Here is a 138,749-nt window from a genome sequence, read left to right on the forward strand (position 1 = left end):
CTCTCTGCAACATGGGGTTTGCCGGGGCAGGGGTGCCCCTCTGCAAAGGGGGCTGCCGGGTGCCCGGGCTGGGGCCGGCGCTCACGAGTACACACTCTCACCCCCCACAAGCACGTACAGACACACCCGTCACACACACCACACATGCACACAACGCTGCACACACACGTGCAAACACGTCACACGTACAGTCATGCACCATGCACGACACACACATGCGCACTTCCCACGAGCACACGGCAGGTTGTGCGTGCACGTGCTTGCTTGCACACATGCGTGCACTTACACTGATGCACACACCACATACACGTGCACAGTCCCTTCCGTGAGGGCGACCTGCCATCTCGGCTGGCTCCGGGGATGGCAGGGACCTCTTCCAGCCCAGGTTGGGAAGTTCCTTCCTTGCCCCACCCTGGAGGTGGGAAAGAAGGACGGGCAGTCCTGTCTGGGGCCTGCACCCTGGTTGTAGAAGCAGCAACTGGCAGAGCGACTGGCCGGCGTCTTTCCTGCTGAGGCCCGACCACACCGGAGCGGGCGGGAGCCTTAGGACGCAGGCCTGGGTGCGAGGGGCCGGGGGGTGGAGGTGTGGGCCGGTGACTGCAGGCTGCGGGCAGGGCGATGTGGCGACTGGGGGCAAGGGGCCGGAGAGGCAGCCAGACCCCTGGGGCCTGGCGGGGGGCTGCGGTTTGCTGACCACTGGTCCCCAGGGAGGGCTTTGCTCTCTCAGACCCATCAGAGTCCAACAGAGGGATGCACAGGGAATCCCTTCACCCTGAATCGGCTGCTCTCGGGACGGAATGAGAGGCCCCCTGGCCCCTTCGCTCGTTACACTCAGTTTAATCCTCACAGCTCAACAGCGTCATCCCATTTTGCAGCTGAGGAAACTGAGGCCTGGGGCGGAGAAGGACTTGCCCAATGCTGCCCAGCTCCAAACCCGGTGCCCCGATGCCCGAGTCCTCACTCTTACCTCCCCTGCACCGCCCCCCCCATGTCCCGTGGGCTCCTGGCAGCCTGGACGGCTGGCTCGGCGGGCAGGGGGCACCTGTGGGCTGGTGGGGGTTGGTGAAGGGGCAGCCAGCTCTGGGGCTTTCTGGACTCAGGTACTAGGTCTCGGAGTGATGTCTCGGAGAGGAAACGGAAGAGCTCCCAAAGCCAGCCACGCCCCTTGTTTGGGGTTGAGCAGGAGCTGGGCGGGGCGGGAGGCGTGCATCCCCAGCCCAGGGGCCCTGGATGGGTGGCTGGGATAAGCAAGCCAGTGCCAAGTGAGGGCCTCGGACACTCGCCTGCCTTCCCCGCCTCCCAAGCCCGGCCCCAGCCAGGGGGCACCTGACACTCTGGGTCCTGCAGGACCCGCCCAGCAGGAGCAGCCCCGCCCACTGGCACCCCGCACCTGGGAAGTGCGCCCCACCTCCCCAGCCCCACCCAAGTCAATGATTTCGTCGTTACAGAAGCGTCCCTTAGTTGTCCCTAAGTTACTGGACTTCCAAGGGTGTCTTCCGGTCGACGTTTCTGCCAACCTTGACCCTGCCCGGGGCGCGGGGTGGTATTCCGTGTTCACGTGGCCCTGCCCCCCACCTCCCTCAAAGCAGAGGCCCCTAGACTGTGGAGCTGGGCGGGGTGTGGGGGCAGCATCCCTGTGGGTCCAGAAACTCCCTCCGTGAGCCTGCCCCAGACGGGACCTGTGACCCGGGGCACCTGGGAACCGCCCGCCATGGAGAAGGGGGATGGGTGGGCTGCAGCAGCGCTCAGACCTCGGTGGGGCAGGGCACCCGCCAAAGGCTGGGAAGAGGCTCCGCTCAGAAACACTCTGCGTCCCCAGATGGAAACTGACTTTTTTGTCTGAACTCACCCCCCGCCAGGGCAATCAGGGGATGGGCTGGGGTCGGTGGGCAAAGAGTAGATGAGCCCCTGGCCCTGCACCTGGGAAGGGGTTGGGGGGCTGCCCTGGGGGAGGGGGGTCCCACCCGGCTCTGCACATCCCCGCCGGCCTCACCAGGCTCAGGGACTCCGATTTCCCAGTAACTGGTCCCAGCTGGTCCAAAACCTTCCCAAGTGACGCTCATGGGTGGTGGGGGTGGGGGCCTGTCCCAAGAAAGCCCCCCAGACCTTGACCCAGACCCCTGGTGGGGAGGGACGAGGAGGTGCCTTCCTGGGCCCCAGACTTGGGACAGGCCAGGCTGGGTGCCCTCGGTGCACAGGGGGAGTTCTGCCATTCCACCTCTCGCAGGGTTGGGGCACATCGGGGAAGCAGAGGGGAGGCGGGGCCTTCTCCTCTCCTGCCCCCTGTCGGTCCCTGTGGCTGGGCTGCCCACACGTCAACACAGAGGAAACGGATCTGTGGAAGTGAGCGCCCACAAGGGCTCTGGATGGGGGCCTTGCTCCAGGCCTCACGGGAGAGGGTGTAGCCGGGACTCCCTGTCCAGGGTCCCCCCTCAGCTTCCCCTTCCCAAGATGGACTGGAGACCCTGATGTCAGAAAGGCAGCCAGGCCACGGGGCGGCCTCCAGTCCAGGGAAGGGGAGCAGTGGGAGGGGCCCCATCCCCGGGCTGCAGGACCGTCGCTCCCCTCACCCCCAGCCCATCAGTAAGGGAGGGTGGAACCCTCATGGTGACTCTGGCTGGGCCTTCCCAGGAGGCCTCCCACCTCTGCACCCACACACAGGGCCAGGGGTGCGGGGCACTGGGCACCAACCAAGACAAACACAGGTTCCCACCCTGCTTGCCCCCAAGGGAAACATCACCAGGGCCCCTCTTCCTGGGCTGCCAGCAGCCCCTTCCCCAAACCTGGCCCAGCAGCCACCCAGGCGAACCCAACTCGGAAGGAGCCGTCTCCTCCCCGGGGGTTCTGTGACCTGGCCTGGCCTGGGCCATCTCTATCCTTGGCCAGCCTCCAAGGTCACCGAGGGTGGAGGCCACCTGGGACTCATGGAAACATGAATAACAAGTTTAGATTTTTCCAGTTTTACAACCCGGAGACAGGCTTTCAAACAGCCGTACTGTGCAGAGAGGTGGGGGTCTGGCTTTATGAGGGAAGCGCGGAGGCCCCAAGCACGCACGCCCCGTCGTCACCCCAGGACTCCCTCCCTGGGGAACCTCTGGCCATGAGTGATGACGCCAGGAGGCCTGGGGGACCGTCCCTTCGACTCACAGAATAGTGATTCCAGCCCTCACTCATTGATCTCCCTGAGTTTTTAAAGCAAATTTTATTTGTTTGGGGTTTCTAGTCATTAAGTTAGAGCCAGGAAGATAGAGCAAACTCAATAGCTGTGGACACAGCAAGCCCGTCCGCATCGCGATGTAAAACAGGCAGAATAAACCGCAGCCCAGCTTCAGGCTGGGGGAAGGGCCCCGGGCGCACGGGGGGACGGTGGGCATCCTGGAGGACCCTCCCTGACCTCAAAGGCGAACTGTGGGGCTGGCAGGGTCGGCCAGGTGCCTGGGCGGAGCCGCAGGCCGGGTGTCCTAGGGCCTCCTGCTGCCCGTCGAACCCTCTGCTCGTTGAAAGTTCTTTAATCCGAACAGCGGATGTGCGTCTGGGGAAGGTGAGTGCGTGACTCAGCCCAGGAAGTGCACCAAGCTTTGCAGATGGTGCCAACTGCACAAGCCCCCTACTGCCTCGGTGCCAGCCGAAGGCCCGGTGGGGACGTGGCCAGCAGAGACCCCGCTGCACGCTGGTCTGACCCGCCTTTCACTGGGCACTACACGCCAGGGCTTTATCCACTCGGGCGTCTACCGTCACAGCCCTGGGAAGAGGGCTGAGTGTCTTGGGGCGGGCGCCGGGCACAGCTGCACCAGGCGTTTGACTGGGACCAGGTGAGGGCAGGATTAAGCCGCAGAGAGCGGCAGTGACAACGCTGACAACAGTTGCTGCCCTGGAACGCTCCCCGTGCTGCTGGGGTAGCCAGAGCCCCGCAGGGGCTGAGGTCCTCAGGCTCCAGGTGGGGTGGATGGAGTGGCTGCGTCAGGGTGGGACAGGTCCCAGCAGGGAAGAAAGCTGGCAGAGTCCCTCAGTCCAAGCGTTTCCAGAAGCCTCTCATCACCAGGGAGCCACATACGCGCCCCTGTCACTAGGATGTGGCTGCAAAGCCCACGGCCTCTGGCTTCTCAAGCTCAGCCCCTTGCAGGACGGGAGAAGGGAAGGCGGGCAGGCAGCCTGGATCCAACCTCTATTTATAATTCACACACCATACAGTTCACCCAGTTGCAGCGTACAGTTCCGTGGCTTTTAATATATTCACAGATGTGTGCTGCCATCACCAAGGTCAATTTTCGAACATTTTCATCATCTCGGAAAGAAGCCCTGGGAAATCCCCACGCGGGCTCCGAGAAGGATGAACCTGGAGGACGCTGTGCTGAGTGAAAAAGCCAGATGTAAAAGGACCAGTCCTACGGGGTCCATTCATGGGAGGGCCTGGAGGAGTCAAACCCACAGAGACAGGAAGTAGATGCGGGTGGGCGGGGTCAGGGTCCGGGGGAGCGGGGAAGGGAGTGTCTAGTGGGGACAGAGCTTCCGTTTGGGAAGATGAGAACCATCTGGAAACGGATGTGGTGACGGCGGCACAACGACGTGAATGTGCTTTTCGATGCCTTGAGTGGTCAAGATGGTGGATTTCGTGTCATGTGTATTTTGCAACTTACAAAATAAAAGAAGGAAAGAAGTCTTGTACCCCTTGGTTCTCACCGCAAACCCCCCATCCCAGCCCCTGGCAATCGCTGGTCCACTGTCTGTCCGTTGCACACTTCACATAAACGGGACCCCACCCAAGCGGGCTCTTGTGTCTGGTTCCTCTCGCTCGGCATCGTGTTTCTGAGGTCCATCCGTGCTGTACGTGTCGGTGCTTCACCCCTTTTTATCACCTAATAATATGCCATCCGGTGGATGGAGCGCGTTTCGTTTATCCATTCATCAAGTGATGGACATCTGGGTTGTTTCCCCTTTGACCTTTAGGCATAAAGCCGCTTTGGTCACACGTGCACCATCTCCCGCATGGACGCGTGTTTGCGGTCCTCTCGGTGTGGACCCAGCAGTGGAATCGCTGGGGCAAACACTCACTCCAGGTTCAGGAGTTGGAGGGACCACCAGGCTGCTCCCAACCTCTGTTTTTTAAAGGTGGTTTCAGGATTCACCATGACTAGGGAGGAGAAATTTCCCTTTAGAGAAGATGTTCTCAGCCCAGGGAGGACCCGGGGGTCAAAGATCGCCGTTGCGTATCAGGCAGGAGGGTGTCCGGTCCTCCCGAGGCGTTTGGTAATGAAAGATCGCTGCCCCGTGCCCTGCCCTAGACGGTCCAGGCGTTTGATCTCACAGGTGACCTCAGGGTCCACAACTCCTGCCTTCTCTCTCGGAGGATGAGCAGAGGCATTTCTGCTACGAGCATCGCTGGTTTTCTTGGCTCCCCTTCTCGCCTAGGCCATCAGGCCCCAGTGCAGCCACCGCCTGGCACTCTGCTCTCTGGCGGGATCGCCGCAGTAGGGGTCTCCGGAGGGCAGGCCCACTCGCCCCTCATACACTGGGAGAGAGGGCGGGGCAGCCCCCTTCCCCCAATCCGGAGCCCCTCCGAATCAGAGCACATGTCATTGTCTGCTGGGACCTCTCGAGGAGACCCCTGTCCATCCCCCAGGCTGGGGGCACCAGCAGAGGCCTGAGCCACTGTAGGCACTTGTGCTGCAGGGTTTCCAGAAACCCCGCCGGGCAGCAAGGTCATGGCCCTGCCCACCTTTCCTGTTAGGGAAACTGCCTGGTTGAGGGGAGCCCGCAGCTCCAGGTGGGAATCTTCAACTGACAAAACCTAAGGTATGTGTGGGGGGCTGGGAAAGGGGGTGGGAGGTGAGGCGCTGGGGGGAGGAGCGGTGGGGGGGAGGGACGGCCACAGGGACCCTGCGGGCCGGAGGGTGGGAGCAAACCTCCCACTTCAGGAAGCTTTTCCTTTTGGTCCGTCCAACTCCACCCCCCAGAATTTGGGAGTTCACGGAATAGAGGATTTGGGCACTTGGATTCCACAGAAAATTAAATCAATTACCAAGTCTAATAAGGAACCCCAGGTTTTTAATTAAACTCAGCTTAATTAAATGGTGAGCCCGGCTCTGTCGATGCCCTGATCAGGCCCTGGGGGGCTCGGAGCATGTGAGGAGACCACACGGTGCTGGTGGGGGGGGATCGATGGGCCGCAGCCACCGGGCTCGGGGGTGCGGTAGCGTGTTTCAGGACGGCAGGTGTGGCGACGTGACGGGGTCACCCTGCAGAGAGTCAACACCTCCTGGCTCAGCTGGGAAGACCTTGGAGACGCCCGGCCATTTGACAGAGGGGACTGAGGCCCCCCGAGAGCCAGCGACAGCTCGAGGTCACACAGCAAGCTGGCACCGGGCCTCCCCACTACTTGGCCTAGGGCACCTGGCAGCCGAGCCCCAGCCCCCTCTTCTTGCGGTGGCCCGGCTCCGGGGGTCTCGGTGTCCTAGGGCAGAGGCAGCAGCGGCAGCCGAGGCAGCTCCCAGCCCGGACTCCACGACCAGGCTGGTCCTCTCCGCCTCCAGAGCCCCGGGCTGGGCCCCCCTCTGCCCACGTACCTCCTCCTCTCCGTATGGCCTCCTCATGCCCTATTGGTCCCGAGCCCAGGGTCTTAGCAGTCAGTGGAAGCAAAGGCCAGGCCTGGCCAGAGCTGTCGTGCTTCCATAGAAGCCATCTGTGCCGGGGCCTGGGCACTGGGCACCAGCCCCACTGGCCCTCAGGCCACCAGCTGCCCAGCCCCACGCACTGAGCTCCATGGGGGTGACCCCGTGGCCAAGCAGGATGCGGTGGCTGCCCGGGCTGCAGTGGGCCGGGGGAACAGGCCTGGGGGCTTTTCAGGGTTCATGGGGAGGCCTTGCTCCAGAGGCTGCGGAAGGGCCCTCGAGGGCCCTGTGTGGGCAGTAAACGGACCTGCACCCAGTCCCGGCCATCACAGAATTGTGTGCTTTTGACCTCTTGCCTCTTCTGTAGATCGGAGGTCAAACAGTGGTGTTTCCTGAGGCCGCCAGGCATATTCAAGGCCATCCGGGGCAGGTAATGAACAGAAACTACATCAAATGCAGCCAGTTTGACCAAAAGAGACCCCAGCAGGGCCCCTCCTGGACGCTTCAGCCAGGCTTCCCAAGCCAGCCTGAACTCACCCCATTGGGAGCTCATGCTGTTTCTGATGAATTTCTGCCAGCTGTCCCAGGCAGCCCCAGGGCAGGGAGCGGCCCCTCACCCTGGTACCCTCGGTACCCAGCAGTCCGCCTTGCAATCGCAGCTGAGACACCCCAGAGGGCACCAGCCTCCCTCCCCGACGGCACTGTCCATCCAGCTGTGCAACCCCTTCAGGAGCTGCTGAGGCCACTTGGGTCCTTCTGGCCTCACCCTTCCCCCCTGCAGCATCCTGTCCCCCTCCCCCTCCTCCCTGCACCCCACCCAGGTGCCCAGAATCTGATGGATGTGTGTCGACGTGACTCTCTGTGCTGGAAACTTCCTACCCCGGGCGTCAAGAACTAAACGGCATAATAATAAAAAAAGAACCTTCACAGCGATTGTCTGATCTAAATTTATTTCATAACATGCAGAATTAATAAGATACCGGCTTTAAGGCAACCATGGCAACCGAATGCAGAAAAGCCTGTCCCTGCAAATAGATGAATTCATAAATAACCCTGAAGTGCTGATATCAACACTGCTTCCATGCTAATGCATAGGGCGCCCCTATGACCGTGTCCGGCCAGAGCAGCAAGGCGTGGCCCCACCAGGGGTGACTGTCCCCAACTGTTACCTGGAGCTGGCATGAGGTGGGTGAGTGTTCTGTGGCTGGTCAAATGGGGGTCCTTGCTGAGCTCTGGCTCCCGTGGGGATCCGGTCTGCAGATAAGTGACCCTGGGGGCGGGCGGGGTAGACACAGTTGAGCTACGCTGTCTCTGACAGCCAGGTGGTGTGGCCTCTGGTCCTTCCTCCCAGGGCAGCAAGACGATTCATGGAAGAAGGCACTTGTTCATCCGTGGAATCATTCACACGTTCGACAAAAGAACGTGGGGTACAGCGGTGAGCGAGGTGGGCCGGACAGGAGCCTCTGGGGGAGCCGCTGGACACACGAGCAGATTGCCGACCTCCAAGCGGCCCACTCAGCACTGAGTGACACCCCCCTGTAGACTTTCCCTGTGCCCTTGACTGAGAGCTGGTCAGGTGCCTTGCCTGCCCGTGGCCTACAGTTTTGGCAGCCCTGGCTCTTCCATTTAGCATGTGACGACGAAACAGCTCAGTGTGGCCGTGATTCTGCCCAGGAGCATGAGTGGCCCACAGAGGGGGCGCCACTGCACTGCCCGACTGGCCACCGGAAGGATGTGCTTCCCAGGTGTTTGTCCTCTGAGTGGAGTCTGGCGCTGCCATTGGGAGCTGCGCGCTGAGGCCGGCGGTCCGTCCTCCTCCTGGCTGGCCCGTCCTGAGGGTGTGCGTTCCTTCACCCCCAAGCCTGAGTCTCCCCATCTGAAGCGCGTGAATACGAGACTGTGGACTCTGGGTGATTACGAGTGTCAACACAGGTTCATCAATTGCAATAAAGGGACTGCTCTGGGGGGATGGTAATGGGGGGCCTGTGCTTGTGCGGGGAGGGGGTGGTAAACGGGGAGATCTCTGTGCCTTCCTCTCACTTTTGCTGCAAACCTAAAACTGCTCTAAAAAAGTGGTCTATACATACATATTTAAAGTGACACCGTCAGAGGTCATTGCCATTTTTACTTAAGCGTTTTTTCAGCACAACTCCTTATAAGAAGACTTTCTCAGCTTGCCGGGTGGTCCCCCCAGACCTAAAGGAACTGGCTTCCTCAGGCTCGCAGGTCCGCGAGTCCCCCTTGCGCCTGGAAGACTCCTTTGCCCAAGAGATGTTTCTGTCTCAAACCCGAGGAGCTGTCTGGACACGGTGGGCAGGGGCACCGCTGCCTGGGGTGGGGCAGACCCAGGCTGTGCCCCAAACCCCCGGGGAGAAGAGAGCAGGAGCCAGTCGACGGGGCTGTGAGACTCCTGTCCGCACCTGCCCAGCAGCCCTGACCACCCACCAGACACTTGGGCCAGGAAATCAGTGGCGGGCCCCTGCAAGGCTGGCGCTTGGCTTCGGGGCCCTTGACATTCTCCGCAGCACTACAGCGGCCCCCCGAGGGCCCAACCAGTGCCCAGCAGCCCCACTCACCTCCTTTAATGGGAGGTCATAATGCCCATCTCCTAGGGGTGGCCCCACCCGGGCAGCAGGAGCCTGGGTGATCGATCGTCCTGCTGGACCCATGACCCCACCGGGTTTCTTGGGTAGGTGTCTGGCGCCGGCCTTAGCCACCCTAGACCTCTGTCCAGAGTCAGGCTTCTTAACCTCTGCACCTTCATTTTCTTACCCACCTCCTCCCCTTGTATATGCATCTCTCTGTCTCTTCTCTCTACACACAAGCCCAGGCCTGTGCTGCGGGTCATCCCCCATCCGGTGCGTCCCTGCAAGAAACACCTGCAGCCCCTCCACGCCCCACCTGATCAGGACTCATCCTGTTTCAGGAGGAAGGCTGCTGGGGTGGGGGTGGGGCTGCAGAGCGAGTCCTGCCACTGCCTGCCCCCCCCCACCCCCCCGCGGAACAGGAGGACCAGGGTTCCCAGGAGCCGGTGGAAAGGGAGCGGGCGGCCCCTAGCGCCGCTGGAGAAGCGCGGCTCCAGGCTCCTCGCTGAGCCTCCCCGCCCGCGGCGGGAGGGAGACACGCCCCTCGAGGGGGTGGGGTCTGCCGGGTGAGGTCGCTCGGCAGGTCAAGTGGGCGGGTGCGGACCCCGGAGTGGGCGGGTCAGGACACAAAGCCCTCCTCTTGGCGCGGTCCACTCTCTCCATACCCGGGTGCTCCCCACCTGCTCTGCTGCGGGGGTCCCATGTACAGGGGGTACAAGTTCCTCCTGGGATCAGCGCTCAGCTCACCCAAAAAAGCCTGGGCTCCCGGCGCGGCTGCACCCTGACCCGCAGCAGCGCACTCCTCATCTTGAGGACTCCCCAGAGCTAGGGCCAGGCGGCAACGCGGCCCGTTTCACGCCCAGCTACCCGAGGAATACACTGGCACGGAGAGCGCGGACGACCAGCCCGGCCCCGGGATGCGCCAGGGCGCCCCGGGTGCGCGGGGGTGAGCAGGGAGGGGTGCCCCAAGATGAGCCAGGGTGTGCGGAGGTGAGCGGGGGTGTCCCGGGGTGAGCAGGGATAAGCCAGGGTGCCCCGGGCGCGTGGGGGTGAGCAAGGGTGCCCCTGGGTCCCCGCGGTGAGCGGGGGTGAGCAGGGGTGCTCGGCGGGCTCCAGTCGCCCAGCGCCTGCTTGGTCTCCGGGAGACCTACGGCCCCGCCCTGCAGAGACCGAGGCCGCGGCCCGAGTGCGCGGCCCGGCCCGGGGGTGCCCCCTGCCGGCTGCCGCGCGCACCAGCCGGACCGAGCCCGGGCCGCGGAGCTGGGGCGCCTCTGTCCTGGGAGAGTCTTCTGGTGCTGCGGCTCCATCATCCACAGCCTTGCGCGCTGAGATGACTTAAACTGGGGCACACAGATTCCGCTGTCCTTCTCGGAGGGTCAACAGACCGGCCCCCAGAATCCCTTTACTGCCCAGGACACCTGCATGCTGGAATGTCGGAGTCCAGGGGCCTTGCGTCTCCACGGAGCGGGGACGCCACGAGGACGCTGGCCAGGTGACTGCCGCCCAGGCTGGGGCTGCTGCCTCTGCCAGCCAGGAAACTGGATGGGCCCGGAGTCCCCCACCCCCGGCCTCCCTCCAGGGGCACGTGCTGACCGACGCTCTGCCCCTGCCCGGGTTGCGTTTAGTTTATTTCCCTCCACTAAACCCTCAAAGCCCAGAGGGGCCGGAAGGCCTAGGACCCTTGGCCGGGCTGGAGAGCTTCTAGGGGCGCAGAGAGGAGCTCGGAGTCCCAGTGGAGGCAGCTGCAGGAGGACCATTGAAAGCATCTGGAAGGATATAGGGTGTGGCGGGGAGGGGACGGGTCAGTTGAAAAGGCGTGAACACAGCAGGGACGCATGCACGCCTTAGTGGACATCCACACAAGGCCACCCACTCGGCTTGTGTGAGGGCTGAGGCCTGGGTCCCATCAGCTGGCACATGAGGCCCACACCCCGCCGTCTGCACAGGGAGAGCCCCTCTCACCTGCTCCTCCACCCCAAGCCTTCTTGCTCTTCCAGCGCTTTTTATGCAAATTCAAGTATTTAGGAATGTATGTTTTTATTGCCCCCGTTTCTTTGTCTTTTTCTTTTGGTAAAATATACATAACACAAAATTTACCATCTTAACCTTTTTTTTTTTTAACCATCTTAACCATTTTTTTTTTTTTTTTTGCGTACGCGGGCCTCTCACTGCTGTGGCCTCTCCTGTCGCGAAGCACAGGCTCCGGACGCGCAGGTTCAGCGGCCACGGCTCACGGGCCCAGCCGCTCCGCGGCACGTGGGATCTTCCCAGACCGGGGCACGAACCCGTGTCCCCTGCACTGGCAGGCGGACTCTCAACCACTGCGCCACCAGGGAAGCCCCATCTTAACCATTTTTAAGTGCACAGTTCAGGGGCATTAAGTACATTCTCATTGTTGTGCAACCATCACTACCATCCTCTCCAGAACTTTCTCATCTTCCCAAACTGAAACTCTGTCCCCATGAAACACTCACTCTCATCCCCTCCCCCAGCCCTGGCTCCGCCATCTACTTCCTGTCTGTGGGTTTGACTCCTCTAGGGCCTCACAGGGTCGGGATCCCACAGTACTTGTCTGTTGCGTCGGCTGATCTCGCTGAGCGCGGTGCTTTCCAGGTTCACTGCCTTTTACTGAAGGAGTTTGCTGCCCCTATGGGCTGACAGTCCAGCAGACAGGCTGTTCTTTGGCCCCAGTGACCCTCAGTGCATTTGCTGGCTAAGACCATGTTGAGCCTGGACACCGTGTTCCAAATAAGTGTCCCCCTTTGCCGTGTCCCGGACCACCCATGGCTCCAAGGCCCCCAGAATGATCAGGTCGCAGCTCTCCTTCTCAGAGGCATGGACACCTTTGCGGCTTGTTTTGCAAATGACGGGAGGAAAGATTCCCCTTGGCAGGAGAGGCTGCCGGTTCTCAGGAGGCTCTGTCCGTACCAGCGAGAGCAGGCAAGGGGTGTGAAGGCAGAACCGCAGGCGGGGAGTTCCCCGCCCCCCAGCCCCGAACCTCGCGCCTCAGTCATTGTCTGCAGCAGAGAGAGCAGGGGTCCAGCCACAGCAATCGTCAGGGGCCTTAAAAAGTTAGCCAGCGTCGGCGATCCATCCCAAGGGAAGGTGAAAGGTGTGCACACCCAGGTTTATGTACCAGGGTGCGCATCACAGAATTGTATATGCTCACAAAACACTGACACCAAGGCTCGTGTCCAGCTGGAGAGGAATGATGAGGTGACAGGACATTGTGCACCAGAACACAGGTGGCCCCAAAGGCCAGATTTATGAAGAGTGTCCACTGACATGGAAAGCGTTCCTTACGAAAGGCCAAGTGGGAGAGAGCAGAATGCAAAGCCAGGTACCCAACAGAGTCCCGCTTTGACAATTAAACACAATACTAGAGCACTTCGCCGGAGGAGTGCAGGCACCAGGGAACACAGCTTGTCCCCCCGCGTCCCAGGGCAAAGCCGGGCTTGTCCCCAAGGCGCCCCACAGGGCAGCTGGGGAAGCAGCGGAGGCAGGGTGTGTGCTGATGGCTTAGCAGAGGCCACGTCCACCAAAACGTAGGGAGAGGGGTAAAGAGGGGCCCTGGGAGAGAGGGGGGTCCCGAGATCCGCGCAGCAGTCAGGAGCTCAGACTGAAGCACGGAGACCCAACCGCCCCTGATCAGCTCGCCCAGGTGTACATGGCCTCCCCTCTCCCTCTCTCCGTCTCTCCCTCCTTGTGTGTGTTTTCCTTTTCTCATCTGCTAGAGTTACACAGGAAGCAGATTCGGTTCTGGTTGAAATACACTCGCCAGATTTTACAAAAAGAAACACTTCACAAAGCTTCGGTTCCCTTCTTAAAGCACAAAGCCTCGTGCGGTTCTCCTTGGTGATTTGCTCTGGTCTGGGTGGTCCTGTTGGACAGGGAGGTCTTTGGCAGGTACCAAGGGAAACGGGCACACAGCCTTGGTCAGAAGGGAAGCAAAGCGATGGGGCAACGGGACTGCCTGGGTCCCCACCACAGGGTGCGCTGGGCGAGCTCGGCTCCGTGCCCACCTCGGGCCAGGCCTTGAGTGGAGACCACCTCCTCCCCGTGCAGGCCCAGGCGCAGGTTCACCCTGGCCTGACTGCCTGTCACCACCCCCCCACCCCCCACCCCCCCGCAAAATGGACAAAACACAGTTTAAGTCAAAACCCTCATTTAATCAAGAATCAGAGGGAGGAACGGACAGACGCCAAGGGAACCGTTCCCAGTCCATTTCGGCTCCGCTGTTCTGGAAAAGACCAGGAGGGAGCTGGCATCCACACCGATGTGAATGCCAGGGCTTCTGGAGCCAAGCGAAACCAGCGTGGGACTGGTTCCAGATGGTGACTTCCAGGCCCGGCCATCCAGGTGACACATGTGAAGGCTGCTGCATCCCCAGGGCAGCAGCTGACGGGGATCCAGCCAAGCGCCTGGTGATGCGCTAGACCTCCGCGAGTGGGAGAGGGAAAGGGCCGCCCTGTGGAGACAGGTGGGCGCTGACCTCCCCGTCCTGCTACGGCTTAGCCCCGCCCCTGCCCCCGGGGGCGTGCCCGCACAGCCATCCATCATTTCCGGGCCTCCAGATTATTCTGGGGCTGATTAAATTAGCGAATGTAATCACAATCTGAAGCAAGTTAATTGAGAGGATTTATTTGGTCCTGACGGTTTTATGCATGTTTGATTAAGTATTATAAGGTTTGTTTTTGGTTTTGCATAATTTACCTTTAAATCCTGCACTGGGGGGGCCCATCAACCATTAATGACCAAAATAAACCTCTTTTAAGATGCATCTATTTATGATTTATTTCTGAATGCGGTATCTTCCAGATTTTTTTGGTGCTGTTGCCAAACTGACAAATACGTTAAAAGTAACATTTTGAGCCATCGCGTTCACCTTATAAATCTTCCGGAATGTACACAATTCATTAAAAGTTTTGAAAGAAGTGCAGGTTAGCATTTATATTGCAACAAGTGACATATAAATGCCTATGTTTTTCTTCCAAGCGCGCCATAAGACATGCCCGCCCCGCCCGTCTCCTCCGAGCCAGACAAGTCGCACAGCCTCGGGGGTGACGGTGGCTCTGCCACTGATCTTCCCTCCTGTCAGCACAACACTGTTCAATCAACACGAGTGTGAGTTGTGTCTTTTGTGAAATTAGCACAGGAGAAAATACAACCTGGGCCGCGGAGCGGGGCGGTGGCTGCTGGAAAGTGGCCAAGCCTCCCCTGCCCGCTTCGCGGCCTGGGTCTGGGTTTCAGGAGGGCACGTCCGTGAGATGCTGGGCCTGCCACCCGGGCCACCAAGGAGACGGGCCGCGTGGTCTCCTTCCCACGGTGAGAGGCCGGGTCCCGGTCCGGGAGCTCGGTCACTGGCAGCATTTAACGCGCACGCATCCTGCCCCGGCCCTGGCTGAGGGCTCCACACTCTGAAACCCTCACCAACAGCCACTGGGGATGCGACATCCAGCTCACGGATGGAGGCTGGACACTTAGGGAGGTTACGTAGCTTAGCCCACCCACTGCAGAGCCCGGGGGGAGTGGGGAGGGAGGGTGGACACACCTCCGAAATCAGGGCAAGTCCAGCTGCCTGGGTCACCCCCCGGCGTCACCCCCCAGTTCTGTAGCCGGGGATCTCCGCGCTGCCCCGGCAAGCAGCCCCAGCTGCTTCCCTCCCACGCCCTTTACCCCTGCACCGTGCGCCCAGGGTGCCCGGACTGGAGCCGGGCGAGCTAATGCCCGTGGATGTCACTGGGCGGTGCCAGGCTGAGGCTTGTTTCCCTCCAAAGCCTGGGCCCCCAGTTCTGAATGCCTGGCACAGGGCAGGCACTTAATCAACCAACCCACCAACCCACCAACCAACAACTCAAGTAGTACTGGGCCGGCTGTGTGCCAGGTACCAGGGCTACAGCTGGAGCTTCAGCTCCAGAGGGGTGGGGTGGGGGGCGGGTGGCGGGAGGCCTCCCTGCCAGGCACCACCATGCTGAGAGTGGGGTGCCCACAGCTAGAAAGTGCTGGAGCCAGAGCTCAACCAGGCAGGCTGGGTCTGGAGCACACGCTCCGGCCACTCCCCTGCGCTGCCTTCCGTAACTGCTGTCCACTGCTTCTGTGGCGACCTCTGGGGGTCCTACTGGCCCTTGTGACACACTGGCCCAGAATCCACCTTGAGGAGAGGGCAACCTCTCTGGATTCACAGGGCTAAAAGAGGAATCACATCAGGAGTAGGAGATGCTGTGATCTGTTAGCCAGGCACGATGCCCCCCAAAGATAGGCTGGGATTCTGTAACCGAGGACCAGCAAGGAAACAGCCGTTGGTGAGATGACTAGGGATTTTGCCAGAGTGCCAAATCAACTAGTGATGTCTGCAGCGAGTCTGGAGTAGATGGTCCAGTATGCGTGCCACGTATTAGCCACCCGTGGGTGGTGAGGAGTTTGAGAGTCAGGCCTGACTTGAGCAGAAACCTCTTTCCTCGTCTGTAAAGTGGAGGCAAGACTATTTCCCTTGAAGGTGGTTATAAGGATGTGAAATATGTTCGCTCAAACCATCTGGGCATGTGACAAGACCACCCCAAACCTGGTACCGTAAAGCAGTAACCTCAGGGTCCATGAGGCGGGGATTTGGACAGGGCCCAGACAGGGCTTCCCTGCTCTGCGCCATCTGGGGGCTCAGCTGGGAAGACTCAAAAGTCGGTGGGTGACCCAGAGGGCTGGAGCCAAAGTCACCTGGAGGGCCCTTCACTCGCAGGTCTGACACCTGCCCAGGGACACCCGAAGGCTGGGCTGAGCTGGGCTGCCCATGACAGGCTGTCCACATACCCCCACGTGGGCCTGCATCTCACAGCGCGGCAGCTGGCGCTTCCAGGGAGCATCCCGGAGGCTGAGGACGAAGCTGCACAGCCCCAGAATCACGGGCGTCCCTTGGGCCTCAGGACCTGGTCACTAAGGCAGTCCAAAGCTAAGGGGAGGGAATTCGAGTCCGTCTCTCTTTTTTTTTTTTTTTTTGGTGGTTTTCAATTTCACTCCCTTGAGCACATTATCATTTTCACACATTTTACATTCTTTTTTTTTACATCCTTTTAAAAATATTTTTTCACTACAGTTTATCATATGATATTGAATAGAGTTCTCAGTGCTATACGGTAGGGCTTCGTTGTTTATCCATCCTATATTTAATAGTTCGTATCTGCTAACCCCAAATTCCCACTCCATCCTTCCCCAAGCCCCCTCCCCCTTGGCAACCATCGGTCTGTTCTCTACGTCCCTGAGTCTGTTTCTGTTTCGTAGACAGGTTCATTTGGGTCGTATTTCAGATTCCACATATAGGTGATATCATATGGTGCTTGTCTTTCTTTTTCTGACTTATTTTACTTAGTACGATAATCTCCAACTGCATCCATGTTGCTGCAAAGGGCATTATTTCAGTCTTTCTATGGCTGAGTAGTATTCCATTATATATATGTACCACATCTTCTTTATCCATTCATCTGTCGACCGACATTTAGGTTGTTCCCATGTCTTGGCCATTGTGAATAGTGCTACTGTGAACATAGGGGTGTGTGTATCTTTTTGAATCAGAGTTTTGTCTGGGTATATGCCCAGGAGTGGGGTTGCTGGATCACATGGTAGTCTGTCGCTTGATGGCGAGGTGACTGCAGGGCCCTTTACAAGGACTGTGCGGTCGCTGAACGCTAACGTGCCTGACTCCGTTGTCGGGACATTTGTGAGGATTAAACCCACTGTCACGGGGCTGGAAGTCACACTGGCCCTGCCCGAGGACTGGACAGTTAAAACATGACTGCGGGGCCTTCCCTGGTGGCACAGTGGTTAAGACTCTGTGCTCCCAATGCAGGGGGCCCGAGTTCCATGGCTGGTCAGGGAACTAGATCCCACATGCATGCCGCAACTAAGAGTTCACATGCCACAAGTAAGGAGCCAGCATGCCTCAACTAAGGAGCCCACCTGCCACAACTAACACCCAGCGCAACCAAATAAATAAATGTTTTTTTTAAAAAAAATGACCGCAGAGCAGTCAGCCCCTCCCCACACCCAAACCTGCAGGACAGCCTGATGTCTGGGGTCACTCAGCCTCTACTGTCCGGGCAGCAAGAGCCACTCCTTGTCTGGCCCCTGAAGTGACTGGATCCTCACTCCCTAGCAAGTGCAGGGACAGTGGAGGTTGCGGGTGGCTAAAGCCGTCCCAAACCTGGCAGTCTGCACCTTTAGCATTCCCCGTGCGCCCTGTGATAAATGCTTGTCTAAACCTGGGTGAGGGAATTCCCTGGCGGTCCAGTGGTTAAGACTCCGAGCTTCTAATGCAGGGGGCCTGAGTTCGATTCCTAGTCGTGGAATTAAGATCCCAAATGCCATGTGGTGAAGCCAAAAAAAAAAAAAAAAAAAATATATATATATATATATATATATATATATATATATATAAAACCAGGTTTAAACTAGGTTTCTGCAAAGGCAGAGAGTAGAGGGTTTGTGGGCCATCAGGCCTGCTGTAGGAGGCTACTCAGCTCCACGGTAACTCCAAAGCAGCCACAGACAACCAGGGAGCGGGTGCGATTCGGCCCAGGGTGCCCTGGTTTACGGCCGGGGCCTCGAAGCCTCTGATGGACTCAGGCGCTTCTCAGGCCCTTCACGAGGTATCACAGCGGCCGGCTCTGCGACACCACATGCACCGTCCCAGCAGGTGGCGCCAGGCCACTGCCCACAGCCTGGACACCCACGGGAAGGGCGGGGACAGGAGGGGAGGGAGGGATGCCTGGGGGGATGGAGGGCAGGAAGGAAACCCCCACTGAATCCCCACACCGGGCCGAGCCTGCGAACAAACACTGCACACTTCGGCGGGGCTCCCCCGGCCCTGCCACTGAGCTGGCTGTGAGGACAAGCCTTGTCTTCGTCCTCGGGGCTACTGAATGAAGCAACAGAACACAGCAGAGCGCATGGTCAGGAGAAGTACTGTTTGTGAAGCTTCTGGAGTTGTTTAAACATGTGCGTGTGTAAACTAGATCACAATGAAAAGATACATCTGACTGTGTGGGCCATGGTAAGAAAATTGAGCTAGTGGGAGAGGCTGGTCCATAAAGGTAGCTTTCGGGGTGTAAGAAAGGCAGGACTGAGAATCCCCCCTGCCAAGGGGGGGGGGGAGGGGTGGCACATAGTTGGAGGTGGCTTCTCAGAGGTGGGGATATTGATCGGGGTCTTAAAGGGTGAGTAGGAGCTCTTTGGGTGGAGGACAGGTAGAGGGACAGAGAAAGGAAGTGTGAAGGGACAAGTCATGGATAGAAGCAATGGGGCCTCCTCACAGACCCGGGGAGGGGGGCCTGTATAGGGCATCTCAAGGGGACAGAGCTGGACCAGGGTCTAGGGAAAAAAACCAGCACCCTGGGGTAGGGTGCAAAGCAGGGGGCCACTGTGGAAACCCAGCAGCAGAGAAGATGCATTTTAAGAATCACTTCTTAAAATATCCCTCTTCTCTCCCATCCTCTCCTGCTGCCACTTCGCCTGATCTAGAAACTTCTCAAAATTCTCTGGGCCCCTTCTTCCCCTCTCCAGCATGACCCTGCCAGACTCCTCACCAGCAAAGCTGCAGCTGAAGGGATAGGACCACACGTGCCCGCAGGCATCTGACCCCTTCCTACACGACAGGGCGAGGGTGTGGGCGGGTCGGGGTCAGGACTTGCAAGGGGAGGTGACGTGCTTGCAGGTAGGGGCTCCTGCAGGTGGAGGCTCTCCGCCCTGGCGGGTCAGCCGTCTTCTGTAAAGGATGCCCGAGGAGCTGGCCTCTATCAGAGCGTCCAGTATTCAAAACAGCGACCAGGACCCGCAGGCACTGGGGAACAGAACCAGCCGTTCCCACGTGTGTGCAACTAGCAGCTTCTCCACAATTGATAGAATTCAGGCAAATAGAACTTGCCGACTAAATCCAAGGCGCGTGAAGTTTCCCCCACCCTAACCTCGATCGGATTAAAATGTTTAAACACGTCTACACCGAAATCCTCATTCTCCTGGCAAAGGGCAACCCCAGGGCTCCGTGGGTGTCAGCCAGCCCGCCCTGACTCCCTACACTTGGGGACCTTGGTGTCCGTGGGTGGTCAACCGGCCAGTCTTCCCTACATTTGGGGACGTGCGTCCATGGGTGGTGTCACGCAGTCCGCTTCAGACTCGCCGGGCGGCAGACACGCAGGACCGCGGCCGATCTCGGGACCATCGGCAAGCGCTCTCCCAGGGCCGGAAGAACAGCTGCGCCCGTAGGGCCCGCGCCTGCGCACTGCCAACCGCCTCTGGTGCAGCGGCGCATGAGCAGAGGAGCTGCCCGGGGACCCCGCGGCGCAGGTCCGCTATCTGCGCCTGCGCAGGACGGGCCGAGGCGCCGGCGGCGTAGGCGGGGTGGTGTAGTCGGCTGGCAAAGTCAGGGGTCGCGCGCCGCGCCGCGCGCGCGCGCACGCACGCACGCACGTACGCCCAGGGGAAGCGCCGAGTTCCGGGCGCTCGGTGTCGGCACGGAGCTGGGGGAAGGGAGGCGCTCTCCGTGTCAGCTCGGGCGGAGGGGCGTGAGGGAAGTCCTACGGTGGCCGCAGAGGGACGGCGCTACGGCTCCCACGCTAGGCCAAACGCCGCCGGCCACCGGGCGCGGGAGCCCCTGGCCCTTCGGGGCGGCCCCGGGCGGGGACGCGTGAGGGTCCGGGCCGCGCCGTCGGCACCATGCGGCCGCCCTGCTCCCGGAGCCCCGAGGGACAGGGGGCCGCGCGGCTCGGGACGCCGGCGCTGAGAGGGCACCCGGTGAGCGGGCGGGGGTGGCGGGGCGGGGGCGGCTCCCGGGGGCGCTAGGGTCGGCCCTGCCTCCGGGATCTGGGGCCCGGCACCCCCCAGAAGCGAGCGCGTGGGTGCCGCGCGGACGCCCCGGCCCCGACCTGGAAGCCCGTGGCGCACATGCGTTGCCCGCGGCCAGGTGGCGATGGGAGGATGGCGAGCGGCCCGCCCGAGGCCGCGACTCCGCCGCGTGAAGGGAGCACCGACATCTGAGTGCCATTAGCTGCTGTCAGACCGCGTTCAGACCGAAGCCTGTGGGAAGGGCTGGGCCTGTGGGCAGGGGAGGGTGGACGCGCCCGGCCTCCCCCTCCTCCGCCTCCGGCCAGAGCACCACGTGGGCGGCCGGAGAGGGAGCTAGCAGAAATCCCCCTGCAGGCCCTCAGGCTACAAGCCGATCGACGGGACGCAGATGCCCTCGGCAGTGCCTCCCCGGAGCCTGTAACCAACTTTGCTGCTCCGATTTCACACGTCCCGAACTCCCAGCTCTGTGTTTCCAGCCACGATTCAGGCGAGCTATAAATGACACTTGCCAGGCAGAACTAGAGAACCACTTGCCGTTTCTCCTCTCCTGTGGCGGCCCAAGCCACAGGGCCCGTGCCCTGCGACAACACCACTGGCCCTGGGCCGCCATCCTCTCCGCCAGGCACGGGCAGCACTTGCCCGGAAACGTTCCATTTGCCTATAACCACAGCACCCCTGCGAGCCCAGCGCTCGACATCCCCGTTGTGCAGAGCAGGGACGGTCTCGGGGGGGGGGGGGGTGAGGTGACCTGGCAAAGGTCACTCCTGGTGAACGACAGCACGAGGGTTCAGGCCCCGCAGGGGAGCCCAGAGCCCGGTGCCGGCTGCCTGGTCCCCAGCACTTGGCCTGTCAAGTTGCTGAAGAGAACGGCCCCCGTCTGCCCTGTGGACACCCTCTCCCTCCTCCTGTCCTGTTGTGTGGCTGCCACTCGGGGACTTATTCGCCCTGGATAAAGCAGCCACAGAAGCGCAGGCAGGCATGGGCATCCCAGATCAAAGCCGGACGGTGAGTCCAGTGAAGGGGACTCGCCGAGCCTGGGGGAGGGGGCGGTTAGCCAGGGTTTCTGTCGGCCCTTCCTCGTGGGTCTTGGCGTTGACTGCCAGGGGGCCTGCGGCCACTGTCCTGACCCTTCTTCCCGGTGTCGCTGGTGGAATTTTGGTTCCCACGTGATTGGGGCTCCCTTTGGAGTGTCCTCGGTAGCAATTATGAAAAGAGTAACCCCGGGGGATGTGAGCGGATCCCAAGTCCCAGACTCGGTCTCCCTGCGGCCCCGCGCTGGCTGATGTCCCGGCTGACCTGGCTCCTCTCCGTGTCGCTCTCCCTGCAGGCCCACGCCTCCCCCGGGACTCAGCCTCGGCCTCCCAGGCCCAGGCACCCGCGACGCCTATGCTGACTGCCGCCCTGGGCCCAATGCCGGTCATGCCCATCCCCCGGCGGGTGCGCTCCTTCCAGGGCCCGCACACCACCTGCCTGCACGCCGCCTGCGGCCCGGCGCGCGCCTCCCGCCCGGCCCGCACCAAGTACAACAACTTCGACGTGTACGTCCGGGCACGCTGGCTCTACGGCTTCATCCGCTTCCTGCTCTACTTCAGCTGCAGCCTCTTCACGGCCGCGCTGTGGGGCGCGCTGGCCGCCCTCTTCTGCCTGCAGTACCTGGGCGTGCGCGTCCTGCTGCGCTTCCAGCTCAAGCTGTCGGCTCTGCTGCTGCTGCTGGGCCGTCGGCGCGTGGACTTCCGCCTCCTCAACGAGCTGCTGGTCTACGGCATCCACGTGACCATGCTGCTGGTCGGGGGCCTGGGCTGGTGCTTCATGGTCTTCGTGGACATGTGAGGGCGCCGCGGGCTCTTCCGGGGACGGTTTCTGGTGACCCGGCCGTAGATGCACCTGCAGTGGGCGCTTTTCTCGACGCGGTAGGTTGGGGCCCTTTCTGCCCTGTGTCAGAGGCATAACCCCCACCCCCGCCCCCAGCGCCTGCGTCTCTGGCTCAGGAAAGGGCTGAGACTTCTGTGAAGGGGACACTGGCGCCCTCCCTCCTGCTGGCCTTTCCTCGGACCCTTTCTGTGTGTGGTTTCGGTGCGGTGTCCCCTGCGCCACCTGCTTGTGGTTCCAGCCTGCACTTTCCAAGCTATTCCCGGGGCGGGGGGGCGGGGGGGGACGGGTATGGGTCCAGTCTGTACTTGGAGAGCCTGTGTCCCTGTCCCCTCTCCAGGGCAATGGTGTCACCAGTGGTGTTGGAGGTCCCCGGGAGGGGTGTGCTACCCAGGTGCAGATCTGGAGGGGAGATCCTCCTGGCCGCACAGCCCCCTCCTGTGCACGCCCGGCCCCCCGCCGTAGCCTTGGGGAAGCGTCAGTCTCCACCAGCTGGTGCACCACACTGCCACCAAGCTCTTCACTCTGCCCTGGGCCACCGAGTCCTCGCTCAGCCCAGGGACGCTCCTCCATTTGTTACCCTGAGAGGCATGGGGGTCCTGAGTCCCAGGCCGGGCTTCAACGGCACCTCGGTTTGCCTGTCAGTGCCTAGATCAGGGGCCAGCCCAGGGGACTGCCGGGTCCAGGGCACCACTCTTCAAGTGTGGATTTCTGGGGAGGCAACTCAGTCTCTTTCTGGCCTCAGGGGGCTTTCAGTCTCTTCCCCTCAGGGAACGTCCAGGTTCTAGACGTGTCTGTTGGAAGAAACACCTCTTGGAATCAGGGTTGCACCAGGGCTGGACCTCCGAGTGAGGGGCTCAGCGGCCCCTTTGTCCCTGCCTCGGCGGTTGTTAGAGCAGCTGGGAGTACAAAGCAAAAATGAATGTGGGCCAGGAAAGAACCAGTGGTCCAGGGGGGCTTCCGGTTGCAGAGAGAACATACCAGAGGGCCAGCATTTTGCCCAGACCCCTCACCGTGGCCTCCATCAGATGGGGACAGGGTAGCCGCAGGCCTTATGGGCAGGCGAGGGGCACTGAATAATTCAGCTGGGACAACAGCCAGAGGCGGGACATAGGGCCCCATATTGAGGGTGACAGGGAGGCTGATGCTACTTCACCCCAAGTTGTCCCCACACCCGCAGGCACGGGCGGTAGCCCCTTCAACCCTGCCTGGCCGGGTCCCCCAGTGGCCAGGGGGAGCTGTCGGGGCAGTTGTGTGCCACTGGAAAAAAAAGCCAAATCAGGTAAAGGAGGCAAAAAACACTTGGCTGTAAACTGTGCTCTTTAATTTGTAGCCAGCTTCTGTTGGACGATTGTCCACTCGAGGTCAGTGGACGGCTCCTCCGAGGGAATCGGGGGGTGAGTCTCTCCCGGTTACCTGGACGGCACGCAAGGAGCCGACCCACACGGACCCCACTTCTCGGCGCTGCAGAGGACGTTTTGCACCAAATCATGCTGTTTCCTAAAAGCTTTGTTCTGTGTTAGTTGACTCACGTTACTCTGAGGCCCCCTGTGAGGTGGGCACGTGTCCACGGGGCTGGGGCAGCAGGGGGGTCACGGTGGTGTGGACACAGAGCTGCTTGGTGTCTTGAGTGCCTGTGAAATTCTTTATGAAGTGAGCCACCTGCATTAAACTTATTTTTTTAACACATTGACAGCGTGACTGTTTGAAGCTCAAAACGTTTATACCTTTTTTAAAGGATATAAGCAGCCCCAAATGCCACAGATGCCGTTCTTCACGAGTCAGATCCGAACCTTGCAAAGCAGCCGTCTGCCATGCTGGAGAAGGAGTGTGATGGGCTGTAGGGCCCCCCTGCCATGAGTCCAGGCGCCCCACCGCTGGAGCCTGTCCTGGGGATTTGGCTGGGGTGGCAGCGAGAATTTGTCAGCGCTGGCCAAGCGGGGTGCCTGGTGAGGTCCAGGAGGGCTGAGTTCAACCAACAGGCGAGTGTGTATCGTCCTTATCAGACAGATGACGCCCTCAAGTGCCAGGACGGCAGCTGGATGGGGAGACGCTTACCCACAGGAGAAAAACTGGAAGGAAACCAAGGTTAGGAATCCTTGTTTAACCAAAAAGCAATTGGAAAAACGAGGGACAGGTTATTAGTTAGTATCTCTATTGTGTAGAGGCTTCCCTGGCTTCTGTGCAGGGGACACTCACGTTTCTCCCTTGCAAAGACTTCTTCCCACGTGGTGATGAGGGTGATGCCCTTCCACGCAGCCAGTGTGGCCAGAAAACGTGGCCCTGGAAGAGCTGGGGGTCCATGACAGAGCGGCGTAGCTGCCATCTCTGGAATTTTGTGGAACTTGACGTTTCAGAAAAAAACAATCCGAGTCCTTTTGGGGTTCAGCCTGTGGTGGCAGAGTTGGTAAAGCCCTCGCAACAGCCTCGGCCCCCCGAGCAGTGGCAGAGGGCCCTTGGGAGGGGCAGTTGGCTGCACGAAGCCTGGCCGAGGAGCGGGTGGGGTGCGGCTTCCCGGCCGGGAGACCCCTCTCGGGCGTGCTGGCTTCACTGCGAGCGGCTGGCAGTGGGCAGCACTGCCCCAGATCTGTCCTCTCGCCGCACTGGAGCCTCAGGTTTGCCCACCTTCTGCAGCGTCCACAGGCCTCCTGGCCTGGCCTCTCCTTGTCTTGCGCAGGTTGGAGTGTTTTCTTCAGTGGGTCTCTAGACCGGCGCTGTCCAGCAGGACTCGTGTGTGGTGCGGATGCTGTCTGCACCGTCTGGTGCGGGAGCCACCAGCCCGTCTTCCGGGCTGAATGAACCCGATGTGCCCCTGGGGGGACAGTCACCATTTTCAAAGAGCACACGCTGAGCCGGCCACCGCAGGGAGGCAGGGGCATTCTGCCCAGACTGTGCCCTAGTTACCGGTTCGGGCACCGTCCACAGAGGGGTCTCAGCCCGGGGACCCCGGCAGCAGCGCCACTGCTGGGGGGGAGACAGCACCTGGACGGTGGTGGTGACACCGGGCCTTGATTTTGGGAGTCGGGGAGGGTGGGGGAGGGCGGGCAGGCAGTGTGACCACAGAGAAGGGAGCTGGCCAGGGGAGGGGACGAGCAGTGCCCCAGCGAGAGCTGGGGGCGGGGCGAGGCCTGGGAGAGTCGGAGGGGGCACTGGGAGCCTGGCGGCCTGGGGAGAGGACGGTCAGATCTGGGGGCGGCCATCCCGGGCAGCAGGAGGTCAAGGCTGGGGCAGAAGCCGGCAGCGGTGGGGTGGGGGCGGGGAGGAGGGGAGAGGGGCTTCCCTTCAACAAAGAACAGGGCCTCGTGGTGGCCTCCTTTGCACCGGGTGTGGGGGCCTCTTGTTGGCCCGCCCGTGGGGCCGGCCCTCCCTGTGCTGAGGGACCCCGGCCCGGAGGGCGGGAGGGGCTGCCGGTGGGAGGTGAGCCAACAGTGGGAGGGAGGCAATGGCAAGAAGGAATTTCTAGAAGCCACACGGTTCTCTGAGAAAGTCCAGGTGCCGCCCAGGCCCCGGGCAGGGGTGGACGAGGTGCCCTCGAAGACGCCCTCTTCGTCCCTGTAGCTGCTGCTGGCAGCCCCGGGAGGGGATGGTAGCCGGACCCCCGGTGGGACCACCTCCCCGCCTGCCTGGGAGCACAGCCCAGCGGGAGGGACGCAGCACCCGCAACGAGGGCGGCCAGGGCGGGCGCAGCCCACCTCCGGACCGGAGCTTGACCCCCGGGCCGCTGCGGAGGAAGGGCCGTCCGCTGGGACCCGCCTGTGGACATTGATGTTCCCTGACCTTGAGAGGTCCCTGTCTGCTCCAGCGCCTGATTGGAGGAGGGAGGATGGCAGGGCTTGGTGCTGACTCAGCGCTTCCTTCCCTCGGCACAGGCCGGTCCTCTCCCTTCTCCCTTTTTGGTGTTGTTTGGAAAAGGCCCTCTTCCGGGAAGGTCCTTCCTCTCATCCCCCAGGAGGCCTGGCTCCTGCAGGGGCGGCTTTCCAGAAAATCCCCGGCAGCCTGACAGCTCCCCAAAGATGGAGGGCCCACCCCCCCATCCCCTCCCCCCGCCTCACCAGCATCCTTGCCCTGGAGGGGACAGGGCCACGCGGGAGCAGCTGATTCAGTGCTCGTGGGCCTGCCCCTCCCCCAGCCGCCGCCGGGCAACATGCCCAGGCAGGCTGGCAGCTGTGTCACCGGGGGCCTCAGGCAGGGTTGCTGTGGCTCTCGCTGTGTGGCCCGCACTGCACCCGGGGCGGGGGGTGGGGGTGGCAGACTGATGCTGGGAGGGCCTGCGCGCGCGGGCGGGCGGGCGGTGTGCCAGGCGCCCCGGTACAGGCACATCCACGGTCCGATGCAGAAGAGGCCCACGGGAGGGTGCTCGGGCACGGCCACCACAGCCAGGAAGTCAGCTCGTCCTCCTAAGAGACGGCAAGTATGCCAACCTGGCCACGTGCAGGCTCCCAGGAGCCCAGGGCGGGCAGAGTTCCCCCACCTCTGGCTGGTCCAACAGTGGTCACCTGCCGCCCTGACCCAGGTGACCCGGAGCCCCGGGGCAGGCACAGGCTGAAAAGGGCGGGTACTGCCACCCGTGCGGACTGGCCAGCTGATGGGAGCAGCCTGGGCCAGAGGGGGCAGGGCATAAGCCAGAACCCCCAAGGGCCCCGAATGACAGGCGGCCCAGGTGGACGCTGGGGCAGGCCCTGAGCCCAGGGCAGGCAGGTGCCAGCTCTGTGGGTCCCGTAAGATGCAGGACCTTCCTCAGCATCCCCGGTACAGGGAGGGCCATGGAAGTGGGGCGAGCATCCCGGGAACGGGGGGACGTTCGGGCTGGAGGGCCGTGCGGTCAGAGTGGGTGGGGCCTGGGGCAGCCGCGCCCGCCGCCCGCCCCGCCCCCCGCCAGCTTGTCCCTCTGGACACCGCAGTTCACCCCCGCCAACCGTGGTTGGTTAGAGAGTGTCTTCTTCAGACAAAAGCCCCGGCGTCCAAAGCAAGGGTCTGACCCTCGTTCGTTACCCGAGGGGACCAGGACAGTGCTCCGTTCTGCTTCCTTAGACACCAACGACCAGTCCTGGCTGACGCTGCATGGATGTTCATACAGAATCGATCAGTGCAGACTAGGTGGCCCCGGGAGCAGGCACACCCCGAGCTGAGGGCCCCGGAGGCTGGGCAGGGCTGTGGGCCCTTCCTTCCTGTGCGTGCGGAAGGGGCCGGCCGTCCTGCAGTGGAGGCCACCTTCCTGCCCTCACTGGGGTCAGGAGCCAGGCACCGGCTGGCCAAGGCCGAGATGGGGAGGCGGACGGTCTGGCCCAGGGCCGGGCACAGCCAGGTGTGCGGGGAGCTCCCACGTACAACCTGGGCCCCGCTGGTAGGAATGTTGCTGCGCACTGACCACCGGCTGCGCTTGTGAAGGGACTCGCCGGACCAGAGGACGGGTTTCCAGTTCCTTCCGGTGTGCGCCTGCGCCCTCTCCCCTCCCCCCACCGTGCTGCCACCTTGGCTGGCGGCGCTGGGCCTCGCTCCGGCCTGGAGCACCCCTGTCCCTTCTGTCCCGTGAGCCCGGGGGCCCCCCTGGCCCCACCGCTCAGCTCTGGCTCCTCCAGGCCTGGGCTGCTGCCCGGATGCCCACCTGTGGAGTTTGCTTTGCAGAACCGAGAGGGCCTCTGCCGCCTGTGGCTGTGGGCAGCCCTTCGATGATAGAAATCTGGCTTTTAAGTGGGAATTCGTCGTTACCACAGCATGGTGACGTAATGGTAGCACGAATTATTTGTATGTTTTTCAAACTGTACTGCGATGACCCTGTTTCCCCAGCTCCCTCAATGCCTAAAAGTGCCCCGTGAACACGACTGTCCTCCTAATCCATGGCCTGGGCTGACTCAGCCCGCGCTCCGTACCCACCCGTGTCCCGAGCAGACGGGCCACCGAGGCGCACTTCGGAGCGGCTGCCGCCATTTTTGACCCACCCCCCTCCTCTTGCCATGCGGCTGGCCGGTGCGTCCCAAGTCCTGTGTGTGCGTATGTACACGTGCACGTGCCTGTGTGTGTCCTCAGTTTCAGGTCCTACCCTGTTCACCCAGGATCTGAGCAGGGCAGGTGGATGGGTCCCAGCCCTGCCACCCTCTGCGCCCAGGGCTCCCTCTAGGTGCTCTTGGAGAGCGCTGGGGGGCTCGGGCCCCCGGGAATGGGAGGCCCCTGCTGGCCATTATCCACGTGCTCCTGCCTGGAAGACAGGGGGCTGTACTCAGCTGGGAGGCTGGTGTCCTGGCTCCGTTTGCCTTTCCTGCTTGGGGTCAGCTGGTCACTGTTGTCGGAGCTCACTCACGTGGGGAAGGGCCTTGCGCCCTGCCCCTGGGGAGGGAGGGGTTGCTTCTCTCCACCACCAGCTCCTCCTGCGAGATAAGGGGAGTCTGGACTCACAGCCCGAGTGGACGGGGCTGCTGGACACGGCTCTTCCCAGTGGGGCGGGGAGAGGGCTCTGGGGAGTACCGCCCAAGGCCAGCATTTCCTCCCGGGGCGGGGGCTGCAGAAGAGGGTGCAGCAGGCTCTGATGTCCCCTGCGACCCAGACCGGCCTGTGGCCAAGCTCTCCTGGCTCCCTTCTCCAGGAAGGTGCCGGGAGCCAGGGGTGGGGACTGCAGGCCCTGCTGGGGGGTGCAGATTGGATGGCCCTGGTCTTGACCTCAGAGACACGTCCCAAGGGGACAGCCTGTAGAAGGCCCTTCTCAAGGGGACCTGGCACTCTGCACACAGTGGTCGAACGAATGAGCGAGTGAGTGGATGGGGTTGTCCTGTCTCGGCCCTTTCAGGACAGAATATCGCAGGCCTGGTGGCTCGTAAGCAGCAAACATCTGTCCTCACACTTGTGGGGTTGGAAGTCCAAGGTCCTGGAGTGGGCAGAGTCGGTGTCTGATGAGGACAGCTTCCCAGATCACAGACGCCGTCTTCTCTGAGCCCTCACGTGGTGGAGGGGGCGAGAGTCTCTGAGGCCTCTTTTTTTTTTGGCGGTACGCGGGCCTCTCCCTGCTGTGGCCTCTCCCGTTGCGGAGCACAGGCTCCGGACGCGCAGTCTCAGCGGCCATGGCTCACAGGCCCAGCTGCTCTGCGGCATGTGGGATCTTCCTGGCCCGGGGCGCAAACCCGTGTCCCCTGCATCGGCAGGCGGACTCTCAACCACTGCGCCACCAGGGAAGCCCGAGGCCTCTTTTATAAGGTCACTACACTAATCCCATTCTTGAGGGTGGAACCCTCATGACCTAGTCATCTCCCCAAGGGCTCGCCTCCTAATACCATCACCTGGGGTCTAGGATTTAACGTATGAACCTGGGGGACACACACACACTCAGACCATAGGTGTCCCCGCATCCCCAGGGATCGCACTCAGTGGGCCCTCTACTTTCTCAACGACGGTGTCCAGGGTCACTCAAGGCCTCTGTAAGCTGGGTCTCAGGGGCGGGATGTCTCCCTCCAGAAATGCCCACGGGCATGGGTGCTTGCATTTTGCTGAGTTATTCCTGGAAAGGCGGCCCCACTGTTTAGGACCTGGCCCCCGGAAGTCCTTCTGCTTGTCTCACCTGGGTGTCTCTAGCTGCAGCGGCTGAAGCCTTTCCCAAGTCCTGTCTGCATCCTGTCCTCCTCCTCCCCGGGGAGCTTGTGCCCAGCTCTCACCTGCATCCTGTGGAGGCACTGACTGCCCCCCAAGCTGCCGTGCCCACCCTGGCATGACTCCGCGCCAGACCCTGCTGTCCTTCCTGGGAGGAGGTGAGTCACCGCAGCCGCCTGGCCCTCAGCCTTCTCGGGAGCAGGAGCAGTCAGCAGCTGCTTAACAGCTGCACTAAATGTTAGAGGGAAATTTAGGACAAAAGAGGAAGAAGATTGGAGCGTCCAATTTAAACCGAGGGGAGGCATCCAGAAACCAAAACGGTGCTGCCCTAATTCACGTGCAGAGAGAGCCACGGGTTTGCAGCTTCTAACGAGAAACCAGAATACTCACCCAGTTTCCTTCTGTGCGAGGGACCCAAACTCGCCTGCCCAGGAGCCTCAGCCGGCCCGGGGCACCGCAGGCCCCTCACTCTGGCCGGTGCACCTGCCCTGCAGGCCCGGTTGAGGCCTGGAGGGGATGGGCAAGGGGCCAGAGGCACTTGTGCAGACAGGTGCCCCACCCCCAGCTGCACCTCCAGCCCAAGGCCACGCGGGGTCTGGGAGGCAGTGCCTCACCCTAGCAGTCCCGGACTCCTGCGCCCCAGCTGTGGGTGCGCTCTTGGACAAGGCTCCCAGCTGGAGAAGACGGTCCAGCGGAAGCAGAGGCTGACCCCAGAGAAGGGCTTTCGGGGAGGAGTCTGGGGCCAGGTGAGCAAGGCTTAATCCCCAGAGTAGCCTTCGGCAACCTCCTGCCCCTAAATGAGGACCCCACCCTCAGCGGAACTGCCAGGCCCGGCTGCTGCGGGCTGATCTGTAAGACAGCAAGAGGGCAGGAGGTGGGCCTCTGGATCCCCTCCCCAACAGGGGCCCAGCCCTGAGCTGCAGGCTTGACGTCACACCTGCTGGCTTTGTCCACCCGCTGGGCCCTGACTCAGCCTCCAGGCTGGAGTGGGGTCTGTGTGCTGACACCGGGTCCCTGCCAGGGGTGTTTAGGGATCCCCGGTTCTCCGAAGCCAATCTGTACTTCCATCACAGACCCGTGCTGGAGCCACAAGTAGGACCTGAAAGGGGTGGGCACTCCTGCCCGGTCTGTAAAGGGAACTAACAGAAGGAAATGAACGCCGCTCTGCCTGGGGTTTGGAAGGGCAAGGGCGGTGGATTACGTGATAGATAAACGGTACTCAACCCGGTGCCTGCTCAGTCCTTCAGCTGTGAGTAAAATGCGCGGGGCAGGGGCCCCTCCCACTGTAGAGACTAAAGAGGAGGGAGCTTGGTAGGCTGTCAAGGAGAGCGGCACCATCTCCAGGCGTCCGCACCCCTGCAGCCTGCCTGGGGCCAGGCTACGCCCGACCCAGTGGCTTGCTCAGGTCGGGGCAGGGGTGAGAGGAGCAGGCAGGTCCCCATGGACACAGGGCGAGGTGGCCACACTCTGCACCCTCAGCCTCCTCGCTCTGTGTGGCCGATACTCAGCCCGGCTCCTCCCTCCTGGCCCTTCCTGTGTTTTATGGGTTTTTTAAATAAATTTATTTATTTATCTATTTTTGGCTGCGTTGGGTCCTCGTTGCCGCGAGTGGGCTTTCTCTAGGGCTCTAGGCGCACGGCCTTCAGTAGTTGCGGCACGCGGGCTCTAGAGTGCAGGCTCAGTAGTTGTGGCTCATGGGCTCAGTAGTTGTGGTGCACGGGCTCAGTGGTTGTGGCGCACGGGCTTAGTTGCTCCGCGGCATGTGGGATCTCCCTGCACCAGGGCTTGAACCCGTGTGCCCTGCATTGGCAGGCGGATTCTTAACCACTGCGCCACCAGGGAAGCCCCCCTTCCTGTGGTCTGTAGGCACCTAGTTCCCGGGATCGGCTTTTCCTGCACAGAAGTGCCCATAGGGCTTCGTTCCCTGGACACTGGCAGATCCACGGCCGTGAGGCGGGAGCTCCCTGATGAGGCTCGGGCTCCGGCGGCGATGGGACCAGGGACAGATGGGGACTTGGCTGTTAGCACAAAGCCCAGGCCTGAGCTAAGGCCATATCTGGTGACCAAAAGACCTACCCGCCCCTCCCCCAGGCTGGACGCCCCGCTCTGGCAGCCTGGATCTGAGCTGCCGGGTCCTTGCCCGGAACTTCCCAGGGTAAAAGAAAGATGACACGGGGATGGCAATGGCCAGCAGGGACTGGGGCCGTGAAACTGAAGGGCAGAGCTGGATTCGGTCATCCCTGCCATCCCAAGCGCCCCGGGTACAGACAGTCAGTGCCTCAAAGTGCAGGGACCTCACCTCCATCCATCCTCCTGCCTGCCGGCTCAGGGCCACGCTTGTCAGTGACCTGCTGTGGGCGTTGGGCCATGGCTCCCCTCTCTGCCCTGATTCCCTGAGGGTCTGCGTGGGAAGGTCTCACTTGGGTCGGGCTTGGAGAGCAGAGGACCCTGTGCGTCCCTTCTCTGTGCCTACCCCCTAAGCAGAGAGTGGGTGTCGGCCCCTCCGTGGGACCTGGGAAACAGGCAGGAGGCCTCAGCTCGTCCCTGAGCCAGACGGCAGGTGCGGCAGGAGGTGCGGCAGGAGGGGCGGAGCCGCGCTGGGGTGTCCCTCGGGCTCCCCACTGCCCACCAGGCCTTGGCCAGGCCCCACACCATCCCCAGAGGCCCAGAGCCAGCTTGGGCAGCACCGCCCCTCCACGCCCCTCTCCCAGGGTCAGGCCATGCCTCTGGTGGGTCCAGGAGCAGACAGAGCTGGAGGGGGCTCAGAGAGTGACTCGGCCATCACGGGGGCACTGCTGCTGGGCACTCGATTCCCAGAAGTGCAGGGCTCCGTGGGGACCCCCCCAGCCCAGGGCGAGGGATGACCCCAGCCCACGGTGAGGTGTTAGGAGTTCAGTGAAGCTGCCGCTTTGGGGGAAGATTCCCAGGGCCAGGGATGGCCACGAGGACTTTGTTACCCAAACCTTATGACCCCCTATGGAGCAGGTGAGGCTGCCCTTGGAGAGGCCCAGGAGGTGCCAGGCCCACGTGTAGCCAGGGGCACGGGAATGATGGTCCAGCGGGGTCAGAGGCCAACGGGGTCAACTGGACATGTCACCTCCTCCCCCCGCGGAGGCCCCGATTCACAGGGCCTGGGGCAGCATTCAGCCCCTTGAGTACCACCTTGGGGAGCGGGCCGGGTGAGAGCTGACCCCGGGCACCTGGGGGCGAGTCCGGCCCCTGCCCTTCGGGGAAGGCTCTGCTGATGGCCACGCCCGGTGGGCCTCCCCTCAGTTCCCTGTGTGGACCCCATCACCCCGGAGAAGGAATGATTTTTAGTCGCATGAGCCTCAGACCCCAAGCACTTGGTTTTCCTCACAGGACCAGACCGGGATCCAAATCCTGGGGCCAGCACTCTGGGCCGGCCTCAGGTGGAAGCCCCGGGGCGTGAGCTGCTGTCTCAAGTGCAGACACCAGACTCTGTGTGTCTGCCTGGGGTCTGAGCTGCCAGAGCATCTCCCCGGCCCAGCCTCCCATCCATCCCCCGCGTACCCTGGGCACACAGCTGGCAGGGCCCGTGAATCCCAGGCAAGGGCTCGGGTCCTGCAGCAGGGAGGGCAGGCCAGGCCGGCCCCAGGACGCTCCCCACAGACCCCGGCGTGGACAAGCGCACCTCAGACCCTAACGCGCACACCTGTCACCTGGGGCCCTGCACTCTGTGATTCGTGTATTGAGGCCTGGGCCGGAGGGCAGAGGGGAAGCACAGCGAGTAGGGGACCCAGGACAGCAGCGTGGCTCAGGAAGTCACTAGAAGGTGTTTGGAGGAGGAGGGAGGGTCGGCCGTGTGGCTAGATGCCAAGAGGTCAGGGCAGACCATGTGACCGCCGGTGACAGCGGGGCCTCCGTCCCCGAGCCTTTGACCCCCAGCTGAGCCTGGTCTGACTCCCCAGGGCCTCGACACAGGAGCAACAACTGCTACTTGTCATTTCCACGGGGGCTTGATTCCCCAAACTGTTCTCCCACCTCCCCATCTGGGGAAATGGCCATCATGGGCCACCTTCCCAGCAACAGTCTGAGCGCTGCACCCCCGATCCCTCGGTCCTTCTGGCTCCCCCTCCAGATCCAGTCCATGCCCCTCAGCCCTCCCTGGACCCCGGGAGAGGCCCCAGCGGGTCTAGCAGAACATTCTCCTTTGCCCAGCAGCCAGGAGACCTCTTCATCTGCAGGCGGGTCAGAACAAGGCAGAGTCCTGGCCCCGCCCCTCGCCGCCTGGCCCCGCCCCCTCGGAGCCTGTTCCTGGTGGTACCTGGATCCCTGCTCCCTCGGCCCTGCCCACCTGCCCCCCCAGCCCCCGGGTCTCCTCAGCCAACAGCCTCCTCCTCTCAGTGCCCCGCAGGGCCCTTTGTTTTTTTCTTGTGGAAAATATGCATAACATAAAATCCACCGTCTTGACCACCCTGCAGAATACAGTTCAGGGGCATCGAGCACATTCACGTTGTCGTGTAACCATCCCCACATCCGTCTCCAGGACTTTCTCGTCTTCCCAAACTGACACTCTGTCCCCACTGGGCACTCACTCCCCATTCCCCCCACACCCCCGCACCGAGCCCCGCCCCCTCCTTTCTGTCTCTGTGGATGTAACTCCTCTAGGGCTTCCTGTGAGTGGATCCTACAGGATCTGGCCTGCTGTGTTGGGCTCACTTCACTCGGCACAATGTCCTCAAGGCTCATCCGTGCTGCAGCCTGTACAGAATTTCCTCCCCTTTCTAAGGCTGAGCAATATTCCATCAAAAGTACCACATATACTACATCTTGTTCATCCCTTTGTGGACACCCAGGCTGTTTTCACATTTTGGCTGTTGTGAACAGGTGCACACGTCTCTCGTAGACCCTGCTTTTAATTCTTCGGGGTGCACACGCAGGAGGGGGGTTGCTAGATCATACGGTAGCTCCACGTTTAATTTTTTGAAGAACGGCCCACGGTTCTCCACGGCAGCGGCACCGCTTAAATTTCCACCAGCGTTGCACCCTCGTCTCCCGACATATCCTCCCCAGCGCTGGTTATCTTCTGGGTTTTTTGTTTTTTGGTTTTTTTTCTAGCCATCCTAATGGATGAAGTAGTATCTCACTGTGTGCACGGCACTTTTCAGTCCGTGATATTTTGGGGTTTTTTAGCTGTCTGTCTCCCTGACTAGGACAGCAGCCCCAGGGGAGCAGCCCTGGCCCATCACGTTCTCCAGGGTCCCAGGGCTGACACACAGCAGGACTTCCAGGAGGACCTGATGTCTGGAGACAGGTACCTGCTCGCTCGCCTGCAGCCCACCCAGGCTGCCGGAGCCTCCCTCTGCGCAGGTCCTGTCTCTTCTTCCTGATTAAACCATCTGCTCCAAGCGTAGCAGTTCAGCCGTGAGGAGGGGGCCCAGAACTGTGAGAGCCAGCTGGGGGGTCGGGATGGCTTCCCCGAGGGCCCAGGTGAATTACCCGGGCCTGAAGGATGAACCAGCCGGAGCTCACTTGCCAACGCTGGAGAGGAGGTGCCCCAGGCAGGGGAATTGCAGGTGCAAAGGTCGTGCGGCCGCAGGCACGGGGGAGCAGCCGGCACAGTCAGGCAGCCTGGGTCCTGCGAAGACAGTGTGCATGGGTAGGAAGAGGACCAAGGCTGCGGAGTGGCCTGGTGGGACGTCACTGATCACAGAAGAGACACAAAGTGGGGTCTCGCCAGCCTTTCTCTCCACTACATCTACCCCCACTCCGCCCCCCACTTTGTCCTTGGGCATCACCCTAGTCCCCAGCTCCCGTGTCTGCAGTACAACCGGACTTTTCCATCGGATGCACAGAAGTTTAAGAACCACACCCCCTCCATGGGGTCCAGTTGCCACCCACAGGGGAACATGGGCTGGCTGGGGGCCTGGAGCCCTGGGAGTCTGTTCCCAGATTCACTGCAGGACAAGCTTGGTCCCAGTTCTGATGTAGGCGGATGCCCCCCAATGCAGGCTTTGCAGGGGATGACGGGCACCTGGCAGGCAGAGCCAGGTGCCACTGGGCACTGCAGGCCACACCGGGCTTCAGAGCAAGCTCAGCAATGACACTGAAAAGTGCCAACAGGGGCTTCCCTGGTGGCGCAGTTGCTGAGAGTCCGCCTGCCGAGGCAGGGGACACGGGTTCGTGCCCCGGTCCGGGAGGATCCCACGTGCCGCGGAGCGGCTGGGCCCGTGAGCCATGGCCGCTGAGCCTGCGCGTCCGGAGCCTGTGCTCCGCAACCGGAGAGGCCGCAGCAGTGAGAGGGCCGCGTACCGCAAAAAAAAAAAAAAAAGTGCCAACAGTGCCCACAGGTGCCCACAGGTGCCCGCGGCCCAGCACGGCCCCAGAGGGGAGTGGAGGGACACCTGGGGGGCGGCCCTTCCCCAGGGGTCTCCCTGGTTCTGCAGAATATCTGCCAGAGAAACAGCAGAGGCAGTGGAGTGGGGGCCAAGGGGCCGGGGGTGGGGGGGCTTATCTCCAGGAGGCCAGGCTGCCAGCCGCTTTGTCGGAGGATCTGCGGGGGCGGGGGAGCCCTTCAGACTCGCCTGCCCCAGCCAACACCTCCCCAGCGTCCCGCCCCTTGTGCTGGAATCCGCACACAATGTGCCCCTGTGGGCAAACGGGATCTCCAGGCTCCGCCAGGAACCCAAGCAGAGATGGTTTCCCCGGGAGGGCAGCTGGGGCCTTCCTCGGAGAGGTGCCCAGCCTGACCGGCCTGTGCAGGGCTTTGGTTGGTGGGTAGCCTGGGCCCTGGGTGGCCGGGGAGGTCCGTGCCCGCTGTCCCGGGCTGTCATCGCCCTGAGAGGCTGTGATGGAGGGCAGTCCCATGCTCCCCTCCAAGCCTGGGTGGTCACCACCTTGGGGTCCTGGCAGACTTCCTGGGGGGGCTCCTCAGGTGGGCCGAAGGATTGGTATTAAGAGAGGGGGTGGCCTCGATGAACCCCGAGCCGGGGACGGGGTGGGCAGAAACCCAGCTAAACTGGAGGGCCTGACTTCTGCGGGTCTAGGGGAGGGCGGGGGCCCTGCTCAAAGCCCAACCGCGAGTGGATGGCCTGGTTGGCACGGCGCGGTGTCCTAACAAAGAGGTGCTTTGTGGGCTGCTGGCGTGCGGCCGCTCATGGGGTGGCCAGGGCCCCTCTCGGAGCCGGAAAGGGAGCCTCACCCCTTTCCTGACAGTCGCCTGGTGTGGGGTGGGGGTCTTCGCTGACTGTACCCCTGCCGGGAACACAGATGCTCCGATGCTTGCAGGAAAACCCCCCACGAGCCCCTCCCGATGAAGGCCCGGGAAGCCCCCACCTGGGGGCCGCTTCCAAGGAGGGACTGGACCTGGAGTCAGGTATCCCCTCTGCCCCAGACCTAGAGGCTTCCCCTGAGAACGTAAACGCTGGCCATGCCACCCCAGGCTTTTCCGTGTCCTACTGGCCAAGGTCAAGCCAGGAGGCAGACAAGCCTCCCTTTGCTCTCTGGGCTGCCTGGGCCAAGGGGCTGTCTCGGCTGGGCGGCTGGCTCTCACGCAGGGCAGCCGACAGGACCCTCGTGGAGAAGCACTGCTTTCTCGCTCTGCCGGTTTTGACGCTGGAGTCTGTTCTCAGCCCCGCAGTCCTGGCCGAGGGTCTGACCCCGGGGTTCCCCGCCTGCTCCTTCCCTTCCTGCCGACCGGGCACCGTGGACACTCTGAGGACGGGAAAGTGGCACCGAGAACTCAGGCAGGTGGGTGGGGGGTCCCGGCCCGTCGTCAGTGAGCACACAGCACCCCTCAGGCACTCACACTCTGCAGATGTCCGTGGGCCTCTTGTCTGTGCGTGGTACCCCCCAGGGCCGGGGTAGTGGACGAGACGGGGGCTGTGAATGTTAGAGTGGATTAGTACCAGGGTTGGGTCAGGGAGAGCCGACTGGCAATGGCCCAACTGGCTCTTTCATATGGGAGGGTCAGGAAGGCCCACGGTCCAGGGACATCTGGGCAGAGACCCAAAAGAGGTGATAGGGTAAGCCTTAAAGACACTGGGGGAAGAAGGTATAGGCAGTGGGAACAGCAGGTGCAAAGGCCCTGGGGCAGAAGGATGCCAGCATGTGGAGGACCCATGCAGAAACCAGTGGGGCTAGAGCTGGAGAGCGACCAAGCGGGGGTGAGTGTAGCGTGAGGAGCCAGGTCCCGGCCACTGTAAGGACTTGCGTTCCGAGTGAGAAGTGAGATGGGGGCCGCCGAGGGACCTGAGCTGGGGAAGCTCATGATCTGACATGTTTAGAAGCATCTCTGTGCTACCATGTGGTGACAGACACAGGCAGGGGCAAGAGAGGGCAGACGGGGAGGCCAGTTATGGGGCTGTTGCAGTGACCTGAGAAGGGGGGGGCGGTAAGAAGTGGTAGGATTCCTGACACAGCCTTGAGGCAGAGCTTTCAGGACTGGGGTATGAGAAAAGTGAGGAGAATCCAAGGTTGGCCTGAGCTGCTGAAGGATGGAGCTCCCAGAAGGAAGAGCTGTCATTTGCTGAGGCAAAGGGCGTGTCGGGGGGGCAGTTTTGGGGCACAGTCAGGGTCTGTTCAGCCGTGTCACACTGAGACATCTATCAGCCACCCAAGTGGACAGCGGGGAAGCGCCTGGCTAAGTGAGACTTGGGCTTGGTGTGTTTCACGGGTCTTAATGCGTCTTCGAGATGAGCCTTGGGTGGAGGAAGCAGCCTCTTCCCAGAACTGGTGAGGCCAACTGGGGCAGACCCGCCCGTCTGCATTCGATTTCAGGGATCCCTGCATGACCACAGCCCCCAGGGTGGGAGCCCCGTGCGACACGGAGCCCAGGACAAGAGCAGAGTGAGCAGAGCCTGGGTGCATGGCGCAGCGGTCTCAGCTGACTGGTGTGGACACGGGGAGCCCGGAGGAGGAAGGCGTCCCTTCAGGTCCCTCCTCCACAGGAGCCCGGCTCCATCCGGCCGCTGCTCCAACAGGCCTCCGCTGAGCACTCGGCCACCTGCAGGACTGCCGAAGCAGCACCTGGCCGGCTACCAAACGCTTCCACTGTCCAGGGAAGGACAGACAGGTGACCAGCCCTTGCTCCCAAGTGCACCCCGAGCCCCTGCCCCCGACACCCTGCTCAGCAGTTCGTTTGCAGATTTCCCTCTTGTGACCACCCTCTTTCCCCAGCCTGACGCTCTCTGGATAAAAGGGGGAAACTCAAGCTGCAGGCCATGAAAGCTCAGGACCAGAGGCCAGGCCAGGCCTCCCCGAGCTGAGAAAACCCTCGCTGGCATCTTGGGGGGTGGCGGTGCTAATCAGATCCCGCAAGAGGGGGCTGGGGCCGCTGCCAGGCCTGTACACCAGCCGGCCCAGGCGAATCGTCTGTAACGTCTAAGAGTCCTAAGCGTCAACAGGTGGAAACACGGGGCTTTGCAGGACCGCGCCCCACCCTGCCTGCTGGGGGGCCCGGCGTGAGGGACCCCCAGCCCAGCTGCATTTTCTTCCTAAGCTGCATTCTTCTCGTAAGTAAAACAGGAATAGAGAACCAGCTTTATAGAACTGTTGTGAAAATTAAGTTAGATAACACGCAGAACATGTAGCACAGGCCTGGATTTTAGTAGGTATTCAGCGGTAGCGTTGAAAGTGTGCAAGTGTGGTTTACACGTGCACACATGCACGGTGAAACTGCACCGAAGCCCCTTATCCTTGGGACGGGTTTCTGGTTATCTGTTGTCTTCTAAAAACTTATCAACACTTTCCAAATGTCCCTCATCAAAGAAGAAAGAATCTCTTTAATAGTTAGAAAATACAAGAGAGGAAAACAACTGGAACGTGCAGATTTGCGACCAGCCCCCCGGGCGAGTGTGTTCCCACCGGGAGTGTGTACAACAGTCAGCACCCCCGCCCAGCTTCACCTCTAGACCCCATCCACACGGTGACCCCAGCCCTGGGCAGGGGAGGACCTTGGTGCCTCGTGGAGGGCTTCTCGAGTCCTGACCCCTTGCCTGGAAGCAGCTAGATGTTCTGCTCACAGGTGGTGTTGGCAGAAGGCCCGGTTTCCCAGGGCCCCGAGATCCTAAATAACACTTAGTAGCTAGCTGCAACCTTGGGGCTGCTGAGCTGCCCTAGGCCAACGCATGGCCTCCCTCCCGGCCCAGGGCCTCAGCTGGTCCCCAAGCCGAGCAGGTGGCGTTACCTGTCACTCTCTCCGTGCACCTCTTGGGCTGGGACCACACTCCAATCCACGGGACTGTGCCGGCAACCGGTAGAGGCCCCTCAGGACAGTCAGACTGCCCTGCAGGCTGGGGCATGCGCTGCGCTGGGGGGGTGGGACCTGGGACAAGCTTAGATCTAAGTGGGGTTCTGGGGGTGTGCCCAGGGAGTCTTTGAGGGTTCATACCCATCGCCCAGAGGGCAAGGCAGGAGTGAGCTGGTGGGGGGAAGCTTTCTGTGCAGACCCTCACGTTGCGGGTCAGGGGTCAGTCCACGACCAAGGTCAAGGACCTAGCATGAGACTGGGGACAGAAGTACTTAGACCAGGCTTCTGACCACTGTCCTAGGAGTGACCTTGGTCAGCTGTCCTCCAGGGCTTTCGCCCCAGCCTCTGACCCCCAAGGGGCCCAGAATGTGCTCAGCGGTGGGGGGGGGGAGTGGGGGGGCATCTTGCTCTTCACATCAACCCCGTCCTCCTGGTGACGTTATGCTCAGGACCACTGTCCTGGTGCCACCCCCATTTTCCTGCCAGGACCCTGTAGGGGTGAGGGAGCCAGGAGGTCTCTAGTCTTGGCGGACCACTGCAGCCTGTCCTGACCCCAGGCCTCAGGTTAGGGTGGGGCAACTGAGGGGCCTTCTGTGGGTCCTTTCCGGTTTGTGGCTGATTCTATTTCTGCGCACTTGTTTTAAAACCTCACCTCTGTCCACAGGAGGGTGACCTCGAGCAAACCGGGAGCCACGGGGGGCGGGGGGGGGTGGTGGCGGCAGTCACTAGCGGCCAGCGCGGCCGGATCACGCCGGGCCTGAAAGCAGACCCCGCCGCGTCTACGCAACTGGCAGTTACCGGGATCCGCGCAGGAGGCGCCGGCGACGCGCGCTTCGCCCAAGGGCGCTCCCACGTCCCCGCTTTCCGGCCTCTGGGGCGTCGGTGCAGCCGAGGCCGCGTACCCGCTCCAGCCGGCGGCGCCACTTGGCCCAGCATCCCGGAGCCTGCCCCGTGCAAGCGCGGCTGCCGCGGGGAGGAGGCGCCCCAAGACCGGGGGCTCCACACCTCGAGAGGGTGTGGGTCGGCGCCCCTGCCCTTCCCGCGTCCGGCCCCGGCTCAGTGCCCGGCGCAGAGTCGCACGCCAGGAGTTTGCGGAGGGGGCGCACGGAGGGGGCGCGGAACGGCCGCCCCCCCACCCCCACCGCCCCGGACCCCAGGGCCGGGGATCCCCCCGCCCCTGCCCCTCCCAGGGCGCCCACCTGGCGGCGGGGCGGCGCGCCCCAGGGCGGCGAGTGCGCGCGCGCGGCCGGCGCGCTGTCCCTTTAAACGGCCCGCGGCGCCTCCCCCGCGCGCCCCGCCCGCCGCGGTGCGGCCCGGTGCTGGGCGCGGCCGGAGAAAGTCCATGTGAGCCGGAGCGCCGGGCCGCCGGAGCACTTCCTACTGCAGGCCGGACCGGGCCGGCGCCCGCAGGTACCCCAACTTCGCGCCGCCCGCGGGTCCCACCGCCGCACTTCCCGCGAACTCCGCGGCGCGCCCGCCCTCGCCTGCCGCAGTGCCCAAGTTCGCGCCGCGCGCCGCCCGCGGAGCTGGCCGGCGGCGTCCGGGCCTGGGGAGGCGCTCGCCCGGGCCGGGCCGCGCCCCGCCCCGCCGAGCGGGGACCCGGGCTCCGAGCGTCTCCTCTCCTGCCGGGTTTCTCGGGGCGCTCGGGACACTAGGTCTCCCCCGACCGGACGGACGGAGCCCAGCCCTCTGGGGTGGGCAACCCGCGCGGGCTCGGCCTGGGGACACGGCCCCGGGGACACGCCCCTCCCTCCTGGGCCGTCCGAGGGAGGGACCTGTTGGGCACCCAGCCATGTGTCCCCTGGCTGTCTGTTCTAGCTGAGCCTGTCCTGTGTGGTGGGGGGCTGGGCGGGGGGAGAGCACCCTCCGTGGGCTGGCCATCTGGTAGAGCTGGTCTTCTGAGCACCCTGCACGCACACCCCTGTACCTGTCTGGTCTGGTCCGGGTCTCTCTCCAGGTCTCCCCTTCCCATCCCCCCACCTTCCCCTCCGCTTCCCTCTTGAGCTCCAGACCCCTCTCCCCTCGCTCTCCCCAGTTTGCCCTGATGACAAAGGACGCGGTTCTCCTGGTCTCGGCACAGGTGCTTCTCAGCACTCCGTGCGGGGTGTCGTCTAAGCCATGCACAGACCCCAGAAGAGGTATCTTCAAGTGTTGGCTCCATTTTAGAGATGAGGAAACAAGGAGTTAGGTGAAGGGTCAAGCAGCGGGCACTGCCCTCCACCTTCCAACAATCCCCCTCCCCCTCTCCCCGTGGCCCTCTGTGGTGTCCGCCCCTCCCAGGAGGCCGCTGGCATTCTCCCGTGGGACAAGCCACCGTTTGTTGGTACCTTGGCTGGAGCCTGAGTGAAGGAGATGGGAGGGGGGAGACCCAGGGTGGTTGGCCTCCTGCTGTTTCGGTGAGCTGGCTGGAAGGGGCACAGCAGTAGAACAGGATATCCCTCGTCCCCTCTCAGTGGCAGAGATCGGTTCTCGGTGGTCACACCCAGGCGGGGTGGGCGCCGGACATGGTGTCTGAAACCGCGCTGACTCGGAGCCGGCTTCGGCCGGCCTCTGCTCTGCAGCCGTTCCGAGCCTCCTGCAGAATCTTGGACCAGGAGAAAAAGCTTGTGCATTTTCTGACACGGGGACACCAGGCCACCCTGGCTGCCCGGAGTGCGTCTGGGTTCTTTGTCCTGGATGTGCTGGGACACTCAAGAGAGCCTGTCTTTGGGAGGTGGGCTCGTGGGTGACTTTTAACAGAACCCTTAAAGCCTCTCTCTGTTTTCCAACGAAAACGTGAGATGCATTATTCATACAAGAGAGACGGTGCTGATGGTAAGTGCTGAGCTGACATTCACAGCCTACGTTCCTCGGGCACCTCTGCCTCTAGGGCTCAGCGTGCTTGACTTGCAGCCTGGGCTGGGGTGGGCCTGGGACCCCTCCTGGGACAGAAAGTAAGAAATGTGGCTTTGACCCTTTCAAGGATGTTCCCAGGGCTCCACCCCCCGCCTCTTCCTCTGAGGTCTGTGCTCCCAGGAATGCAGAGGCAGGTATGGGCTGCACCGGACACGGACTCCCTCCAGGCCCTGGGCCTTCCGGTACCATCCACTGCACTCACCATCTGTAGGGTTGGGAGTCTCAGGCCTACAGAGGCCTCATTCCCTCCACCCCGGGGAAGCAAGTCTTGTCCCTGCGGCCCGTGGCCAATCTGCCCCCTTCCAGGTTACCCTGTCCCGTCTCGCCCGGCTCTTCTCCGACCTGGTCCCTCCCTGGGTTCTGTTGTCCTGCTGGGGTGTGGGGGGTGAGATGAGCTGCCCTGGCTGGGGGCAGGGTGGGGAACGTCTGCTGAGCCGTTTGAGCGGGAACTGCGGCCCAGATCACGGCCCTTCGCTCCTGATTCTCCAGCGTGTTTCTCCCAAGAGCCTGCAGACCCCCGTGTAACAGGCGCGCTTGGGGAACTTGACCCGGGCTGCGTTCTTGGGACAAGACAAGCTGCTTTCCAGCTGAGGATCTATCGTGTTAGCTGGCCTGGACCTGGCTCCTTCCCGTGGCCGGTGTCCCCGAGGGGTGTCCCGGCCCAAGGAACCTGGCCTTCAGGCCTGGTCTTTTGAAGGGGAGCAATGTCTTCGGTACAGTTGGAGGGGTGTCTCCCTCCACAGGGACAGGGGCCACCGGTCCCTGGCTGGACCCAGAGCTGTTGCTGGCTGTGGGCAGCCCCACTTCAGGAGCTTGTAAAGTCTGGTTGGGGCTGGGGTCCGACTGGGGGCTGGTGAGGGGCTTCAGGGCCTCTCACTGCCTGCCTGCCCGCCTGCCGGGTCTGCAGAGAGCGCTGCCCGGCCCGTCCACGTTCTAGACCCCGCCCAGGCCTCTCCGAACGCCTCATTTGCGTCCAGTACGCTTTCCCGGGGATGGGCATCCCCTTGGTCCTCCCCGAGGTGAGCCGTCTGGCCCTCGGGTACTTCCAGGTGGGGCCGGAATTTAGGATCAGAGACAGCATCTTCATTGGTGTCCTCGCCCCAATTCAGAGATGAGAGCGACCCCCTCGTGCCGTGGCCCTGGGTGAAGCCTGTGTGTCCTCCCCTGCCCGCCGCAGCCACGTTCCCTCTTTCCTTGTATCCTGAGCCACCGAGGTTGTGCCTGGGGGGCTACATCCCGCCCCCCCCGCCCCCCCCCAGCCATCCTGGGCTCCAGGGACCCAGGCCGCTGGCCGGGGGAAGCAGTCCCCTTAGCGAGCCGAGGCCCGAGGCGCCACTGCCACCCACCCTGCCTCTGAGCAGCCAGGGATCCTGGCGACCTCTGTTTCTCTTTTAGCAAATCCTTGCTCTCACCAGGCCTGGCTCTCGATGAGATCATTTGCAAAGTATGCTTCCCGGCTGGCCCCGGCTCCCTCATTGTGTCTGTCACCTGCAGCTGCCTGCTCGCAGGGAGCTGGCCTTGCTCTGCCCTGGCCTCTGGCCTTTGTCATTTAAAGTTCAGGTTTTGGAAGAAGGCGCCCTGTGGGGGAGGGTCTCAGCAGGTGGGGCAGGCACTGAGGTGTTTGGGACGTGAACTTGGGAGCCGAGCTCCCTGGTGGCTGCCTTTGTGGTTGGCATCCTCAGAGTGGGGCAGCCCCCGTGAGGACATGGACAGTGGGGGCCGCTCACCCCTGCCCGGGCCTGGGAGCCGGTCTGGGCAGGAGAAACGGAGCTGGAATCCGATGCGGCGCCGGCTCTCTGGGGCCTGCCCCGCCCCCAGCTTCCGCTGGCTGGACCTGGGTCCGGGCAAGGAGGCCCTTGGGAGCAGGACCTCTGAGGTCTCTCTCAGGTCACATCCAGCTCCAGGCTCTGTGACCTTGGGTGGGTAATATACCCCCTCTGAGCCCCACCCTGGCCTGTGTGTAGAGATGCTACTGCTGCGAGGCCCAAGGTGAGCAGGCCCGGCCTGGGGGCCCTGTGGAGGTGCCCCCTCCCTGGAGGTGGACCAGAGCCAGTGAGGGGTTCATGCCCCTTTAAGGGGAGGCTGCTTCTCGGTCTCCAGGGCGGTCGGAGGCATACTTTTCTCTGAGGTGTTGGTCTCTGGTCCCACGGAAAGGAGAGGCTGGCTCTGGGTGTCTCTGAAGGAATCTTCCCCCTCCCTCTTGGCCCTGGGCCCTGGCATCCAGGAGGGCACATGGCCATGGATGGGCCGGGAGCTCCTGGGCCCCGCCCCGTGTCTGCCTGTGTGCCTGGGAAGCAGCAGGGCCGGGGGCGGGGACCGCAGGGGCCTGAAAGTGCCCATATATAGTCACTGGGGTGAGCAGTGAGCCCGGCCGCCGGCTGTGGGGCTGTGTCCCAGGCCCAGGGCTGGCTGGCCCCCAGGCCCAGCATCAGGCCCAGCCCCCAGGTCCTCGATTTGGGGCGAAGCATCAGATATAGCAGCAGGCACAGGTTTGGTGCTCCAGGAGTGTTTGTTGATTGAAAATAAAAATCTCCTGGGTACTTGGTAGTCTGGGCCAAGTGTATGTCTTGAGACGCCATTTTTGAAAGTTGGAGGCCGTAGCCACCGAGGGCCCCTCACTGTGGGCTGGGGGCGGGATGCCAGCTCGTCTGCACCCACAGCCCTTGCCCCACAAAATGCCGCCTTCATTATGGTGACACCCGTAGATGTCCCCTCCCCATCCCCAGAGATGGCCGGCATTTTCTGGAAGAGTGCCTCCCTCCCTCCGCCTCCTGGACACTGCCTGGAGTCCAGCTAGTGGGGAAGGGGCCGGGCGTTCCCGCGCTGCCGGTGGTCTTTGCAGGAAGTCTGCTCCCTGTGCCCCAGGGTTGTCCTGGGTCCTGCAGCGGGTGGGGGGGCGTCCCCACCCTAGCCCTGGGCATCTGCCTGTCTTCCTAACTGCGCGGAGAAAGGAGGAGCAGCCGCCTCTGCTCCGTTCCGACTTTTGTGCTGTTAAAAATCAGTGTTAACATAGTTTTGCTCCTTTAATTTAGTTTCCATTGCACTGCTAAGCGCCTTTGTGAAATTTTGTATATTGATACTTTTTGTTGTTGTCAGCAGTTTTTTTGGCCATATAAAGCCATTAGGGTGAGAGAAGATTAAAAAGATACATTACAATTAAAATGTTAATGAATCTGCATCATACAACTTTTGAAACCCTTTAGGCATTAATCTTGCCTGTGTCATGTCCATTAACTATAGTTATTCGTATTCCACACTGACCCCTGCTGAGAGATTTGTGCTATAATTGGATTTTTTTTTTTTAATTAAAAAAAGAAAGCTTTTAAGAAAATAGAGATTGAGTGGTGGGCCCCGCTCCTGCATGAAGAGAAAAGGAGAGAAGGGGCTCCCCTTGGTGGCGGCCGTGGGCCCCCTGTCTCCTCCAGGTCCTGGCCTCGGTCCTCTCTGCATCCCTGTGGGTGACCGTCCACGCAGGCCCTGCTCCTGCGGCGCCCCCAGGGGGACCGAGTGTGGCCGTGTGCTCAGACGTGCGTCCATGCCAGGACCGGCTCACCCGTGGCGGGAGGGTGTGCCGTGGCCGCAGTCGGGCTGTGGGTGTGCAGGGGTCAAGGATGAGCTCGCCTTCCGGGGCTGGGTCCCCGAGTCCAGCTGCTGGGTGAGGGGCTGCAACAGGGAAGTTCTGGAAGCGCCGATGGTTTTGAGTTTTCAGGATCCCGCGTCCGCCACACGACACGCGCCTGGAAGTCTGGTGGCGTGGGCACTGGAGTCTCCAGCCCGAGGCAGGGGCTGGGGGCTGTGGGGATGGGGGCGCCCCCCTGACCTACCCCCAGGGGAGTTGGGACCCCCGATGAGAGCAAGCCCTAGGTGCTCCGTTAACTTCTCTGCACGGACTCACCCTTGACCGTGGCCGGAGCCCGTGGTGGTTCAGATCTGGGCGGTGCCCCTGCTGGGACGCACCCCTGGCCCGGGTGAGGCCCGGGCAGTGTGGGACGTGGGGCTGGCCCGGGTGGGCCGGGTCTCGCCAGCCCCCGTGCTGCAGTGACAGCCGTGGCGCTGGGAAGCTGGTCAGGTGGTTGGCAGGGGGCTGCAACAGATTTCATGTCTGTGTGTTTTTGCAACACCTTTCTATAAAGGGAAACATAATTTAAAATATGATTACTTAGTGTTGTAACAGCCGCCTCAGCGCTCCAGCTATGCCGAGATCATTATCAGAGGCTGATATTAACTTGCAAAGAATATTATGCAAATTGCCCGCTGGCTTCTCCGGGAAACCTTCTGCCGGGATGGGGATGTGCGTGGGGTGTGCGGCACGGGCGGGTCCCTCCGGGGCCACACCCCTGCATGGCCGGCCCATCAGCCATTGTCGGTTCCTGGCCGTGTCTCAGGACACTGGGCCGAGTCTGTCCCCTTCCTCCACACCATCCCTCGCCCCTTGTCTGCGTTGGGAGGGGGGGGGGGGACGACACGGGGAGCAGTGGGGCAGGATGGACCCAGTGGAGGCTTCCGGGCAGGGTAGGGGCTGGAGGCTCTCGTCCCCCAGGCTCGCCACTGGTCCCTGTGCTACCTGTTGAGTGAGTGTTGCCGCGATGTCGGGCCCGGCAGACGCGTGGGAAAGCGGTGGTGGGATTGGCGTGGGGCCCTGACTGCCCACTCACACCTGCCCCCTCCTCGAGTCTGAAGGTGGCTCCCTCCCTTACCAAGGGTGGTGCATCCCCCCTATTTTGTGAACACTGCTCTGGGGGCTCCCCGTGGGGTCCTTCAACTCCAGGAGGGCAGCGATATTTGTTTGCCGGTGGAGAGGACAGGCTGGAAGGGGCGTGAGCCTTGCAGTCGCCTGGCGTGTTAACGGGGGCGGGGGTGAGATCAGTTTCCTGGGGTTGGGTAACAAATGACCATAAACCTGGGGGCTTAAAGCAACAGAAATTTACTCTCTCACAGTCTAGAGGCCAGAGGTCCAGAATCAACGTGTGGGCAGGGCTGGCTCCGTCTGGAGGCTGTAGGGGAGAATCCTGGCCTCTTCCAGCGTCTGGCGGTGCCGGCAATCCTTGACGTTCCTTGGCCTGTAGTCGTATCACTCCCATCTCAAGATCTTAACTAATTACATCTGCAAAGACCCTGTTTGCAAATAAGGTCACATTCTGAGGTTCCAGATGGACATGAATTCTGGGGGGACCCTAGTCAACCCGGTGTGGCCAGGTGGGCGCAGAAACCCGTTAGTGCCTGGAGGGGAGGGGCCGTCTCAGAAGTAGGGGCGGCCTTGCTGGCCGTCTGGCTCCACCCTGTGCTTGCCCAGGAGGGTGGACAGCCAGACGTATGGACAGTCGCCACTGCCCTGACGAGCGCCTGGACCGCGGGCATGAAGGGCCAGCGCAGGCTGGGAATTCTGGAAGGACCTTTGGCTCAGGAGCTAAGCCGGGGTCGAGGGCGGGAAATGGGGCCACCGACAGAGGAGGATTTTCCTGAGACAAGAGTGTCTGCGGTTACATAAGTTTGGGGACAGGAGGCAGAATTTGTGTTAATTGTCATAACCCAGTTTAGCGGCCCATCCTTGTCCCGGGAAGCAGCCTGGAAAGGAGAGGGAGGTGGGTCTCAGCGGAGTCCTTGGGGCTGGACCCCACACTGCAGCGCAGACTGGGGCCACCGCGGCCCTCCAGGTCCTTCCTCCCCGTGTCTCTTCCGTCCCGCAGAAGAAAAATAAGGGCATGACGTGAGAAGAAATGGCCAAGAAATGGAGGCAAAGAGAAAGTAAGAGCGGAGATGCCTCGGGAGGAGGTGGGCGCCCAGGACGGGTCTGGAGGAGGCCACGGCGTCCAGGCGGTGAGGCGGGGCACCCAGGCGTTGTGCCTTTAGACCTCGGGGGCCCTGCCATTCCCGGACCGAGACCTCAGGCAGCTGTGGCGGGGCTGAGAGGGGGCACGTTGGCAGGGGGCTCATGGCATGGGCCTCGGGGTCTCTCCTGGAGGAGGAGCTGGGTCCTCGGGTGCCCCTCACTCCTCTTCCCGCGCGGCTCTGCCAGCCCAGCGGCCCCAGTGTGGCCCCAGTGCAGGTGACCGCCCGGCCGGGCGAGGGCCTGAGGGCCTGGGAGGCTGCCGTGCAGTTTTGCGCTGGGCCTTTCTTCACATTCTCAGTAACCCAGGGAAAGTGGGAAGTCCCCCCAGCAGGCCTCCTTGGGAGTTGGCCCCCAGCTCTGCTTGGGGGGCTCCTCTGTCCCCCGCCCCCCCCCCCCCCCCCCCCGCTGCCTGGCATCATGGGGCTTCTCTCCTGGGAGGACAGGCGACGTGATTTGCTGCTCAGTGCTCCAGCTCAGAAGGGGGGTCCCCGCCACGTTCAGAGACTCGTTTCTGAGGGTTTTCAGGACGTCTGGCCAGGACTTGGGGTGGACCCCAGGGGGTGGGCGGTACCCAGGACTAGGCAGCCCTTCTCCGGGGTGGGGGCACTGTGACTTGGCTTCCTCCAGCCTCCTGGCCCCGCTGTCACTGTCACAGGTCCTGAGTGTGGTGGAGGTGCCCCTACCCTCTGCCCAGCGCTGGCAGCTGGGGACGCTAGTTCTGATGCCCGAGGAAAGGGTTAAAAGATGCACAATATTAAACTTACAGAGAAACTGCGCGTACCGAACACAGAACTTCTTCCAGACCTTATTGCTGGGTGACCCACTGAAACGAGGGCTGCCCGCTGCCCGCCTCACCGCAGCTCCAGCGGTCACCGAACGGCCCCAATGGCTCCCATGCCTGGGCCCTGTACAGCCAGAGGGTCACTGTGGAGTTCCTGTCCCAGGCACCTGTCAGGTCTGCTTTTAAAATTTTAATTAAAAAAAATTCTAGTTACTTGCACGTAAAACCTACCATCTTAACCACTTTCCAGCACACAGTTCAGGGGCATCGAGTCCATTCACATTGTTGTGCAACCGTCACCACATCCGTCTCCAGGACTCTTTCATCTTCCCAAACTGACACTCTGTCCCCATTAAACACTCGCTCCCCTCCCCCCCGCCAGCCCCGGGCCCCGCCGTCCACTTTGTGTCTCTGTGGGTTTGACTCCTCTAGGGCCGCACACGGGTGGCATCACACAGGATTTGTCCTCTGCGTCTGGCCTTTGGTCAGCATGATGTCTGTGAGGCTCGTCCCTGCTGTGGCCTGTGTCAGGATCTCCTTCCTTTTTAAGGCTGAGTTTAGTCCACCGTGTGGATGGACCCCGTTGGGTTTAATCCTTCCTCTGTCCGAGGACACGTGGCTGTTTCCACGGTTGGCTGTTGTGAATGGCGCTGTGTGAACACGGATGTGCCCGTGTCTATCCAAGTCTTATTGTGTCTCTTAGGCTTTTTCAGCCTCTGCAGGATCTGAGGTCTTTCCCTGGCTCTCGTGACCTTGCCCCCAGAGCCCGGGCCAGTTTTGCAGAAGGCCCCCGGTCTGGGCGCGTCTCGGACAGCGGTGCTGCGGCCGTGCCCCTGTCCTGCCGGCTGGAGGTGGCCCGTGGGGATTTTGTCCAGTCACTTGGGGGAATTTGTCTGGTGTGTGTGTTTCTAAAGCAACCCGAGCATGGGGGTCGCGGCCAGGGTTGTGTGTGGGAGCAGGGCAGGATACGGGGTGCGGGGCAGGGGTGAGCGGTGGGCTGCACAGGACCCTGGGGGGGGGGGAGTTGGGTGTTTGGCCCTGGAACGGGAGGCTCTTGAGTGGTGAGAGGTGTCAGGTCTCATCAGCACCGGCTGCTCCCAGAAAGGCGGGTCCCGTCCTGGCTGTCAGTGGCCACGTCCCTCCAGTGTCCCCCGTGGAGAAGCTCTGAGCTGGCCTCTGGGCTGCTGCTGTCACAGCCCCTGGCCCCCGGCCCACTCTTCCTCTGGGCTGTGGGGCTCTGCGAGGATGAAGTAGGAGGTGTACCCAAGCCTGGCCCCCTCCTGCCCACGATGAGCCCTGGGGAGGAGCGGGGGTGGGGAGAAGTGGCTTCCCTAGCACCGTTTCCCGTGTGTCCTCCTGACCTGGGGCCGCACCGGGGCCATCCTGGTACTTGGCAGGTGTTGTCTGAGTCTGATCAGGTCTGTCCGAAACCAGCAGGTCCCTGTTCCCTCAGATCCCGGGACAAGGTCGGCGTCAGCGGGCCGGGGGTTGTGAGTTTCCTAGGACTCTGAGACACAGCCCTGCCAACTGGGCCGACTGAACCAGCAGAGGTGTACGCTCCCCCGTCCCGAGGCCAGAGCCCCCCGTCGAGGCATCGCAGGGCCGAGCTCCCTCCCGCCTCTCCCAGCCCCTGGCCGCGCGGCTTCTCCCGTGTCCAGGTTTCCCTCTTCTTAGGGCACCAGTCGTTGGCTTCAGGGCCCACCCGAAATCCTCTAAGACCTCATCTTAACTGATTGCTCCTGCAGAGAACTTGGTTTACTTATGGTCACATTCTGAGGTTCCAGGTGGACATGGATTTGGGGAACCCTATTCACCCCAGCGGAGGCGTGAAGGCCGAAGTGTCTACCTGCCCCTGTTCCCTTTTCTCCATGGCTGCTGCCCCCTCCCCAGTCTTGGAAGGAGCTGCCGTACTGTCCCCGTGTCTCCTGATCTCAGGCTGGGCCCCCCGCCCTCTGACCTCCTGTGCAGGTCCTCTAGAACGCCCAGCCGGGCTGTTTGGCCACTGGCTCCGCTCTCTTGGGGATGGCTGGAGCGCCCAGGCCTCCTGTCTGGTGGGATGGCCCCACTTCTGCAGCTCAGAGGGTTGTGAGGTGTCCAGCCCAGCGCCAGAAAGGCTGTTTGCCCGCATGGAGTTCTCCATGGGAAAGAGGGCGTGGGGGGGGTTTGGTCCGATGACTTCCATGTCAGCGTGCATGTCTCATGCAGTAGGAGTTAGGAGTGGTAGGAGTTTCGCAGCCTCAGAACTCACAGGATCAGCCCTCTGGCTCCGGGGTTGGACAGGGTCGAGGCAGTCGGCATGAAACCCTGGTCAGAAGTGGTCCGTATGTGAGGGTACAGTTAGCAAGATCAGATCGGCTGCTTCTGGCAAACGTGTCTGTTTTTCCTTGCGGGGAGAAGGACAGGAGGAAGCACCTGCAGGTTGGGAGTGGCCGGTGGGACCGCTCTGCCTGCGAGCCAGCCTCACCTGCACGAGGATGGTGGGACCAGGGCTCTGCGTTGGCCGGCTGGCCGCTGACGGGCGTTGGGCGTAGCGGTCCGGGACCCCTCCACCCGCTGGCCTGTCTCTAGGCGTGTGGGCAGGGGCTCCGGGAGTGGGGTTTTGTGCCAGAAGGGGAGGCACTGCCTGGGGGCCTTGCTCCGCAGCACCCACGAGGCCTCAGCTTGGCTCCTCTATGTGTCGCTCGGCGTGACTCCGAGGGCCCTGCCCCGTGCCTTTTGGGTGAGTGCACCCCACGGGCACCGGGGAGAAGGCAGGTCTAGCCACGCACACAAGGCCACAAGATGGAGGCTGGGGATGGCCCCGCCGGCTGCTCCCTTTCATCAGACGCCCCCGGCCCCGCCCTCTGCAGGGAACCCCAGGCGGTCATGGTCTTGCCTCGATGGTGAGCGGGCCCGGAGCTGCCGTCAGGCCACGCCAGGGCCGAGCGTCTTGGAGAGCGTCTTGTGCCGCTCATGTCATGTGAGGAAACAAGGGCCTGAGGGGTGAGTCACAGAGCAGAGCCGGGGGTGGTGATAGCTGTGCCCACTTGTGGGTTTCTTGGGGTTCCAGGGTGCTGCCCTGGTGGGCTGTGGTGGGGCAAAGACAGCCGGAGCCCCCGGGTGGCAGCGGCTACCTGGGCCAGGTGCATCCGGGTGGACGGAGCTGGGTCAGGACAGACTGACCCTGGGTGAGGATGGCCACACGAGGGACCAGCAGGAAGGGGCAGCGTGTCCTCGTCCTGGGTGAGGTGGGGGTGAGGGGTCGCCCCTCCCCTGGCTCTCGGGTATTCCTGAAGGTTTCAGTTCTTCCTCAGTGTTTCTTTTTTTTAAATTTTTATTTATTTATTTTTGACTGTGTTGGGTCTTCGTTTCTGTGCGAGGGCTTTCTCCAATTGCGGCGAGCGGGGGCCACTCTAAATCGCGGTGCGTGGGCCTCTCACTGTCGCGGCCTCTCTTGTTGCGGAAACACAGGCTCCAGACGCGCAGGCACAGTAGTCGTGGCTCATGGGCCTAGTTGCTCCACGGCACGTGGGATCTTCCCAGACCAGGGCTCGAACCCGTGTCCCCTGCATTGGCAGGCAGATTCTCAACCACTGCGCCACCAGGAAAGCCCTTCCTCAGTGTTTCTTAACTGAGCTTTCGTAATAACTTTAACTGCACAGAGCCCCCGAGCGGGCTCGTTCCAAGTCCCGGCAGCTGTGATTACATTGCAGCCACTGATTTCCAAGAAACCTCACGAGGGAATTTGTTATAGCCGCAGTGGACGCGGGTGCCCGGCACCGCCTTCCCGACGGCTTGTAGCAGGGGGAGCACTTGCCCGGCCTGGGCAGGACCAAGGGCTGATGCTGGCCTGTTGCCCTGGCCTCGGCTGGTCCGGGCGGCCAGGGGAGTGATGCTTGCAGGGCGTTGGTTAACGAGGTGGGCCAAGGTAGTCCCTTGGGAGCTGGCCGGCCTGTGTCCCCCCCGGCCACCCTTCCCTCTGGGTTTCCAGCGGCCTGGGAGCCTGGTGGGTCCCGAGGTGGCCATCCCAGTTCTGAGTTTGATTTGGTCTCTCTTCTAGGGAACTCTTTCCTGTGTCCCTCGTTGGTTCCAGAACATACAAACACGTGTGAACAGACTGTTTCTTTTCCCCGAGACTATTGGAGACCCGTGACCCCAGGCTGCAGTGTTTCTAGGTCAGCCTCTTCCAGCACCTCCCTTCGTCCCCGTGCCTCCTGGAGGGGCTGCTGGCCCCCAGGCCGGCCCCGCTGCCCCCATGCAGCTGGAGAAGCAGGGCACTGGCTCCTGCCCAGGCCCATGTGGAGACGGGGCCTTCCTGGGGCCACAGTCACAGCTGCTTGTGACGGAGAGGGACCAGTGGGACCTCCGGTGCCGGGAGGGCCCGGAAGTGCTGTCGTCATGGTGATGAACAGCACAGGTGTGGTTACTTATCCTTAAAGTCCTCTTAACACTAGTGCTGGGAACTGGTCTGTTTCTCTCACTGCCTTCCAGCCCCCTCACCCCAAAGTGCACCGTCTGGAAACATGTGACACCCCAGGTGCGTAGGGTGCTTGGCGGACCCCGGGGATGCTGGAGAGTCTGTGCCGCCCACGGGCCTCCTGGCTCAGGCGTCTGGCTGGCGTCCTCTCCCCGGGCCCTTTCTGCTTTGGGGTATTGGAGGGTACCCCCTCCCGGGTGCTTGGAGAGGAGAGCCCCCACCTGCGCCACCCCCTGAAAACTACGACGAGCAAGGGCACCCGTGTCCTTTGTCAGCCGATTCCGTGCAGTCTGGGCCGGGCCACTTCTGCACTGACCGTGACCTTAACAACACTGTCTAAGACCCCACTCGGTGGGCTGACCTGCGGGCCGCTGTGGAGCCCACAAGGCTGGAGACGGAGGTGAGGTGGGCGGGCCTGGGGTCCCGCAGGCCACGGGCCGGGTCCCGCTTCCAGGCTGTGCCTTGATGTGGTCACGGGCTGAGGAACCAGGGAGCTGGGCCCTCCCAGGGGTCCTGGGCAGCCCGGGGTCTGCAGACCCTGCTCCACCTGCCCGGCCCTGGCCGTCGGGCCTCTTGCTGGTAGGGAGCGTCCTCTGCCTGGAAGCTGAGGGGCGGCACCCCGGCTGATGCCACCAAGGCTCAGGCCCCCGCTGCGGCTCGCCTTTGGGGATCTGGCGGGTGGGCCTCCCTCTGGGCCCCCTGCCCCCTTGGCCCCCTCACGTTCGGGGTCCCCCTCGCCCGGGACGGGAGGCTCAGACACACGCATGAGTAGTTTTCCGGTTGTGCCCTAAATTAGTGTAGTGTGCACTTTGTTTTAAAAAGCCATGATTGAAGTCGAATTAACGTATTTACCTTCGGTGCTCCCAGGGGAACCGTTGGGGAATCGCAGGGGTGCAACGGCGGCTGCAGTGTGCAGTGACAGTGCCTGCTGCTGGCGAGGGTGGCACCCGGCTCTCCAGGCCTCCCGGGCAGGTGGTTCTCACGAGCGCTCACCCCCAGCCTCCCCTGCAGCTCCCCTGACGCTCGCAGGGGCCCCGGATGAGGCAGAGGAGACCAGGCAGGGGACTGCTGTGGCCCTGGGGACCCGTGACCCCACCTGCCCCACCCGCCGTGGTGGCTTTTCCCTCTGGGCTTTGCTCAGCCCTTGTGGCCAACGCCAGGGCCTTCGTCCTCCTCTCTCTGGTGTCTGCTTTGGGCCCAGGAGCATTTTGTCCCGAGTCCTGTCTGTGGGTGAAGAGGTCTCATGTCTACTCTCAAGATCCAGGCTGCAGTTCTCAGGCCAGTGAGGAAGTTCCTGCCCCACCCAGAGCCTCAGTTCCCCAATCTGTGAAATGGGGTAATGGCGTTTATTCTGAACTTGAATTAAAAGAGGACACAGGACCTGGGAATTTAGGCCATTGAAACCAGCTCTGGGGTTATTTAGGGAGCCTCCCCTCCCCCGCCCTGCCCCGCCCCACACACATGTCTGCTCTTCTCCAGGAAACTGGATTCTGAGGTCAAAGGACCTGAGCTTTTCTGGATTCAGGGCTTAGGGGAGGGAGGGTCCTGGGGAGACCCGGGCTGCCCCACCACAGGGTGGGGCACATGCCTGGGCCTTGGGCCTGTGGACACAGTGTCTGTGGGTAGGCATTGCCCCCTATGCCCTCGACACTGTATTTTTAAAAACTTGTGCCTGGATTTTTTTATATGCAGCTCTGAAAATTTTATGATCAAAAAACTATTAATAGGGCTCCCCTGGTGGCGCAGTGGTTGAGAGTCCACCTGCCGATGCAGGGGACACGGGTTCGTGCCCCGGTCCGGGAAGATCCCACATGCCGCGGAGCGGCTGGGCCCGTGAGCCATGGCCGCTGAGCCTGCGCGTCCGGAGCCTGTGCTCCGCAACGGGAGAGGCCACAGCAGTGAGAGGCCCGCGTACCGCAACAACAACAACAACAAAATAAATAAATAAATAAATAAATAAAAAGCACACCTTTGTGTAACGAAGTACAAACTAATACTTAAATTCATTGTTCAGTTCTCACACTGCTTCCGCCTACCTTTTATTACCGTGTAAGTGGATATCTTAAGCACACTTGGCCGTGTAGCCTACAGAAAAGGGCAAAGATCTCAAGCGCACAGTTTGATGTATTTTTTTTCTTAATTTATTTTTGGCTGCGTTGGGTCTTCGTTGCTGTGCCCGGGCTTTCTCCGGTTGCAGCGAGCGGGGGCTACTCTTCGTCACGGTGCGCGTGCTTCTCATTGCGGTGGCTTCTCTTGTTGCGGAGCGCGGGCTCTAGGCGTGTGGGCTTCACTGGTTGTGGCTCTCAGGCTTCAGTAGTTGTGGCTCGTGGGCTCTAGAGCGCAGGCTCAGTAGTTGTGGCGCACGGGCTTAGCTGCTCCGCAGCATGTGGGATCTTCCCGGACCAGGGCTCAAACCTGTGTCCCCTGCATTGGCAGGCGGGCTCTTAAGCACTGTGCCACCAGGGAAGCCCCCATCTGAACCATTTTTAAGTGTATAGTTCAGTGTGGCTTTAAGTATATTCATATCGTTGTGCAACCATCACCGTCTCCAGAATTTTCCCATCTTCTCAAACTGAAGCTCTGTCCCCACAAAACTCGCACTGCCCCTCCTCTTCTCCAGCCCCTGGCCCCCGCTATCTCCATGAAGCTGACTTCTCTAGGTCCTCCCGTGGGTGGAATGCCACAGGATTTGTCTTCTGGAGACCGGCTTATTTCACTGGACACGACGTTCTCCAGGTCATCCTTGTCGTACCCCATGTCAGAATTCCCTTCCTTTTTAAGGCTGAGTAATATTTCATGGTCTGAGCAGGAAAGCTCGATCAGAGCATTTGAGGAACTGAGTGTATTTATAGCCACTGAAGAAAGAACATGGCACTCAGACTGTTCAGTTAGTTACACAATTGCTGGGTGTCCCCCAGGCAGGAGCACCAGCCCCCTTGGGCAATGCTCTTTGCTCCTGGGCAGAAATCATCACTTGCATCTCTTCTGGGCACAGCCTTGTTTAAGAGTTAGCAGGTCACAGCGTCTGGGACATAATCAATATCAGAGAGCAAACCGAGCAGAGGTTCCTGCAGTCCCCTGGAGAATGAAACAGTCCTGGTGGCCTCGGTGGCCAGTCCCTCCTGTGACATGGAAAGGGCACAGTCACCCTTTACCGTATTTCCAAGTTTTTGATAATCGTTCAGCATCCCTCTGTGATCATAATTTCCAAGTATAGTTTTTAGAAGCGGGTTTTGTGTTCTGATTCATCACACGCCATGGGAAGAGGGCACCCTGTGGAGGACAGCACCGGAGCTGTGCGGCACGGGGGAGCTGCTAGAGCTGGTCAGTTTCTCTGCATTTCACAGGGGGGCTCAGGTCCGTTTTCAAGAAGCTCGCTCACTGCAGAGGGGGGTTTTGCTCTTCCCGGTCTCCCCCCAGAGCCTGGGAGCCCATGCGTGTTGCCAGCGGTGGCCCCGGCTTCAGGCTCAGCTTGTCCAGCTCCGTCAGGGAATAAAAGAGACCAGATTCCCATGGAACTGCTGCAGATGGCTACATTGCCATGAAAGGGAAAGAGACTCCGGAAAAGTATTTGTTTCTGAATTCTGAGGCCTTGGGGAGAAGGCACACAGTGTACAGAACGTTTTGTGTAGTTTGCAGAAGTGAATCTGCTGCCTGGAGGGCTCGAGCTGCATTGGGATGGAAGAGGAGGGTTTTCTTCACCAATATTCCAAGACCAGCCCCACAGTTAGGTCTTGGTCATTGCGGTCAGCATGGACCTTGGGCAGCAGCCCATCACTTCGTGGACCTAAAGACATCTGGAGACCTGGCCCCCTGCCGTAGTCGGGTAGGAGCCGTCTAAGGGCGAGCCCACGCAGGGCGCCTCCTCGGGAGATGAGCACGTGGGCAAGTACGTCCCTCTTTGTGGACAGCCCCCTTCTGGCCTGCAGCTTCCAGGGAGCAGAAGCCGCCTGTGGATGACCAGGTGGGATCGGCTTCTTTCACAGGGCAGCGAGCAGCGCCAGCCTGGAGGCAGGGACATCCTGCAGGGGCATCGGGCAGAACCGTAGCATGAGGGTTTGCTTGCTGTTTCCCAGAGTTAAGAGCATAAATGGACGGTGAGGGTGGAGGCCAGCGTGGAGCTCCTGGAAGGGAACACGTGAGGATTCTGTTCCCACGGACGGCACTGGATGGGCCAAGCTGAGCCCGGGAAGGCTGGCTCTGGACTTGACGCCTCTTCCTGGGCAGTTCTTCCCGTGGAGTTGAGAATTGCAGGACATCAAATCCAGCATTCCCCAATTCATCAGCTGAAAACAGTCATTTATGATTGACTCTGGGAAACTACAGAGAACAGTCAGATGTAGAGTCCGACTTTCTTTATTTCAGGGTGTGATTTGGGGAAGATGAAATCGGTGTCGTTGTCAGAAGAGATGTGGGTATTTGATCAAGTGGAACACTGAATGGTTTCAGCCTGGCTGGCTATCAATCCAAGGGACGACACGTTTAACAAAGTAATCTTAGAAATCAGTAACGCCTTTCTAAGGAACCTTAACTGCTTGGGGAGAGAAGAATGTTAGTTAAAAAAAAATACCAAGGATGTGACTAGTGCAAAATACTGAAGGTTACCCTGGGGCGATCGGAAGAGCGGTCGGGGTGGTGGTGAAGCACCCAGGTCTCCTCATCCCGCGGTGATGCAGACGCGACACACCAGCACCGGTCACCGTTTTCACACAACACCAGGTTCTTCTTTTACAAAATATAATGCTTGGCAGTAAAGGAGCCATAAGCACCTTAAAAAAATTGTCTTCTGAATAAGCCCATCAAAACCAAGCAAAGGGCTTCCCTGGTGGCGCAGTGGTTGAGAGTCCGCCTGCCGATGCAGGGGACGCGGGTTCGTGCCCCGGCCCGGGAGGGTCCCACATGCCGCGGAGCGGCTGGGCCCATGAGCCATGGCCGCTGAGCCTGCGCATCATCCGGGGCCTGTGCTCCGCAATGGGAGAGGCCACAACAGTGAGAGCCCCGTGTACCAAAAAAAAAAAAAAAAAAAAAACCAAGCAAATTTTGCCCCAATTTTAACGTTTCACGGCTTCTTTTCAGACTCGTCATGTCCAGGTATTATAAACCCAAGGAAATAAAGATTCCTCTCTGTGAACCTCCCACAGTGTTCCCTGTGTCCATCCTAGTTTTTATCTTCCCCATCCGCTTTCACGTGCTGGGGCAACCAGACATTTCACTTTAGGGCAGAATGCCTCTTTTCCCCGTGATAAGGAAACACACCCTTCGGTGTGCTTGGATGTGAGCCGCGCTGCTAGTAGCCCCATTTTATTAGTTGTGCCTTTTAACTCCCGTAACTAACTTCTCCCTGATCAGGAGGGCTGCAGGTGATAGGAGGGACACGATAGGGACCTGCTTGTCTTACGTAAACGTCTTAGCACATCAGGCGAACCCAGAGCACACCTGTCAGCATCCCCCCAACACACACACGTGCCTCTCACACCTTGTTAAAGTGGCCGGGAACGTGGACATGGAATCTGATGAACACGCGTAGGAAGCAGAGTGTGTGTGTTAAAGCTCGGCTTACCGACCAGTGTTTGGATCCTGTCCTTACAAATCATCCATCTATCAAAACATTGGTAGTTAATTAAATTTAATATTAGTATAGGGTGTTAAAGTAAATGAGGATTTCGGGAATTTTAGGTTGATACACCACACAGTTGCTTTTTTTTTTTTTAACATCTTTATTGGGGTATAATTGCTTTACAATGGTGTGTTAGTTTCTGCTTTATAACAAAGTGAATCAGGTATACATATACATATGTTCCCATATCTCTTCCTTTGCTTTTTTTTTTTAACTTTGTATTTTGAGATAATTATAGATTCATGTGCTGCTGTGAATAGTACAGAATGGATGGATAAACAGAAGTGGTCCATCCCTATGATGGAGTATTGTTTGACCATAGAAAGGAGTGAAGTACCCTTGAAATGGGTGAATTTTATAGTGTATGAGTTATATCTTATTACAGCTGGTATTAAGAAAGATAATACTGAGAGACGCGGTGGACCCTTTGCAGGAAGCCCCTGGGGCTGCCCTTTCGTAGCCCCCCACCTCCTCTCTCCCGCCCCTCTGACAGTCGGTAACTGCCCGGGTCTCTGTTTCTGGAAGCGGTCCTTCTCCCCTACGCTTGCCAGCGTTTGGTGTGTTGTTGTTTTTCGTTTCAGCCATTCTGATAGGTCTGTAGTGCATCTGTTTGTAGTAATTTGCATTTCCTAGATGGCTAAAGGTGGTGGACATCTTTCATGGCTAATGTGTCATCTGTGTGTCCTCTTTCATGAGAAGTGTCTATGACTTTAGCCAGTTGTCTCTTTTTTTTCCAGCACATGTGTATGTATATCATTTATTTTAAAAAGTGGGTTCTGAGCATACATTCGGTTTCACAGTTTGATGTCTTCAGTTAACATGCTGCAAATTCTTTTCATGTTGTCAATATTCTCCTGTGAGTTTTCTTTAATTGAAGTATAGTTGATTTGTGATATGTTAGTTTCTGGTGTACAGCAAAGTGATATATATATATTATTTTCCATCATGGCTTATTACAAGATACTATAATACTCTTTTCCGTATTCTTTTCCATTATGGTTTATTACAAGATACTGAATATAGTTCCCTGTGCTATATAGTAGAATCTTGTTGTTTATCTATTTTATATATAGTAGTTTGTATCTGCTAATCCCGAACTCCTAATTTATCCATCCCTACCCACTTTCTCCTTTGGTAACCATAAATTTGTTTTCTGTGTCTGTGAGTCTATTTCTGTTTTGTAAATAAGTTTATTTGTATCACATTTTAGATTCCACATATAAGTGTTATCATATGGTATTTGTCTCTGTCTGACTTACTTCACTTAGTGTGATAATTTCTAGGTCCATCCATGTTGCTGCAAATGAAGAATTATTTCATTCTTTTTTATGGCCGAGTAGTATTCCGTTGTGTGTATGCGCCACATCGTCTTCATCCGTTCATCTGTCGATGGCCACTTAGGTTGCTCCCATGTCCTGGCTGTTGGGAATAGTGCTGCAGTGGACATTGGGTGCACGTATCTTTTTGAATTATAGTTTTGTCTGCATATATTGCCCAGGAGTGGGATTGCTGGGTCGTATGGCAACTCTATTTTTAGTTTTTTAAGAAACTTCCCTACTGTTTTCCACAGTGGTTGCACCAATTTATATTCCCACCAACAGTGTAGGAGGGTTCCCTCCTCTCCACACCCTCTCCAGCATTTATTGTTTGTAGACTTTTTAATGATGGCCATTCTGACCAGTGTGAGGTGATACCTCATGGTAGTTTTGATTTGCATTGCCCTCATAATTAGTGATGCTGAGCCTCTTTTCATGTGCCTATTGGCCATCTGTATGTCTTCTTTGGAGAAATGTCTGTGTAGGTCTTCTGCCTACTTTTTGATTGCTTTTTTTGTTACTGAGTTATATGAGCTGTTTGTGTATTTTGGAAATTAATCCCCTGTAGGTCGCATTGTTTGCACACATTTTCTCCCATTCTGTAGGTTGTCTTTTCATTTTTTTTAATGGTTTCCTTTGCTGTGCAAAAGCTTATAAATTTGATTAGGTCCCATTTACTTATTTTTCCTTTTTTTGGGAGACTGACCTAAGAAAATATCGCTATGATTTATGTCGGAGAATTTTTTGCCTATGTCCTCTTTTAGGAGTTTTATGGTATCGTGTCTTATATTTAAGGCTTTAAGCCATTTTGAGTTGTGTGTGTGTGTGTGTGTGTGTGTGTGTGTGTGTGTGGTGTGAGGGAGTGTTCTAAGTTCATTGATTTACATGCAGCCGTCCAGCTTTTCCAATGCCACTTGCTGAAGAGACTGTCTTTTCTCTAATGTATATTCTTGCTTCCTTTGTTGAAGATTAATTGACTGTAGGTATATGGGTTTATTTTGGGCTCTCTATTCTGTTCCACTGATCCATATGTCTGTTTTTTGTGCCAGCACCTTACTGTAGCTTTGTAGTATTGTCTGCAGTCTGGGAGGGTTACGCCTCCAGCTTTGTTCTTTTTCCTAAGGATTGCTTTGGCAATTCTGGGTCTTTTATGGTTCCATATAGATTTTAGGATTATTTGTTCTAGTTCTGTGAAAAATATCATGTCATGGGTAATTTGTTAGGGATTGCATTGAATCTGTATATTGCTTTGGGTAGTAAGGCCATTTTAACAATATTAATTCTTCCAATCCAAGAGCATGGGATATCTTTCCATTTCTTTGAATCATCTTCAGTTTCCTCTGTTTTATAGTTCTCGGCATATAAGTCTTTCAGGTTTATTCTTAAGTATATTATTTTTTTGATGCGATTTTCAAAGGGATTGTTTTTTTATTTTCCCTTTCTGTTATTTCATTTTCACTGTAAAGAAATGCAACAGACTTTTGTAGGTTAATCTTGTATCCTGCTACCTTGTTGAATTTGTTGATCGGTTCTAGTAGTTTTTGTGTGGAGTCTTTAGGGTTATATATAGTATCATGTCATCTGCATACAGTTTTACCTCTTTCCTTCCAATTTGGATGCCTTTCATTTCTTTTTCTTGTCTGATTGCTGTGGCTAAGACTTCCAATACTATGTTGAATAGAATTGGTGAGAGTGGGCATCCTTGTCTTGTTCCAGATTGTTTATTTTTTTTTTTTAACATTATTGCACTGCGGGGGGGGGGGGTTCCAAGCAGAGGTTTTAAATTTGGATAAAGTCATCAAGTTTTTCAGTTTTTCCTTATGGAAGAATTCTTTGCATAGTCCTAGATCCCCAAAATATTCTCCTATGCTTTCTTCTAGTTTTAAGTTGTACGTTTAGGTTCTGATCCATTCTGGGTTAATTTTTGTATCAGCATGAAGTTTAGTTTGAGGGTCACTTTTTTTGCCTCTGGACGTGCCGTTGCTCCACTACCACTTGCTGAAAAGGCAATCCTCCACTGATTGCTCTGCATCTTTGTAAAGCATCAGTTAGGCATATTTGTGGGTCTGTTTTAAGGTTATCTATTCTGTTCATTAGCTGTCTGTCTATCCCCATACAGTCTTTTTTTTTTTTAATTACCATTTCTTATTTATTTATTTATTTATGGCTGTATTGGGTCTTTGTTGCTGTGCACAGGCTTTCTCTAGTTGCGGCAAGTGGGGGCTACTCTTCATTGCAGTGCATGGGCTTCTCATTGCGGTGGCTTCTCTTGTTGCGGAGCACAGGCTCTAGGTGCGCGGGCTCAGTAGTTCGGCTCGCAGGCTCTAGAGTATAAGCTCAGAGTATAAGCTCTCGCAGGCTCTAGAGTATAAGCTCAGTAGTTGTGGCGCATGGGCTTAGCTGCTCCACGGCATGTGGGATCTTCCTGGACCAGGGCTCAAGCCCGTGTCCCCTGCATTGGCAGGCGGACACTTAACCACTGCACCACCGGGGAAGTCCCCCCCTACAGTCTTGATTACTGTAACTATATGGTAAGTCTTGAAATCGGGTAGACTGATTCCTCCCATGTAATTCTTTTCCAAAATGGTCTTAATTATTCTAGTTTTGTTGCCCTGCTATATAAATTTTAGAATAATCTTGTCTGTGGTTACAAAAAAATCTTGCTGGAATTTTGAAAGGAATTGTGTTAAACCTGTATATCAATTTGGGGAGAATTGACATCTTTACTGTGTTGAGTCTTTCAATCCATGAACATGGTATGTCTCTCCATTTAGTTAGACCTAGATTTCTTTCAATTTGTAGTTTTCAGCATGTAAGTCCTGTGCGTGTTTTGTTAGATTTACATGTAGGTGTATTTTTTTTGAGTGATTGTAGATGGTATTGTATTCTTAATTTCAGTAATTGCTAGTACATAGAAATACAGTTTATCTTAAATCCTGTGACGTTGTCTACGAAGACAACTCTGTCACCTGCAAACGGGGACAGCTTTATTTCTTCCTTCCAATCTGTGTGCATTTTCTTGCCTCCTTACACTGTGTTGAGTACGAGCGGTGAGCAGACATCCTTGCTGTGTTCCCCATCTTGAGGAGAAAGTGTTAACTGTAAGATTTTTGTAGATGCTCTATATCAAGTTGAGGAAATTCTCTGAGAGTTTTTAGCATGGATGGATGTTGAATATTGTCAAATCCTTCTTATGCGTTGAATGGTATTTTCATGTGGTTTCACTGATTTTTAGATATTGTACCAGCTTGCATCCCTGGAATAAATCCCACTTGGTCATGGTATATAATTCCTTTTAAATGTTGTTAAAATCTGTTTGTTAATATTTTGTTGAGGATTTTTGCATCTATATCATGAAGGACCCCTGGTCTGTAGTTTTCTTTCTTTGTATCATCTTTGGTTTTGGTATTGGGATAAATCATAAAATGAATTGGAAAGTGTTTCTTTCTCTTCTGTTTTCTGGAAAAGATTGTATATATGTGGTGCTAATTTTCCTTTAAATGTTTGGTAGCGTTCTCCAGGGAAACCATCTGTGCTTAGAGATTTCTTTTTTGAGAATTTTGAAACTAAAAATTCAATTTTTAAAATAGTTATAAGACTATTTGAATGCTCTGTTCATTGTGGTAGTCCCCTCCTCCCTTAGGAATTGGTTCATTTAATTTAGATTGTCAAGTTTATGTGTTAAAGTTGTCCCTATTATTGCCTTATTATTCTTTTGACATCTGCAGGGTCTGTAGTGATACCCCCAATACCTTTCTGATATTGGTAATTAATTTGTCTTTGTTCTCTTTTTTCTTTGTCACTCTTGCTAGAGGCTTGTCAATTTGGTTGATCTCAGAGAACCACATGTACTTAGTGCTGTAAATTCTCCTCACAGCTCTTAAGTGGTGTCCCACAAGTTTTGATATATTGCATTTTCATTTTCTTTTAATCCGATTTCCTTGAGACTTCCTCTCTGACACATGGATGAGTTAGAGGAATGTTGCTTGTTTCCAAGTGTTTGGAGATTTCCCTCTTACTTTTCTGTTATTAATTTCCAGTTTGATTGCGCTGTGGTTGGAGAACACATTCTGTATGATTTCGGTTCTTTTAAATTTCTTGAAGTTTGTTTCCTGGCCCGGGATCTTGGTGTAAGTTTCATAGGCACTTGAAAAGAATGTGTATTCTGCTGTTTTGTGGTGGACGGTTCTGTAAATGTCTTTTGGATCCTGTTAGCTGATGTTTAGTTCTCTGTATCTTTGTTGATTAACTTTCTAGTTCTTTCAGTTGTTCAAGAGAGGGTTTTGAAGTCCCCAACTCTCTTTTCTCTTTCTACTGGTTTGTGCTTCATATATTTTGCTGTTCTGTTGTCTGGTACATACAGAAGATTGCTATGTCTTCTTGGTGATTGACCCCTTGACCATTGTGAAATGTCCCTCTCTGTCTCTGATAATTTTATTTGCTCTGAAATCTGCTTTATTTGATATTAATATAGAAACCCTTGTTTTCTTTTAAGTTTGCATGATTTATCTTTTTCTATCCTTTTTTATTTTTTAATTTTTCAAAGTTTTATTAAATATAGTTGATTTAAATCAAGTTAGTTCCAGGTGTACAGCAAAGTGATTCAGCCATATATATATGTATATATATATTTTTAACTTGCCTTTATCATTATGTTCGAAGTGAGTTTCTTGTTGACAGCATATAATTGAGTCTTTAAAAAAAAAGTCTATTCTGCCAATCTCTGTCTTTTAATTGGTCCATTTAGGCCATTTACATTTAATGGAATTATTGATATGTCAGGGCTTAAATCTGCCATTTTATTTTATTTATTTATTTATTTTTTTGTGGTACGCGGGCCTCTCACTGCTGTGGCCTCTGCCGTTGTGGAGCACAGGCTCCGGATGCGCAGGCTCAGCGGCCATGGCTCATGGGCCCAGCCGCTCCGCGGCACGTGGGATCTTCCCGCATCCCCTGCATCGGCAGGCGGACTCTCAACCACTGGGCCACCAGGGAAGCTCTGCCATTTTATTTTTTGATTCTGTTTTTTCTTCTTGATTGTTTCTCTGGTTTTTTTTTTCCTTGCCTTCCTGTGGGTCACTTGAACATTTTTAAACATTTTATTTTGATGTATCTGTATTTTTTTTTTTAAAGAAGGGTACAAGTCCTCCTTTTTTAAAAAAAATTTATTTTATTTTTGGCTGCATTGGGTCTTCATTGCAGCACGTGGGCTTTCTCTAGTTGCAGCGAGCTGGGGCTACTCTTCGTTGCGGTGTGCAGGCTTCTCATTGCTGTGGCTTCTCTTGCTGCGGAGCATGGGCTCTAGACGTGCAGGCTTCAGTAGTTGTAGCCTGTGGGCTGTAGAGCGCAGGCTCAGTAGTTGTGGCGCACGGGTTTAGTTCCTCTGCGGCATGTGGGATCTTCCTGGATCAGGGCTCGAACCTGTGTCCCCTGCACTGGCAAGCAGATTCTTAACCACTGTGCCACCAGGGAAGCCCTGTGTCTGTGTTTTTTATTTTATTATTATTATTTTTAAACATCTTTATTGAAGTATAGCTTTACAATGGTGTGTTAGTTTCTGCTTTATAACAATGTGAATCGGCTGTATATAGATACATGTATCCCCATATCTCCTCTCTCTTGTGTCTCCTTCCCACCCTCCCTATCCCACCCCTCTAGATGGTCAAAAAGCCACGAGTGTATTTTTTAAAAGTAACAGCTCTATTGAGATATACTTCCATACCATATAATTTACCCATACAGTGTACAAAGTCAGTAGTTTTTAGTCTATTCAGAGTTGTGTAACCATCACTACAATCAGTTTTAGAACATTTTCATCACTCTGAAAGAAACCCCCTGACTTTCATCAGTCACTCTCATTTCCTCCATCCCTCCCTAACTTCACTACTCCTAGTTTTAGGCAATCACTGGTCAACTTTATGTCTCCATAAACTGTTCTGGACATTTCATATAAATCGAATCATACAACATGTAGCCTTTTGTGTCTGGCTTTTTTCACTTAGCGTCATGTTTTTGAGGTTCACCCATGTTGTAGCATGACGGTACTTCATTCTTTTTCAGGGCTAAACAATATTTCATCATATGGATAGACCACATTTTGTTTATCCATTCTTCCATTGATGGACATTTGGGTTGTTTCCACTTTTTGGCTGTTATGAGTAATGGTGCTATGAGCATTCAGACACAAGTTTTTGCGTGAGTATATGTATTCACTTCTCCTGGGTAGATACCTAGGAGTGGAATTGCTGGGTCATGTAATAACTCTGTGTTTAACCGTTTGAAGAGTTGGCAGACTGTTTTCCAAAAACGACTACACCATTTTACAATCCCACCAGATCTTCACCTGCATTTTTAATGTGTTTTTTATTATAGCCATTCTAGTGAGTGTAAAATGCTATTTCATTGTGGTTTTAATTTGCATTTCCCTAATGGCTAACGATGTTCAGTATCTTTTCATATGCATATTGGACGTTTATGTATTTTCTTTGGAGAAATGTCTCTTACCCATTTTAAAATTGGGTTATTTGTCTTACTGTTGAGTTGTCAGAGTTTTTTTATATATTCTGCATACAAGTCTGTGGTCAGAAATACGATTTACAGATATTCCTTCCCATTTTTTGTTTTTTCACTTTCTTTGTGGTATTCTTTTTTTTTTTTTTGCTGTACGCGGGCCTCTCACTGCTGTGGCCTCTCCCATTGCAGAGCACAGGCTCCGGACGCGCAGGCTCAGTGGCCATGGCTCACGGGCCCAGCCGCTCCGCGGCATGTGGGATCCTCCCGGGCCGGGGCACGAACCCGCGCCCCCTGCATCGTCAGGCGGACTCTCAACCACTGCGCCACCAGGGAAGCCCTCTTTGTTGTTTTCTTTGAACCACAAAAGTGTTTAATTTTTGTGAATTCTAATTTATCTTTTTTTTTTTTTCTTGTGCTTTTGGTGTTTAAGAATCTACTGCCTAGTCTAAGGTCACAAAGATTTCGTGCTTTACAGTTTTAGCTCTTAACATTGAGGTCTTTGATTCACTTTAAGTTCTGTGTATGGTGTGAGGTAAGAGTCCAGCTTCATTCTTTAACATGTGAATATCCAGTTGTCCCAGCACCATATGTTGAAACACAGTTTTTCCCCCACTGGATGGTCTTGGCACCCTTGTTGACCATAGATACATGGATTTATTTCTAGACTCTCAATTCTGTTCCATTGATCTATATGTCTATCCTCATACCAATACCACACTCTCTTAATTACTGTAGCTTTGTAGTAAGTTTTAAAATTGGGAGGTACTAGTGTTCTAACTTTGTTCTTCCTTTGCAGTATTGTTTTGGCTCTTCTGGGTCCCTTGCATTTCCATATGAATTTTAGAACTGGCTTGTCAATTTCTACAAAGATGTCAGCTGGGATTTTGATTAGGTTTGCATTTGTTCTGTAGGTCAATTTGGGGAGTATTTCCGTCTTAGCAATATTAGATCTAATCCATGAACATGGATGCCTTTCTATTTATTTAGATCTTTAGTTTCTTTCAACAAAGTTCTGTAGTTTTCAAAGTATAAGTTTTACACCACTTTTGTTAAATTTATTCTTAGGTATTGTATGCTTTTTGTGGTCATTATAAATGGAATTTCTTATTGAATTTCATTTTCAGATTGTTCACTGTAAGTGTGTAGAAATACATTTGATTTTTGTCTATTGATCTTATATCCTGCAACCTTGCTGAACTTGTTTCTTACTTCTAATAGTCTTTGGGTTGATTCCTTAGAACTTTCTTCGTACAAGATCATGTCATCTGTGAATCGAGATAGTTTTTCTTTTTCTTTTCCAACTATGTCTTTTATTTTATCGTCTTGCCTAATTTCCCTCTCTCAAATGTAGAACTTGTACCATGTTGACCTCCTTGCCTTGTCTTTGAGGTTAGTGGGACAGCATCCTGTCTTTCACCAGGGGCTATGATGTTACTTGTGGGTTTTCCACACATGTCCTTCATCAGATTGAGGAAGTTCCCCCCATTCCTAGCCGGTTGAGTATTTTTTAGGTGCTGAGTGTTTTTTTGTGTTATTTACGTGCTGTGCGTTTTTAGATGAAAGACGTTAGAATCGTCCGACAGAGGTTTCTTTGGTCTTGTTTTGTTTGTTTTTGTATTGTTGTTTTGTGTTGTTTATCTGACAGAGGTTTTAAAGCAACACTGCAGTATTCCAGTATTCCATAGTCGCAACTAACTTTGACATCAGCTTGTCAGAATTCTTCAATATAGTTGACTTTACACTTTTATAGTTTCCATGACCTGGAGCATCATGTAAACGAGACGCTAGCTTCTCTGGTTGAAACAGTATATGGAGTTGAGGAAATTCAGATGAACTCCTTTGCTCATGAGAAAACACATCTAGATCTTGAAAATAAAACATGTTCCGGATTTACAAATCAGGGAAAAGACATGGTGTTGTCTTTTTAACCCATTATCAAAGCAGTGTGATTTGCCCAGGATTCCCCTGATTGCAGGCATTTGGGGTATTACATGGAAGTGCTTTTTGGTCTAGTGGTTTCTCTGAAAAGGGTCCCCTCCCCTTCACATGCTAGGTCATTTAAAATATTAGAAGTTACGTTGATGTTCCGGGAATTCTGAAAATATTTGCTTATAAAGCTGCTCGTCTCTTAGCCCGCGAGGACGCAGCTCTTCAGAGTCTGTAATTCATGGAATCTCTTCAGAGGGAAGAAAAAATTCCACCCTCAATGTGAAGGTAGGGCTTCCCTCGAGTCTAGACACAGGGAACCCTCCGCTTCCGCCATGGGTCAGAAATAAACACGGAAAATGTCTCTTCTCCCTGTCTCCGAGAGATGTTTTCCTTTGCAGGGGACATGAGCTATTTCCTTGATTGACAGATAGACAAATAGATGACCGGTGGGGATAGACAGGACCCCGTCATCCTCCCTACAGAGTCTCCCCACTCGCTGCCGCCTCCTTGGGGTGCTCTGGACAGCGTGGCTGAGACCAGCCTAGTGGTCCCGGTAACTGCCCATCCCTGGTCCTCACTGCAGAAAAGGGACGTGGCCCAAACCACACGTTAGGATACAGGTGGACTGACAGACTGCCACCAACCAGCTCGGAGTGTTCCTGCAGGCAAGTCCACCTGGGTACCTGTCAGGTATAGTTGTTTAAAGGTTGTAAACAGGACCCTCGTGCAGATACAGAGAGAGTGCACGTCAGAGCTGTGTCTACGTCGACGTGAAGGAAGCGGCAGGGTGGGCCCCCCGGGGAGGGGGAGGGATGTCCTGGACCTGCCAGGCCCGACCCTAAACTGGCTGATGTCCTGCAGGGCAGAACCCGTAACCTTTGGGGGTGTCTCTTCATGGAGAGATATCTTTGCATCTTTCCTGGACAAACAAATGAATGAGTGTGCACGTCACTGGACAGAGCCTGGGTGGAGCACGGGCAGAAGAGTGGTCCTCGTCCTTGGATAATCCCCTGGGCAGCCCCTGTGATGGTGAAGGGTCGAGCAGTGGATATTTTGCTTAATTTCCAAGTTTCTAATAATCTGTGAACCGTCGCCCACGCCCCTGGAACTGGCGTCTGCGTGTCCCGTGAGCTTGCCCCCCACCCGGCTGCCTGCCCGTCACGGGGCAGGCAGAGCCACTCTGTCCGGCCTTTCCCGACCTGGTGGCGTCGGGGCCAGGGGCTGGGGTGGTGTTGCTGGAGCAGGTGCTGCAGGGGCTCTGCCCTTCTTTCTGCCACCAGCCTCTCTTGCAGGCTGGGCTCCCAGGTGACGCCTCCACGGCCAGGTCCCCGTGAGGACCAGCCTCGTGCTCTGTAGAGCGGGGGAAGCATCCGAGTGAGGCGAGTTCCCAGTACTCAGCGGTGTCGGTCGCAGGGCCCTCGCTGTGGTCCCAGTGGCTGGGGGTACCCGTGACCCACTTCAGTGTGCCTGGCGTGTCGGGAGCACCGCCCACCCCACCAGGCAGCAGGAGACCACCCAGCGTCTGGCGGGATATGAGTGTGTGGCTGTGGCTTCCTGCACCTCCAGGGCGGTCAGGGGAGCAGGCCTGGGGCAGAGCTGACCCACCTGGCATTGCTTCCTCTTCCCGAGCCCCCGAGGGGAGGGTCTGTTCCATCCTAGAATGTGGTGGGATCGGTGGGCCTTATCCCCACCCAGTGACAGCTCAGGATGAACCGTGTGACCTCCAGCCAAGGGATCAGGGACATCTCTCTCTCTCTCTCTCTCTCTCTCTCTCTCTCTCTCTGTCTCTCTCTCTCTCTCTCACTCACACACACATACACAGATGCACACACGCATCTCCCCATCGTGGGCTCCCCTTCCACCCGTGCACACCCGCCGACACCCACCGACACCCACAGCCTCTCAGGGCGCCCGGTGTGTCTGGGGCTGGTGGGCTTCAAGATGCAGAGGGGGAGGTTCTGGCGAAGGGGTGGCTGGATAGCGGATACCTGGATACCTGGCAGGTGGAACGAGCAGGGGAGGGCTGGGGCGGACATGCCCGGGTCTCCTGAGGGTCTGCAGGGGCTTGGTGCCCACCCAGACGCGCCTTTGATGCTTTTTACCCAGGAGCGATCTGACTGTTTGTCCTCTGTCCTGATCACATCTTTGAGGCCTTGGCGAGCCTGTGAGCCTACAGGACGGCCCTTGACCTTGGAGGCCTGGAGGCCTGGGCCTGACCCTGGGGGACCACATGTGAGGCCTTTCAACCTCTCACCTCAGCCAACCAGCTTGTCCTGGGGGGCCTGGCCCTTCCCGGGGCGCCCACGGAGCCCCTCCCCCCCCCCCCCGGTTCCCTGGCAAACCCAGTTGGCTGGTTCCCTCCGTGGGCCTCGGTTTCTGGAGATCTGGGTCTCCGTAGCCCCCACCTCCTGGCTTGTCTTGGGAACCACGTGAAACTCGGTGGGTTGGGGGGCGGAAGCGACAGAGCTGTGGCCGTGGCCAGGTGCTGGGAGGGAGGCCCCCGGTCCCCTGGTCCCCGCCTGGCGCCCCCCCCCCCCCAGCCTGCCCCCCAGAGGAGCTGCCTCCACGGGAGGGGGAGAGGGGGGTCCTGCCCACAGCCTGGACTCGCCTCTAGGAGAGAACACGCCACCCAACATGCTGTCAGTAGCTGCCGGCGATCGGCATTCCCGCCATCCAGTCGGGTGTTTGCATTCATGGTCTTCATTTTCATATCGGCAACTGCCTTTTATGGCCGTGCTGTCGGCCTCAGCCCGCACGCTGGACTTTCCTCCTCACCCAGGACGTGTCCGTGTCGCAGGGGTGCTTCGGGGAGATCTGGTTTTGTGGTTGAGATTCGCACGCTGGAGCACGAGGACAGTTATGTGCAGCTTTTATTTGGCCCCCAGGATTCTTACTGCCATTATCTGTATTTCCTTTAATTTGTGGGATTTCTAGTAAATGGGCTTAAAAATAGGTCTGGGCGTGATGCCAGGCAGATGTGGGCAGCAGGCATCTCTGCGTCTCTCTCTAAAGGCAGAGCGGGGTAACCCCCGTGTCACTCGGGCCTGTGTCTCCTGCGGGTCCCTCTGGGGGCCCCGCCTCTGCACCCCAGGACAGGCAGAGGTGCACCAGCCCAGGGGCCCTGACTCCAGGCTGCATTTGGGGGGGCTGGGGCCAGGGCTGGGCAGGGTATGTGCTGAGCGCTAGTGTTCGGGGCTGCCCGGGAACATGGGGGCCCGGGGTGCTGGGGTCTGTTGGAAGAAATGGAGACAGGCGTGTGCTCTGATGCAGGCCGGGTCACCTGTTGTTGGCTCTGCACCTCGTGGGCTCCCTGGGCAGCAGCTTTGCCCCCAGGTGCCCCCACCGCCCCAGCTGCACCTCAGCCCCCAGGGACCCTGAGGTCTGGTGTCAGTGCCGCCCACCAGGGCCCCGGATGCCCCTCTGGTGCCCCCCCGTGAGGGTTGGTGCTGTGTTGGGCTCAGAGTTGCCCGGAGCCTTCAGTTCTGTAGCCCCTACTCTGTGTCTCCCCGCAGACAGGGGGACTGGGCCCCGAGTGCAGAGCCGAGGCCCACGCGGGCCTCTCCTGCCCGTGCAGGGCTGGAGCCCCCTCGGGGGTCAGGGGCCCACTGTCACGTCCAGTCCTGTCCCCACGCCCTTCAGGGGCCTGGCGCTCCGGCTGTGCCTCCTGCCTGCCAAATCCCATCCCCAGAGTCGGGCACTGCCTGGGGCTGGGGGCGCATCTGCTCTGATTCTCCTCTGCTGTGGACTCAGATCCCTCTGGAGAGCCGGTTAAATGTGGATACAGGGGAGCCCAGGAACTGGGCCCCTGGGTGGGGTGGGTGGCTGGGTGTCCCCCAGTGCGGAGGGTAAGGAGGCACGGTGGCAGGAGCCCCTCGGGAGAAGGTGGGACAGGCTGGCCGGCCCCAGGGGAGGAGCTGCAGGGTCCCTGAGGTGCCGCGGGCGTATCCCCTGCCCCCACTTGTCTCTTTCTTTAGGGCCGCGGGGGTGAGGCTGGCTAGGGAGTGGCCTGGGACACCGCCGCCCAGCTCCCGGCCGGGGGGACCCTGGGCCGGCGCCCATCGGCAACCACCTTGGCGTGAGCTTGGAGGTGGGAGCTGGTGTGCCGTGACCCGTCTCAGCCTATGTGCCCCCCCCACCCCAGCAGCTGATTTGGTATTTCTGTGTCGTCTGATTTACGTTAGATTTTTAAGCATAATTAGAAATGCAGGGAGCTTTGTGTCTCACCTCGACTATTTATGGCACGATATGCAGATGAGGAGAGCTATGAATATTAAAGACGTGAGTGTGTGCAGAGGCGCCGTCGCTAATGAGCTGGGTGACCGGCCGGGCCTGGCACGCGCGCCCCCTCCACCTGCTGCCCGGGACCCGGCCGCCTCGAGGACCCCCGTCAGCCCTCGGAGGGGACAGCAAGGTGCTGTAGGGCCGAGGGGGGCGAGCCTGGCTCCAGGGGCCCAGCTGCCCGGCGCAGGCAGCCCCTGCTCTCAGTGCCGGCCCCCCAGTGCCCCCAGCCTGGGTGCAGGGCGGGGGAGACCCAGCTTCAGCCTCCGAGGGAGGAGTAGGGTGGCGTCTGCAGGCGTGGGTCTGCCTTTTTAAGTTACTAAACGATGCCCGAGGGGCACACTCTTCAAGCCTACGGTATTTGAGTTACAAACACGGGCGAGAGAGATTGTCGGCTCTGTTCAAAACACTGCTTACTTCTTCCCAAGCCTTCTGGAACCATTTGATGGCTAATCCGTGGACGTGGTGGGTGCAGGGTGGGCGGGTGGGCTCATGGGGGCCGCTGCCCTCCCTCTGGGCCGGCCGCTCCTGTTTCTTTAGGTTCACGCCCTGTTTGTTTAGCTCCCGACCCCCTCTCCGCACGGAATATCTGAGCGGAGGGTCAGAGGCTGGCGTGGCGGTGGCAGGCAGTCATGCCTGGTGGGCGGTGGCATGTTGGAAGGAGCCCCAGCTGCAGTTTCCCCCCTGCCCATGGGATGAGCTGGGCCACCCAGACCCCCAGGCTGGACCCTCTTCAGAGCCCACCGCATGGGCCACGTGCTGTGTGACGCAGGGCCCGCTGTCCCCTCTGGGAGGGCGTCCCCCCAGCCCCCGCCCAGCCCCCGCGGTCCTGCGGCCAGTGGGGCTGATGGGGCCAGGCTGTGGGTGCGGCACCCAGGGCCCTGGGCCCTCGGGGGGCTGGAGGTGCTGTGTGGAGGGCCGGCAGGGAACTTAGGTGTGTGCTCTGTCTCTGAGGACCAGCCCTGCATCTGTGGCTCCCTCCAGGGCGGCAGGGGACGGACTGATAAGCACATCTTTGAATTTGCAGATTCTCGCAGGCTGCCCTTCTCTGGTTGGGGAAAAAAAAAAAAAGCTTCTAGGCAAACATTTGTTAGTACAGTTAAAACCGGCTTTTATGCCTGATGCCGGTCCAGGCTGTGGTCTGGGTGGAGGCTGCCCAGGTGCCTGGCTGAACACCGGAGGCGTCTTGCCTCTGCCTGTCGGGCTGGGGCTCAGTGAGCTGGTGATGGGGGGGGGGGGCGGCGGGGGTGTATTGGAGGTGTGGCCACAGCCCAGGACCCGAGTGGCCCTGAGGTTTCGAAGGCCTGTGCGCCCCCTGCCCTGGGCACAGGGGACTCCAGGACAGCCAGGCGCAGAGGCTGAGGTGGAATTCTCACCTCTGCAGCAGAGTCCTGGAGGCCCGGGGCAAGTCCAGGCCTCAGCGTCCCTCTGTCCAGCAGGGTCAGTCCCCACCCTCTTGATGACCTCGGTTGCCCGGGATCATGGGTGTTGAAAGCAGGCAGCTGGGGAGGGTGGTGACTGGGTGCAGCCCAGGCCAGAGGCCTGGGCAGGAAGCTCATCCTCTGGGTACCTCAGCCTCCTGTGCTGCACCCACCTGGAGGGGTTGGGGCTGGGAGGCGAGCACACGAGTTGGGACCGTGGGGAGGGGCTCCGAGCAGCTGAGACCCCACCCTGGAGCCCTGGTTCCCTGCCCGGGCCCTTCCATTAGCAGCCCGGCCCCCTGACAGCCCAGCCCTGCTTTGTGGTGTATTAAAAATTTAATGCAAACCTGAGGCTCCAGCAGGCCGGTGCCTCGCCCAGCTTTCAGGGGGCCTGGCACGCCCGAGCCGAGCAGCCTTGCTTCAAACAGCCACCCGGACCTCCGAAGGGTCAGCCCCCAGACGCTTCCCCCTTGCCCTTCGGAGGAGCAGAGCTCACGGCAGAGCCAGAGCATGAACGGGGGACTGCAGATGGGGGTGCCAGAGAGCCTGGTAACTGGAGCCTGCGCCGTAATCGTAATCGGAAAGCAAGGCCGTCGCTCTGATGGCTGCTGTCCAGAGTGACACCCCGCCCCGCCCACGCTCTCCTGACAGCCTCCGCGGGGCAGCCTGGGCGGTATTCCTGATGCCCCGACGCGCCCACGTGTGTTCATGCTGACTCAGTAACCTGCCCACCTCCCTGCAGGACACGGCCCTGCCTAAAAGGCAACTCCGGAGCGCCCTGCCTTTTAGGAGGTGGCCTTGCTGCCAGGCCGGCTTCTCCCGAGGTCCCGAGATGGCAGGGCTTGGCGGCCGGGCAGCGGGGCTGCCACGGGGATGGGCCCCCGGCTGGGGGCTAGGTGCTGGGGGTGAGAGGGGCTCCTTTTTCTGCTGCCGGAATGTTCCCTGGCGCACCTGCCCCCTTCTTCCCCTGCGGTGTGTGTTTAATGGCTGTGCATTTGCCGAGGTCCAGTCCGCTTACTAGGTTGGTAAAATTAAATCCTGCAAAATAATTTAATTTAATTTAATTTGTCTCGCCTCCTTTTCCCTCGCTGGCGGTGCCTCTGCAGAAATTAAACGCTGCGCCCCTGCGTGGCGCCGTGCGCCTGCCGTAGCAGGCCCCTGAGGATCTGGGGTGCGTGGGGGAGGCTGGACTCTGACGCCCCCTGGCCCCTGTGTGCATGCGTGTCTGCAGCTCTTGGGGCTCATAGCCCCACATCCTTCTCTCGGCCACCTGCGGGTGCGTGGCCCGCCGGGGGCGGGGAGGCATTCTGGTGGACAGCCCATAATCCCAGCCGTTCCCAAGGGAGGGTCCACAGAGAAGAGACCCCCCCCATCCACTTCTTCCTGGGGAGGTCTAGAGTCTGTGTGGAACGGGCCTCTCCCCTGAGGCTAGCACAGCGGCAGGGGCTGGACTCTGGCTTTGTTATGTCCCGAAGTGGGTTCCATTCTGAAGGGCATTATGAGGGGGAGGGTTCCGTGGTGCAGTGGCTTTGAGGACGGCCGGGATGAACAAAGATAGGATCTCGGACGTTCCTCCCGGCTCTTCCGGCTCTTCCGTGAGTGGACGGCGCAGGAATCTTGCTGTGGAGGGAAACAGAAGAGGTGGTGCTGCTTGGGCAGCAGGGCGCGGGGAAACAGGCACAGAGGGGGAAGGAGGTCGTGTAGGGCTGGGCAGGGAGGCCAGCTCAGGCCCCGGCCCCTCTCCTCCCCGGCCACTGCGCACGGACCGGCCTCGGCACGTCCTGCTCTCAGCCCCGGGTGTGTGAGCCAAGCCTTTATTTGATTCCTTTCTCCCAAAGTTCAGCTTTGTTCTTGCTCCGGCCGAGGCTTCTAAGAAAGCAACCTGAAACCAGCTCGTGCTGGGCTGTCCTGGGCCGGGCCGTGGGGCGGCGGCCTCACCCGCACAGGTGGCTTGAGGACACGGCGACAACAGGGCCGGTTGTCCCCATCCCCGGGGCCAGACGGCTCCGTCACCTTCCGGGGGGGATGGTCCCCTCTCCGGGTGAACGGTCTGGCCGCAGCCCCGGGGGGCAGGCCCACGAAGCACGGACGGGGCCTAGGCGGGCGCCGGTCTCTAGCCGTGTGCGTCTCTAGCCGAGCGCTTTCCTGATAACATCGTCTGCCTCGACCCCGTGGTCACCATCGGAGGGCGAACGTGACCCCCCTCCCAGGCGGGCATCCCAGACATGGAGTCCTCTGCTGGAGGCCATAGGACCTGCATTTGAGGTGGCCGGCGCCAGGCCCGGCATGTGGGGCGGTACCCAGCGGAAGCCAGGAACCGCTCTCGGAAGGGTCGGCTCCGCAGAGCTCGCTGGCCCCCGCTCTCAGTTCAGAACCTGGCTGCTCCCTGCCCAGCCCTGGGCAGCGGGGCCCTCTGGGGGCCGGCGCGCACTGCACCTTCGCAGCTTCCGCCCACCCCAGCCAGGCCTGCTCACCCCCTCCCCTCTCACGGCACGAGAGCCCCCACCTGGCTCAGGAGGCCCCCCTCACTCTCTGGGAGGCTCCCGGTGGTGGGTGCGGGGGCCCCGTGGCGGCCCTCCCCACTGTGCCGTGTGTCCCTGGGCCGCACAGCCCTCTCTTGCGGCCCTCCCTGGCTGTGCCCAGCATTGGGTGAAACGCCCGCCAGGCATCGGATAGACTCTCCCAGCCTCAGCAAGCTCCCGCGTGGCACCTGGGGGACTTCCCTGCGGAGCTGGCAATGAAACAGGGGCCTGAAGGGGGTCGCTCTCCTCCACGCAGGGAGGGCCTGGGTGCAGCACAGCGGAGGGGAGAGCTCGTGGAGGGCGGCGGAAGGCTGGGTGTCCTGCACCCAGGCCAGGGTTGGCCCCTGCCCTTCCCTACCCATCACGGGCCCCACTGTCCTTGGGCCTCTGAGTGTCCCTCTGTTTCTCCACACTGGCTCCATGTGTGCCCAGTCTGCCCCCCTTTGTGGCTGGGCAGGCACATGGGGCTGTGCCCGCACACGCACACCCCGCCCCCCGAGGCCCCAGTCCCTCATCTTGGAGCTAGTGGGCTTCTCCTGGGCCCCAGGAAAGGGGGACCACCAGGATGACACAGCCCAGTCTGGGGGGCCTGGCAAGGCTACCCAGTGGGGGTGAGGGGAGGTGTGCAGACCCGGGCGTCCACGTGGACCCGAGAGTGCGGTGCGGAAGGGCCCTCGGTCCGTCACCTGGTGGCCGAGGCCAAGCCCGGATGTGAAACCTGGTGGTGCTGAGATGATGGCCGCCCCACCTGGGCCTCGAGCCGGAGGAAGGCCGGCCAAGCCCCGCTCTCTCTCCCCACACAGCCCCCGGGTCCCCAGAGCGCCGAGCGGGGACCATTTCCGTTAGCACTCCGCGTGCGGCCTGTGTTGCCGTCACCCCTCCAGTTGTCAGCAGCCCCGTGCAGGAGGCACCGAGCCGCCTCTGCTGGCCGCTGCTCGCTGGGCGGCTTCCCTACACCTGGACTTCTTCCCTCTCTCCATTCGCAGCATTTTATCTGGTCTCGGAAGCTGAGCCCACGGTGTGTGAACGGGGAGGCGCCAGATGGCTCTTTCTTTCTCTCCGGATGCCTCGGAAGGGACGGTGGGAGGGGTGCTGCCTGTAGCCCACCGCCCCCGCCCCCGCCTTGCCCCAGCATCACCTGATGGTGACGACGCTGGGCGCTGCAGGAGACAGACCTTCCTTGGCCATCTCCACTCTCGACCCTGCCCCTTCTTGCAGGCTGCCACAGTTGGTGGCAAGCAGGGAAACTGAGGCTGGGCAGGCCAGTGGTTTGCCCCAGGGCCCACGCTGTCCAGCAGGTGGGGGCTTGAGCCTAGAACGAGGTCCCACATCCTCTGCACAGGCAGTGCGCACAGCACGGCCGCCCCTGCCCAGGAGAGGTTCAGTAGACGGCGGACACTGTGGACCCCGCACCAACGGCCCGGCCACACGGGTAACCTGGGGGTGGTGCCTTGGCTGCCCCCTCCCCGGGGCAGGTCCATCAGGGACCAGGGCGGGTCCTTCGGCGGCTCCTGGTTACTGGCCACCACGGGCCTGGCCCCCGGTTGTAATCACAAAGTTGTACTTCTTTAAGAGAGCTGCCCCGGCTGCGGAGTGGGGGTACAGGGTGATTACCTGGGGTTTTGGGGCCGGACTAGCTGGGCCTGCCGCTCTGGGACCCCAAGAAGGGGGGAAGGCGGGCACTGGGGCCTGCAGGGCGCCGGGGGAAGGGGGGCTGGGTCTCTTCCTCCCTGGCCCCTTGCTCTCACCTCTTTCTGCCTCATTTGCTCATCTCCCTTCTTTTCCTCCCCTGCTCGCCCAGCTCCTGCCCTGTCTGCCCCGAGCCCCTGGCCTCCCTGCCCCCCTCGCCGGCCCCCACCCGGCACCCCCCTGCCTGCACTGCAGGAGTTAGGCCGCTCTGCCAGCCCTGCAGACTGTTTGGCATAGTTTAAATGCTTTGACACTCGGGCTGTACTGGATGGCAGGGTGGTAGTTTACTGGGTAATTCATATGCAGAACCGCACTATACGTTTCCAGGCCGTCTCGGTTGCCGCGGCACCACGAGCGTCTCTCCGCGCACAGTACAGTATTGCTGCCATCTTTGTTTGCATTTGCAGTGAGTCATCAAAAGTCTGTCTTGTACCAACACCCGGAGCCGTGCATTCCTCTGGCACCAACACTCCACTGTTTTTAAAGCCGGGGCTGGGAGCTGGCATTACTTCGGCTCCCAAATCAAAGGCGGCTATTCATTCCCGAGAGCTGCCTGAATGTCCGTCTGCATCCGGCCTCTTCATTTAGATGCTGTGCGCTGCCCCGGAGAGCCGGGCTGGGTGCAGCTGAGCTGCGGCCCGGCCCAGCCGAGACTCTCTGTCCCCCTCCTCCCCCCCCCTCCTCTTCCCCCCTCCCCCCTCCTCCCCCCCGCAGCTCCTCTCGCCCTCCCCACCCCAAGGGCTCCCGCTCCGTTTGCTGCATTCCCGGAGCAGCTGGCGGCTGCGGGCGGCCGGTGTGCGGGCGAGCCTGCCCCTGCCAGGCTGAGCGGGCAGTGCCGGGGCCACGGCGGCAGCGGCCAAAGGTAGGTCTCCCCTGCCGCCGGTGCCACCGGCCAGGCCGGCAACTTCTCCGCAGCGGGGGCGCTGCGGGCCCTCCCCCCACCCCGAGCGGCCGCCCACCTGCTCAACTCCTGTCGGCGGCCGGGCCGGCGCTCCGCCCTCCTCTCGCCGGCCGCCCGGCGCCTCTGCGGCCGCCCGCACTTTCCTCCCGCGGGACCGAGCGGCCCTTTGTACGGGCGCCGGCTGCGCGGAGTTGGGCCGGCGCCTTCTCCGGCCCGTCCGTCCCGGCCCCGCTTCTCTGAGTCGGACACCAGCTCCACAGCGCGGGAGCCCCATCCCCAGACCCTGCGGGCCGGCAGCATCCCGACCACGGCCAATCCCTTGCCCGGCCCTCCCCTGTCTCCCCACGACCCCATTAGTCACCTGGGCTGGGAGTGAGCCAGCAGGGATCGGCCGGCATCGGGAGCTGGGGGGCCGGGAGGGCGCGCAGGTGGGGCTGCGACAGGGTCCCAACTCCTGGGCTGGCAGCCGGGTCCCCGAGGCAGCTCGGGCTGGGGGAGCCGGGCGCGGCTCGGAGCACCGCTGGCCCGAGGTCTCCTTTGCCTGGAGGGCGAGCAGAGGCGGCGGAGAGGCTGAGTTCTCCCAGCCTCAGCTCACTTCCCTGGGCAACCACTCCTGCCCGCCTCTCCCGAGGGCCGAAGGGGCGGCTTCTCAGCCGGCGGGGCAGAATGCCCCCCCCTGGCGGGCCCTCTGCACGGCTGCTCTAGGGAAAAGGGGAAAAGCAAACCGAAAGCAAAGCCTCCGAGAAACCGCCCGCCACGAGACCCCCGCCACACACCGCGGTGCCCTGCCTCTCGCTCCGGGTTCGGGTCCCTCCCAGGGGACAGGCGGCAAGGGGCTCCTTTGCCTCTAACTTTTTCCTGGGAGAAGAGTTATGCAGACGCGGGCCTGCCACCCTCGCCCCTCCAGTGCTGTGGGTGGACCGCCCTGTCCCGTCCTCCCGTCCTCCCGTCCTCCCGTCCTCCCGTCTGTCCGCCGCCTGCAGGCCTGTTCTCGTCTTCTGCCAGGACGGGGTGTCTCTCGGCCCCGAGGGCTTACACGCTCTGCTGGGTGGACTCTGGGAGCGTCCCGGGGTGGTGGTGTGGGGGGCCCCCACACCACCACCCCGGCTGGAAACCCAGCTGGGGCTTCTAGTATCCCGGGCGGCACTGACGGCCCTGCCAGGGTCCTACTATCGGCCGGGTCTGCGGCGAGACCTGGTCTGGCTCGTGGCGGCTGGAGGGTCTGGGGGTGCCCCGCAGGGGGGCCTGGGCACTGTGGCAGAGCAGGGTGGTGCGGGGCCCGGCCCTGCCAGTGGGCCGCTGGACGTCCGGAGCCCGACCCTGACCGCGGTGCCCCGCGCCCTCTCTCCCGCAGATGCGCCCCGCTCGGCCGCTCCGGCACTGAGAGTCTGAGGCCCGCCCGCCGCCCCCGCCCGCCATGTCGCAGATGCTGCACATCGAGATCCCCAACTTCGGGAACACCGTGCTCGGCTGCCTCAACGAGCAGCGTCTGCTGGGCCTCTACTGTGATGTGTCCATTGTGGTCAAGGGCCAGGCCTTCAAGGCCCATCGGGCCGTCCTGGCCGCCAGCAGCCTCTACTTCCGCGACCTGTTCAGCGGCAACAGCAAGAGCGCCTTCGAGCTGCCGGGCACCGTGCCGCCCGCCTGCTTCCAGCAGATCCTGTCCTTCTGCTACACGGGCAGGCTGACCATGGCGGCCAGCGAGCAGCTCGTGGTCATGTACACGGCCGGCTTCCTGCAGATCCAGCACATCGTGGAGCGCGGCACGGACCTCATGTTCAAGGTGAGCTCGCCCCACTGCGACTCGCAGACCGCTATGATCGAGGACGCCAGCTCCGAGCCCCAGAGCCCCTGCAACCAGCTGCAGCCGGTCACCGCCGCGCCCCCCTACGTCGTGTCCCCCTCCGTGCCCATCCCGCTGCTGACCCGCGTCAAGCACGAAGCCGTGGAGCTGCCGCTGGCCGCGGGCCCAGGCCTGGCCCCCAAGCGCCCGCTGGAGACGGGGGCCCGGGACGGCGCGGCAGCGGCAACGGGCCCCGCGGTGGCGGCAGGCACGGCCCCCCTCAAGCTGCCCCGGGTCTCCTACTACGGGGTGCCCAGCCTGGCCACCCTCATCCCCAGCATCCAGCAGGCGCAGTACTCCCAGGGGGAGCGGACCAGCCCGGGGGCCAGCAGCCTGCCCACCACCGACAGCCCCACCTCCTACCACAACGAAGAGGATGACGAGGATGACGAGGCCTACGACACCATGGTGGAGGAGCAGTACGGCCACATGTACGTCAAGGCCGCGGGCAGCTACGCAGGTAATCCCCACCCGCCACCTCGGCCGCCTGCCTGCTGGCACGGTGGACCTCCCGGCACCTCCTGTGTGGGCACCGAGGCCAACCTGGCCTTACCCCGGGCCCCTCACAGCCTGGCAGGGAGACGGACACGTCCAGGGGCACTGTGCCGCAGGTGTACAGGGACAGTCCCCAGCCCAGACTGGACGAGCTGGCAGGAGCTGACACCCGAGGCAGGAGCAGGACCCAGGTCCGTCTTGCAGGGCCTTAGCTAGGGACTCTAAACTCATCCTGGGTGAGATGAGAGGCCACGGGAAAGTTCAGCCGCAGCGTAGCGTGTGGGACAGAGCCCCGGCTTTCACTGGACTGATGAAGAGACTGAGGGCCTCAGTGGACCAGGGGCCTGCCTGAGGGCTCACAGGGCAGTGTGTGACCCAGACTCGTCACTCACCTGCTTGAGGCCTCAGCGTCCCTGTCGCTGAGGTGCCTGCCCCAGCAGGCCCATCTTCGCTGCTTTTGGCCTCAGCCCTTTCCCCACCCATGTGTTTTTGCCTTCCCTCTGACTCAGGGAGGCCAGAGAGTCCCTTGGGCCCCTCCCAGTCGCGGCCATCTCCCTGGGGCTAGCACCAGGTGGCCGGCCAGAGAGTGCCTCTTGAACTGAACGTGCTGCCCCCCAACTTATTCTGGGGGGAACTCCCGCATTCGGGATCTATAAGCCCAACACGCACTGATTTGCGATGCCTGGTGTTGCCTGTAAACTGCATCACAGTCGCCAGAGATGGTTCAGGATTTGCTGCGTGAAGGGTCCCGTAGTTGAGGCCCCGGGTCAGGTGTCCTCTTGCCTTCTGTGTTCCCCGAAAACTGGCTGTGTGCCTGGGCCGGCTGCCTGTCCTGATTTGCATGCGGGGCCCGTGTCCGGTGACTGGCCCGGATGCACGCTGCCAGTGGGAAGTGGCATCCCAGAGCTGGGGCCCCAAAGTGCAGTTTGGGGACTCTTTCCGCCCCTGAGACCCACCACGTCCTTGCGCCCTGATGGGGCCGACGCTGCCCCTCCTCTCCCTCCCCCTTCCACTCCTCCGCCTCCAGGCGGGCACTGGTCTGTCAGTCCTGGGGGGCAGGAGCGGAGGGAGTCTGGTGCACTGGCCAGCTCAGGCCGTTGGGACAGCCGATCCCCATGTGGCGCTGGGCGGCTGGGTTTCGGTCTCTGGTCTGGCCAACGTGGGCCCTTCTCAGGGTCCCTCTCAGAGCTGCGGGGGAGGCACTGCCCTGGGCAGCTCCCCCCAGGGGCCCTGGGCCTTGGTTTTCCCAGGGCTCATGACTTTATTTGAATGTGTTTTGTCATATTTGTATGAATTGCGCAGGGTACTAGCACACAGACCGCCTCCGTCTGGACTGGGTTTTTTCCTCTTAGTGGTAGCGGGGAGGGCTTGGTGTTCCTGACACCAAGAAACCCGCAAGCTCTGCTGTGGGTTAGGCCTGGCCGGGACCCCGGGAACCACCCGTGTGCAGTTTCCTCTGCCTGACCCCGCCATCTCCCTGACAGCCCCCAGGGGGTAGAAAGATCCGTTGGCACCCAGACTGGGCCAGAGGGAGCTGGGGTGGCTCCCAAGCCCCTCCCCCAGGAAAACAGGCTACACGGGCTCAGGGCAAACCCTGCAGGACCACACACACACCCCCCCCCCCCCATGCCAGCAGCTGGGCAGGGCTCAATGGAGGGGTCAGGACAGAATCGGCTGAGGGCCCAGGGGCGGGGCTGCCCAGCGGTGGTCCCTGGTGGTGCAGTGCCGAACCAGGAGAGGACCCTAGTTCACGTGTCACCCCAGGGTCCTCCCTGTATGGCCCCCTTCCCGCCAGTGTGGCCTCGGGCCTTGGTGTGTACGAGACGGTGAGAGACACCACAGGTGTTGGAATTGCTGGGTGTGGGTGCAGGGCGGTAGCCCGTCTGAGGGCACCTGCCCCTCTGGCTGCATGAGCCTGGACCCCCTCCTCACCTGGACAGTTGTGGCCCACCTGCACCCTTGGATCTTCCAAGGAGCCAAGGGAGGTGGCCGTGGACAGCGTGGGGTGCGGCTTGGGAGACCGAGCTGCCCCACTGCCTTGTCTGGGCTTCCTCACCAGCCCCTCCCGCACTGAGACCAGCTGCTGGGTCCTACTGGGGCCGGGCACGGGTCAGCCAAGGCCTGTGAGCCCCTCATCCCACATCCCTGGGAGCGTCGGAGGTGGGACGGGGTGGAGGGAAGCTGTGAGACTGGGGGCGGTGGCCTGGGAGCCTGTCTCCAACAGGACTTGGGAGGCTCCGGTCTGGGTTTTCTCCTCCCTGAGCCCGTAAGTGGGGCAGGGAGGGGGTGTGTGATTTCTTGGTTAAAATCTAGGTTATCGGCAGTGACGTCGCTGGCATCACTGGGCACCTGGCACGCTGGGAAGAGGGTTGGGGGGAGGGTCCGTGGGGGCCGGGCAGGCAGAGAGGGGCCCGTCCCCAAAGGCTGGCTGCCCCTTGGGCGCTGGTTTCCCGTAACTCGGGCTCCCTCTGTGCTGGCCTGGCCTGGCCAGGGGGCATCCTCACACCCCGCGTGGGCAGCCGAATAGCCAGGTGCCCCGTGCCAGGGCCTGGACAGGGGTTGGGCAGGGCTCTCGAGCTGGTGGAATCCGGAAGGTTCTATGGTGAACTGGCGCATAAGGTTCTCAGGAGTCCCTTCTCCTTTCGGTTTCCCCACCTGCCAAGGGAGGGGGTGGCCTGAGTGACCCTCAGGGGTCTTCTCTCCAGCACGCCGTGTGCAGGAAAGCGAAGGGCGCAGAGCCCTGCACTGGAGACCCCGTCCCCACCCTCATCCCCGTGAAGGGCTGTTAGCAGCTCCCACGTGATGGGCTTCTTGTTGGGAAATCGAGGAATTGAATGTTACAGATGAGTGGATGGACTCTGGATCCCTCCCCCCAGCAGCCCCCGCGTGGTTTCCCGTTTCCGTGCTGTGTGTTCCTCCATTCTGTCCAAGTCCTGTGTCATCGTCCGTTCGTGGAGATGCCGTGGTTGATTTATCCACTTCCCTGTTGGAGGATATTGGGTGGTTCCTAACTGGTTAGGTTAGGAGAGGTGCCACTGGGAAGGCCCTAACCATGATGGGGCCGATCAGACCCACCCCACATCGCAGTGGGCTCAGCCCCCCACCCCGGGGCTCAGGGCAGCTCGCGCTTCAGCTCCGCAGGGCCCAGAGCCGGTGGGCATCTCTCTGCACATCAGCCTCTAGCCGGGAGTGGGGCAGGAGCCAGGGGCGGCCCCGTCAAGGCAGTGCGGGTCTGGGGGGCTTGGTTTTGGTTCCGGGGGTGGGCAGGGCACAGAGGGCACCCCCCTGCCGTGAGGGGTCCGCTCCCATGGTCTCTACTTGTTCACTCTCTTTGGGCACACCTGTACCCACAGGCTGTGAGCAGTGGTGGCCAGGATGGGCGTAGTCCCTGCCCTTGCCTGCTGTGGACACAGAGAGACACCAGACTGGACCCTGACGTGGTGTTTCATCGTGGCGGGGGGCCACTGTCAGGGCAGGCTGCCCTGGGAGTGAGGCTGAGGGGTGCGGGGATGAGACGACAGAGGGCATGGAGGGGAGGTTCCCACGCCAACCCGGGCCCCCTCCCCTGGTCTCTGCGGTTCCGACCCCCTTCTGGCCTCCAGGCCCACCCCCCTCACTGGGCAGATGTTGAATCCCGCAGGCGGATGTGCTCCCTATGGGCTTCTGAGCCACAGGCCCGCCTAGGTGTTTACGCACCAGCCCCGAGCCTCCACCTTCACCCTTTCCCAGGAGGGGACCGCCGCGGGGTGCCCTGCTGGTGGCCAGTGAGCTGGTGGCCCTGTGTGGCCCTGCTCTCCCTTCCCCTCCAGGTCTGCCCGCTGCCCCACGCCTGGACGTGGGACGGACCCTGGTGGTGCGCGGGAGGGGGTCCTGGCACGCGGCAGCACGTCTGTTCCCGGGTTCCGCCGCTCTGAGCAGAGGCCGCAGGTGGCCGCTGCACGCCGGAGGATAGAGCCCTGCCGCAGGCCAGGCCTTCCCAGCATGGCCTGTGAGGTCAGCGCGGCTGCTGTCCCATCTTACGGGGGGCGGGCCCAGCCTGCAGCGTCCCCCCTCCGCACGGCAGGGTGTCCCTCCAGCAGAGCCTCTGGGGAGCCGGGTTGGCGGCTGCTCCCACCCACAGCTCAGAGCTCACGAGCTGTCGCTTGGGGGTCCCACAGAGAGGGAGCAGTCAGGATGGGTTCTGCAAGCCCCACTCCCCGCCACCCACACTGCCTCCTGCCCTGGGCCAGGAGCGTCCGCACCGTTAGAGCCCAGCACAACCCCTGGCCTGCCTACAGTGGTGCCCAGGTGGGGGCGGCCTGCCCAGACTCGGGGGGGTTCCTGCTCTTTTAAGGCAACATCCTGGCAGCTCAGGCCAGGCGAAGGAGGTGCCAACGCCAATGTGTCTGTCCCACTGTATACCCCGGAGGCCGCCCTGAGGGCTGGCCGGGCACCCCAGGCACCATCCGGGGCTCATCCCTGAGGGCCTCCAGGCGCGGCCCCCTGGCTCCCTGGCCTCAGCTTCCATGCAGTGTCACGTTTAACCCTCACACCCCCAAACACCCTGAGAGTTCTTAAACCAGTTTTATTGAGGTGTAACTTACATACCTCGGTGACACGGGTATGAAGTTACCCATTTGAGATGTGGGCGAGGCGCCACTAGCACAGTCAGATGGAGGACGTGTCCGTCACCCTGGAGGCCCTCGCGCCCCTTTGCTGGCATCCCCTCCCCCACCCCCAGCCGCGGGCAGCCTCGGATCCGCTTTCTGTCCTCTGGGTACTTTTGTCCGTGACGTAAACAGAGTCAGGCTGTCTGCACTCTGGTCCGGCTGTCTCGTCAGCAGAATGAGTTTGAGACTTGCCTGTGCTGGGTGGGCAGTCCCACCTTTTTCTCCTCGTCTTTTTTATTTATTAAAGTGTTTACACACGATAAAATGTGCCAGTTTCAAGTGTACAGGTGATGAGTTTGGCCATTGTAATCAGTCAAGTACCACGGTCAAGATACACAACAATTTACTTCCCTCAGAGGTTTCCCCGCGTCCTCCCCACCCCATCCCACCACCGCGGCCCCCGTTGCTCTCCATCACTATCATTTTTCCTTAAGTGGGATCACACAGAACGGAGTCTTCTTTTTTTGACGTTTTTCGTTTACTGTATCTTGAGATCGATTCATCCGTGTGCTTCTGAGTGTGGGTCCTTGGTCCTTGTGGTGTTCTCCCATGCCGTGGACATGCCACCAGTGGCAGTCGTGTGTGGCCGTTATCACCGGGCTGCTGTGAACATCCACGTACACGCGGGACTGCTTTTTTGTTCATCTACTGAAATTATGATGTGGGTTTTCTCCTTAATTTTACTGATGTGGTGTATTGCATCAGTTAATTTTGTTTTGTTTTGTTTTTTTGCGGTACGCGGGCCTCTCACTGTCGTGGCCTCTCCCGTTGCGGAGCACAGGCTCCCGACGCGCAGGCTCAGCGGCCATGGCTCACGGGCCCAGCCGCTCTGCGGCACGTGGGACCTTCCCGGACCGGGGCACGAACCCGTGTCCCCTGCATCGGCAGGCGGACTCTCAACCACTGCGCCACCAGGGAAGCCCATCATCAGTTAATTTTTAAATGTTGAACCACCCTTGAACTCCTGGGATAAGTCCCACTTGGTCATTATGTTTTATTGTTTTATATATTGCTGGATTCAATTCGCTAATGTTTTCTTAAGGAATTTTGCATCTAGTTCATGACGGTTAATTATCCGTAGTTTGCCTGTAGTATCTGTGTCTGGTTTTGTAGGAGGATATGCTAACCTTATGTCTCTTCTCCTTCATTTTCTGAAAGAGTTTGTGTAAGTTTGATGTTATTTCTTTCTTAAGCATTTGATAGAATTCATTCACCAGTGAAGCCACTTGGGCCTGCAGTTTTGTTGTTGTTTTTGTTCCTTATGGGAAGGTTTTCAATTATACATTCTGTTAGTTTAGATGTAGAACTGTTCAGATTTCTCTCACATCTTGCTCGAGCCATGGTAATTTGTGTCTTTCAAGGAATTTATCCATTTCTGATCTATGCAGGTATTAATATAGCCGTGCCAGCTCTCTTATGTTTACTATTTACCTGGTGTTGGCTGTTTTCATCCTTTTCCTGTTAACCTACCTGTGTCTTAAAGCTCAATTCTTATAGATAGCACATGACTGAGATCTGCTTTTTTATCCAGTCTGACCATCTTGTATTGGGAATCTTTCGACCATTTACGTTTAGTGTAATTTTCAAGGGGGTTAGGTTCAGGTCTGTCATCTCACTATTAGTTTTTTATTAGTCATGTTTTCTTTTTTTCCTCTTTTCCACCACTTTCTGATTGAATTTTTCCAGAGTTTCTCTTTAGCTCTGCTGTTGACCTAGTGGTTAGACATCCCCCCCACACCCCCGCCATGCTTCGGTCGTCTGGAGCTGGCTCATGAATATTTGACTTATCCCATCAACCTTCTCAGGTATATCACCCCCTCCTGTGGAACTCAGACTTTCAAAACTGTGTGTTTTCATTTCCCCACTCCGGTCCTTAGTGAAATTGTTGTCACATATTTTACTTCTTCATAGGCTATAAGCCTTATGGTGATGTTATTGTTTTTACTTGAAACACACAGTTGTCTTTTTTCCACTTTTAGTCACTTTTAAAATTTAAATAGAGTAGAATTTACTCTTTGGGGCAAATTGTTCTCTGAGTTTAAACAAATGTATACAGTCACGTGATGACCTTCATAATCAAGATGCAGAGCAGTCACCTCCCACATTTTATCATCCCCCTGCGGCCCCTTTGTAGTCTTTTCTTCCTCTCTCCCAACTCCTGCGACCACTGGTCTGTTTTCTGTCTCATCAGTGGAATCACACAGTGTGTGGCCTTTTGCTTGAATGCATTTGAGGTCCATTCGTGTTGTGTGAGTTCGTGGTTTTTTTTTTTTTTTTTTTGGCCTGCTGAATAGTATTCCCACGATGGGTCTATCTAGTTGCCAGTCGAAGCACCTTTGGTTTATTTCTAGTTTTTAGTGGTGATGGATTGAGCTGCTACAAACGTGGCATCTAGGTTTTTGTGCACACTTGAATTGTCAGTTCTTTTTGGTAAATTGGCCTAGGAATGAGATAGTGGGTCATATGGTAAGTGCATGTTTAACTTTATAAGAAATTGCCCAAACTCTTGTCTGAAATAGTTCTGTCACTTTATATCGCCACCAGCAAAGCAGGAGAGTTCCTGTCATTCCATGATCTTGTCAGCACTTGGTTTTGTCTTTTTTTTAAAAACCATTCTCATGGTCTATAGTGGTGTCACACTGCAGTGTTCATTTGTATTTCTCTAATGTCTAATGATGTGGAACACCCTTTGTGTATTTATTTGCCATCTGTATACCTGCTCTGGTCAAGTGCCTCTTCGAGTCTTTTGCCCTCTTTTTATCGGGTGGTTTGAATATTGAGTACTGTTGATATGGTGTATTCCTTATACATTCTAGGTGTGGAAGTCCTGTGTTGGATATGTGACTCATAAACATATTCTACTAGACTGCAGTTGGTCTTTTCTTTCTCTTACTAGTGTCTTTCATAGACATTTTAACATTTTGATGAAGTTTATTTTTTAAATTTTTAAATCTGATTTTTGGCTGCGTCGGGTCTTAATTGTGGCACAAGGGCTCTTCTTTGCAGCAAGCAGGCTTCTCTCTAGTTGCGGCGTGCGGGCTCAGTAGTTGTGGTCCGCGGGCTTTGTTGCCCCACGGCATGTGGGATCTTAGTTCCCTGACCAGAGATCGAACCCACGTCCCCTGCGTTGGAAGGCGGATTCTTAACCACTGGACCGCCAGGGGAGTCCCCTGATGAAGTTTAAATGGTCAGTAATTTCTCTTACAGCTGATGCTTTTGGTGTTGTATTTGATCCTTTACCTAACAAGATTATAAGAATTTTTTCCCCTGTGTTTTCTTCTAGATGTCTTATGGCTTTGGGTTTGACATTTAGTCTGTGGCCCATTTTGAGTTAATTTTTGTATAAGGTGTGAGACATGGATCGAGGTTCTGATTTTTTTTCCACGTGGATGTCTAATTTTTTTTAAGAAATTTAAAATATGAAAAATTGCCTATTATGTTTACCCACATATTTACCTTGTCCAGTTCCTCATACTTCGTATAGATTAGAGTTTCTACCTGGTGTTATTTTTCTTCTGCTTGAAGAATTTCCTTCAACCTAGTGATGGACTAGTAGTGAATTCTGAAAAATCACAAAGAGGTCTTTATATCACCTTTTAAAAAATCTGCCTTATTGAAGTATAGTTTATGTGTAATAAAATTAGTCAGTTTTCATTGTACAGTTGTCACCTTCATTCTTGAAGGGTATTTTTGCTGGATGTAGAATCCTAGGCTGACTGTTACTTTCTGCTTTCAGTAGCCGTTCTCTTGTCTTCTGAAATGCATATTTTTTCCTCGGGAAATCACAGTCATTCTTCTCTGAGTTTCTCTGTACGAGTTGCGTCTTTTCTTTTCAGGCAGCTTTTATTTCTGCTTACATTTTGTTGAGCTTTTTGGACGTGTGCGTGTCTACCATTATTCCTTCAAACGTCTTGTGCCCCTCCCCCCACAACTCCAATTAAACATGTTTTTGTCCCTGAGGTCCCAGGCTCTGTTTATTTATTAGTTTTTAGCCTTTTTTCCTGTTTAGGCTTTAGATGGCGTCGTTTCCATTGCTGTTTCTTCATGGTTGCCAGATCTTTTCTGCAGTTCCGTTTTGTTCTTATTTGTATGTTCCATTTCTGCCCTCGCTGAGCTCCTGCTTTTCCATTTTTTTTAAAGTTCTGATGGCATTTTCTAGCCGGTGTTAAAGCCTTTGCCTGCTAACGCTGCCGCTTTGTCATTTCTTGGTCTGTTTCTACCCACTGATTTTTCTCCTCCTTGGGATCCCCTTTTTGTGGTTCTTCACGTATCTGTTAATTTTGTAACAGGTGCTGGACATCGTGGATGTAGAGCACCAGCAGTCTTGTCCTGAGTCTCTCATAGTGGAGTTAAGTGGAATTTCCATAACGAGTAATGATTTTGAGTGTTTTTTCATACTCTCGACAGGTTGTCTGCCTTCCTTTGTGAAGTGCCCATTTAAATCTTCTTTCCCACACTTTTGTAGAGTGAGTTGTCTGTCCTTTTCTCACAACTTTTCGTGAGCTTGTCTGTACTCCGAATAGACCTCTTCTGTCAGACAAGTGTCGTAAATACCTTCTCCCACTCTGCCACTTGTCATCTTCTTAATAGAATTTTGACGTAATAAGTGTATTAACTTCTTTCTGTTTATCAATAGCTATTATATCTTGTTTAAAGGAATCTTCCTTTACCTCCAGATCAGTGTAATGTTCTGTGTACCTTAAAGTTGTCTTTTTGATTGGAAATCATTTTAAACTTACAGAAGTGTTTCAAGACAAGCACAAAGAACTCCTGTATACCTTTGCCTCAGACTCACTAGCTGGTAAGAATTTGCCGCGTTTTGCTTTGTCGTTCTTCTTCTTTTTTTTAAGTATAGGTTTGTTTTTTTCTCTGAACCACTTGAAGGCAAGTTGCAGATATTCTGCTCTTTTACCCCCAAATACTGAGCGTTGCTTACAAACGGGACATTCTCTTGCATAAACACAGGACAGTGTTCAAAACGCAGGAAATTTGTTTTGGCTGTGCTGGGTCTTCAGCTGCAGCACGTGGGATCTTCGTTGCGGCATGCGTGCGGGACCTAGCTCCCTGACCAGGGATCGCACCCGGGCCCCCTGCATTGGGAGCGCGGAGTCTTACCCAGTGGACCACCAGGGAGGTCCCCAGGAAATTCAGTTTTGACCCAGCACTACTGTATAATCAGCGATGCTTAAATTTCCATGCTTAAATTCCTCCAGTTGTCTCCATATTGTCCTTTGTGGTCATGTGGGTTTTTCTGATCCAGTATTCAGTTCAGAATCACACGTTGCATTTCTGGTTTTTCTTTTATTCTGGAATAGATTCTCAGCCTTTATGCTTCACGAGACTTTCCTTTTGAAAGCACATGGGCTGGCTGTTTTGCAGAAGGTCCCTCTGTTTGGGTCTGCTGGGTTGGGTGCCTGGTGTGCGTTTCTGCTGGAATTCCACAGGAGCAGTGCCGTGTCCTCCTCCAGCCACGACCCTGGCCTGGCTCAGTGTTGGTGATGGCCCCTTAGGTCGTTTGGTCAAGGTGATCTCTGCCAGGTAGAGTCACTGTGAGAAGAGAAGGTGTGTCATTAGCCTTTCACCCAACCCTTTTAGTGTTTGTTGATGACTCTTGCCTGGATTGACCCCTACTCTGATGGTTGCAAAGTGGTGACCAGAACTCCATAACTCCTACATTTATTAGTTGGTGGTCTTTTGTAGGGAAGAGCTTCTCCAGACCCCCTACTTATTTATTTTATTCCTTCACTTATTGTTGTTGTTTATTTGGTGTTAGTATAAAGTTGGTTTTTTTTTTTTTTTTTAAGCATTTTCATATTGTCTTTTTCAGCAAAATGTCCCAGGCTCATCTTATGCTTTCTGTTCCCCAGCCCTGGAGTCAGCTTTTTTCCCTCTGAGTGGGGAATGGTATTTAGGAACCAAGATCTGGGTGCTACGTTTGCTTATTGCTACTAGGGTGCTGTTTTTATACCCTTGTGGTAGTCAGAGCTAGGAATTTATATATTTAAAAATCACGAGTTTGTACTGGTATCTCCAAATTTAACTCAATGTCCTAGGCTTCTCCCAGCCTCCTCTCTTCCTTACGTCTGTTTTCCCCTCTAACAGTCAAGATTCAGACTCCCCTGCTTTGTTATTAAGGCTTTTCTCTCTGTAGTAAGTATATCTGGAATTGATTTTTTTTTAATGTGGTGTGATGTGGGGCTCAAGATTTACTTTTTTTTTTTTTTTAAAGGGGATTTTAAAAATATTTTTGGCTGCATTGGGTCTTGCGTTGCTGCGTGTGGGTTTCTTTAGTTGTGGCGAGCGGGGGCTACTCTTCGTTGCGGTGCGTGGGCTTCTCATTGTGGTGGCTTCTCTTGTTGTGGAGCACGGGCTCTAGGCGCGCGGGCTTCAGTAGTTGTGGCTCGTGGGCTTAGTTGCTTCGCTCATGTGGGATCTTCCTGGACCAGGGCTCGAACCCGTGTCCCCTGCATTGGCAGGTGGTGGATTTTTTTTTTTTTTTAATGAGACCTTTTATTTATTTGTTTGTTTATTTTTGGCTGCATTGGGTCTTCGTGGCTGTGCGCGGGCTTTCTCTAGTTGCAGTGAGCGTGGGCTACTCTTTGTTGTGGTGCGAGGGCTTCTGGTTGCAGTGGCTTCTCTCGATGCGGAGCATGGGCTCTAGGCTCATGGGCTTCAGTAGTTGTGGCGCATGGGCTTCAGTAGTTGTGGTGCACGGGCTTCAGTAGTTGTAGCGCACGGGCTTAGTCGCTCCGTGACATGTGGGATCTTCCTGGACCAGGGCTTGACCTGTGTCCCCTGCACTGGCAGGCGGATTCTCAACCCCTGCACCACCAGGGAAGCCCCAGCCTTTTCTTTAAATATTGAAATGGTCATATAGTTTTCCTCTTGTGCTCTGTTAATGTTATAAATTGCTTTTTCGAATATTAAAAAACCTTGTGTTTCTGGAATAAGCTCAACCTCGTTGTGATGTAGTATCCTTTTTACATCCCTCTGGATTCAACTGCCTAATTTTTTTGCCCTTTTTGGGGGGGCGCTCTGGAGCTGTGACCACCCCCAGTCAGTGTTCATCTCCTAGAAGGAGGCCTCAGGTGGGTTGCCAGGTGGCCAGCAGTTGCCAAACCGAGGGAGCCGCTCCCATCTGGCCGGACCCTGAGCGTGGAGCCCCTGCTTCTGCCGGGGGTGCCCCCTGCCCACCACAGAGCTCCAGCCTAAACACTGGGAAACCTGTTAAATGCATACCCCCCACCCACACAAGGCACACACGGTGTGGGCGCCAGTGTAGGTACCCCAGACCCACATCAGAGGCGCGGGAGTTTGGACCCAGCGCCTGGGCCACCGGCTGCGTGGGACAAGCCCGTGCTTCTCATATTGCCTCATATTTTCTCTAGGATTTTTGCCACTCTGTGGACGAGAGAGGGTGCCCTCTCATTTTCCTTTAAGGTAACCTCTCCCTTTTTCGCTAGCAAGGTTATCTGGCCTCATAAAATGATTCGAGAATTATCACCCTTCCCCCCTTTTAAAAATGACCTGGAAGAGTTTGTATAACCTTAGTCCATTTCTTAAATATTTGAAGTAATGCCCAGATGAAGCCACTTAGGCCTGGAGTGTTTTGCAGGACGGTGTTTATTAGATTCATGTCTTTATTAGGTCCAAGTTCAAATTTCTTTTTCTTGTGTCAGTGTTGGTAAGTTGTGTTTCTCTTCAAGCTTATAGGTTTCATCTAATTTTTAGATGTATTGGCATGAATCTACTACTTATATCCTCTTAAAACCTTCCTGATGTTTATCGAAGAAAGTGGCAGGCTGTGACTTGGGGCAGATCTGCCCCATGGCCTGTTTTGGTACAGCCCACAAACTAGCGATGCTGTTTATATTTTTAAAGTGGTGTGTAAAGGAGAAGGACATTCAACAGAACCCAGCCTAAAAGACTGACGACCCTCTGGCCCTTTAGGGTAGAAGCTTGCCAGCCCCTGTTCTGTAGGCTCTGCTGTGTCACGTTAATATCATATTAACAATTAATATTGTTAATTTGTGTCTTTTTGCCTCATTATCCTTCACTCAGTCTTGCTAGAGATTTTTCCCACATATGAGTCTTTTCAAAGAACCAGCTTTTGGCTTTTTCTCTCTTATGTATACAGTTGACCTTGGGACTGCACGGGTCCACTTACACACAGATCTTTTGCAATAAATACGGTACCTGTAAATAAATACGCGTTTCTTTTTCACATTTCCGGTTTGATGTCTAGTGCTGGGAACACGTGTAATACCTACAGTGTTCCATATCCTATAAGACGATATCGATGCAGGTACTGAGAGACAGGTGATGCGTCTTGTAAACTTAAGATATTCGGTGAATACGGTCTAGTACTGTAAATGTATTTTCTCTTCCTTATGATTTTCTTAACATTTTCTTTTCTCTAGCTGACTAAGAATACAGTACAAATACACAGAATGTGTGTGAACTGACTGCACATGTAAGGCTTCTGGTCAACAGGAAGCTATTAGTAGTTAAGCTTAGAGGGGAGACAGAAGTTATATGCAGCTTTTCGACTGCTCAGGGGGGTCGGTGCACCAACCCTCACGTTGTCTAAGGGTCAACTGTACTTACATATATATTTTTTTAATTTCAATTTATTTCTACTTCTTCTGAGTTAATCTGCTATTCTTTTTTTTTTTTTTTTTGGGGAGGTTCGCGGGCCTCTCACTGTCGTGGCCTCTCCCGTGGCGGAGCACAGGCTCCGGGCGCGCAGGCGCAGCGGCCACGGCTCACGGGCCCAGCCGCTCCGCGGCACGTGGGATCCTCCCGGACCGGGGCACGAACCCGCGTCCCCTGCATCGGCAGGCGGACTCCCAACCCCTGCGCCACCAGGGAAGCCCTAATCTGCTGTTCTTTTCCTAGTTTTCTGATCGATTGATTTCTCAGCCTTTTAAACTACGTGCACTTTAGGGCTGTCCATTTCCTGGTCCGCACGGCTTAATTCTACCCAACCCATTTTGATATGTCGTATTTCCATCATCGTTCAATCAAAAATATTTCCCAGTGCTTTCGTGGTGTTTCTTTTCTTGACCCTTGGGGTATGTCCTGGTGTGTTGCTTAAATTCTCGAACATGTTTTGGATTTTCCGGTCATCTATTTGTTGTAATTTCTGAATTAAATTTCCTGTGGTCACTTCATTGCTCTGACGTCTTTTGAGACTCTGGGCCCCAGCAAATGTCCCATATGCACTAGACAGAAACTATGCTGCACCAATAATTAAATCAAATCTTGCATACTCTTTCAGATTTGTTTTTATCTTCTTATGTTGGCTCAAGAGATGGGGTGCTCAGATCTCCAGGGAGGCTTATAGGTTTGCCATTTCTCCTTCTAGTTCTGCCTGTTATTATGAAGTTTTGGTTTGGGTGCCTGTCAATTGCAGGCTTGTTTCATCTTCCTGGTGACCTGGTCCTCTTACCATCGTGAAATATCCTGTAGCACTAGGAAAGTTTCTTGCTTTGAAGTCTGCGTGGTCTTACATCAGCAGAGCTGCCCTGGCACCCTTCTCTCTGATGTTCACCTGGTGCGAAGCTTACAGGATCTTAGTTCCCCAACCAGGGATTGAACCTGCGCCCTCAGCACTGAAAGCGCTGAGTCCTAACCATTGGGCCACCAGGGAATTCCCTACCCTCGCCCTCTTATCTGGGATCACTTACTTCATGTGGCTTCATGTCTTTAATCAGTTTGGAGTTCTGGGTCATTATGGCTTCCCACACACACCCGCCCTCCTTCCCGGGCTCCCGTGACACACATGGTGTGCATTCACCACGTCCTGGGAATTCCAGGTGACTTTTATTCTGTTTTATGACTTTTCTATTTCTTTTTTCTTCTGCTGCTTTAACCTGGAAGTTTTGGATTGAATTATTTTCCAGTTCACCAGTCTTCTCACGTGCTCTGTTTAATTTCCTTTTCAACCAATCATATTTCTAGGATTTGATTGTTTTTATTGATTCTAGTTTTCTGGTGAAATTCTCCATCTTGTACATTTCTTGCACAAATTAAGAGTAGTTATTTGAAACGCGGTGTCTGCCTGTTGAACCTGTTACAGATCGCCCGCGGGTCTGATCTAATGTCTCTTTGTAAATTGTGGGGTTTTATTTTAATCGTTTGGCTTTGCTTTCTTGTATTGCTGGTAATTTTTTATTGGATGCTTCACATTGTGTGAAGACATTTTGGAAGCTCTAAGCAGAGCTGCTCCAGAGAGGGTCTGGGACCTGTTAGAGGTTTGCCTGAGCGGCCGTCGGATTTATCAAGCAGTGATGTGACCTCCTGGAGTAAGTCAGGCTGGACGTTCCTGGTTGCCCTGCTCCTGGGCCCTGGCTGTTCCCAGGTCTCAGCTGAAAGCCTGGGTGTTCCCCAGAGCACCGCCTCCTCAGCAGGCCCCAAATCTCGGTGTTTGTCCAGCCCATACGTGGGACACCACATTCTTTTTTTAATTTATTTATTTTATTTTTGGCTGAGTTGGGTCTTCGTTGCTGTGCACGAGCTTCCTCTAGTTGCGGCGAGCAGGGGCTACTCTTCGTTGTGGCACGCTGGCTTCTCATTGCAGTGGCTTCCCTTGTTGCAGACAGAGCATGGGCTCTAGGCGCGCGGGCTTCAGTAGTTGTGGCACATGGGCTCAGTAGCTGTGACTCACGGGATCTGGAGCACAGGCTCAGTAGTTGTGGCTCGTGGGCTCAGTAGTTGTGGCACGCGGGCTCAGTAGTTGTGGCACGCGGGCTTCAGTAGTTGTGGCGCACAGGCTTAGTTGCTCTGTGGCATGTGGGATCTTCCCGGACCAGGGCTCGAACCCATGTCCCCCACATTGCCAGGCGGATTCTTAACCACCGCGCCACCAGGGAAGCCCCCGTAAGTTTGTTTTCTATGTCTGTTGAGTCTGTTTCGTTTTGTAAGTAGTTCATTTGTATCATTTTTTAAGTTTCCACATATAAGTGGTATCTCACGATACCACTTTCTCTGTCTGATTTACTTCACTTAGTATGATACTCTCGACTGGGCGACTTTTTTTAATGCAGCTTTTAGAGTTGTTCTTGCCGAGGGACTCAGTCCACTATTGGCTACTGCCTCCTCCTCACAGTGGGCGTGTCCGGGGTATTTTACAAGTTCAGTGCATGTATTTTTGTGTAGCTCACGTGTGCTCGTTATCTTAAAGAACGTAGAACGATCATACAGTGAAAAGCCGTTCTCCCACGTGGCCCCTCCGCCTCCCACTCTGGTCCCCAGAGGCATCCACGGGTGGGCAGGGAGGCTGCGAGCGTCTCAAGGTCAGCACCGGACAGGAGGATGGAGAACAGAAGAGGGACGTGGTCAGGTTGGCGATAGAAGAGCTGCCGGGATCGCTGTGGTGGGGGTGAGGAGACCAGGTGGGGGACCGGTGGGGTCTCCTGGGGCCAGATTTGGGCGCAGGAGACAGAAGAACCCAGAACCGTGGGCCTGGGGAGGGACAGCACCAGGTTTCATTGGGATGGGCTTCCATTCAGTGGGACGGGGAGCCGCCCAGAGGGAGTTGCGAGTGTACTGAGCCGTGGCGCGCGGGGCCAGTCACCAGGTCGGGTGGCCGCAGAGCCCTGCTGGAGCACCGTCCGGGGTCTGGTCTCTCGGCCCTGCGTCTTCCCCAGCAGCTATGCCTGTACCTTCCTGAGCACGGGGCTTGGAGACCCGCTGTGTCCCTTTGTGTCCTGGCAGCTGGGGTTTGCACACAGGTCCTCCCGGCTCTTGGCCGCGTGTCTGTCTCCACCTTTATTTTTCTTTCTTACTGGCTTTTCCCTGCCAGCCTTTTGCTATTTTTCACCCCACAAGCCAAATTGCATTGGCTCTTGGATGCATTTCGTGCCCCCGTTTTAGATCCAAGAAATGGGATGCATCTTACAGTCGGTGGTGTATCACAGTTACGTTGGTGTCACGTAAAAGACAGAATGATGCCCGTGGTGACCCCCCCAGCCGCCTGGGCCCAAGTGCATCTGTAGGAACCACCACCTGCCCTGTTCCTGGGATGCTGATACAGGTGTGTTCAGTGCACAGATGTCCTTCACGGGTGTGGCCCTTTCAAAACTGCCAGTCTGGTTGGCACTGAGCTGGCAGCTGCAGAGATGGGCTAGATCGCCCACCCGTGGTGCGTTTGTCACGAGTGGAGGCCACCCGGAGCTGAGCGGGAGGGGGCTGGGGAGGGCCAGGCGGCCACCTGGCATGGGGTGGTGTGGCCTGAGTGTCCACCGCCCAGAACAGCTCCGTCAACCAACCCCCAGGGCCCCAAGACTCCACCGTGCTGCTCCGACAGTCACCCCCCAACCCCATCCCCTGGCGGCCACTGTTCTCTGTCCCCATGGTTCTGTCTTTGGAGCGTGTCCGACACACGGACCTGCCCGGGAGATAACCCCGGACACTGGCCCCTCTGCTGGGCACAGTGAACCTGGGATCCATCCAAGTTGTGCATCAATAATTTGTTCCTTCTTGCGGCCCTGTGGTGACTGTCACGTGGATGGCTTCCTGGCTGTCCCTTCCGCTGACGCAGGACATTGGGTGTTTCCCGTTTGGGGCATCTGTGAGCAGAGCGGGTGTGGACACTTCTGTACGGGGTTCGTCGCGTCCAGCCCTCATCTCTTTCTTCTCCTGGGTAAATACCTAAAAGTGGAATTGCTGGCTCAGCCGTGCATACGGTTAACTTTATAACAAACTGCCGCGTGGTTTCCAGTGTCCTCACCACCGGGACGAGCATTCCAGTGGCTCCGTGTCCTTGCCGGCACGTGCTGCGCCCAGGTCCCACTGAGCCGTCCTAATCACGAGCGGTGGTATCTCAGCACGGCTTTAGTTTCCATTTTCCTAACGGCTCAGGACGTCGAGCATCTCCATCTATGTGTTCTCTGGCGAAGTGTCTGTTCAGATCTTCTGCCCATTTGTTTTCGTTTAGCATCTGTATCGGAGTATAACTGCTTTACAATGGTGTGTTACTTTCTGCTTTGGCCCATTTTTAAAATCGCGCTTTTCGTTTTCCTCCTGTTGAGTTTCGAGAGGCCTCCCTGGAGACACGTGGTTTGCAGATCTTTCCTTGGTCGGTGGTAGCTGGCTTGTCTTCTCGTCTTTTGTAGACACGAGTTTTTCATTTTGATGAAGTTCAGTTTCTCATTTAATTGCTTTTAGGGATTGTGCTTTTGGAGTCGTGTCTAGGCTTCTAGCTGAAGCCAAGATCACAGGTTTTCTGGTGAAAGTTTTGTAGTTTTGCGTTTTACGTTTAGATCTGCGACCCACTCGTGTTCATCTTCGCGTAAGGTGTGAGGTTCGGCGCATGGGTTTGTGCCTGTGTGCGACCTGTGACTTGGCACCGTTCGTTGGCAGACTGTCACTTCCTTCTTTGGGTACGTCTGCATCTTTATCACAGACCGGCCGAGCGTACCTGTGTGGGTCTGTCTCCGGACCGTGCACTGTGTGTCTGGCAGGCCTGGTCACTGTGCACTGTGGGGAGCCGGTGTCGGGTGGTGTGGTGCAGCATTTTTCTTTCCATTTGGTTTTCAGTTGTATTTTTCTATATAATTAAGAACTAGGGGTTCGGTTTCTTATGCTGCCATCTGAACAAATGGCATACACTTCCGTGGAGTGGGCATCACCTTTTCTGTCCCCTGTCCGCCCCACTCAACCTCAGCAAAGCTACACTGCGGCTGGACCAGGGCGGCTCGGGCACCTGCCGGTGGTCACCCACCTTGCCGGGGCTCCCGGGGGCGGGGGCTGCTTATGCTGTCTCTGATGGTGACTCCCTAGGACACACTATGGATTTGGGGACGGGAACAGGGGCCCTTTGGGGCTTCCTGGACATGACAGCATCCTGTGGTCGGGTGTCTTGGTGTGTGTTGCCCAAGGAGAGGGTCCAGTGATTTCTTCAGATTCCCAGTCTTTGACCTTCAGGAGGTTGAGGAAGTTCAGGACTGAGGTCAACGTGACCCTCCCGGTTTCCCTCCTTCCATTCATTTTTTTTTTTGGCTGCGCTAGGTGTTGGTTGCTGCACGCAGGCTCTCTCTAGTTGCGGCGAGAGGGGGCTACTCTTTGTTGCGGTGCACGGGCTTCTCATTGCGGTGGATTCTCTTGTTGCAGAGCACAGGCTCTAGGCGCACGGGCTTCAGTAGTTGTGGCACGCGGGCTCAGCACTTGTGGCTCACGGGCTTAGTTGCTCCACGGCTTGTGGGATCTTCCCGGACCAGGGCTCGAACCTGTGTCCCCTGCGTTGGCAGGTGGATTCTTAACCACTGCGCCACCAGGGAAGTCCCCCATTCATTCTTCTAAAGGAAAATTATTTTATTGTGGTAGAGTGTAGCTGATGTAAGATTTACTGTTAAGACCACTTCTGAGTGCACAGAATCAGGTACGTGCACATTGTGCCGCCGTCACCTCCAGAACTCTCTCATCTTCCAAACTGTCCCCACTCAACACTTGCTCCCCTCCCCCCACCCCAGCCCCAGGCCCCACCGTCCACTTCCTGCCTCCGCGGGTTTGACTCCTTCAGGGACCTCCCACGAGTGGGTCCTGCAGGCTGTGTCCGTCCGTGTCGGGCTCACCTCCCTTGTGTGACGTCTCCCCTGTTGGGGTTCAGGCAGGTGTCGTGGTGGGGGCAGCAGGACCTTGAAGGCCCAGCCTGGACCCCTCTTCCTCTCTAGTTAGAGACCCTGCAGGGCCCACCATGCACCCTCTGAACACACTGGTGTCTTCTTCGGCCCTTGTGGTCTGAGGGAAGCTTCTGCCTGCCTCTGTCCCTGCTGCCCGTTTGCCCAGATTAGCTGCTGTTCCAGATGGTTCCATCAGGACCTTTACCACCGTGACTCACCTTCCCTACACACAGAGGGATTGGTCACCCCCCGATACAAACAGCTAATTGCTTTCACGCGCTTCTCTCCAAATTTCACGGGGCCTGAATATTTGGAGCCCACGATCCTAGAAACCAACATTATAAAGGGTTATAACCGGGGCCGTTGACGATGCAGGCGGCCGCCGGGTCCCCCTGTGCGCAGGGAGACCTGGGTGTGATCCGAGGGGTCTCTGCAGGCTGCCACACCCCTGCCCACAGCCCACCGAGGGGTCTCCCATCACCCTTGCCGTCAGGCACTGGAGTGACCCCGCCAGAGGCCGCCAGGGAGACTGGAGTGGCCCCGTCACAATGCCCTGGTGCACAGACCCTCCTGGGTTTCCAGAACCTGTCTGTAACTCGGCACCCCTCCCTAGAAGCTAGAAGGAGGCCGCTGGAAGCTCGGGCGGGGCCGTGGTGGGTAATTCGGGGCGGGGAGGGCCGGGGGCACATGGAGCAGCTCGGAGCACCTTTCCAGATGAGCCACCGCTCTGGTGGTATTTTTAGCGGGTGCAGAGTATCCGGCACATGGCGGAGCAGAAATAGAAGTGGTTCTTTTGGCTCTTCTGGATCTGACAGCCTCTGGCTCTCGGGGAGCCGTGCTGGGGCTGGGGGGGGGGGCGGGCGTCGCGTGGAGCGCAGACAACTTCTGCTGTTTGGAGGAACATGGAGGCCGAGGAGTTGTACGTGGGGATTATGTCTGCTGGTGAGCGCTCTTTATGTAAATGCCACGGCGCCAGCGCCGGCGCCCTGCTCCCGAGTCTGCGTCTGCGAGTGTAATCACAGCAGACTTGGCGGAGGGGGAGGGGGAGGGGGAGGGGGAGGGGAGGGGGAGGGGGAGGGGGAGGGGCGGGGCGGGTAATTATGTTTTAAAATATCATCCGGGTTGTTTTTCCTGTGCTCCCTGAGCCCCTGGGTAATTCTGGGTTTGGAAGATTCTGGCGGCTCTCTGCTGATCTGCCCCCACCCACTGTCAGCGTTCCCCAAACATGCCAGGTGGGAAATGCTGCCCGAACCCCCCGAGCGGCCACCCTTCGGACTTCTGCCCTGAGCTGTGCTGCAGCCTCACCCAGGGCTGGGCTGATTCAGGAAAACTCCCTCCTTTGAAGTGGAACTGGCCGCCGCCAGGCCGAAGGCACCGCGTGCCACCCTCACCCTGTGCATGCTGACAGGTGCCTCCCTAGGAACGGCTGAGCCCCGAGGGGACAGGGGGAGGGGTGGCCTGGGGGTCCCCTGGTGGGGACTGGGGCTGACTCTGGAGCGGGTGATTCCAGACCCAGGGCGGGTGGGCTAGAGCAACAGGTGGGTCCCTAACCCATCCTCGGGGCTGGAACTGACCATCCTGCCTTCTCCCGCGGGACTCGCCCTGTGGTTTAGGGGGTGCTGGCCCTTCAGGGACTGGGCAGCCCTGACCTTTCCCCCACAAGAGCTTGGTGCAGAGATAACTAGGGGCTAATCCATGCTCACGCGGTGCCAGGTCTGGGGCTTGGGCACCCTTCCTTGCCAACCTCCCCCTCCTGAAGGGCTTCCAGGTCCTTCTCCCAGCCCCACCTGGCCTCCCCCAGACTTAGGTGCCTCTGCTGAATTTCCCTGTGACCCCAAAGGGGTGTCACAGTGCAGAGGGGATGGGACACCGGCCAGCCCAAGGGGCTGCCTCTGACCATCTTGGAGTGGCCTCTGGACCCGCCGCAACAGGCTCTGCCACTCAGCCCCTGCCCTGAGGCTGCTGGAGGAGAGCTTCCAGCCCAGCCTTGCCCTCTGGGTGTCTGAGCCCTGGGAGGTGCGCTCTCCCCCACAGTGGTCACTGAGGCTGCTAATGAGAGCCGCCGTCCTCAGCAAGGAAAACCCAGCCCCGGGTGGCCATCAGAGCAGCCCGGAGCCTTTCCAACCTGCAGACCCTGCCTGGGTGCCCGCGTGACGGGCGGGTGCCCGGGGGACGGGCCCTGGGGCCTCCACCTGCAGGCCTTGCTGCTCAGCCAGGTGTGTGGCGTGGGCCCGCCCTGGAGCAGCTGTGATTTCTCAACGACGACGACAGCTGCCGGGAGCAGGTGGCCCTCCCAGGAGTGACCCAGGGTCGCCATGTGCTGGGGACACAGGAGGGAGGCCGTGCCCCTGCCCTGTGTCTGGCCAGGATGGCTTGAGTGCGGGCCGCAGGGTGAGGGGTGCTGGACGGGTGGCTGTGTGTGAGCCTGAACGGGGAGGCCGGCCTGCGGTAGAGCCCGGCCGGGTACGGGCCTCCAGCTGACCGTGCAGTGGGGGCCGGGCATGTGATGCTGCCTGGGCTGCTGACGCCGGTCAGGAAAATGAGGAGGGGACGGGGGGCAGGCGCAGGGCAGGAAGTGGGGGCCTGCTTGTAGGGTCTTGGGGCGCCGAGCCTGGTAAGGTGGGGTCCTGCCCACCATGGGGGCCTCCACGTGGCCGCTGCCCTCACCCGGCCTGGCCGCCTGCTGAACCCTCAGGGCTGGGCACTCCCTGCAAGCAGGGGGCAGGCCCTCGGCCTCCCAGCGCCTGGGGAGGCACCGGGGTGTGCTGGGTGCCCAGCAAGTGCCCGATAGACTGGCCCCCCCACCCCATGAGCCCGAGAGGGAACCCCCAGCCCAGCCTTGAGCCCCTCCAGAGGGCCCGTGGGTAGGTGGGTGGTTAGGAGGCCGGGCGGGGGGACGGGCCAAGGCCATGCTCTGCTGGGTGTCCTGTGCGTGGTGCTCAGGCTCAGGGTGTGACACGGGGACCCCGAGGGGGCCTCGCCCGCTCCCCATCCTCCCGCCCCCTCATAGCTGCAGGTGCTGGCGTGCCTGGGGGTCCCTGGATGACCCCCAGTCGTGGCTTGTCAGGAATGTCCCCAGACGGCCCGGAGGTCCGGAGCCGGCGTGGAGACGGCATCAGCGCTGCCCGGCCGCCACCGCCTGGCTTTACTGGTGGCGAACACTGATGGCGCTGCTCTTGGCCAGGAATACGTGGTGCAGCCTCTGGGGGCGGGGTGCCCGCGTGCAGGGGGGCTGCTGTGAGGAGACAGGCTGGGGAGCGGTTGACCGTACAGACCTGTTCCCCTCCCCCGCTCTGCCCAACCTCCGCCCTGCCCCCACCCCCAGCCCTGAGCCCTCATTCCCGCTCGCCCTGCAGGCCTCAGCCTGCTGGACATCCCCACCCTGGGAGCCTCCCAGGCCCCCGGCGACTTGCTCCCAGGCCGGCTGGGAGGCCCTCGCCTGCCTTCTCTGCTCTCTGGGTCACTCGGGTCCTCCCGGCAGGGGCAGCACCTGGTGGGCGGGGAGGGTGGGCACGCGGCAGGCCTGGTCCGGGCCTGGGTGGGCAGGAGGGGAGCTCTGCTGTGTCCCTGACTGGGTGGCGTCTGGGCCCACAGTGCAAGAGAAGCCGGAGCCCGTGCCACTGGAGAGCCGTTCCTGCGTCCTCATCCGCCGCGACCTGGTGGCCCTGCCCGCCAGCCTCATCAGCCAGATCGGGTACCGCTGCCACCCCAAGCTCTACTCCGAGGGGGACCCCGGCGAGAAGCTGGAGCTGGTGGCAGGTGAGGCCTCACCCCCACCCTGTCTATTGTATGCAGCTGCCCTGCCGTTTATTTTTTCTTCCGAGCTGTGAACAATGGACTCATCACCAGTCAGTCAAAAAAAAGAACATCTTAAATTTCCTCTAATTTCCTTTTAGAAGAATGTGTCATTAAGAGGAGTTATTCAATTGAATTAATTTAGCATTTTAATTGAATCCCCTGGGCTGGTCGCGCTTCTGATTGGCAGGGACTGCAATCATGATTGTGTTTTAATTTAGGTCGGGGATAAAACCAAGTCCCCCCCACCCCACCCCAGCTCCCCAAGTGTCCAATTGCCTCGTTCCAGGGGTAAGTGACCAGAGCTTCCAAAAGGCAAGCTCCCAGGCAGCAATGGACTTGTTTCTTCTGTAAAAACAAACAACACGGTGGGGTCCAAAGCCCCTTAGGGCTCGTGCCTGTCGGAAATATTTATCTTCTCAGTGTTGGGATTCATTCGGCCTCACAGCTCCTTGTAGATTTTTTTTGGTCCGTGTTGTGAGGATTGTGGGATCTTAGTTCCCCGACCAGGGATTGAACCCGGGCCCTCGGCAGTGAGAGCGCAGAGCCCTAACCGCTGGACCGCCAGGGAAGTCCCTCCTTGTAGACTTTTAAGGCTGTCTGGCGGGAAGATGAGAATTGATGGGGCCTTGCCTCTTCCTCCGTGAGCTGCTGGGCCATCACTCCTGCCGCGCCTGGGCAACGTTATGGGGTTCCTTCTGCCTGAGCCGTCCCCCCTCCTGGAACCACGCCTCAGCAGGCGGTCTCGCCTTTCAGCCGACAGGAGGGCAGCTGGGCGGTGTTGGCTGGTCTGGGTGGACCTGGGTGGGGTGGGGATGCCCCGAGCCCCCCGCCCCTGCTGCCTGGCGTCGTTCCAAGCAGCATCCAGCTCCTCTGTTCAGGGAGCGCCAGCGTCAGGCTGCGCCGGGTTCTCGGGGCCCCGGGGATGGGTGTGGTCCCCAGGGAGGCCTGTCTATCAGTTTGGGGTTGGGAAGGGCGCAGGCCGGCCGCCTTCCCTGGCCAGGCCCCACCTGGCCCCAGGCCTCCTGCTAAGCCCCCCTTTACAGATGTCCCCACCGCGAGGGGGCCGACCGGCCCGTGTGGCTCAGGGTGACCTGCCCTGCCCTTGGGTTTGAGGCTCTGCAGACCTGGGGTGGGGTGAGGCCCTGCGGGACCCTGGGTGTGTCGTGGCCGGGGACGCGCAATGGTGGTCTCCATCTAGAGTCAGCCACGTGCTTCTTAACCGGTGCCTGTGGGCTTCTCTGGAGACCTGGCTCGTGGGGGACAAAACGTTAAGCCGGGGGAGGGCCCCCGAGGCCAGAGTGGCAGCTTTCACAGGGGTCCTCGCAGCTCTGCCCTGCCCCCCGCCGCCCAGAAGGGAACCATGTTCATGTTTTCCAATGAGGAGATTCAGCACGTGCCCTGTAAAAAGTCAGATCGTAGACAAAGGCCCGGATGAGGCCCTGCAGGCGCCCGTGTTCTTCACGACGGCTGACTCTTGCAGAAGCTCCTCTCTCCACGGGCAGCGTCCAGGGTAAACAGAGGCCTCCCCGAGGCTCCTGTCCTCCCTGTCCTTCGTTGGCCTGAACCCTGGCGGGGGCCCGGCCTGGCCAGACTGCGGGGTGAAGAGCGCTGCGGGGCTCACCGGTCCCGTCTCCGCCCTGGGCCGGCTCTTCCGTCCCGGCACCCGGAGAGGTCAGTGCTGGGCAGGGGGGAGCTGCAGCCCGACCTCCATGATTCCAGCTCCCATCACTGCCCACGGTTCTTCCGTGTTCAGGGAGAACTGAGAGGCAAGATGAGTGTTTCCCAAACGCAAACGCAGGTCGGCTCCAGGCAATCCCCTCGAGGCTGGGAGGGCAGTTCGGGGACAGCCCTTTGAGGCGTGTGACCAAGGCTGCCTGCTCCTGGTGACAGGGCCCCAGTGCAGCGGGGAAGGCCTGGAGCGTGGGGTCCCAGGCCTGGAGGGGGGCTGCCCCAGACCCTGCCTCACCCGCGGGCCGCCCGCCCCGGCCGCAGCAGCCCCTGGGCCGCCCGTGGCCCTGGGCCTGGGGCTGAGGGCCTCTGTTCTGTGTGTGGCGGCCGCAGGCTCCGGCGTCTACATCACGCGTGGCCAGCTGATGAACTGCCACCTGTGCGCGGGGGTGAAGCACAAGGTGCTGCTGCGGCGCCTCCTCGCCACCTTCTTCGACAGGTAGGTCCCCCGCGGGCCCTGCGGTCTCTAGAATCTTCTCTAGACGAGGCCGTGCGTCCAGGCTCCCCCACCTTCCCGACCTCACGGGTGTCAGCCCGAGGCCGTCGGCCAGACCCGGGTCTGGGGAGGGCTTGTGGACCCCCGTCCCCGCAAAGCGAAGAACCACACCGGCTCCACGCCACTGTGGGGGGCTCCTTCCCCTAAGGGGCGGTGGGGCGTGCAGGCAGGGACCCCGTTCCCGTGCGTCCCCTCCAGCCGGCGGCCTCACGCTGCCCCCCTTCCTGTCCTCCCTCCAGGAACACGCTAGCCAACAGCTGTGGCACGGGCATCCGCTCGTCCACCAGTGACCCGAGCCGCAAGCCGCTGGACAGCCGCGTCCTGAACGCTGTGAAATGTAAGAGGAGGACTGGGGTCTCGGGGGTGGGGAGGCGTCTCGAGGAGCTCCAGGAGCCCCCAGGCCCTTGGATGTCAGCCTGGGAAAGGTGGCTTCTCCCCAGGAGCAAGCCGGGCCGCAGGGTCGAGGGGGAGAAAAGAGCAGCTCGCGGGGGCCCGGTCTCGAGGTGTTAACATTCTTGGTAGGTTTCCAAGCGTGATGAATTCAGCTGCGAAACTATTTTAATATGTGAAATAGATCTAATTTTCCTTTTGGAACAAAACCGCTTATTTACATTTTGGGGTTATTTTGAGCCTTTGCCATCTGCTCGGCCCGCTTCTGCCTCCCGCTGCCGGGCCCGTGGGGGCGGAGTCTGGTCCATCTCGGTGGCAGACCGCCGCCCCCGTCCCCCCCTGCACCCCCCAGACGAGGAGGAAGCCACCGGTGCCCGGCACGGGCCAGCCAAGAGCACGTCCTCCTGTAGCTGTCGGCACGCGAAACACTGTCTTAGTTTTCTGGCTTAAAAAATCTCTCTTGTGAGGCTAATTCTGTTTTAGAGCAAAGAGGGGCCTTTGCAGCCAGTAATCGCGTCCCAAAGCAGGGGTGGGGTGCCGGCAGTGGCTCTGGGAAGATGCCGAGAGGGGGTGCAGCTGGTGTTGCCCCAGAGCAGGGCTCACAGCGGAGGGGGCTCACCCTGGGGGCCCCGCCTCTGGGTTCCGTGCTGTTCGGAGGGCTGGGTCTTGAGGCTCCTAGAGGAGGGGCGGGGAGAGGGCGTATCGTTCTTATTGCGGTTGATGATGCCACTGCTGGGCTGGGGTCTCCGGGCCGGGGACTGGGCTGAAGACAGGTGTCAGCCGGCCCCCTCCTCACTCCATGCCAGCCCTTTGATCGGGCCCAGAGAGACCCGAGCCTCACAGCTGAGTGGGTGCCCAGGCCCCGCCCCGATTCCCACTCCACCAGGGCAGGGATTCTCAAAGGCTTGCCTGGCCAAGGATGCAAGGTGGGTGGGACAGAGTGGGAAAGCGAGGTCCGGAGATGGGGGCCCACCCAAGGCTGCACTGCCAGCCAGTGGTCCGGAGGAGCCAGAGCCCCCTGGGCCCTCTGTGCTCCCGCTAGTGGCACAGGCTGGGGTCCTGGTTGCTCTGACTGCCCCTCCCCTGAAGGTTCCCCCAGGCTGTCCCAGAGGAGCAGGGTGGGGCTTCCAGCAGTGAGAAAGGTGACCGCTGGTCTTCAGGCTGACCCAGGAGAGGCCTCGGTGGCCCTGTGGTCTCCCTCGCCAGAGGGGAACAGAGTGGAGGAGACCCTGGAGGTGCCCGGCCTGCCCCACTGGCCCCGCGGCGGCCTCTCCAGCCCAGAGTGCTCTGCCCCCGGCTTGTCCAGGGTATCTCGGTCCCACGGCCCCTCAGGAGGCGGAGGGCCGGCATCGTGGGATGCCTGCGGGTGGGTGGCCGCTCACGCCACCTCCCGACGCCCTGTCCTTGCAGTGTACTGTCAGAACTTCGCCCCCAGCTTCAAGGAGAGCGAGATGAACGTGATCGCCGCGGACATGTGCACCAATGCCCGCCGCGTCCGCAAGCGCTGGCTGCCCAAGATCAAGTCCATGCTGCCCGAGGGCGTGGAGATGTACCGCACGGTCATGGGCTCCTCGGCCGCCAGCGCGCCCCTGGACCCCGAGTTCCCGCCCGCCACCGCGCAGGTGTTTGAGCAGCGCATCTATGCCGAGCGGCGGGGCGACGCAGCCGCCATCGTGGCTCTGAGAACTGACGCTGTGAATGTCGACCTGGGCACCTCCACCAACCCCACCTTCGAGGCCGGCTCGGAGGCCGACGGGGCCGGCTCGGTCGTCCAGGAGGTGGCCGCGCCCGAGCCGCTGCCCGCCGAGGGCCAGAGCCCCCCGCAGCCCTTCGAGCAGGGCAGCGCCAGCAGCAGCCGGCCCGCGACGCCAGCTGCAGGGAGGAGACCGGAGGGCCCGTACGCAGGGACCTTGTAGGGGCCCGAGGCCGGACGGGGCGCCAAGGCGGGTACTGAAGCTGCTTGCATGCGTTACTAATACAGACAGATGTGGTCAAGCCACTTACCTACTGAACTGCTACTGTTGCCTGAGAAAAATGTGATTTTTATTCTGCTTGTATTTAAAATTCATGAAGGAAACAAATGCATTCGTTATACTGTAAACGATTAGGCCCCTGGCGACCTAGTTGCGAGGAAGGTCCCGGGGCTCCTTTTTGATATTCGAGAGGTTAGTCTCCACGTTGTAGCTTTCCCTCCCCCTGTTCGGGGAGGGGGCGAGAGGCCGCCAGACCCTGGTGCCCGGCCTCCTGCCCCCACGGCTCCCTCTGCCTGGGGCGAAGCCAGGGGCCTGTGGGGCGGGAGCACGTGTCTCGGGACCCTCGTTCCTTTCCCGTGGGGACCCCCCCACTCCTCCGGGACCACGGGCCAGGGCTGGGCCCCCAGGGGCCAAACTCCTTGTTCTCCCTTCTTCCTGAGACTCGGGGCTCAGGCCCGCCGGGTCCGCCGTGCGTGTGGGGTGTGGGTGTGTGTGCGGAGCGTGTGTGAGCGTATGCGGGGGCGGTGGTGACGGCACAGTGGTGGGCTGTGCTGGTCACTGTGGGCGGTGGAAGCGAGCTGGGCTGCGTCTGCTCTCCTGCCCCGCGCCCGTGGGGTCTGCCCGACCCCTGCGGCTCCATGGACCCTCGGTCCACCTGGGACCCAGGGCCTGGGCCGCCGGCCCTGGCACCTGCTGGCTCCAGCCTGGCCACCTGCCCGGCCACCCGCCCACCATCCTGTGAGGTGGGGCCGCTGCCCCGGGGCAGCCCACGCAGTCCGCAGCCACGTTGGGTTTATGTTTGTTTGTTTAGTTGTTTTCGTCTTAATTCAGATCTATTTCATGTATGGTTTGGAAACTTTCAGACCCAAAAGAGCAAAAAAATTAGGGAGGATTGGGGTCCCTGCCCCAACCCACTACGGCTTGGGGGTGGGTCCACCTGGATACCATGTCCCCCTGCCCGCCCCGGCCAGGTCCCACTCATCTCCTGTTGAGGTGCAGCCAGGGTGTGTTCCGGAGGAAGGGAGCGGGGGGCTGGGCTGGGGCTGGAGCCAGGCCCCTCGGTGCTGGGCTCCCCCGGATGTGCTCCGAGCCCTGGGGTATGCGCGCCTCTGACGCGGTGGGCGGGTGGGTGGACGGTGGGCACAGGCCTGAGCTGGGGCGATTTGCAGGTGCACGGGTTCTGGAATGCATGGCGGGCGGGGTGGCGGGGGCGTGGAAGTGTTGGTTTGAGGCTGGAAAGCTCACTGTGAAGTTTAATTGCTGTTTGCGGGGAGGGGCGCAGGCTGTCCGAAGTGCTCGTGTCCAGACGTCCAGGGGCTGCCTTCCCCTCGAGTCCCAGGCAGCCCCCAGGCCTGGCCAGAGGCACACCCCACCCCCAGACTTGAGCGGGCCTGCTGCTTCCCCCCCCCCCCCCCCCGTCTCGTCCCCCTGTCAGGCAGGTGTGGCTCACCCCTCCTGACCCGCAAAGTGGAGCCGCCCTAGTGTGGGTCCCAGCGGGAGGCAGCCTGGGGGACGGAGCGGGGGGCTAGGCTCGTCCTGCCAACTGCAGCCCTCCCTTGTGGAGGGCCCTTGGGGGAGACCTGGGGGGGGCGGGGGCGCCTTCCAGCCAGGCCACACAGGTGCCTGCCCTCCAGAGAGCGCTGATGGCTCCGGGCCGGGGTCGGGGGACCCTGGGTGGGCACTGGCGCAGGGAGGGCCGAGCCCTGTGGTCCCGGCCCAAGGGGCTGCGGCTCCTTCCTGCTGGGGCTTCGGACCAACCACCTGGCCCAGAGGCGGGCCTCCTCTGTCTCAGGCCCAGGTGGGATTGGAGCTGGCAGGGCCCCCCCCAGGCCCACAGCCCACCAGGGGCCAGGACCAAGTCCTCCTGGAGTTGGGCGGAGGCCACACCCCCTAAGCTGTCAGGAGGCTGTGGGGCGGGGCGTGGTGGGTGAGGCAGACCCCACCGTCCCCCGCTCCAGACGGAGGTCCCTTCATCTGTCCCTGCCCCACGTTTGCACTTTCATTCCACCACCCCTGGGGACCTTTGGGGGCTGGCTGCCCGTCCTGGCTGTTGACAGAAGGGCTCGCTCTTCCCTTCTCCTCCACTCCAAGGTGGGCACGGCCCTCACCCGAGGCCAGGACGAGGAGGGGTGCCGCTGGTCCAGCGGGGGAGGCGGGGGCCTCCCTGAGACGCGGCCTCCCTGAGACGGCCTCACCGCCGCTCAGGCTAGCACAATGTCCCGTGACCTCTGTCCTTTCATTGTTTATAATCGCCGTCTGTTTTGTTGTTCTGGGTAAGGAAGGCAAGAGCTACAGGTGAAACTTTAATAATAATCAAATGTGAATGGGTTCTGAGCTCTCCCTGCGCCCCGGGCGGGCCAGGCCGAGCGTTTTGCACTAATGCGTCCCGCGGTGGACGTGGGTTGGGAGCGTTGCAGACGGGCGTGGCTGATGACTGTATCTGCCGGGGCGCTCCCTCTGCGTCCTGAATGTTCCTCGGGGTGGGCGGCGGCAGGCCTGGGCTCGGAGGGGCCTTCCAGAGTGCCTTAGCATCTTCTGATCATTTTTCCCAAGGAAAACCAATTAAGAGAACCAGACCCTCCCCCTCCTCTGTTTACAAGACGACTAATTCCTGTCCTGTGAGCGTGATCCTGACTCACCCAGACCCTGTAGACCGAGAGACAAGCCACTCAGTATTTATGAGATGTCTGCACCTTTATCCCTAAGCTTGACTATTAGCAATACGCATATAACTACATAGAGACTATTACATAGAGCTAAGTCCTGTCAGCGCCTTTGGAGGAGAGAAGGACTGGGCCCGTCCCAGCGGCTGTGGCGGGCGGCTGGCCTGAGCTCCAGCGGCCGCCTGCCCTCTCCTGCCCTCCCCAGCGGCCGGGATGTGCCGGGGAAGCAGCTGGGACGAGTGCAAAGGTCCAGGAGAAGGGACGGGAAGATGCGACATACTGTGAGCTCGGTGGGGCCGCCCACGGGGCCGGCGGCCTTGGTACTTGAATCCCATCTTGCTTTCTGCACATGTCTGGTCTCACCCAGAGTCCTCTGTGGTTGCTTAACCTTGCATTTGATTCGATGGGCTTTCCTTGCCCCCGAATGTGGACGAGAGGCGAGGGGAGAGGCCTCTGAGGTGCAGCCCTTGGCCCCTGCCCGCTGTCCCGGAGCCGGGCCTGTTTCTCCTCCATGAAAACGCATTCTTCGGCCGCCTTAGAGGAAGGAGGAATGCAGAGAGAGGCTCGCCCTGGGAGGGGTCCGCTGCGTGCCCGGCCCTGACCTGTCCCCATTTGATGGCCGGAACCCTCCAGCACTGGCCCCGTGCGTGCCACCCTAGCCGTTGATGGCTTAGATGCCCCTCCGACGGGTTATCTTTATGGAAATATCTTGCTGCAAGTAGAAAAAGGCCTAGGGCCCATTAACCAACTGAAAACTCAGAGAAAACCTCTGTTTGCCTCTGCCAGCAGTAAACCCTAAACACAGAATTGAGAGTTCAGAGCCGTCCTGAGCTTTAACTACTGTTTCCAAATGTTGCTGCTGCATAAATCTGTCGTTACGTCATCCAGCCAGCTCCGGGCGTGTCACCCGCCGGTGGCCGGAGACCACGGGGGGCTCGGTACAAGGTGTTTCTAACCTAGCAAGGGTTTGTGGGTTCTGTTTGTTTGTTTGTTGTTTTGTTTATTTGAGAAAAACGGAAAGGAAAGTGACGCAGCGTCTAAAGCGTTCAGATCGGACGACCTGCCTGAATTCTGGTCAGTGCTTCCCTGTTAGCGTTTTGCAGATGATTGTAATTTTTATGTCAAAAGAAGCCAAAACTTGCAATACTATTTTTAGCAAAAAAAAAATAAAAGAACTAAATATAAAATGTATAAATATTTTTGACTTGAACACTTGGATGGCACTGGGTGCAAATAGACCATTCATCCTTTGGACGGAATGTTTGGGAAAAAAGAGACTTTTGACAAGGAGACGGTTGCTGTAAAGAGTCCGTGGAGCGGTTATGTAGTACTGTAACTCACGACTGTTAAAAATAAATCAATAAATTGTCCTGTGCTGTATAAAGGAGGCCTGTTTCACGGTAACACTGAGTTCCATTTCAGCTGCAGAAGAGGCTGGCTTTTTTTGTTTGTTTGTTTTACTTTCTTTTCTTTTTTTTTTTTTTTTTTGTTTTTTGAAGAAGAAGGAGGAAACCTCTGTTTGCTCCTCCGGCGCCTCCCTCTCTTCCGTGCTGCTAATTGGCAGAGTCCAGACTGTTGCTTTTTCGCCACGGCTGACACCGTATCGTAACTCAGAAGACAACGTCCGCCAGCGACCAGGAAACCGAGGGCTTGCAGTGTGCTCAGAGCCGGTTCAGGAGGCGAAATCCGTTACAAACAAACAAAAGGATGTGATCGTTCATTGTAAAGCGCTTTGTAAAATTCACATTTACAGAATAATAAAGTCAGTTCAAACCCAGGTTGCCTGCACTTTGCTCGCCCAGTGGTGTTGGGGGGCGACATTGAGAAGCCAGGGAGGGGGTGGGCTGTTGGAAGCAGGGTGGTCAACCATCCCAGGACACCCTCAAGACCCGGGAGCCCTGGGCGGGGGAAGGGCCATCCCCAGGCTCGCTGCCCACCGTCCACACCTGCCCCATTTACCTCCCCCTCCCCCAGTATCTTACAAGGGAAGGGGGCTGGTGGGTAGGATGTCCTTCAGGTCCAGTGCCTGGGGGAGGGCCCTGAGCTCCGGGTGAACTGGTGAGGCTCTCCTTTTCTTTTTCTTGTCTGCAAACTGGGGCATCCACCTCACCTGGCTCACCTGCCTGCCACTCTAGGTGTGCGGCTGCCTCCCTGCCCTTCCTCCCCTGCTCCTGGGCTAGGTCTGCCCCCAGGTGGATGGAGGGGGAAATTGCACATGGGTGGAGCAGGTCACCTGGCTCGACTGCCCGCCCACCCCCCCACCCCCCCACCCCCCCCACCCCCCGGGCCAGGCCAGCCTACTCCATCCCCTGACCGTCCCTGGAACCCTCCCTCCAGGCCAGCCCAGGGCTGGGGTTCTCTGATTCAGGCCTGGCAGCTCTGTCCCCTCTGCGCTCCTCTGCTGTACCCATAGGACCTTTCTGGGCTCCCCTGGGCCCCGGTGGATGAGGCCTTGCGTCAGTGTGTCCCACAGACACGGGTCAGGTCTGGGGCCCTCACGCGCGATTCCGACGCTCGGACACCTGGGTGGTGGGCTCCTCATCTGCTCTGTGCTGCGAGGTCTTGTCCAGAAGGCTCACCTCTGACCTGCTTCTAGAAGCATCCCCAGCCTCTGCCGCTTTCTCAGGCTTTGTAGCAGCTGCTGTGCCCAAGCTAGGGGTGGATTTATTTGCTCACTTGTTTACCTTGCCTCCCCCAGGGGCAGGGGTCTGTAGGTCTGCTTCGTGTGACTTTCCCAGAACGGGGTCCCCTGGAGCCATGGCCAGCATGGAGCAGACAGAGTCTAAAACAGGTGGGCGTGGTTTCCCGATGGGCCCCTGCAGCAGTGGGTCTGCTGGTTTGGGGTCGCCCTGATCCGCCCCCTCCTGCAGGGGCCACATCACACACAGGGGCAAGCTTGGGGAGAGCCAGGCGCGCCTGCCGACCCCAGGGCCCAGCCCCGATGGCCGAGCGCTTCAGGTCCTGTGTTCAGAGCTGCGCCCTGCTGCCCGGAGCCCAGCTCACCCGCCAGCTGGGCCTGTACAAGCCCCTTCCCCTTCCTGCCCGGGACCTCAGAGCTGCTGAATCAGTGGGTTCCGGGTCTCGCACCTGGGCTGGTGGAGACACCCAACCTCGGGGCCACAGGCTGCACCCCTGGAAGGCCCCCAAACGCCATCATAAGCCTCCAAATGCCCCCATCCAGGCGGGCCCCGAGCCCCCGGCGGCGGGAAGAGCTGGGGCCCGGGTGGGGGTGGGGAGGTGGGTATCTTGAGGAAGGGCTCCGCTCTGAACCCAGGGGTCCTGCCGGGTTCTTCTGGCTCCAGCCGCCCAGCCCAGCCCAGCTGCTTTCCCCACGCGAGCCTCCCGGTGTCCTAGGAGGAGGGGATTCGGGCACCTGCCAGCCTGGCTCCGTCCCCTCCAGCCTCCGTCCTTCAGCCAGCCTCCCTGCCCTTGTAGCCTCCACAGAAACTGGCTGAGGCATCAGAACCTTTGCATCCCACCCCTTTGTCCTGCTCTGGGAGGGGGTGCGGAGTCAGCAGGACCCGGAGGCTCTGCCGGGAGCCCTTTGTCCTCAGGAACAAAGGGTCAGAGCCCGGTGGGGGTGGGGTCCTGAGCCCGCAGGGCAGGAGGGATGGTGCCTGCCTCTCTGTGCTGCCCCGGGGCACCCAGCTCTGAGACCTTTCGGCCACCTGGGGCCCCACACACACAGGTCAGGGCACATGGGAGGTGGGAGATAAGCAGAAGGTGGATTCGGTGACATTGTGTCAACAGGACTCCTGCTGTGACAGAGTGGGGGTTTCAGACCACGTGGCCATCTCCCCCCTTGGGCCGGCTGCTTGGGCTTCCCTGGGGTGTCTGTGGCCAGTGGCCAGGCCTGGAGCTGGGAGGGGGCCTGAGGGGTCTGTCTTGGGGTGGTGCTGGGGGTCTCGTCCAGACCCAAAGCCGCCCCCCCCCCCACCCCGCCCTCTGGAAGCGGGCCTCGCTGAGCAGAGAAGCAGCGGAGGGGAAGCTGGTCCCAGCCTCCTGGGACCGTAATTTACTAACAGCTCCAGACAGGCAAGTGGGGCTGGGAGATGGATGGCGCATTGCCTCACGGGGAGGGCCGCGGAGGCCCCAGTTTCCAGGAAAGGCAGCCTGATTCTCCAGGGAGGGCGGTCAGAGGTAGGGAGCGGAGAGGCCTTGACCAGGCGGGGGCAGAGCCCACCTGCACTGGGCTCCGGGCCTCAGTTTCCCCTCCTGCCTGAGGGCGGGGCTGGCCCAGGTATGTGGCTCTGTCCGGGTTCCATCAGGTAAGGACAGGGTGGCCCGGCAAGGAGCCAGCCAGGTTTGCCCTGTGGACTCTCCGCGGTTGGACCGGTTCCAGGTAGCACAGGGCCCCTTGCGCAGGGCGGCTAGGGTGCCACGCCAGCAGGCAGCTCTCCTGGCCCAGGAAGTCCCAGGGTGCCCCGCACCTGTACCCCAGACAGGCCCCGGCTGCTGGTTAAGCCGCCCCATCTCTGGCCCTCACTCCACTCAGGCCCTCGGCCTCCCTTCTCCTGGAGCAGGGGCAGGGGCAGAGGCAGAGGTCATGGCGCCCAGCTTGGGGTCTGCACTCGGGAAGGGGGGGAGGGGAAGTCACTCCTAATGGCAGGTGTTCAAAGCTGGCCTCCTGGCAGGATTCCCTAGGCAGCCCCCCTGGGGACAGCCCCTGAGGCAGGAGTGGGGAACTTGACCTCCAGAGGACCTGTGGTCTGGGTCTCCTTCCTCAGCTGTCTCCGCCCAGCATGCCTCGGGCTTCACAGGGGTGGATGGAGCTTAGCCCCGGCTGACCTCTGCCCGCCCACTGCCCATGCAGGGCCTCATTGGAGTCCCACCACAATCCTGTGAAGTGATCCAACCACAGCCCCATTTTTCAGACAGGGAAACTGAGGCTCAGAGAAGTTTATGACGTCACCTGGACATAGCTGGAAGGGGGTAAAGCCAGCATTTGAACCAGGCCCCTGCCTGGACTCACCTCACTGGGCTGACCCCTAGCTGAGGGGAGGGAGCTTCCCCAGGCTGGCAGATTGGATGGGCTCAGCTGAGACCAGCAGAGGGTGGTCCGGCTCCTCCACCACCAGGTGCCACCTGTCCATCCGCCGCTCCAGTCAGACTGTGGCAGGCATGGCCTGAGCCTCGTCCCCACCGCAAGGTCCACTCGGGACACCTGTGGGGGGCGAGGGCCCAGAGCTGAAGCCCCTGCCCTGGGCGCCCGCCCACCTGGGGCTGGTGGAGCAGGGGACGGGCAGGGTCCCCAGCAGTGGTCCCAGACTTTTGCTGCGGGCCACACATCCTTGCCCGCTCCTCTAGGCTGGGCTCCCGGGAGCCCCCGGGGCGGGCGGGGGGGGGGGGCACGCTTCTCACCAACACTGGGGCTCGACGGGGGGGTTTCAACTTTCGCCATATCAGTTAGGCTGCAAACCACACTCTGCTCGCTCTAAAAATCTCGGGGTGTCGGCCCCGTTCACGTCTGCTGGCCACCGACCGACCAACCCCTGACTTTGGTGAGGTGTCTCCCACCCCTCTGCCCGTTTTCTGAAGGGGGGGTTACCTTGTCCTTGTGCATCCGAGGAGCCCTCGTGTGAAGGCCTACTGGCCTGTCCCCCAGCTGGCTGTGTTCTCTTGGGGGTGGGGGTGGGTGATGGCCAAACAGAGGCTCTGAAGTTTTATATCCACTTGCCTTGCGGTCCTCCCCCACCCAGGACGGCAGAAACGTGCCGGGCGGCTTCCTCCCAGCCTCAGATTCCGGCCATCCCAGTCTGCAGAGCTGGGGGCCCTTCAGGTGGGAGGGAGGACCCGGCCTGCCAAGGCCCATCCTCCGGGGAAGGGTCTCCCCACTGGGCTGCCAACTACGGCAGCAGGATTTACTGCAGGGCCGGGGCCCCACCGCCTTACTTACGTGGCTGCACTGGAGCTGGTTCCGTAGACCTGGAGCTGCCTGCCGGAGGCAGGCAGAGGGCCGGCTGGTCCCGGGGAGGGGCTGCCCCAGACCCATCTTAGTGTCACCACAGGCTGATCCACCAGTGGGGGCTTTGCAGGGACCTCGGGAGGCATGAGCCGTCTCCTCCTGCAGGACAGGCCCGACGAGACCACAGGGTCAGGGCCGAGGGCCAGGGAGGGCGTCTGGACCTTGACTCAGAGGGACGTGGCGCCCCTCTGCCCCAGGGTGTGGGGCAGCTCCGTCTCAGCTGGGACCCTGCACAGACGCCTGCACCCATTCTGCTTTCAGTTTCTGGGATCAGAGCTGAAGTCCCGGAAGGGAGGCTGGGGCCTCAGTCGAGGGTCAGCAGGGATGCTTTGAGGGCAACACTGCAGCTGTTACAGAGCTCTGACCCTGAGCAGTCCCTCCGGTGGGGGCCTGAGGACTGCCGCTCAGCCCCCAGGGCCCCCATCAGTTCCAGGAGGTCCCCAAATCCATGTCACCCCGTCCCTGACAAGGAAACCATCACCTATGCTCACACTCCCCGTTACACCTAGCAGACGAGCCTGAGGCCTGCAGAGGGGCGTGGCCATAGCACACAGCTGGCCAGTGGTGTGGGAAGGAGGCCCATGCCCTTGACCCCTGCCCCGCCCCATGCCCCGCCCACAGAGCCCCTGCCGGCCACACCAGGCATCCAACCCCGAGGTCTGATAGCAGGGGGGGCGAGCGAAGGCGCTGCCTCAGGGCACCTGTGCCACAAGGCACCCCATCCCTGACGAGGGACACACGGGCCTTGGACTGGCCCACCCCAGCTGGGGAGAGATGAAGCCCCCTGAGGGGCGGGGTGAGGGAGAAGCATGGAGAGGTCGGGGCTGGTAAGGGCCCCTCTGGGCTCAGGGACTGGCTGCGGGGCTCCCGGGAGCTACAGCGGGCCGTGGAGCTCGGCGCTGGGCTCTGTCTCCACCCGGGCCCTGGGCACTCACTCGAGTCAGGACCTCCACCTGCCCCTCCTGCAGACCCAGAGGCAGTCTGAGCTGGAGCTGACTCCGCGCCCGGCTCTGCGGCCTCCCCAGTGCTGGGCCCCAGAGGTTCCTCCAAGACCGAGCGGCAGAGCCCCTCCGGAGGGGAAGGGAGTCAGAGCAGTGGGCAGAGCAGAGGGGAGGCTGGCCTCGGCGAGGCGGCCTGGCTGAGGGCGGGGAACGTGGATCCCTCGGGCCCCCCCCCCGGAGAGGCCGGGGCGTTGCTGCAGACCCACTGCGAGTGGGAGCACAGAAGTGATCAGGCCTAAAAGCTCGGACCATTTAGCTTTTATACGATTGGCATCGAGGCCCGCGGTGCCCTCTGCTTTTTTGCTATTTGATTATACGTCGGTGCTCAAAATACTGTTCCTGGAATGGAGGGGCCCGGCAGGCCTCCCTGGAATGGAAATCAATTTGATTAGAGAGCAGTCAATTACCGTGAGGACGAGGCTGCCATCCAGCTCTGCAAAACATGGGAAACTCTCCGAGGAAATGCCCACGGGGCAGGGGGGGCTCCAGGAGGGAGGGGGCGGGGTGGGGGCAGGGCTGGCCTCCTCGGGGGCACCCCAGCCCCGCCCACACCCCAGGTTGGGAGGGGTGGAGGGGTCCCGAGCTCATTCCCTGCTTGGCCTCGGTAAGCGCCCGGGTTTCTCCTCCATAAAATGGGATTGTGCTGACGCCGCCTCTCAGGGTTTGGGGGCCTCAAAGGGCCGCGCTCACAGGGCGCACGTTGGTGCCTGGTGCACGGTGTATGTGCAGTGAATGCTGGCCCGGGGGGTTCTGTGAGGGCAAAGCAGAAATTCAGCTCCCAGCACACACACACACTCAGAGCCCTGGGGGATTTCAGCTGGTGATTCTGTACCAAGAATCCAGGGAAAGCCGGCCTCCCACAGAGGCTGGGTCTGGGCTATTCTGGGGTCCAGGCCCTCTCGGGCCTGTGTCTGGCCTCCACTTACTCCTGCGTCAGAGATGAGCTGTGCCTGTGTCAGGGGGTGGCCCGGCAGGGGGTGGCCCGGAGCTTCCCGGGTAGGCCCGGCAAGGTGTGGGCCCCCCCAGGACCTGCCCAGGCCTCCACCAGACCTCGCAGCGCCTCTGTGCGGATCTCCGGGTGCCTGATGGAGGGGACAGAATGGGGACAGGAGACTTGCTCCGTCCGTCCACCCTGCCGGATGTCCTCGTGCAGTGAGCAACCTGATGTTCGGCCCCGCACTCAGGAGCCAGACGGGCCTGTGACAGGCTCCCAGGTCCATCCTCTGGCTGGGGACTTTCTAAGTCATTTGTGTGAGGTTTTGTAAAATAGAGAGAACAGCTTCTATCTTGCTGCGGTGTCATGGAAAGGAGAAATCACCCCTTCACTCCGTATTTATAGAGCATCTACTCGGTGCACCAAACTCAGTGGCTGGTGCGTGGCAGTTGCCTGCAGACAGGAGCTCCGGTGTTCACGGTTTCGCTGGCCAAGGGGGACGCAGGGTCCACTGGGGGCACCAGCCCGGCACGTTCAAGAACAGGAGGCTAGCGCTCTGCATGCGCACAGGGACTGTGGCCCCCGCGTCAGGGCCCCGTGCGGAGGGCCTTCCACGTGGCGGACACCACCCCCACCTCACTCTTCCTCACACGCCCGAGAGAGAGAGGTGATGGTTTCCGTTTAACAGATGGGAAAATCCAAGGCTGCCAGAGCCTGGCTCCAGTCTCACGGCTGGTGACGCTGAAGTAGTGCAGCCAAAGTGGAAAACAGCCTGGCAGTTCCTCAAAACGCCAAACATAGAGTCACAATGGGACCCAGGAATTGCACTCCAAGGCTTACACCGCGGAGACTTGAAGACAGAGGTTTAAACAAAATCGCACACCGTTGTTCACTGCAGCGTGTTCACAGTAACCAAAAGTAGAAACAAGCCACCTGTCCATCAACAGATGAAGGATAAACAAAATGTGGTCCCTCCACACGATGGAATATTATTCAACCATAAAAAAGAACGAAGGGCTGATTCACGCTACCCCGTGGATGTCCCTGAACACAGGATGAGTCAAGGAAACCGGACCCGATATTGTATGATTCCGTTTGTGTGAAATGTCCAGGAGAGGCGAAGCAGATCCGTGGTTGCCGGGGGCCGAGGGAGGGAGGGAAGGACGCGAGTGACTACTTGATGGTACAGGGTCTCATTCTGGGGGAAAAGTTCTGAAACTAGATAGTGGTGTTGATTGAACAACATCACAGGGAATGTACTTAATGCCACTGAATCGTTCAGGTTCCTATGGTTAAAAATGGTAAATTTTATGTTTTGTGTATTTTAGTTATCACAACTAAAAAAAAAAATCCTCACGGCCAGTGAGTGACGGAGCTGAGGTGGGAAGCTGAGTGAGGCTGGCCCGGGCATCACCCTCCACCCAACACTCCCCGGAACAGGGGCCCACCTCGCAGGTGGGGTGCCTCGCGAGTGCAGGTGGGGGTCCTGTCGACCCCAGGGGGACAGTGGGTTACTTTGCTTCCCAGGTGGGCAGCCCAGTGGAGGTGGGATGTGCTTCTGCACTAATTGAGCTCGTGTCTGATGAGAGATCTGCTCTGCCAGAGCTTCGGGGTCAAAACAAAGGGCTGGAGGTGACTGGCCCACGCAGGGGACACTGTTATCATGGGAGGAGCCAGGAAGGGGAAGTGTGCTGCAGTCGGGGGCTGGCCCAGGGCGCTCTGATCCCAGGAGGGACTACCTGACCCCCTTCCAGACCAGGGGTGACCGGGACGCAGTGGGGGGGCTTCCAGGGCAACTTCTAGAAACCTGAGGGGCAGGCCAGGCCACCAAAGTGGAGGCAAGGCGGCCAGGTAGCAGGGGAAGGGGAGGAGGGACTGCAGAGTCCGCAGTGGGCCCACCCCCAAGCCCACGTCCACCCGTGAACCACAGCCCCCCAGACTGCGAGAGGAAGCTGCCCCCACCCCCCCCAAGCCCCTCAGCCACCCGGGACGTGAGCGTCTTGTCCCCTTTACGGAGGGGTCTAAGCTACATGGATGTTTGGAGGAGAAGCCAAGACCCGACCCAGGGCTCTGAGTCCAGCGCCCACGGACACCCGTAACAAGTCCCAGAGACACCCCGGCACCTGTGAGGAGGGGCAGAGAGCCCATGGGTGACCTGGGCAGTGGCCAGTGGGTCGGGAGAGCTTTCCTGCCGGCAGTGCCCCAGAGCGGCTCCGAAGGATGTGAGGGCAAAGGCACGGCCTGAACAAAGATGGGGCCCAGATCCAGCCGCTCTGGGTCGGTGGCCGAGTGAGCCTCAGCCCTGGAGAGACGGGACGCTCCTGTGGCCTTGAGGCTGGGCCTGCGACACCCGTCTCTCCCGTCAGACTCCTCAGCTGGCGCTGGGGCCGGGCCACCCGCGGGCCAGCCTGGGCGGGAGGAGGGGCCGCCCCCAGGAGGGGCAGCTGTGCCGTCAACCCCAGGACCTTGGTGCCCGTTGCTGTGCTGAGTCCCGTGCTGCCTGCGTTTGTACTGAGAGTGGAGCGGACGGTGGGGCAGCAACACTTTCAGGATTCCAGAAGCACATGAAATTTAGATTTAATAAGAGCGTTATTGTCTGGAAATTAAAGACCCATTGATTATTCTCAGAGTACTGAGGTGCGGCCGTACCACGTCCAATCACCACTTTAATTGCAGGGACGCTCAGGAGGGCGTGTAGGGACGCGGGGCGGCTTTCCCATCCTCGGTGTCCGAAGCCCTGTCCCCCCGTCCTCGCTCCAGAGCTGAACAGCTCGCGTGCTTGAGCCCCACGTGCGGCAGTTCCCACCCTTGGGCGGGCCTGGCGGATGCCATGGAACCCTCCAGAAGCAGCTCTCACTTAGTTCGTTTCGCAGGAAAGGAGACCGAGGCTCAGAGAGGGAAAGGGACTCGGTTCAGGCCCCTCTGCGTGGCTGGCTGGCTGCGGGGGGGGGGGGGGGGGGGGGGGGGGGGAGGGGCAGGGGGCGGGGAGGGATACGCAGTGGCCAGGAGGAGACGGGCCTGGGAGGGGACCTGTGGGGGGTTGGCTGGGTGGACACGGAGCCTGGTGAGCAAAGCTTTGCTGAGCACGGGCCACTGGGGGGAGCAGGACACCCCCAGCACCTACCTCCCCTGGCTCTCCCTCCCCCTCCCACCCCGTGGGAGAGGCAGGGGCAATTCCGGGAGTACTCTCCCACCTCAGCCCCCAGAGCCCCCCACTGCCCCTCACACCAGGGGCTGGAAGCCGCTAAGTGCCTGATGAACTCTTGTGGCCGCAATAAATCTGGTCACTTCGTCCCTCCTGAGACAGAGGGGAGGGCGCTCCGGGCTCCACACTGGAGGAAACTAGCTCTCTGACCTCCACCAGGCTAACGCCCCGCACCGCGCTTCCTGTAACTGGCAGCCACGCTGTTAATAATCTCTAATAATCTATCAGTTGGCCCTAAAAGCGAACATTTATCACCTGCTTCAGGAGGACAGGAGCAGCCTCTGTGGGTGGCCCAGAGGGGAGGCTGGGGTTGCGGGACCTACCTGAGGCCTGCAGCGGGTCCGCCAGTGCTGGGCGCCGGACACCTGGAGCGGGGCTTCCAGGGACAGAGTTAGGTCCAGCGTTTCCTCTGTGAAAGGGGCTGATTGGCTCAACGCTGACCTCTCGTCCTTGGTCCCTCCAAGAAAGGACCGTGGGGTGAAGGAACCGGAGAGCCAGGAGGGGGGCAGCCGCCCTCGGTGTCTACCAAGCAGGACCCCCGAGCAGGGGCAGGCTGTGGGCTGGGGGTCTGCCCTGCAGCAAGGTGGGCGCCCCGAGCGTCTGTCTCCCCTGGCTAGGGTGGCCAGATTTATCAAGTGAAAATACATAACACCTTGTTAAAACTGAATTTCACACGCACAGGAAATAACTGTTTTAGTATAAGTATGTCCTACGCAGTTTTGGGACGTACCTATACTTTATACTTTAAAAAATCATTGCTTATTTGAATTTCGGATTTAACTGGGTCTTCTGTATTTTGTCTGGCCTCCCAGCCTCCCCTTCTGTCTTTCTCTCCCTCGTCCTCTGCTCCACACTCCACCCCCCACCCCACATTGGAGTCCCACACCCTCTGGGCTCCCCAGGGAGCTTCAGGGGGTCCCCCATCCCCCCAACATTGCCAAGGAGGTTAGTGCTCCGACGGGATCCCAGGCAGTCTGAGTGCGGCAGAGCCACTCCACACCTGGACACACACACACACACACACACACACAGGGGCTGGAACACTCAGGGAGACTGAGGCCCCCAGGCACCCCCCTGCGTAGGGTGGGGGGGTCAACGGGCACCCACCCACCCACCGTGCAGCGCCACAGGGGCCTTGGTGGAGAGCGGTGAAGGCCGCTCCTGGGACCCAGAAGGTCTGCTCTAATTCCTTCCCAGGACGGGGTGGTCAGCCCACCCCCACCAGGGAGTCCACCTGGGGGAACCCCGCCACAGGGCTCCAAGGCCCCCAGATCTCTCCCAGGTTCCCACGGTGATGCCCGGCCGGCAGCCCAGGCTGGCCCCGCCCTCTGTCTCTGCCTGCGGGGATCTGCTGTGGGCACTGCTCCCTTCTTCTGTTTAACCAGCGAGGTTTCAGCTGGGAAACTGTCGTCCGCAGTCTGCAAACAACCCTTCCCGCTCCTCCGTGCCGCCTGCCAAGCGCTGCCAGCCGCCAGCTTGGCTCACAGCCGGCTCACGCAAGCTGCCCGGCCTGGCACCGGGCTCCCGCCGGGCTCCCTGGGGAGCTGGCTGGGGCGGGCTGTCCCCGCAGCACTCGGGGCCCTGCAGCCTCGTGAGGGAGCTCCAGCCCCCCGCCGTGTCCCCCCAGGGGCCTCTGCAGTCCTTAAGGCCCCACAGGCCCAGGAGGAATCTGGGACCACCCCCCTCGCCGGGAGACACCGTAGGGGGAATTCCAGAGCTCTGGGGAGACGGTAAATCTGGGAAGCGCTGAGGGGCAGGTGTCACCGAGCCTTGGGGACAGGCTGCCTCTTGAGGTCAGCCCTGCGCCAGGGCCCCGGGCCCTCCGGCAGCCCTGGTCTGCTCTCGGGTCCCCTCCACTGGCCCCTGGTGGCCGATCAGGGTCACAAGCACCTGGGGTTCTCTGGGGTGTCCCTTTCCCTGTGCAGACACTGATACCAGGACCCACTTTGGCCAGAGGGAGGGGTGCAGTCCCGGGACCCTTCTCATCGGGAGCTCAGGCCGACCACTCCTGTGCTGAAGGGGCTTTCCCCATCCTTTTGGGAAAGGTGCAGCCTCCACGCCCCAGTTGCACCCAGGTACTTGCTGGCAGGGCAGCCTCTGGGGGCCCAGAGCCCGGGCCCCACTGGCTCCCCCGGTGCCCAGACCACACCTGGTCCTGCAGACCCCGTCCCCTCAGACCCTCTGCTGGCAGGAGCTTTGGGGCCCCACTGGAGCCCCCCAGCCTCCGAGCTGCTCCCAGGCCCCCAGGAGCCCCGCGGCAGCTCTCAGGCTCAGTCTTCAGAAATGAGTTGCACAATTTAAAATTAATAATCGTGCTGTCTCGTGGCCTCATAATTAAGTGTCTGTTCATCCCGATTATTGTCAGAGAGTGATTTGTTGCTCTCTGGGTAATAAAAATCAACCTGCTTTAGGCAGGAGCCTGGGGCAGCTGGTACCCTCGCCCCCAGCTGCAGCCAGGAGCCCAGAGGAGGGGCCGGTGCCCACCTCTCTGGCCGGGGGACCCTCGGCCTTGGCTCCGAGGTGACATTTGGGGGCTGACAGGCAGAGCGAGGGGCAGGGGGTGGGGAACTGCAGGGGCTCAGGGTTCAACGAGAGAGTGTGGGTGGCTCCAGGTGTGCCCCCGACTGTGCACATGCGTGGGAACAGGTCATATTAGGACGGAAAGGCAGGGACTTCCCTGGCGGTCCAGTGGTTAGGACTGCACGCTTCCACTGCAGGGGGCACGGGTTCAATCCCTGGTCGGGGAGCTAAGATCCTACATGCCACGCGGCGCAAAAAATAATTTAAAAAGTTAAAAAGAAAAAAAAAAGACAGAAGGGTGGCTTTTGGGGCTGGGGGAGGTGCTGCAGGTGAGGTGCAGATGGGGGTCCTGGGCCTGTCTTGGCTCTTCCATCAGGAGCCCCACTTGGGCCTCAGTTTCTCCACCATCAGAAATGGGGTGACGATCACCCTATCCCATCTCCTGGGTGGGAGGGAAGGAGGGGGTTCTGCCCAATGGCGGGAGGAGCCAGTGATGTGCCCCGTCCCCGCACAGTGGACCTTGTAGCACTTCCAGCCCCAGGCCCTCGGGGCCAGGGCCACCTTGCCTGGTCCTGCAGTCCCTCCCTGAGTGTGTCTGGGCGCCCGCCTCCTGGGGCCCCTGGTTTGTGAGCCAGGTCACTGGGGAGCCACCCCGCAGGGTCCACTGAGGCCCACGCCTCCTGTGTGTCCAGCACAGGACGATTGCAGAGCCCCCCTGCTCCCAGCCAGGAGAGGATGTGCCCGTTAGTTTTTGCAAGTGTTGGACAGTGAGGCCCAGAGGAGCTGGACGTGGTGCTCAGGTCCTGGGGGAGACAGGCGGACCCTGCCTGGGTGCCAAAGCCATAGGACGCGGCTGCTGGTCCCATGACCCAGGGGTCATGCCTCAACATCCTCACGGACTCCACGGGGCCCTGGAAAGGAGGAGGGTCCCTGGGGGCTGACATTAGTCAGTCTGCCCCCGACGCTCTCGCCCGGGCCGAGGCCGGCAGGGGTCTGAGCCCACGGCCCGTCTCACACCCGCAGATCCAGCCCCAGGCCCAGGGCTTGGCTGTTTTCCTTTGAGCATTTAAAAAATTAGGCCAAAACGCGCGTACAGAGGTTTTTGCGAAGGAGGGAAAGTGTGAAATAATGAGGCAGCAAAAGAAATTTGGCCCAACATCGTCTTCTGACAAGAATTGACTTTAAAGCGATGGGCATAGCCATGTCTCCTTGCAGGAGCGGTTAGAGATGCCTCGGAAGGCGAGGCAATTAATTTTTAAGTTTATGCTGAACATTATAGCACAGCGAGCCATTAACGAGGTGCAGGCATTAACCTCCCTGTACTTGGCAAAGAGCCGCGGACACTCTCCAGACGGGCCCAGCACCAGACTCCACCCGGCGCCCGGCCTGGCCGGCGGGTCCCCGAGCCCCGGGAGGCAGAGGACGGGGTTGGGTGGGCTGCCCAGACCTTCCTGTCACTGCGTGTCCGGCAGCTCGATAGACACAGGCGAGGGTCCAGTGGGATGCAGGGCTCAGTCTGGGGAGGGGTCAGAGGTCAGGTCGGAGGTCAGAGGCGGGCTGGCGGGCCCCTGCCAGGGTCCTGTCGCTGACCTGTTGCCCGGAGCCGCAGTGCCCTGGCCCGCTGGGACACTGCCCGGCTCCAGGCCCCGGGACCCACACAGCTAACGTCCTGGCACGGGAGGGAGGGGGGAGCCTCCTCCCATCTTGGAATGCCTCCTCCCATCGCCCCGCCTTCCCCATGCTGTGCTGGGCTCAAGGTCACGCGGCAGGGCCAGCACTCCTGCCTATCTCTGGGCCTCGGTCCCCCCCACCTGGGGGTCCTCTCCCACCTTTACCTGCTGCTGTCATCGGCCGAGGCAGGGACGCTACTCCCACTACAGCTCAGGGGGCCCCGGGGGCCAAGGTGGGGGCCGCATGGAACCTTCCCTAGCCTCGCTGCCCCTCAGGTGCACCCTATGCTCCCTCCGCAGGCTCTGTGCCCGGCTTTCCCTCGGAGGGGCCAGGGTGCCGGGAAAAGGGGTGTGAGTGAGCGTCTCACGGCCGCACGGGTGATGGTGTCTCAGACCCTCTGATGCCTGAGCAGCAGACGGCCTCGACGTGAGATCACACAGTTTAACCAAGAGGGCAGCCGGGTATCGTGGTCTGGGCTGGGGGACAGGCCTGCTCCTGGCCGGGTTTCTTGGCCTTTGGACAAGTTCTCTGGGCCTAGGTGGGAGGGACGCCCACCACCCGAGGTGCGCGCTGCAGTCACCCTCACGCGGTTCTTATCTGGTATCGTCGGGCTGGAGGCGCAGCATTAGGGGTTAGTGCGTTTCCTGAAACTTGGTCCCTCTAAATGCTAGACCCTGGGAAACTGTTTCTGTTGGAAGCCCTTCTAAAAGCCGCCTCCTGGTGCCCTGCCTGCGCAGGAGGGCCCACTGAGCACCATGCACAGGTCACCATGGGGCAGGCCCAAGTTCCAGCCCCTCAGCCCCTCCGTCTGTGTCCTGCAGCCCCCTCTGTTCCTCAGCCATGGGTGGGCGCCCAAGCCAGAGACCTAACTCAGCCTGAGAAAGTGTCCCGGGTGTGGGCGTTCACCTCACATCTCTGGCACTGCCCGTCTGGAGCCCTGAGGCAAGCCCCCCTGTCCAGGCCCTGCTTCCCAAAGCAGCACCCAGGCCCCTCCTCCCCACTAGGGTGGCTTCGGGTGAGGCTGTGCACACCCAGGACCTGCTTCGGCCCCTCCTCCCTCCCAGGGCAGGTGGTACGAGTGGAGAGGGGGTCCCGGGGGCCCCCAGGATTTGCCATGGGCTTCTCCTAACGAGACTCAGATGGATCTGAGGTGAGCCTGCAAAGTCTCAGGCCTATAACTTTAAATTTAAAAAGCCACGTGCTGTTTATGTGTTCTCCCAGCAGCTCAGCGAGGCGGCCCCGTGAAGATCATATTATAGTACAAGCCGTTATGCGCCGAGTTGACTATATATACTTTTCTAAATGGTTCGGCAAACAGCAGCCTACTTATGGGCAGGGAAGGAGAACTGGTTCATTTGGGGTAACAAATGATCCTTGATTTGATTTTGAATGCAATGACAGCCAAATTTATTTCTTATTTAATCACTTCCCTGTGCTGCTGAGAGCAGGGTGATATGAAACTCTACAACGCGGAAATCAGCCGGAAGAGGCAAGCGAATACGTTATGTCTATAGGGCAGAGGGAGACTGTGGAGCGGAGCCCATAACCAGAATGGGTATTTTTGCCATTTATACAGTAGGTTATATCATCAGTTCTTCCCGCTCCCAAGTTTGCAGTAATAAAAATATAGGCAATGTGATTCTCTTTGCATTACAGATAAACCATTCTGATTCTTTATTAAATATTTTTATTAATCTGAAGGACTGCAAAGCCTTCCTGCCGATAAATCAGGCATGGAGCCGTCCTCTCCCCTCTGCTGGCTCTGAGACGCAGCCTCGTTGAAGAGCCCGCAACCCCAAGGAAGCAGGTTTCCATATTCATGGCCCAGTGGCCGCCCTGTCCCCGTGTATGGCTATGTGCCCCCGGCAGAAGTGGCGCTAACCGGGTATTTGTTTTCAATACCCTGTCCGTTTGGGTAATCGCTCCGCAGTCCTCAGTTTTGTGCCTATTTAACCGGGAGTTACTACTCCGGTGTCACTTGCAGGCGTCAGCTGGGGCAGGAGGGCCCTTTCGGCCCATGCTGAGGGCTGACAGGAAGCTGGGGTGGGGGGGGTCTCGGGGGCTCTGGGAGAGGCGTCGGCCCGGGCAGCTCCCACCAGGTGTTTGGGGCCCAAGAGACCACGGAGGCCACCTGGGCGTGAGGTGGAAGACAGGCCAAGGGTCAGCTGCAGCGGGGGACCCTGGTCCCAGGGCTGGGGACAGCCAGGGTGGGGCCCCTCCAGCTCCGGCCCGATCCCCCTTCCTGGTTGGCCTGAGCTGGGCTTGCCTGTTCTCCCACCGTGGTGAGGGACACGGGTGAGAGTGGACTGGCTGGGGTCACCCGCACAGGCAATTTCTCGCTGGAAAGTTTCTTTCCAGCCTCTGCTGTGCACCCAGCCGGAGCCGGGAGGGTCACCTTGCTGGGAAGCTGTAGGAGGCGGTGGTCCCTCGGCCCCCACCCGCGTGTCCTCCGTCCACCCCCCAAGCCTCGCTCGCTCCCCGGGGGGTGGTCAGCTGTGCTTCTGGCGGCTCAGGCTTTGACAAGAGCACAAGGGTAGGGACCCTTCCTAGGGGGCCTGCGGGCTGTCTGCTCTTGCATGGGGTGCAGATCTTGGTCCATCCCGGCTCAGGGTGGCGTCTGTGAGGGGTGGTGGCTGGGCCGGGGCCTGAGGGGACTCCAAGGGTCTCCCAGGCTGGAAGGGGGTTCAAATGGCTCTGGGGGCGTCGCGAGGTGGCTGCTCCACGGCCCGGGCGGGATGCCGAGGGGACTCGGGCCGAGACCGCGACGCTGCCTGCCGCTCGCGGGCCACGACGGAGCCGCAGCCGCTCTCCCCAGCGCCTGGGCCCTTCCTGTCCAGCCACCGCACCCTCGCCTCCCAGCCCACCCCAAGTATGAGGAGGCCTGGCGGCCCTCGCCTGCGGGTCCCCTGGCTGGCTGCAGCCGGGGGCCCTCCAGTCTCCGCCCCTGAATCCTCCCTACAGAGGTCAGGCCGACTGACCCCACATTCAGGGCCTGAGTAAGGCTTGGGTCAGGTCCCAATTCTGCCAGCCAGGGTCTGGTGACCTCAGACAAGCCCACACCACAACCTCCACACTCACCTTCCGTCCTGGCAGTGCTGCTGCGGGTCGTGGTGAGTACAGGTAGGGTGAGCCTCTGGGAGGGAGCCCTGTCCCCCAAGCCCTGTAAGGACAAGCCAGGTCTACCTCGGCCAGGTGATGCTGGAGGAGCAATCTGGGGAGGCTTCATGGAGGAGGTGCTGTGGAGAAGGCCCTGTGCCCAGCACGAGCCAGGGCCGGGGAAGCAACAAGCCTGCAGGGGGGATGCAAGGACTGGGGTGGTTGGGAGCAAGATGGAGAGGAGCCCTGGGAGGGGCAGATGGAAGAGGCCTCGGCACGCGGGGTTGTGCTGGGCTCGCAGCTGCCTGAGGGGCCCTGTGCAGGAGGAACAACCCCGCAGCGCTTACCAAGCACGGCCTGGGGATGGTTACATGCGGGTGCCCAGCACTGGACATTCGAAATGACCAGTGTCCCCGCGAGAACCTGAGACGTGCAGAAGGGGGCAGAGCCAGCACCAAACCGGGGTCAGCCCTGAGACCCGAGCTGGCCAGACCCAGAGGAAGGAGGGGTGACCTGGAACCACCGCCCAGTGCAGCCCAGGCGGGTGGGTGGGCTCCTGGCGCCCCGCTGTCCAGGGCAGGTGGGAGCCACCGCCATCACCTCCTCGGCTCACAGGCAGGCCGGGTGTCCTCGGGGCCTGCGCCGCGCACGGAGCGTGTCTGGAGGTGGGCAGTGCCCGAGAACTCGGCTCCTGCTGCAAGGGCCCTCCCGGGGGCTGCGGAGAGGGAGGGCAGGCGGGCTGCCTGGCCGGGCACCAAGGGAACGCCGTGTTCCCAGTGCCTCCTCGGCGGGGACCCTTCTCAATGCAGCGCGTGTGGTCCGCAGTGGCCGGACTCCAGGGATGCCCGGGCGGGGGAGGGGAGGGAGAATGGGGTTGGCTGTGGGCTCGTCCGTGACTGTTCCGAGGGGCAGGGGCGCCCCTCATGGCAGAATCATCTGACCGAGGTGGGACCTCTCAGAAACCTGCCCCTCCCTGAAAGTTCTGGTGTTGCTGGAGGAACCGGGGGCGAGTAGGGGTGGGAGGTTAGCCGATTCATCTTAAGGAGCCCCCCTCTCTGTGCTTCAGTTTCCCTCCTCTTAGTGGCCTGGCGCCCGAGGCAGGAGTGGTGCCGCGTGAGTGGCAGGGATTTGCGGGTGCAGCTGCACGTGTGGGACCGAGGTCACGAGGTCACGGCACTCTGCCCGCCCTGCCCCCAGTTTCCAGCTCACTGCCCACCCGGACAGACGTGGCAGGGGGGCGCCCTGGCCTTGCACAGACTTGCTCCACTCTCGCACCCCACGTCACGGGGGGCCCCCGCGTGCAGGGACGGCCTCACTTCAAGCCCCACCCAGCCTGAGTGCCGGCGCACCCCAAAGGCTCTGGTGCGGGACAAGGGCTGGTGGCCTGGGCCTTCGCTCAGTTTTGATTTCACGTTGTGAGACGTTCTGCCCTTCACAAGGCGTACCCGCATCCTTCTCCTGGGATCCGCCCCCACCCACAGCCTGCCGGGGAGGCGGGCCCAGGCTCATCTCTAGTTGAAAGGCGGGGAGACAAAAGTCTGGGCGGACAGAGGCATCAGCTGGCGGGGCTCGGCCCCTGCGGCCTCCGGTCCGGGCGCCTCTGTCAGAGGTGAGCCCTCTGGGGAGGGCAGACCCTGGAGGGCCACCCTGAGTGTGCGTTGGCCCCGGGGGGTGGGGAGAGGGGACAACCAGCACGAGGACTATGCTCAAGTCCCTCACCTGGTGGCCGAGAGCCCCTGGGGACGCCCAGCTTGGCCTGAGGCCGCCTGTGTGTCAGCCGAGGTGGCGGAGGCCGAATGCTGGCTCTCCTTGGTCCCCCTCAGCGTGTCCTCGGGCCAGACCTTCAAGCCTGAGTTTCTCCCAAGGGGTGCGCGGCGATGACGCTGCAGAGCCAGGGGGGGGTCTCTGGGGTCTCAGCCGCGGAGGCGGGGGGCGATCCAGGGCACCTCTCGGGCAGGCGAGCCCCTGTGGGGAGACGCCTCTGGAAGAGGTCGTTCATCCCCGGAAAGAAATTAGTTTTGTTTCGTTCAAATCATGCCTGCCGGCGGTGTATCTGCATGGTGCCTCTCAGGGGCTCTCAACAGCTCTGGTTTGTGGGATGTTACGATAGGGGTTTGGAAACTTTCCAGACACGCTAAGGCACCATGGGGGCTAGGGGCTGCTCCGGGGGGGCACAGGGTCCCCGGAGCCTGAGAGCTGGGGCCTGGCCACTACCACCCGCCCTGACAGCCCCGGATGAGGGTGCAGGAGTCTCCTCAGTGGCCCCCATCCCCAGGCCCAGCCCCCCTCAGCGACACCTGTGCTGAGCTGGTGACAGCTGTGTGCGGAAGCAGGTCAGCCCAGGCTCTCCTGGGGGATCAGAGGGTCCGGGACAGGCCCCCTCCGCCTGCATCTCAGGCTTGCTCCCCTCTCCCAAGGGTAGGTGCCTTCCTGGGAGGTGACAGATCCCGTGGTGGTCAGTGAGGGTGCAGACAAACAATTCCACATTAGAAGGGAGGGAATCCTGACGCCGTGGAGCATGGATGGACCTGGAGGATGTCGTGCCGAGTGAAGTGAGCCCACACAGCAGGACAGGTCCTGTAGGATCCGCTCACAGGAAGCCCTAGAGGAGTTGCATCCCCAGAGACAGAAAGGAGGGGGCGGGGCCGGGGCTGGGTGCGGGGGGTGATGGGGAGTGAGCGCCCAGGGGCGACAGAGCGTCCGTTTGGGAAGATGAGAAAGTTCTGGAGGCGGATGTGGGGATGACGGCACAACAGTGAGAAATGTGCCTAACGCAGGAGAACCGGGCCCTGCGGCGTGGGGGACCTTGTTACGTGTGTTTTACCGCAAGTTTAAAATATATATTTAAAAAATTCCCAGGGGAGAGAAAAGGACCCGCGTCGGTGGAGTATGGTAAAGGACACAGGAGCCCTGAAAGCCGCCCCCCACCCCCCGGGGCCAAAGCTGGGACAGTAAGGTGGAAAGTAAGGCAGTGTGTACTCCAAAGTGCAAAACCAGCGCCCGCGTGAGCACACGGCCGTAGAGAAATGGCTGAACAGACACAGAAAGGGGAGACCGGGGCAGCCCTCCGTGCAGAGCCCCAGGTAATACGTGCAGACACGCTGGGGGGCAGGATACCCCCCCAGGAGTGGGCTGTGCGCAGACTCCTTCCAGAGGATAAAACATGCAGGGGGAGGGAAGGAGCGATGTACGGGGAGAAACCTGACTACAGCTCAGCCAGTGACCAGGGTCACCTCGGCAGTGACAGGGCATGGTGATGGCCTGCACCCCTGGTTTCATGGCGTGAGAAGGGCACCTCACCTCCGAGGTCTCCCCAGTCACCACCACCCCAGTCCGGTCAAAACATCAGACAAAGCCTGACGGAGAGACAATCTACGGGATCTCTGTCCAGTCCTCCGCCAGTCAAGGTCATCAAACGCTGGTGAAGCCTGAGAAACTGTCACAGCCCAGAGGAGCCCCAGGAGACATGAGGACCAAGTGCCACGTGGGTCCTGGGACAGGACAGGGACTTAGGGGAAAACTGAGGAAACCTGATAGAGGATGGACTTCAGTTCATTTAAAAAAATGTATTCCTGGGGAGTGCCAGGCAGCTCTCGGGTAAGATGTGACCTTGGGCGAGTCGTGGCCTCAAAGGCTGGACGCCTGGACCAGGGCCTGTGCAGGTCCCTCCAGCCCCAGACCCCAGGACACTGCGCAGGTGCGGGGCAGGGCAGCCTCCCCACCCACCATCCTCCCTGTGGCCCGGGGCTGTCACGCACGCCTCCATCTGCGTGTCTGAGGCTCTGTGGCGTGCAGGACCGTGAACGAGTGGGTGGCGTCCATCACGGTGGAGGGCAACCTCGTTTAGGACACGTGGGGTTTTCGGGCCTTCAGGGAGAAGAGTCAGGCAGACGGAGGGCAGAGTGGGCTGGCGCTCAGAAGGGCGTCCGGAGAGAGAGTGACCGGAATAACCACATTTTAACCCATCAACCTGCGGACAGTTTTGTTATGAAAAACACCAGAAAGCCATTAATATAAATCATGAAATATTCAGCAAGGAAGTCGCTTAAATGTCTCGTGTTCCCAGAAACGGTGCCGGATGCTTCCTGCATCAGGGGCGCCCAAGCGTCGGCGCTTTTGTGTGTCTTCGGAGGCTATTATCTCAGGACTGGGAAGTGTTAGATCATCGCCTAGTGTGGGGTGGATGCCGGGAGAGGGAAATGAGGCGCTCCCGGGGCAGCGGCCACGGCCCCCTCCATGTAGCCGCGTGCTCTCTGGCTCCCGGGCCTCCCACCAGCCGCCCCCGTGATCCCGGCTCACATGGAGGGACCAACCCCTGGGCCCCCGTGTTTGTCTTCAGAGGACACGGGTGGCTGGTAGAGCCTTGAGCACTGCCGGCCTCCGGTGGGCTGGCCGCCCCACACCTTCCCGGCTCCTGGCCACCTGTGCGAGCCGCCCAGTACTAATGCCGACAGCTCTCACACTCGCACTTTGCTGGGCTCCTTGCAGGTGACCATCTCTCGTTTCGCCCTGGCCGCCATCTCAGACCCCGTAGCTGCTGAGCATCGAGGTGAGGATTTGGATCCAGACCTTTCTGGCTCCAAAACTGTGCTCTCAGCCATCTTCCTGCCCGCCTCGGAGCAGCTCCTGCTGCAAAAACACAAGACGAAGCAAAACAAAAAACACCAGGTGGGGGAGAAGATGAGGATGTGCCCGTTGGGATGGCTTCTGTCAAACAGACAGAAAACAGATGTGGAGAAGCTGGCAACCTCGTGCGCTGCCGCTGGGAACGGAAAAGGGTGCAGCCGCTGTGGGAAACAGTATGGAAGGTCCTCAAAAAATTGCACAAAGAGGGCTTCCCTGGTGGCGCCGTGGTTGAGAGTCCGCCTGCCGATGCAGGGGACGCGGGTTCGTGCCCCGGTCCGGGAAGATCCCACATGCCGTGGAGCGGCCGGGCCCGTGAGCCATGGCCGCTGAGCCTGCGCGTCCGGAGCCTGTGCTCCGCAACGGGTGAGGCCACAACAGTGAGAGGCCCGCGTGCCGCAAAAAAAAAAAAAAAAAAAAAAAATCTCACAAAGAGTTACCATATGACCCAGCAATCCCACCTCTGGGTAGGTACCCAAGAGACTTGAAAGCAGGGCTTGGAGAGATATTTGTACACTGATGTCCAGAGCAGCGTTATTCAACGTAGCCAAAAGTGGAAACACCCAAGTGTCCACTGAAGGAGGAATAGATAAGCAAAGTGTGGTCCATCCGTACGAGGGAAATTATTCAGCCTCGAAAAGGAAGGAAACCCTGACACAGGCTACAACGTGGATGAACCTTGAGGACCTTATGCTCAGTGAAATGAGCCCAACACGGAAGGACAAATACTGTGTGATTCCACTCATGTGAGGGCCCTAAAGGAGTCAAACCCATAGAGACAGAAAGTAGATGATGGGGCCCAGGGGCCGGGTGAGGGCAGGGAGGGTGAGCGTTTAGTGAGGACACAGTGTCAGTCTGGGGAGACAGGAAGTCCTGGAGGTGGACGGTGAACAAACTTAATGCCACTTAACTGTGCCCTAGAAAACGGTTACGACGGTAAATTTTATGTTATGTGTATTTTACCGCAATTTAAAAAATAAATGAAAAGAAGATAAAGATGGTGAAGAGTGTGGCTGAAGAGGAGTGACGGTGAGACAGGCAGCCTGGGGTCAAAGGGACAACGGCGGCCAGGAGGGCGGCCGGCGCCATGGGAGTGTTTCAGCACCTCGGAGAGAGACCCCGCACCTGGACTGCCGGGAGGGAACCTCTGGGCTGGGTCCAGGGGCAGAAGGTGCTGGGCCCCTTCTGCAGGCAGCCTGCCCCTTGCTCTGGTGGAAATAGGCAGAATGAGACGCCTCTGGCTCCACAGGGCTCCCCTGGGAAGGGGTGGGGAGGTGTCTCTTCCTGAGGCTGCGCTCGGGAGGGCGGCTCCAGCTCCTCGTGGGGAAAGGGGTGCTGGGGAAGCCCTCAGGGGGCCGGGTTCCATCGCTCAGCGCCGACCGCAGTGACCTTGGGAAGCCTCCGGCCCCCCTCTGCCCCTCCTGACTGACTCCACCCTCGGCCACCGGGGCTTCTTGGGACCGGGGGTCCGCCCGTGACGAGGGCAGGACGGGGGGACGGGAGGTCGGGTCTCTTTTCTTGTGTGCGCCTGGCCCGAGACCCCCTTACACCAACATTCTCGCCGGGGATGGTGTGGCCCCCAGGCCCCCTGGGAGCTCACTGCTCTTGTCACAAGGGGAGAGGGGTACGCTACTGACCACACGTGTGAGCCAGCTCTGCCCCCTGAAGGACAGCCCCTCCCCTACAGGGCTGACGGTGCCCGTGTGAAAATTCAGCTGCAAGTCTCACAAATGCCGTTTCAGCAAAGAGCACCCAGCCTTCCGGAAACTGAGCCTCGGGGGCGGGGCGTGTGGCGGACTCAGCCACGCAGATCCTCTGTGACAAGATTCCCAGGGACAGTTAAAGACGTCCGGTTACAGTAAAACGCCTCCGGTCCTGATTCAGCGGTTTTCGCGGGGGCGTCATTGCTGCCACATGTGTGCGCAGCTGTCCACCCGTCGGCTCGTGCTTGCCCACAGCGGGCTGTGCTTCGTGCAGGGAGGGTGAGAGCACCACCGTCTGAGCCCCGTAGAAGCGGCCAACCCACAGGGTGTTGACCTTATGCGTTAGCCCCGCCCCCGGGCCTGCGTGGCAACACCTTGGTGGCCGGCAGAAGGCACCATGGGTCCCTGGAGGTCAAATCCCACTTCCTTACCCGTTGTCTGTATCACTGTTCTGCATAGCGATTGCGACACAATTCTCCATGAGGCAGGCGTTCTATTAGTGGACCACACTTGTAAACCACAGTATTTACCTCTGTCAGGGTGAACCCTCCGATATGAGTTCATTCATTCATTCATTCTTTCTTTCTTTCTTTCTTTCATTCAAAACAAACAGAAACTTGGCGAACACCGGATCTCACAGGAGTACTGATTAAGGGGCTGGGGTCCAGGAAGCAAGATGACCTGTCCTCAGGGGACAGGGGCAGAAGTAAATGTGGGGACACAGGAGACCTGAGCTCTGATCCCAGAGGACATGAGCTGGGGGGACACCCACAGGGCCTGAGCCCCAGCCTGGTGGGGGGCCAGCCAGGATGCTGGAGTTGAGTCTTGGGGGCCGGAGAAGCTGGGGAGGGGGCTCTGCGGGGCAGAGGGTGAGAAAGCCCAGGGTGGTGAGGAGATGGGCCTGGGGTGCAGGGCTGGGCCTCCTTGGTGGCCAGCCTGGAGGAGGCACCCCTCAATCGGCAGGGTCAGCTGTGGTGGGGGCCTCTGGGGGTCCGTCTGATGACAGGCCGGGGGCAGGGAGGCTGGCGATGGAGAGGAGCCGGCTCTGAAGAGAGTCTACCCGCCGGCTGTCACCCCAGCTCTGAAGAGGCGCTCCTTCTACAGAAAAATTAGGGAAGGGAGTCAGGACATCCGGTCTTCCACTTAAACATGTGCTTGGTGAATTGCTACGGTTTATTGGGCGCTTGGAATGGCCTATAATTGCATCAAGCGACAGAAATCGCACGGGGAGGACGCTCCCGGGGAAGCTGCTGGGCGGCACTGCCCCCCGTTCATCTCTGGGTTGTCACTGTCTCTCCTATGTGCGGAGAAGATCCAGACTTCAGACCAGCCCTCCCTGGTCACCGTCTCTCCAGACCTGAGGAGGCAGAGAGGGGCAGGAGAACACAGGCTCTGCCATTAGCCTGGGGCCAAATCCCAGCTCAAGACTCCCATTTCACAGATGAGGAAATTGAGGCCCAGAGAGGTGAAGTAACTCGCCTAAGACCGCACAGCATCAGGATTTGAACTGGCATGTGTCTGACTCCGACTCCACAGCTAAGCTTCCCACC

The 138,749-nt window shown here is 59.3% G+C and overlaps 2 protein-coding genes and 1 long non-coding RNA gene across 3 annotated transcripts; all 3 read left to right on the top strand.

Annotated features, from left to right (window-relative positions):
• The first annotated feature begins 20,931 nt into the window (after positions 1-20,931).
• On the top strand, positions 20,932-23,578 carry TMEM250 (transmembrane protein 250). Its single transcript, XM_082842278.1, has 3 exons — positions 20,932-21,025; positions 21,348-21,930; positions 23,223-23,578. Exon 2 carries the CDS (start codon positions 21,407-21,409, stop codon positions 21,848-21,850), a length of 444 nt encoding a protein of 147 aa, XP_082698404.1. The 5' UTR covers positions 20,932-21,025; positions 21,348-21,406; the 3' UTR covers positions 21,851-21,930; positions 23,223-23,578.
• A 17,406-nt stretch (positions 23,579-40,984) lies between these two features.
• Positions 40,985-75,230, top strand: LOC309963605. The gene is made up of 3 exons (XR_014326298.1): positions 40,985-41,084; positions 53,220-53,334; positions 75,194-75,230. It is a non-coding gene; the product is annotated as an uncharacterized lncRNA (long non-coding RNA).
• Positions 75,231-81,224: 5,994 nt separating this feature from the next.
• Positions 81,225-109,761, top strand: NACC2 (NACC family member 2; the record flags this gene model as incomplete). Its single annotated transcript, XM_082842226.1, has 5 exons — positions 81,225-82,125; positions 105,028-105,192; positions 107,293-107,398; positions 107,695-107,792; positions 109,256-109,761. The coding sequence occupies exons 1-5, from the start codon at positions 81,240-81,242 to the stop codon at positions 109,759-109,761; spliced, it is 1,761 nt and encodes a 586-aa protein (XP_082698352.1). The 5' UTR covers positions 81,225-81,239.
• Between the last annotated feature and the right edge of the window lie 28,988 nt (positions 109,762-138,749).

The sequence above is a fragment of the Leucopleurus acutus genome (genome assembly GCF_964270905.1).
Source record: "Leucopleurus acutus genome assembly, chromosome: 7".
NCBI lineage: Eukaryota > Metazoa > Chordata > Mammalia > Artiodactyla > Delphinidae > Leucopleurus > Leucopleurus acutus.

Coding starts and splice junctions, on each gene's coding strand:
- TMEM250 (XM_082842278.1), top strand. CDS start 21,407: ATGCTGACTGCCGCCCTGGGCCCAATGCCGGTCATGCCCATCCCCCGG.